This window comes from Chlorocebus sabaeus, chromosome 26 (genome assembly GCF_047675955.1).
Source record: "Chlorocebus sabaeus isolate Y175 chromosome 26, mChlSab1.0.hap1, whole genome shotgun sequence".
Lineage (NCBI taxonomy): Eukaryota > Metazoa > Chordata > Mammalia > Primates > Cercopithecidae > Chlorocebus > Chlorocebus sabaeus.
In genome coordinates, this window is record NC_132929.1 from 14869758 (window position 1) to 15013936 (window position 144179).

General features: G+C 39.7%; 2 long non-coding RNA genes across 3 annotated transcripts; both read left to right on the forward strand.

Moving 5' to 3' along the window:
• The first annotated feature begins 56668 nt into the window (after positions 1-56668).
• On the forward strand, positions 56669-102567 carry LOC103245856 (uncharacterized). Of its 2 annotated transcripts, XR_502089.3 has the most exons (4): positions 56669-56746; positions 61313-61375; positions 73127-73197; positions 102354-102567. It is a non-coding gene; the product is annotated as an uncharacterized lncRNA (long non-coding RNA). The 2 variants fall into 2 exon arrangements; XR_012091351.1 differs by lacking the exon at positions 73127-73197.
• Positions 102568-102752: 185 nt separating this feature from the next.
• LOC103245857 (uncharacterized) lies at positions 102753-110239 on the forward strand. The gene is made up of 3 exons (XR_005244278.2): positions 102753-103045; positions 106128-106308; positions 109065-110239. It is a non-coding gene; the product is annotated as an uncharacterized lncRNA (long non-coding RNA).
• The last annotated feature ends 33940 nt before the right edge of the window (positions 110240-144179 follow it).

Here is a 144179-nt window from a genome sequence, read left to right on the forward strand (position 1 = left end):
CCATCTTCCACCCTAGCCAGCACTGGCCAACCACACTGGTGGAAACTGTTCTCTCATGTTGGGATTTTGTTTTTTGCTGGGACTGTATCTAGGTGTGAACCTCAACCGTATGCTCTTGTTATCAATCGGACTACTTTGAGAACCACCAGCTTTGAATTACTTTGGATAATGAGAGGCTTGGCTAGGCATAGAAACTTGTAATTCTCAAATATCCCAAAAGTCTTTTGAGAATGTAAGTCTCAGAATCTTGCTAAGAAGTAAAAGAGACTTAGTTAACTTTCCCTTCTTCATATTTGTGTTGAGGAACCTCAAGGCCAAGGCTGTTGAGAAGACTCTGGAGACCTGATATTATCCCTTCTGTTTCCTCTCAGGCCACTGTGCCCAACATCTCTCTGCACATTCATCCTCCTTTCAGCATTGACTGGTTTCCTCTGTTAACTCATAACTCCTCACTCATTTTTTGGTTTGTTCTCCATAGTGGTCTTGACTATCCCAAGGAACTTCTGCTATTCTGTAGGCTTCAGTTTTCACTGTCTTTCAGATATGTCATTGATGATATAATGTACCATCATTTTAATAAGACCTAGCAGGGGGAGAATAATATAGTCACACTAAATGCCTGTTGTAGCTTGTGTGACATCTTGATTTCAGGTGTATAATTACCACAAGGGAAATGTTCACCTTAGAATAAAAGAAGCAGAATTATTCCTAATTTGGGCAGCAGCTGATTAGGGCCGCTCATTTTCTACACCAACCATATCAAAAGACGCTGGCCAGCCTGGGGCTACCAGCATCAACACTCACCCTTGGTTGAATTAGATGTCATTGTATTCTGAAGCTGAATGGTACTAAACACGGTGGCCTGGGCTGGAACCTCCAGCAGGGCTGTGGCTCAGCAAGTCCCCTAAAAGATTCTAAGAATAGGTAAGAATCGACTTGCCAAATGTCATTAAGAAACAAGGATGGTAAGCTGGGCATGGTGGCTCACACCTGTAATCCCAGCACTTTGGGAGGCTGAGGTGGGTGGATCACCTGAGGTCAGAACTTCGAGACCAGTGTGGCTAACAGGGCAAGACCCCGTCTCTACTAAACATACAAAAATAAGCCAGGCATGGTGGCACATGCCTGTAATCCCAGCTACTCGGGAGGCTGAGGCAGGAGACTCACTTAAGCCCAAAAGGTGGAGATTGCAGTGAGACTATATGATGCCACTTTACTCTGGACTGGGTGACAGAGTGAGATTCTGTCTCCAAAAAATTCATTCATTTTAAAATTAATTAAAAAAAAGAAATAAGGATGGTCAACCCCCACTGTCCTGCACTTTACTATTGTTTTTCTACCTTAACAACCTTATGATCTAGAACTAGGTATTTTGCAATATAATAACCTTTTGCAATATGATGCTGACTCCAGACTATGAGCTTATGATCAGATTATTGCTGGGGAGATCACGCCCACATTCGGTCAGCTCTTGTCCCTTAGGTCATTTGTTTAGCTTATGGTCTTCAAAGCCTGAGTTAGTATGATTAAAAAAAAAAAAAAAAAATGCCTGAATAATCCACACCAGCTTGATTTAAGTTTCTGGGGAATATTTAACTCTCTTTGAATTGTGAAGTCGAGTAACACTGATGTTATTTTCCAAGCATGGCCTTGGCCTAGACCTGAGGGTGTTAAAGTGGGAAAGCTTTAAGAAGAGCGTTTCCCTGCTGCCATTTGATGAGCCATTCTCATTTTCCTTTACAAAATTCATTCCTCAGACTGCCAAGAGGCTGCTGGCAGATGTAGTTTATATTAAACAGATGGCTGGTCTGCAATTAAATGCTTCTCCGTGGCTGGGCCCAGTGCGCTCTGAATCCTGTGGGAGGACATGCCAGTAGCTGATGAGTGTGGCCCACTTCCAGGATGTGGGTCAGGGAAGAGAAAGTGTTATGTGTGCTTTCACATGAGATCATCAGAGAGGTGAACAGAATCTGACTTATCGATTGTTAACAAACCCAGTGGAAAGGAGGGCTGAATTACTCAAACACCAGTGGATTGAGAAATGGGGAAGTTCTTTGCACAGGTTACCAGGAGAGATAAACACCCACGGTGTAAATTCAGGTTCATACACAGAGCACACACTTTGAAATGCAGTAATACCGTGTCTACACACACATAGTAACAGGACAGAACACATTTTTTAAAGTAAGTTTAGAAGAGCAGGGGTGTGGGTTTCTTTCCACTTACATGCAACAGACAGCTCATATGAACAACTAAATATTTTCTTTCCCAGATGAAAGTTTAGGAACATTTAGAAACAGCTTCTGATTTACAGCAATCCACATGTAGCACTGACTCACCTTTTGTTTCTATGTTAGCTAAGCCACTGTGCAGAACAGAGACCCTCTCAGTTTACATGTATAAGAAGACATGAGAAAACCCCAGGGCATGTGATTTAGCTCCAGTCCCCTGATAAATTATAGCATGATGGCTGTTCCTTCCCCAGCATCTAGAAATTAGGGTGCAAGTCTGCAAGTAGAATATAGAAATATTGAATGCAAAAGCGGCTACGTTTGCACTTAAGAAGCCTGAAATTGACATATGGCCAATTAAATATGTTCCCGCATGTCTAAAATGAGAAATCAGAGATGGGAGCAGATATCAGATCTATCCAAAGTGATACGATTAGACTTCAGAGACCATCTAAAAGTTGACTTTCAACTGGGCCAAATGATCCTCTGTTCCCTCTAATGGCCAGCAGGACAATGGTGAGCAGGCCTTCCTGGGCTTGCCTCCACGAGGCCGATCCCCTGGCTAGAGACTGCCTGCCTCCTGCCTGTCCATTGATCCGTAGACAGCAGCCTGTATGACCTGGGGCAGGCCTTTTCCTGGAAAACGTGCCTCATTGCCTGTCCTTCATAGCATCTCTTTGTCAATAAGTTGGGCTATATTAAGCTACCACTAAAATGTTTGCATCTAAGGAAAAGCAGAGTTGATTTGGAACTAAATTTTATTATTAGTGACATTTGTTCTAGCCCTTTTCCTCAGCAGAGTGAACAAAGACCTTGGAGACAAAAACTCAATGAAGTTTGGAATAGTATCTGTTTGGAAGGGAAAGGCAACACAGAGGCTGATAGCCCCAGCAATTAGACAAAGTGCTTGACCAGTGAAAACCAAAGAGGGGAGGATCTCCAAGCTAACTGCAGCTTGTTCACCTTTCTTTCCTGTTTACACCAAATCAAAATGTCAAATTTAAGTCATGAACTATATAGTCTGTTTGTTTCTTAAATCTTCCTCGGGAAAAGGAACCAGGTAATTTGGTTGGTTAGAAAAGACTAAAAACACACACTCGTGCTCTTCCTCATGTTCACGCTAAAGTGGAATTCATAGAGATTGCTTCCCAGTGAAGCGATGAACAAATGGGGGCTGTGTTCCTGAGAAGAGCATATGCTTCTCAGTCCAGGATTCTGGAGTGGTGCTAAAAAAGGAGCTAGGAGGTAAGCAATACAAGCAGATCTAAATGCTGTGAGAAGAGCCACGCCCTGGAAATATCCTGGGACAGAAGGACCCTAATATTGCCCAAAGTCCAAGGACTCTGAATGCAAAGCAAACTTGCCCAAGCATAGTGCCCCTTGAGGACTTCTACTGCAAAGGTAAACTGAGCATTGGCAGGTCCATCTCATTTAGGGCAGACAATTTATGTGCAGCTATTTCTGTAATTGGAGCTGATCAAACATCGGTATTCTAGCTCAATCCTCCTCCTCTCAGGCCTACATAACCATCGCATGTATTTATGTATTTTGCATGGGGTGTGTGTGTGTGTGTGTGTGTGCATGCACATGCCTATGTTGGTGGGGGCACACGTATGGACGGAGAAGCCAGTCTGATTTTTCTTGATAGCATTTCAGCACATGTTTTTCAGGGTCCACTCATTAATTCCTAAACTCTTTGGACTGGCATTTTGATCATTCCATAAGAATTCTCTCTGGAGACACTTTAAAATAAATATGTTCAGGTCCCACCTGAAGGTTCAGAGTCAGTAGAGTTAGGGCACATATGGGAATCTGTATTTTTAAGATCTCCCCAGGTTACACTGATGCTAGATTTGGAAAACATTGATTATACAACAAGGAATCTGACAAGTGAAAAAAATACAGAAGTTATTTGGAAATATTTATTTTACTGTTTCTGCCCAACTGTGATTGTTGAAGTCTAATCTATTTGGCCAAACTTATCTAAATAGAGACTTTATCTAGTAAATATAGCTACATGCAGTAAAAAACTGACTTTACATAACCAGTAGGGTCATATTTTAATATTTAGATGTTCAAAAATTTCTTATTTCAGAGCTTTTCTCTTGGTTATGATGATATTCTTCTCCAGGCCTGTGTTTCTAAAGTGGCTTAGATATTTATTGTAAACCATTGAAAGATTCTTGAAAAACTATGTACTACCACTGATGATGATTTTACGTAAGCAAAGACAATGCTAAATAGATGAAGCTCTCTCCAGCACTTACTCTACCAACTAGTGTTTTGTTTCATTTTTACTAAGCATCTACATATTACTTATAAGTTCTTTCTATTTGCCTCTCCACCCAATGACCTTTCAAAGTAGTTTAAATATCTTGGAATATTTTTAAAAGTCCATCTAGAGAATTGAATTGCTTTCAAGGCAAGCTGGATATTAAAATTTTTTTAAAATCCATCACACCCATTCCATAGACATTTATGTATACAATATCTTAATTATAGAATCAAGCATTATCATGGAAGTCTTCAGATAACCATGAAAATAAAGAAAATGAATTTCTAAACATTGAGACTCTGTCAAAACCAGTTGCACAGAAAATAAATTCATAGGAAAGCAGATGGTGGCAAATAGTGAGTTCAAGCAATGTAGCAGCCTACAGTTACGCACACATTTTAGAATGAATTGTGATCTCCCTGAGAGAAATTTTGCCAAATAATTCATAATTGAGTAATCCACTTGCTTAGTCCGTCTCTTGCTTCATATCTAGATAGTTTCCAGTCATTACTTTTTCTCCTCAATCTATCCTTCTTTAAGTAGGTCTCTGCATTAGAGTATGTGTGTGTGAGAGACAGAGATAAAGTAATGAGGAAAGAAAAGCCTTAGATTTGGCATTAGGAAGCCCAAGAGAGAAAAATATTATTTGTAATATGAAAGCCAGGTAGCATGGTCCACAGTATTACAGTTAATTTGGAAATTTTTCTTAATATCATTTAATATTGTTTCTCTTGGTTACATATAATACTAATTTTTGGTTAACTCCAACATCCAAATACTGAAGGTTTTAAAAAATTATTATTAAAGCCATTCATCAGCCCTTATGCTGAAAATAGTTCATGAACCAAATATTAGAAACAAAATGAGATGATGTTGTTGGTCATTGCACTAGTACTGATCACAAAGAAAGAAAAAGATCACCAGATTCCTAACGACTGTTGTCTTCAGAAGACACACAGCTCTAGCACAAAAGCAGGAGGGAGCAGAGTTGTGAGGCTGGGAGGAGGATGTGAGTGTAATAAGGAAGAAAACTGAAGAGCGAGAGAAAAAAAAGGGTGGTCCTTAGAAAACCGCAGCAGTCAAGATTGGAAAAGAGTCGACTGACCACAGATCCTTTGACAATGATGGGACCAGAAGCGCAGGACATTGGGAAAGTTCTACTCTGAGAGGCAAGCCAGCGCTTGGAAGCAACTTCATGCTGTGTCAAAACTATGGTTTGAATTAAGAATGGGATTGAGAAAGGCAACACCTAAAAGTGGAATATATGGTGGTGCAGGGGAGGTAAAATTTCTACTCTACCCGCTTAGGACCTCCAGCTGGGCCTAAGAATTAAACTGGCATTTGACAGATTAACAGGAGAAAAGCATAGAAATTGTACTCAGGAACTTTTACGTGTACATAGGAGCCTTTACAAGAGAAATGAAAACCAAAAGACAGCAGTTAGGGTCGAACGATTATATACTAGGTTAGATGAAGAGTGGTAAATTGTGAAAACAGGAAATAACAAAGGAGTTTGGGGAAAGAAGTTAATTATGGAAAAGGGACTAAAAACATAAAGGTTAGTTTGGTTTGTTTCTACAGATTCCTCTTGATCTTGACTCCCCATCTCTGGTGATAAGAATGTCTTTCTTTCTTCTGGCGCAGGGAGGGAACTTTTCACATGGGGATTTTAGTTTCTGCTTTCAGGAAAAATAAGGAAGGTTAGAGTGACCTTGAATCTGCTGTTTTCAAGAGTCTTTAACTCAAAATAATCGATATTTTGAGTTAGCAAATATCAACAATCAATATGCCAAAGTGGTATATTTCTGGGTGGCATATTTTGATCTCTTATAACAGATGTATAGTTCAATGAAAGGTCTTATTTCTGCATTAAATTTTAATACAGTAGAATAACTAAAACGAGATAATTAAATATATTAGTATAGTCATTGTTTAAAACAATACAATTGATAGAATGTAGCTTTACAAAAATGGCAGAGACCTTAATGTTTTCTGAGAGTTAGAAAATTCTCCTGCTACTTTGACAGCCATGCCTTTGATATGTGGACCCATGAAATTCATGGACTTTTTCTGGAAAACACTCTTACATGACAGTATACATGCCACAGATATAGTCCCTGAGTTTTCTATTCCAGTACTGCATGCTTATGAATATACTATTAGTACATGACTCATATCATATGACTATACTAATGTATTTAACTTGTTTTGAGTTATTGTACTATATTAAAATGTAATACAGAAGTAATGCCTTTCATTGAATTATCAGGCATTCTTGAAGGACTAAACTGGAAGCTAATCTCCTGAGCCAGTGAGATATCAGATTACATGAGGACAGCTCACTTGGATAGGCTGGTGTTTTAGGAATGTTATCTGTTAGTCATACAGTTGATGGCGGTTTTAGTCTAAATTTTAGAATTTGGCAAGCTCTCTACCTCAAAAACATGTAAGTTTTCTTTTCATTTTTTCTCATTTCTCCCTCCTCCCCCTCCCCTCCCCTCCCTCCTCCTCCTCCTCCATCATCTATCATCTGTTACTTAAACTAGGGGAGAGTTGCTGTTTTTCACAAAAATGATAGTTACTTCAATAGGATTACTATATGTACAAGCAGGTACTGGTTCCAGTTTACAATATCTCCTCTTTGTTAATGTCTTGATTTAACCCACCCTATCTCATTCTTGAAATCTAGTTATTGATGAATCTTTTTTCCCCAGTCACCACCACACAACCAAGACAATGAGTTGAGAGCCAGAGCTCTGATGGAAAAGTGGCATGTAAATCTTTAAGGGTATAGCAGTTATTTCTGCAGAATTGGAATGCTGTTGCAAAAGAGAACACAATTACTCTCCTAGCTGTCTCAAGCAAAAAATCAGTGGTGAAAAAAAACTGTATGTTGACTTTGTGTGGGAGAAAATACACAAATTAGATGCTATTGTTGGCAACGTCAACTGGCTTTACAAAAGGTCATGGAGGCAGCTGGGCGTAGTGGCTTATGCCTGCAATCCCAGCACTTTGGGAGGCCGAGGCAGGTGGATTGCTGGAGGCCAAGAGTTCAAGACTAAACTGGGCAACATGGTGAAACCCTGTCTCTATTAAAATTACAAAAATTAGCCATGCATGGTGGCACACGCCTGTAATCCAAGCTACTCAGGAGGCTAAGGCAAGAGAATTGCTTGAACCCAGGAGATGGAGTTTGAGTGAGCCAAGATTGTGCCACTCCACTCCAGCCTGCCTGACAGAGCAAGACTCTGTCTCAACAACAACAACAAAAAAAGGTACTGGAGGCAAGGAATGAAGATTTTCAAAGAATAAAGATAAAACAAAATATATCTACACATTAAGACATTTTCTCAGTATCTCCTTGGATGGCAACCTAAGACTATTACCCTGGTTCCAGTTGCTGAGTAGACATGTCTTCTTAGGTGGTTTGAGTTACAGATGCCATGGTTTCTGTGGTGCGTACACTGCTGCATGCTTAATACATATTGTGTGGACAACCTCAAGGATCTCCTTGAAAAACCTTTTAAAATGGATCAAATAGCATACATAATACTGTTATGGGATCTTTGGGGTGTGACTTTTCTGGCCAGAAACCTGTGGCTGGTGGTGCTTTGCCCAAGTTTTGCTTGGGCCCACTGGGTTTGTTCCACCCACTCGGCCTGGCAGCCTGTGTTCAGCTCACACTACTGGCCTGGATCCCACGCCTCCAAGGGAGACTGCAAGTCAGGTGTGGAGCAGTGGGGGTGGGGGATAGGGAGGGGATGTGAGGATGTGAATGAGTGTGGGGTCTGGCCACCGCACAGTCAGACACGCCAGCTGCTACCTCAGGGAAGGCAGCTCCAGGTGCTGGCATGGTAGCTGGCTCTCTCTGAGGCTGCAGCTGGACTAGGCATACCACAAGCAGCTTCCACAGCTGGCACCAGGGAATGTGATGGTCCCTGGAAGCTCGGAGACACTAGGAACCACAGGACCCTAAAGAGGGAGTCACAACCCTGACTTGGGGAGCTCCCAGGTTTGGACTCCCCAAAGGGCTGCAGCTCTTCTCTCCTCCTCCTCACCCACAACGTGATGAGCAAGCAGCATATCTCAACCCTGTTTGTGTTACAGATCTTTTAGCCTCGCCATTTGGTGGGTCCTGAGTTCTTGTCCTGTGACCAGGAAGAATGAGGTGCACAGAGAAGTGAAAGGTGAACCAGAGGAAGGGGAGCTTTATTGAGTGATAGAAAGGCTCATTCTCCCATAGGGCTCCTTTTCACCACTGGGGTGTCCCAGTGAGTGTTCAACTCCTAGCAGAGAGCATAGCTCCTCACTGCAGCTGGTCATCCCATCTTCTGTGCAGCACTCAGCAGAGAGGAGGCCCTAGAGTGGGTACCTCCTCTCTGCAGCTGGTCCTCCCGAGGTCATCTCAGCTCTGGCTGAGCCTGGATTTTATGAGCTTTTGTGGGCCTAAAAGGGGAGGAATGCATGCTGATTGGTCCATGGGTGTCCATGAGCAGGTCCACAAAAGGCACCACAAGTTCCCACTCCAGTCTGCATGACTGGCAGCCCAGCCCCCAGGCTTCAGACCCTCCCTAGCCTGAAGCCAGGGTCTCACTGGGAACCCACCCACTTCTGCCCAGGAACCTGCCTGCCTCCTGCTGCCCTTCATGGGCCCCAAGCTATGGGTGCAAAGGGGTGCCTGAAAGCCAGTGCCAAGTTGCCCTCAGGCCCCCCTGGCTTCCCTCCCATGCTCCTCAGTGCCCAAAGTCTGGAGGGGGCTAAGGCGGCAGGAGGCTGACATGTCAGCACTGCCTTGAGCAAGTGCACACCCAGCCAGGCTGTGACAGTGCCCAGGCTCAGCCTTGACTTTGCTCTGAGATCAGAGCAGGTGCTGACAGCAGGGAGAAGCCGGGCAGTGGGAGCAGGCACTTCCGAGCCTGCAAGGGCAGGGGGTGCCTTCCTAAGCCCCTGAGAGTGTAGAGATACCTGAATCTACCTGCCCTGTGGAGCAGGAGGTCCCTGGGTCTGCAGCAGTGGTTTGGGTGGCTACAGCTGCACCCAGGAGGGTGGGGCTCCGCCTGCTCCTGGCCCAGAGAGCACAGGGATGCCGGGGTCTGCAGCTACAGCTTGGGCAGCTGGAGTGGCACCTGGGGAACTCCCACCCCAACTCAGAAAGGGCAGGGCATGTAGCCCAGCTGTGCCTCTCTGTTGTAGCCAGTGCCTCCCTGTTGCCGCCAGCATGATGGCAGCAGCCACTCCAGATGGCCCCCCATTGACATCAATACAGAATCATAACTGTTCCCATGATATACACTGGGTATGGAAAAGGTGGATGCAGAGAAATTCATGAATTATTCCAAATGTACACAAATTATAGGTTTGTCACCACATTATCTTGGTCAAGCCACATGTATTAATAAAACAACAGCAATAATAATAATATTATAGATAAAAGGAATTGAACAGTCATGATGTGCCAGGCAGAATGCTAACTGCTTTACATTTAATCCTTACAACAACCACAGAGGCAGGTACTTATTATTATGTGAATTTTACAAATAGGGACATTGAGGCTTGGAGAGAACTTAGTAATATGGTCCCTCAATATCAAGGGATGCAGCAAGTTGAACCCAGCACTGGTGGACTCCCAAGATCAGGGTCTTAGCCATCGGACTCTACAGCATTTATGCAACAGCAGGTACTGGACAGTTTGCCAGGGTGTTTAAAATGGGTTTTAGAATGAAAAATATCACAAAAGAGCACAACATACGCCAGGCAATTAAAAATAGCTCCTCTGAGCTCTCTTCCCTTATATGAATTTCTTCCCCACATCGATGAGGGTAAGATCGATTATGATTATGAAGAACCATTCCAGGGGAAGAATTGGTAAAGTCCACATCAGACAGTTTCAATGATCTCATTTCTTGCGTTGTAACTATCACTCCCCTTCATTCCTGACATTGGGTCTGTATAGTTTAGATGTTTATGTGTTTCCTCATCTGAGTTGCTGCCACTCATACTTGTGACCCCAGGAAATTGTAAAACTACCAATATGATGAAGATCAATGGTTCAGTCTCCTTGAAATGGGAGCACCTTGATTTTCTCATGAAAGTGTATGTACTAATAGTAATACAAATAGAATATCTCCTAGACTGAGATAAACACTTAGGAGACAAGATTATAGTCTAAATTGGTTTTATACTTACCATCTATTTGCTTAATGGGAATTATTAATAATATTTCCTCATTTAATGAGAAATATGGAACTAAATCAAATGAATTGCTCAATTTATGAATGGAGTCTCAGGACTTTAGTCATAGGGGTATTGCTTACCATGTTCATTAACTATAACAGAATTCCTTTAAGTGCATCAGCCCAGGAATTTTTCTTACAAGATCAACTGGCATTACTTCTGCTATGTCCTCTGAAGACTCAGCAGAGCCATAAAGTAATGAGCTCTTCAAGAAGACGAAAAGTGTACTTGGTCTCTATATCCTTGAATGCATGAATTCATATGCGATTGAATGAATAACTAAATGATGAGTGAATAAAAGAGCAGGAAGCAATGATTCTTCTCTAACCACTGCTAATAAGGAGTCACCCGGCATTTCTTCCCCTGTGGATATTAACTATCTCTTTTTTTTTTTTTTTTTTTTTTTTTTGAGACGGAGTCTGGCTCTGTCGCCCAAGCTGGAGTGCAGTGGCGCGATCCTGGCTCACTGAAAGCTCCACCTCCTGGGTTCACGCCATTCTCCTGCCTCAGCCTCCCGAGTAGCTGGGACTACAGGCACCCGCCACCGCGCCCGGCTCATTTTTTGTATTTTTAGTAGAGACGGGGTTTCACCGTGGTCTCGATCTCCTGACCTTGTGATCCGCCCGCCTCGGACTCCCAAAGTGCTGGGATTACAGGCGTGAGCCACCGCGCCTGGCCGTAACTATCTCAATTCTAATTTAGTAGGTCTGGGCTGCAGAACTGTATATTTGAAATCTCCCTGAGTGTTCTGAATTATAGGCGGGCAGAGAACAACTGCATTAATATAATCTAGAAATAAAAAAGCCACTACTGGTAGTTAAAAATACAATACTATTAATTTGTTCATCTATTTCATATTTATGTAAATATATAACTTATAACTTATATACATACATATATAGTATATATTTTGTTTGCATTTCAACCTTATTCTAAAAGGAATATAAAATAACTAACAGAATGTCACATATCATACCAGATTTAAAAAGTAACCGATTAAAAAGCAAAAGAAATACACAGGTAAAATGAGTATCAGTCAGGACTAAGGTTGAAAGACCATGCTGGCTTGGAGGAATGGAATATAATATAAATCAGACAAACCACGGATCAGAGTTAGTGTTTGTGCATATTTTGAGTTTTCAGCACTGCCTTTTGCAGCTATGCAAGGTAAGGTGAGCTCAGAGTGGATTTTCTTTGTTTACAGTTTGTTACTGCTTTTCTTTTCCCTCGCCTGTGTTCTTTGAGCCAGCGATACTTCTATAAAGGAGAAAATATTTTTATTGTTTGATTCTTTCCAGAAAGTTCTCCCTTGCCCAGCTGATTCATCTCATTAATATCTTTGCTTAAAAAAAAAGTAAACTCAACAGCAGTCATTTAAGAATAAAGCTGAGAATGATTAAAGATATTTCTGGTGATACGAAATGGTTTTAACTGTCCGGAGATGTTAATCAGAAAGGGAACAATAATCCCCAATGAAGATGGATTCACCTGGGCACCCTGAGGCTCCTGAAAGGGAAGCTATTCTTACAGCTCAAAGAATGGGGTGTTGTGCGAATGAATGAGAGTAGAGAGGCCTGGGGAGGTTTAGGGAGAAGCAGAGAGCAGAGAATGCAAAGTCTTTTCAAATCTGAGTATCCAAACTGAAGGAATCAAATTGTGGGTCACTGGTTCGGCTTTTGTGCACGACCTTGAACAAGCCAACCCGGATTCAGGATGAAATGGGACACTCGTGGGTCTCTCCATGCCAGATTTGCTTTTCACTGTTCCCACTCAGCTGCCCTGGAGGCACCAGACAGCTGCCATTTCCAAACACACCCCTGATCCACTGCCTACTTTGACAGCAGGATGTGGAAAGTGAGAAATCTCTCTGGGCTCCTATTCACTTTAAACTGGTCAAACCAGTAAATGGAAGGTGAGTTTGCTACCCTCTATCCCTCCCTGTGATTGAGTGGTTTAACAGAAAACAAATCCTACTGACTCACAAATATGCCAAGCATGAGGCAGGCCAGCACCTTAGCCCAATCCTACAGGACAGCCTATAGAAAGCAATAACGAAGACTCCAATGCCCTGAACTTTGGGTCTACGGCCCAGTCGGTACCATGAGGGCAAATGGTAGATGAGATTCCTGCTCTCAACATGTAACCACTGTAAAACTGCTAAGGGTTTCTTCAACTTTTAAGGCCCCCAGGACACTGAAAGTTCTAAAAGTACTACCCCGTGGAAGTATTGGAAAAGAATTTTTTTTTTTTTTTACATTAAAAAAAATGTCAAGAAAATTAGCAAAATGTCAAATACCCAGAGAGGTCAATAAACTTCAAAACAATGAGAATGTGCAGTGTTCATATTAGGTTTCAGAGGGATTTACGTATGTCCTAGGAAGCAGTGTGGGAAACAGACAAGCACTAGACTTGAAATTCATAGTTCGGCTTAGCTATCCACTGGTTCTGATCATGGGCAAGTCATTTTACTACTAATATTCAATTTTCTCTTCTTTAAGGTAGGGATAGAGTAATCATGAGCATTAAATGTGAAAATGTAGCCTACAATGCCCAGCAAATTTCTGGGCACTCAGCTGTTGTTCAGTTCAGATGAATCTGAAATAGATGATAATTGGGTTAGAAAGAACCTAGTGGCTACTTGGTGCTCACTTCAAGTAATGCTGTAAGTCATGGCATAAGCCTAGTCTGTTTTTTCAAAACTACAGGCTGCCTTCACAACTCCAGCTCCTTTAGAGGAAGGGAGCAGTCATGGGTTTGATAATGAATTTATGTTTAACAATAGAAGAGATGGGATGTGGGCTGGTTGATTCTGAAACTCAGGGCTCTTTACTGCAACATGTCTTCTGCTCTGTGTACCAATCATCTTATGCTTAAACGCACTGAGTCCTATCAAGAATGGTTAGCAAGGAGACACTTTAGCACTCCTAAGCAGTTAGGGCTGCTATGGTTCACCCTAGTGAGACAATGACTTTCTAGTTGCACAATTAAGCAGTAAAACATTAGTGTAGCAAGCACAGGGTTCAGTGTGAAGCACAGTTGAGTCTAATGATGTAAACTTGGTAAAATTACTTAAATTTGCTAAGACTTTTTCATCTGTAAGATGAAAATAATAATAGAACCTACTTGTTAGGGTAATAGTGATGATTAAGGAAGATAATAAATATCAGTTTCTTGGCACTGTGCCTGACACATTGTGATTAGTCAAATAACTGACAATAATTAACATTATGGAGATTAAAAGATGTGTCATTAGAAGTAATATTAGGTGTGACTGCAGCTAGCAAAAATATGTATTAAATTTTTTCTAAATTGGCTGCAATGATGTCTTTGAACAGCAACAGCTGATTACATATCACCTAAAATTCAGTATTATTATAAATAAGTGCTATAATTTTGTCAAACTTTCAAAATTAGCCCAAGATGAGACCAGACTCCAGGTATTTCTATATTCTTGAATTTTGCTTTAACTTGAGAATACATTCATATTTTTATGCCAGAAAATGGACAGGAATCTTCTCCCCATGAATAAATCAAAGGATTTAGTAATAGGAAAGAAGTAGAGAAACAACACAAAACAACTGAAAAAAAAAATCTTTGTTTTAGATTCAGGAAGAACATGTGCAGGTTTGTTACCCAGCTATATTACATGATACTGAGGTTTGGGGTATGAATGGTCACCCAGGTATTGAGCATGGTACCCAACAGTTTTCCAACACTTGCCTGACTCTCTCCTTCCCTCCCCTTCTAGTATCCAGTGCCTATTGTTGCCATCTTTGTGTACACAAGTACCCAATGTTAAATTCCTACATATAAGTGAGAATATGCACCATTTAGTTTTCTGTTCTTGCATTAATTCACTTAGGATAATGGCCTCCAGGTGCATCCATGGTGCTGCAAAGGACGTGATTTCATTATTTTAATGGCTGTGTAGTATTCCATGGTGTATATGTGCCATATTTTCTTATCCAATCCAGCACTGCTGGGAATCTAGGTTGATTCCATGTCTTTGCTATGGTGAATTAGTGCTGTGATGTACATACAAGTGCATGTGTCTTTTTGGTAGAATGATTAGTGATATTGAGCATTTTTTCATGTTTGTTGGTCGCTTGAATATCTTTTGAGAAGTGTCTGTTCATGTCTTTTGCACATTTTTAATAAGGTTATTTGCTTTTTGCTTTTTCAATTGTTCAAGTTCCTTGTAGATTCTGGATATTAGATCTTTGTTGGATGCATTCTTTGCAAATATTTTCTCCTATTCTGTAGGTTGTCTGTTTATTCTGTAGTTTCTTTTGCTATGCAGAGGTTCTTTAGTTTAATTAGGTCCAAATTTGTCAATTTTTGTTTTTGTTGCAGTTGCTTTTGAGGACTTAGTTATAAATTATTTCCCAAAGCCAATATCCAGAATGGTGTCTCCTAGGTTTTCTTCTAGGATTCTCATAGATTGAGGTCTTACATTTAAATATTTAATCAATCTTTATTTAATTTTTGTATATGATGCAAGGTAGGGATCCAGTTTCATTCTTCTGCACATGGCTAGCCAGCTATCCCGGCACCATTTATTGAACAGGAAATCCTTCCCCAATTGTTTGTTTTTGTTGACTTTGTCCAAGATTAGGTGGCTATAGAGGTGTGCAACTTTATTTCTGGGTTCTCTATTCTGTTCCATTGGTCTATGTGTCTGTTTTTGTTTGTTTGTTTACAAGTACCATGCTATTTTGCTTAATGTAATCTTACAGTTAGTTTGAGATCAGGTAATGTGATGCCTCCATCATTGTTCTTTTTACTTAGGGTTGCTTTGCCTACTCAGACTCTTTACGAAACAACTGAATTGGATTATAATCATCAACAGGTAGAGGCTGTAACATTTTTATATTCTGTTATTTGATGATATCAGTAGAAGTCAAAACAGTATTAACTGTTAGGTGCATGAATGGGTAACAGCAATCACCTAGTACACGGGCACTTGTGACAATAGTACACTAATCTTGGTGTTATACTCATGGTATTTTGAGGACTACAATGGAAAAAAAATGGGTTACTCCTCAAAAGTGGCAACATCATTGATATCATAAGAGGAAACTGTCTAGTAATGGGTTAGCAAAGTAAAGGCAAAGAATGGCTTGTTTATGTGATTACCAACATAAAGTGCTGGAGAGGGGTCTTGCTGTAAAATTTCTTCTATAACTGTCCAGAAGCACCAGTTCACAAAGCCTTTAGTGACAAACAGAGTGAGTCAGGCCAGTCTTCACAACAAAGCCATTCTAGTGAGGAGGTTTCTGGGGCTCTTTGCAAAGAACCTAAGGGCTGCTGGAGATTTAAACACAACTTGGCATTATGGCATTCACTAAAGGCTCTCCCATTGTGCAAATAATCCTAAGAAATCCTGTCTTTAAAACATTTGTCCTTCAAAGTGGGGAAAAGGCAAGCCAGGAAGGATTTAGACAACGTTTATCACATCAGAGAAGCTGACAGCTGGGTAGTCTGACAAACGCTGTCACCTACTCTACTTTCCCTCTCTTAACACATGTGGAAAGAACACATTACCATATTTCACAAAGCTGGCCGTCTTGCCTTCTGACTAGTAACCGTGGAATAGCCACAGCCTGACAGCTAATGATAACAAAATGTTCCGCTGTGTTCTTTTCCTCTATCAAAAAGAATGGTCCAAGGCATGGCTATGCAGTATTTCCCTGTCCTTCACTCACTCCCAAGGTGTCCATCCAGCTCTGGTGAGTCTCTCCCACCTTGTGGGCATTCCCATCAGATTTTGGCAAGGGGAGTGGTAACTGTGGTATTACTACAGCTTGGGGTAACTCCCTAGATGAAGAAACCTATGTTAAGACCAAATTTTACTCACATCATCTATCCGAATCCCCTCATCATTAGGAAGGATAGACAATTATTAGCTTAAGTATCATCATATATTGTCATGGGAGCTTCCTTTTTTATGAAAATGCTGACAAATGGGAGGCTTCTGCTAGAATGTTCATCCAGTACACAGGTACTCATGAATTTAAAGTGCAGCATCTCTTTCTGATGGGATGTCCTGGCTGTAGTAAACTAAGGAAAACTCAGATATTACATTTGACAGTAAAAGAATATACAGAACTCTAGTTAATTAGAGTTCTGTGAATAGTAACTCCCTGTTTAGAGAGGCAGTTACGAGGCTGTGAATAGTAACTCTCTGTTTAGAGACATTCTTTAGCTATGACCTATATAGGAATAAAATATACATGTTTTCACTCTAATTTTTTTATGCGCAGAACAGTGATTTATGTAGGAAAAAGAAAAGACTCAGACAGTTGGTTTTCCTCCTGGGAATATGTTTCTCAATGGTAGGAACCAAGGACAAAGTCTTGACCAGGTCCACAAAGTGCACAGCTGCTGGCAATCTTACAGATTAGTCAGAGACCAGGATGACTGGGAAGGTGCCATTGATGGTGAGCAAAGGAGAAATGGGCATGAAGAGAGTGATGTGCGTTTGGAATCACCACTGGAGGAAATTAAGAGAAATGAGGGATCCTGCGACCTGGTGAAGACACATTTCCACACCTTGTGTTTCTTCCCAGGAACCTCTCCAGTTATTTCTTTCTTATTTACAAATTGCATAAGACCATGGAAATCTTGTCCCACTCCTTACCTTCTGGAAAAAGAGGCAAGAGCATGTTTTAGAAGGAATCTTCTTTCTTACAGTTGGAAGGATGAAGATGGTGGGACAGTGGAGAAGAGCCATATCTGTGTTTCTACTGGTTATCACAACAGGACCAAGAATTAGCCTGGTATATATACATACATATATATGTATATAACATATGTATATGTATACACTTATATATACATATATGCATATATAAATATGCCATTATATATGTATATGTGTGTATATATACAAATATGCAGGTATATATGTGTATATATACACACACATTTTATATGTGTATATATGTGTGTATATATACAAACACACACCTATATATACATTATATATATATCTTCCACTACTTATTTCCTCTCATTATTTAAGTTACCAAAAACTATTGTTTCTCTTTCAAATTCACCTTCTCTTTTCCATCTCCAATAACATTTCCTTATTTCATCTGCACATCATATCTCCCTTGCATTACTAAAATTCTCCCCTAATTGGATTCTCTTTTGTGTCTCACCATTATAGCTTATCTTTCACAGAGCTATCAAAACTGACTTTCTAAAACAAAACCTATTCATGCCACTTCTTTACTTAAAAAGTGTTTCCCTGTTATTCTGGGGCTTCTGATTTTTGTCTAGGGTGTAGCCTTGGAAATTATGCTAAAATTCATAAACCTACAGTTAATTCTGATGCATAGCTCCACTGAGAACCACTGTATTAAAACTGTCTATGTAGATAGTCAAAGAATAGGCAGACATTTCTCTGATAACGTGCTCAAAATTCTTATCAGGGAGAAACCAAGAAAATGGAACTATTTGTTGTCCTAGTGTATGTCACATGATTATAAAAATGCCAAATTAAATAAATTCACCATGAATAACAGAAGCAGTGGTATTGTCTACCTTTTCTCTCTCAGTTTTGTATAAAAATAGAGACCAGTGGCATGAAAGATTCCCCAGCACCACTGAAATCCAGGCTGACATTGTATCCAAATAGAACCGACTCTCCTGTAGCAATTACATACCCTGCCTGCCAACCAGGTCTGCCAGGTCACTAGAAATCTTACCAGAACTTTTCCTTCATTATTTGCTAAGAATATTGAGGATGGGGGAAACAGAAAGAATGAGGGAAGGCAAAATGACCGTCTCAGGCAAGTCAGCTCTAGGAAGATTTGCTAAGTAGGAAAAACTTGTCATTATGCCCCTAATTTAAAAAATTTTAAATTTAGAAATATTCAAATATATACAAGAGCAAAGAAATGTAAACATGTAACCATTATCCACCTTCAAAATTACAACATCTGCAATCTTGTTTCATCAATATTCCCCACCACACACACTCTTTTCTCCATATACACTAGATTATTTTGTAGCAAATCTAAGACATGGTTTTATTCATATATAAATATTATACTATGAACTTGTAAAAGACAAGAACCGTTAAAACAGAATAATAGACTTCTTGCATTTTATTACTTCTCTATGGTTCCTGTAACGAATTACCAAAAACTTACTGGCGTAAAGCAACAAAAATTTATCATTTTATAGTTCAGGAGGTCAGAAGTTGGAAATGAGTCATAAGGATCAAGATGTTATCTGTTCTGGTTCCTTTTCAAGGCTCCACAGGGGAGAATAAATTTCTTCCCTCTTCCTGCAAATGGCATTCCTTGAATGCTAGCTGTATCACTCAACCTCTGCTTCTGTGGCTGTATGGTCTTTTATTCATTGACCTTGTTGGCTCCCTTTTCTAAGAACCCTTGTGATATGGGTTGGCTCTCTGTACCCACCCAAATCTCATCTCAAATTGCAATCCCCACCTGTGGGAGGAGGGGTCTGATGGGAGGTGACTTCCTGCTTGCTGTTCTTATGATAGTGACCGAGTTCTCATGAAATCTGGTTGTTTAAAAGTGAGTGGCACCTCCCCCTTTGCGCTCACGTGCTTGCTCTCTCTCTCTCTCTCTCCTGCTACCATGTAAGACATGCCGTGTGATATGGTTTGGCTCTGTGTCCCCACCCAAATCTCATCTTAAATTGGAATCCTCATAATTGTCACATGTAAAGGGAGGAACCCAGTGGGAGGTGATTGGATCATGAGGGCGGTAATATCTGCTTCGTGATAGCGAATGAGTTCTCACAAGATCTGATGCTTTTATAAGCGGCTCTTTCCCCTTCGCTCTTCACTCTTCTCTCTCCTACCACCTTGTAAAGGTGCCTGCTTCCCCTTCCACCATGATTGTAAGCTTACTGAGGCCTTCCCAGCCCTGTGGAATTGTGAGTCAATTAAACCTCTTTGCTTTCTAAATTACCTAGTCTCAGGTATTTCTTTATAGCAGTGTGAGAACAGATTAATACACTTTGCCTACCCTTTGACTTCCACCATGATTGTAAGTGTCCAGAGGCCTCCTTAGCCATGTGGAACTGTGAGTCAATTAAACTTCTTTTCTTTATAAATTACGCAGTCTCATGTAGTTTTTTATGTCAGTGTGAAAATGGACTAATACACCTTGTGATTACATGTAGGACCTACCTGGATAAGCCAGAGTAATCCTTAACTTAATTATATCTGCCAAATTCCTTTTACCCATGTAAGGTAATACATTTACAGGTACCAAAGACTAGGACATGGGTATCCTTGAGAGGAGGAGGCATTATTCAGCCTGCCACAAACTTAACTTTAACAATAGTTTCTAAGTGTCATTAAACATCTAGTCAGAGTTCAGATTCCCCTGATCATCTTATAGTTTCTTTCGTTTGGTTTTGTTTTCCCTCAATCAAAACCATTCTCTCTGAGAAAGTTCTATCACGTCCTGGCATCCATTATGCTGTCACATAAATTAGTTTAAGGAATCAGGTGCCATGCTATAATATAATTCTGACTTAGGCTTTGTTCTGCCGAGAAGCACCATTCATAGAATCCTAATGGTGCCAGTCATTTCAATTGTGTCACCAAGTTGACACTGTTACTGACTAGTTTGGTCTAGATTTGCAGCTGTAACTGTTCTAGAAGGACTTCTCCATTGATTTTATAGATTCAGCCTAAGTTTTAGGAATTGTCTTAGGTCCCAGGATAACTCATGTGCTATATCTGCAGAGAATCAATGAGTGGGCCCACATTCATGAGAAATTCAGGCCACAATGGAATACATGAAGCAGACATTCCTTAATCTCCTTTCTCCTAAAAGTATGTGTTGTTCCTCTGATCCATTCCCTTCCATTTCTCTTCCTTCCTTTACCTCCTAAAAGAAAAAGGAGATTAAATAAGATAACAGGAGGAAATAATCCTTGGTCAATGCTGACCTCCCTGTCTCTCTAAGTTCTCATGATCAGATAGCTGAACTCAAGGAAGGGATAGAATAGATGACAACTGTGTAAGACAAAAAAAAAAAAAAAAGGTGTTCACAGCCATGTGGGAGCAGGATGAGAAGACCAGGACTACAACTACTTCCATTCTGCTGATTTAAGAGAAGGAAAAATTAAGGATAGGAATCTGATTTGAAAAGACAAGCAGAATTTGACAGCCCTGTAATGTACTGGAAAGAATTAATTATGTGTACTGGATCTGACTGCAAACTCTACCACTAACCAGCTATGTGATTTGGAGCAAATCTTTAAATGTTCTAGATAGCTGATCATCTTTAAAATGCAGATGTGGGCCGGGGGCGGTGGCTCACACCTGTAACCCCAGCACTTTAGGAGGCCAACGTGGATGGATCACTGAGGTGAAGAGTTTGAGACCAGCCTGGCCAACATTGCAAAACCCCATCTCTACTAAAAAAAATACAAAAATTAGTTAGGCATGGTGGCACATGCCTGTAGTCCCACCTACTCTGGAGGCTGAGGCAGGAGAATTGCTTGAACCCAGGAAGTGGAGGTTGCAGTGATATGAGATCATGCCATTGTACTCCAGCCTGGGTAACAGAGCAAGACTCCATCTCAAACAAACAAACAAAATGCAGATGTGGACTAGATAGTCTCTAAAGCTCCATTCCACTGATGTTTTTTCCAGTGCTTGTCATTTCTAATGTGAAATACAACATAAAATGTATATTCATCCCTTGATCTCATATATTTCCTAGAAATTTTTTAATTTTATTTTTTAACTTCCATTTTAGGCTTGGGGGTGTATGTGAAGGTTTGTTACATAGCTAAACACATGCCATGGGGGTTTGTTGTGCACATTATTTCATCACCCAGGCACTGTGCCCAGTACCCAGTAGTTATTTTTTTCTGCTCCTCTCCCTTCTCCCATCTTCCACCCTCAAGTAGACTCCAGTGTCTGTTGTTCCCTTCTTTACATTTATGAGTCTTATTATTTAGCTCCCATTTATAAGTGAGAACATGCATTATTCGGCTTTCTGTTCCTGTGTTAGTTTGCTAAGGATAATGGCCTCCAGCTCCATCCATGTTCCTGCAAAAAACATGATCTCATTTTTTATGGCAGCATAGTATTCCATAGTTCATATGTACCACATTTTCTTCATCCAATCTGTCATTGATGGGTATTTAGGTTGATTCCATGCCTTTGCTATTGTGAATAGTGCTGCAATGAATATTCACATGCATGTGTCTTTATAGTAGAATGACTTATATTCATCTGGGATTAATGGGATTACTGGGTTGAATGGTAATTCTGTTTTTAGCTTTTTAAGGAATTGCCATACCACAAAGGTGGAACTAATTTACACTCCCACCAGCAGTGCATAAGTGTTCCTTTTCTCCTCAACTTTGCCAGCATCTGTTATTTTTTGACTTTTTAATAATCGTTCCGACTGGTGTGAGATAGTATCTCATTGTGGTTTTGATTTGTTTTTCTCTAATGATGAGTGATATTGAGGCTTATTAAATATGCTTGTTGGCTGCATTGTATATCTTCTTTTGAGAAGTATCTGTTCATGTTATTTGACCACTTTTTAATGGGGTTGTTTGTTTTTCTCTTTTAAATTTAAGTTCCTTGTAGATTCTGGATATTAGACCTTTGTCAGATGTATAGTTTGCAAATATTTTCTTCCATTCTGTAGGTTGTCTGTTTACTCTGTTGATAATTTCTTTTGCTGTACAGAAGCTCTTAAGTTTAGTTAGATCCCACTTGTCGACTTTTGCTTTTGTTGTGATTGCTTTTGGTGTTTCTGTCATGAAATCTTGCCTGTTCTCCAGGATGGTATTGCCTAGGTTGTCTTCCAGGGGGTTTGGGTCTTACACTGAAGTCTTTAATCCATCTTGATTTTTGTGCATGGTGTAAGGAAGAGGTCTAGCTGCAATCTTTTGTATATGGCTAGCCAGTTATTCCAACACCAAATATTGAATAGGGAGTCTTTTCCAAGTCACTGATTAAATTATATGACTTTGTATAGGACTTCAACAAGGTAGTTGACTCTAGCAAACATACAGCCTTCCCCAAAAGATCTACCTCAAAAGCAGGCTGGGAATCACACCAAAATATCTTAAGGGAAGTGTGTTCTTCTGACCCTTTCCCGCCCCTTTCTCTTCCTTCCTTTACCTCAGATGCTTTGAGCACAACTAGTACATCATTGGTATAAACTAGGGCTGCAAAGACATTGTCAATACACTCATACCAAAAACACAAATTACCAGTACTTGAGAAAATGGAGTATGATGACCCAATAAGAACTCATTTACATTCTCATATTTGGTGACTGTGAATTTGTTTAAATGAGAGAAGAATAGAAATGGGAACACTCTGTTTAAGGCAATGTCTGTCTTTTATGATCACAGAGAAACATTAAAAATAGAAATGTTTGCATTCCTGCCAATCAATTCAACAAAGTAGATTGGCATCATATGAACAAAGTGAAGGGTTGATTGGTATTAGTGGTACTCACTTGGGTAATGCAGGTACAATGCAATAAGAGCTCAGGCAGACAATCTATCACAAGTAAACTTCACTGACAGCATCTAAACAATGGGTAGATAGGTTATTAGGTAGGGGGATCAGTAGGAAAGTCAAACTCAACATAATTATTTTAAAATAATCATTCGGGGCTGATATAAATAGCCTCTGCTTTTCATGGTATAGTACGTGCATTGTGCTCTACATGAAATGAGATCAGATGGTTATTGAAAACATGCGAATCCCTCACAATGTGGTTAGAGTAACATATGGTTTCAATAACTAAGTAGTATTTAACATACAGTGACTTTATTATTAAATGTGGTATGATTATTTAATTTAAATGTCAAATATTGAAACCAGCCTGGCTAAAGATTAACAGCTAATATCTACTTCATGTTAAATATTCAACGAATGCTTTTTAATGTGAAGTCACGAATTAACTATTTCAGTCCTGGAGCTTTTCTTCCAATCTACCTTACTATCTTACAATCCCTATGTGTTAAAAACCTTAGAATCACCAATCCTTAGTATTCCAATATCCTTACAGAGCTTTCAATTTGTGCCATCTTGCTTGCCTATATATGAGGAAGAGGAGGAGGCCAAGAAGAGTGAGACAACTTATTAGAGATTTCGTTCACAGTTTTCTACTTTCCAATTTAGCACTTTTTATGACACCATATTGCTTTTCTTATGGAAGGATTATATGAGGATCAGTGGCCTAACATTTCTGAACTAGATTTCTATATGAGGGCAGAGACTATATTTTATTGATGCCTATCCCCAAGACTAGTACAGGGCCAGTACAGATAAATTGTCCTTCTTTATCTATATACTCCCCTTTACCCCTCCCTGCCAATATTTCCTCATGGTGGATTCAGCAGCTCTTTGCCAACTCAGTGCCCAGGATATGAATTCCATTCTGTGGCTTTAATGCAAAAGAAGAAAATTCTTACATTCAGCCCTCATGTTATCTGCAGGAAGAATGGAACTTAATCCAACTGTCTTGCAGAAGAAGAATGACGGTAAGTCTTGAAAAGTTCAAGTGAGAAGCAAAATCATGGCAGGAGGAGCCATGAGTTGTCAACTAATAGCAAGTCAGGATCAAGCAGGGAAGGTTTTATGTATCTAGGTATGACTGATTTCTGTGAATCAGACCAAGGGTGGAGGGGCCCACTAAAACTTGAACTGAACCAGATATCTGAAGAATCTGTTAAGTGTTCATAATATGAGCACCCCCAACTTTCCTCTCTCACTCCTAACCCTCTTTGCTAAATTGGCTGTAGGAATGAGGCGGGCTCAAGCATTTTTGGATTGAGTAACCAGAATAGTGACATATCAATGGTTCATCGAGTCATATGAAGAATATATGAAATAACTGGCTGATTTTTGCCTGGAGAAAAGAATAGATAATTGGTCGAGTATGCGTGTGCGTGTGCGTGTGCGTGTGCGTGTGTGTGTGTGTGTGTGTATGCAGGGGCAGGAAGTGGAAAGGCGGTAGAAGCATTGACAGGAAGTGGGGCTTGCTATGTGAAAACTGTCTTTACGTATTTTCTGTTATGTGGAAGTAGAAACAGGGTATTTCTGTGTAGCTCCAAGTAGATGAATTAGTCCCAACAATAAGAAATACAGGGAACCTGATTTCTGCTGATGTTAAGAAATGTCTTTTCAACAACCAGAGTTTCCCAATGGTAGAATGATGGAACCAGCCAAAGTCATGAGCTCCTGGTCTTTGAGAATGTTTGAACAAAACGAGACTGAATGGCACGGGAAGCCCTTCAGGGAAGCAAACTCCGAAGTCTTTTCTGTTTAACTCAGCATTCTGTAGAACTGCCATAAGAGACTTAAATTCATTTTTCATGAAGTAATTTTTCATTGCAAATTCCTCAGATATAATTCTCTTTGGCAAAGAGAGGTAAAGCACGGAAGTGCTTAAGAGAGACAGAAAAAAGAAAGAGAAGGAAATCCTGAGAGTGACTGGCCCAGAACAAGCAGGTGGAGGGTAGACCTTAGTTACTACAGTGGATGAACATGTCACGGTTCTTATGTTGATATGAAAGAACAAGGAAGAGCTAGGACAAAGTGCATTCAATCGGGGCATAAATTGAATTGAAGGTAGGAATGTCAGTTGAGGTATGCTTACACCTTGGAGATCTTATTAAACTTGAACCAAACTGCAGCTGCCCACAGCTCTTCTGCTGATCTCTGAGCCTTGGCTCGTTCCTCATGCTTCTTTCCGCTCCATGCATAAACATATCTGTATGCATCATTTCAGGCATGAAGGTTAGACTCTTCTCTGGTTTTCACCAAAAATCCACCTTATCTAACCTTTCATGAGTTTAATAACTTTACTAAAGACTTCGATTCTCTGGGCATATTACAATAGACCTGTCACCAATGGTGGGCTGCAAACGGGAGCCAGAAAATAAGAGCCTCATATCTATAGTGTTTGGAGAATCAAGACTCATCTCCAGAATTCTCTTTGTAGCTCTAGCATAACTGTGAGAAATTATGGGTGGGTGATGATTGGGTGTCTCAGTCCACCCTATCTCTAAGAATATTGACACCTAATTTCACTATGAGGACAAGATTTGTACTTTGAATATATAGAGAAGTAAGGTCTGTATGCTCAAAGTTGCATATCATATTGTAAAGAAAAGCTGAGGAAAATAGGAATATGAATAAAAATGACAGTTTATTCTTACTGTGTATTTACTATGTTATAGGGAGTGTTCCCCATGTTTACATGCACTAGTCTGGCTCCAAAGCCAAACACCTCACTACCACATGACCTATGAACATGAAGAACACTTTCAAGTAGTTGACAGGTTGACTTATAAAATGGCAGTCAGGCTTGATCTGATCCCTGATCTTTTCTGGATACATCTTGTGAGCTTCAGGTAAACGACTTTTGCTACTCCAAGAAGATTTTTCTAACAGAGAAGTATGAAGGTGGAATAGATGACTAAACGCCAGAGTGAGGTCTCCATCTCAGTACTAGGAGTGTTGGGAAGAGCGATGATTACTTTGTCAAACCAGGCCACACTTCTACACTATTGGCAATGATCTTAAGACTACCATGGGAATCATGGAATTTTCACTTATTCCAGAAAATTTAGGAGCTGTTTCTTATAAGATTGTCAGAAAATAAACTATAGGTTGGACACTTTTAATACATCTCTTCTCCTCCGTATTTGTGGTTATATGTGCCATCCAATTTAGTCAGAGGGTCCCTACTTTCTTCTACCAGTTGCAACCTATGTGGTAACTGCTAAAGATCTTGGTTCAAATGCAAAACCTCAGACTGACAAGTCTCACTGATGAGGAGGTATGTTTCCTCTACATTGGATGTCAATGTAATTTTATTTCTAGTATGCAATGATAGCAGGAGGCAGTTAAATAAAAACCAGACCTGCTGCCTCCTCATCAAGGAAGCATCTCACGCTGAGAGTAAAGGGCCCTTCACGTCTGCTACCTTTATATACATCTTCTCCCGGGCTTAGGGCTCAAGATCAAATCTCTAAATTTGGTAAAATGGAGAATTTTCTTGACTGGCCAGTATCTAACTATTCCATGTCAAGCAGTGATTTCAAGCTCAAGGCATTCTATGTCTATTGTCCGCACATCCCCCACCACCATCCCCAAGCATAAGAAAGAAATACTCAATACCTCTCCTTCCTTCGGCACATAAAGCACATCATTTCTTATCCTCTTACCACAAAAGAAAAAAAAAAATGCTATTCCTACCACCAAGACTGTCTTACAGTGGATCATTTAAACAGCACATGCCCTAATCTCTTTCCAGTTTACATCAGCTGCCTGCTCTGATTTGTAAGACCATAAACTCTTGAGATGGAGCTGAGGTGATTACTAGTTTTTAAGGGTCAAATTCACATATAATTTCCTTGTAGGAATAACTTAAATTACAAACTACAAACAATCAACATCCCATCCCAAATCCAAACTAAAGATCCAGAAGGCAATATTGCCCACAAGGTTCGCTGTGCCCACTTCACGTGGCCACACATGCTACCAATTAAATAAATGGTACCATGAAAAAAAGTGTCTTGGTGAAGGATTTTTTCTACTCCTGTCATGAGGCTCCACTATTTTGGTCAATTTTGAGTCACACAAGTTTTAATGCCTTGGAAAACTGTTTTGTAAGAAAACCAAGAATAGAATTCTGAGATTGATTCAAAAATTAATATTTCAGAAATAGTTGAACTGAGATAGTGGCAGTGAAAATGGAAAATTCAAAACCTATTTCAGAACAGAAATGATATGATCTATTAATGGCTTGTGTGAGGGGTCAAAATGATGACTCCTGGGCTTCTTCATGAGCAACTGGGTCAATAAAGGCACCACTTATTGAAATGGGGAAAGAACATCAACTGAGCAGTTTGGGGAAGAATAAGTAAGTGCTCTGTTTTAGATGTATTTGTTTTAGGATGTGCAAGTGGGGATGGCAAGGAGGTTATAACACAAAGAAAAAAGTAAAGGAAAATATTCATGAGTATCAACATGGAAAAGTTATTTATTTCGAGCCACACTGGTGGATGAATTCACGTAGGAAGAGCATGCAGAGGGATTAAGCCCCAGGCTACCCTAACGTTTAGAGAACAGAGGTGAAAGAGAAAGAGAAGAAGCCTAAGAAGGAAGGGTCAGAGGGAAAGGAAGAAAGAGGAGGATTTGGTGTCTTAGAAGCCAGTGGGTAGGATGGTTTTAAAAAGATCAAGATGTCCCTGTTTATGTTTAGACAGCTCAGGTCATCTGTTCAAAAATCAAAGAAGATGAAGATTTTGTGACAGTAAGGGGTTTTTTCCCCCAAGATGGCATATTAGAGGCTTTCAGCATGACTTATTCACTTGGAAATTGCAAGATAGTACAAAAAGATACACTCTGTTAGCTTTAATTCAAGAAGGAAAATGGGAGTCCACTGGAATTAGGAAGGACACTGCAGGTCCTGAAAAGGAGAATGCCAGCAAATAGCCCACATGACGCATCAACTGATAAAAGTGAGTGAAATCCCAGTACACAAGAGAGGCAGAAAGCCTCCTTCTGTGAATCACCTTTCCATCAGGGATAGGAGCAACTCAGGCTCACCTTTCAACTGTTCCTACCCAGCCCTGCAGTTAACTTGGGAGAGGCTTGAAGACTCTGTGAGAAAAAGACACCAGGAAAAGCTGCAGATATTTTTCCAGACCCAAGATTGAAAGCAGGATGCCATTTTTAATCCAGGTACATACAAAGTCAGCCATTCCTTGGTGTCCAGGCAGCCTGGCCGTGCAAGCATTTTGGTTTAGGGTCAGAAATTGGAGCACCTGCTCTGGAGCAGGGTATGGGACATCCACAGCTGGAACGGTGGGAAGTGCCTCAGAAGTAGACCCTGGAAATGTGCTATCCCACATCCCAAGCCTGGGGCAGGAGTAGAACTGCGACAGCTGCAGTTTCTCCTGGGTGGCAGGACTTGCAGCAAAGGCCAGCTTGGCAACCAGGAACCGATTTGTATGTGCCACTGCTTTCCTGAGATTGGGGTGCAAAGTGGGGTCCTATCTTCTCCATCCCCAGAGAGAAAAACCAGGTATTCAGAGCACCTGCTTGCCCGGACCAGAAGCCTGAGTTGCTCCACCTTTCCTGGACATAGATTGTGGTGCAATCAGGTTCTCTCTGCTCCACACCTAGCAGATCTGCAGGCATTCAGAGTACTCATTCACCTGCTTCAACAGCCTGAGTCACCCCACCATTTAAGTACGTCGATTGTGGTGTAGCAAGGCTATCTCTGCTCCATGACCGAGCAGATCTCCAGACATTTGGTTCAGCAGCTTGAGCTGCTCCACCCTTCCTCAAAATAGATCGTGGTGCAGTGGGGCTCTCCCTGCTTCACATGCAGGCAGAAATGCAGGTATCTGAAGTACTCATTTGCCTGGTTCAGCAGCCTGAGCCACCCAACCCTTCCTGGACATAGGTAGTAGTATGGGCTGCAGGGATCCTCTCTGACACATATCTAGGCAGGTCTCCAGGCATTAAGAGCACCTACTCATATAGTCTAACAACCTGAATAGCCCTACCTCTCCTGTGCAGAGATCCTGGTGTGGTGTGGGTCTTTACTCTGCATGCCCAAACAGATTTCCAGGCATTCAGAGCACCAGCTTGCCTGGATCGGTGGTCTGAGTCACCATACCCCTCCTGTGCAGATAGCCTGGTACAGAGGAGCCGTCTCTGTCTCCCACCCAGGCAGATCTTCAGGCATTCAGAGGAACTGTTTGCTTGGTTCAACAGTCTGAGTTACCATACCTGTCCTGTGCAGAGATCCTGATGCATGGACGGGGGGTGGGGAGGGCCTCCCCACTCCATGCTCAGGCAGATGTCCTGTCACTCAGAGCAACTGCTTTTGCTTTCCTGGTTCAGCAGTCTGAGTCACCCCACTCCTGTGCAAAGATCTTGGTGTCGGGGCACCCTCTCTGCTTCATGTTTAGGCAGATCTCCAGGTAACTGGAGCACCCATCCTCCTGGATTAGAAGTTTAGGCCATCCCGCAGCCAGGGGTGCAGAGAACTTGGGGCCAAGGAGGTTTCCAGGCTCCATGTGTAGGCACATCTCTGGGTGCTTCATGGCTGCCCACTGGATTCTCCCTCAGTGCTGGTGCTTATGCCTGCCACTGAGGAAGCTATAGGCAGCCCTGCCTATCCTGGTCCCACACTTAGTGGGCCCTGCACTCTGGGGGCTAAGCAGGGAGCTCAGATGACTGTGTATTCCATGAATCAGCCCATTGCCTGAGGCAACAGAGAACTGCTGCCAGTAAGGAATAATCAAGTATATATCCAGCCACATTGGCTGCAGTCAGCTCTTACTAATAAATGTCATCTATGGGCTTGTGGATCAAACTGCACTGCCCAATATAACACCTGCTGAAAGAAATGCACAGGGCTATAGAAACAACCCAAAAGACCCTGTCCAGCATTCTGTATAATCATACCCTCTAGAGAGGTGAAAAGGGAAACAGAAAATAATAACATTATATGGAAAGAAATAAAGAAAAAGAAAAATACCCACTCACATGAAAATAATTACAAAAATTAAAAATGCCAGAGTCTCCAGGTGAAAAGAAATAAGTGCAAGAATTCTGGCACAATGAGAAATCTGAATGTAGTGACATGACCAAAGATTGCACTAGCTCCCCTACAGTGGTCCCTAATCAAAGTAAAAACTCAGAAATGACAGAATAATAATTCAAAGCATGGATTAGAAGGAAGATAAACAAGATCGGAGACAAGGTTGAAAATAAACACAAGGAAACTTATAAAGCAGCCCAAGAAATGAAAAAAGAGATAAACATCTTACAAAGAAATCAGTGTCTGTAGTTGAAGAACTCACTTAAGGAATTTCAAAATACAACTGAAATCTTTATCAATAGACTGGACCAAGCACAAGAAAGAATTTCAGAATTTGAAGACTTGTCTTTTGAACTAAACCAGTCACACAAAAATAAAGAAAAAAGAATTTTAAAAAACGATCAAGTCTTTGAGAAATACAGGATTATGTAAAGTGACAAAATCTATGAATTATTGGCATTTTCAAGAGAGAAGCAGAAAAAGTAAACAACTTTGAAAACATATTCAAGGGAATAATTCAAGAAAACTTCCCAAATCTTTCTAGAGAGGTAGACATTCAAATACAAAAAATCCAGAGAACACTTATACTATATAAAAAGAACACCACCAAGGTATATAGTCACCAGATTGTCCAAGGTCAAAAATGAAGTAAACAGTCTTAAAGGCAGCAAGAGAAAAAGGGCAGATCACACAAAACGAGAACCCCATCAGGCTAACAGCAAACTTTACAGCAGAAAGCTTACAATCCAAGAGAGATTTAGGGTCTATTTTCAGCACTCTTAAAGAGAACAAATTTTAGGCAAGATTTCCATGTCTCTCCAAACCAAGCTTCATAAGCAAAAAAGAAATAAAATCATTTCCAGACAAGCAAGCACTAAAGGAATTTGTTGCCATTAGACCAGACTTATAAGACATCCTTAAGGGAGTTCCAACCATGGAACAAAAGAACAAGACCTGCTACCTCAAAGACACATGTAAGCACATGGCCCATAGGCCCTATAAAGCAACTGCACAATAGAAACTACAAAGTAACCAGCTAACAACCTCAAGATGGATCAAAACGTAACATGTCAATATTAACTTTGAATGTAAATGGTGTAAATGCCCCACTTAAAAGGCATAAAGTGGCAAGTTAGATAAAGAAAGAAAACCTATCCATCTACTGTCTTCAAGAGAGCCATCTCACATGCAACAACACTTATAGGTTTAATGTAAAGGGCTGGAGAAAGATCTACTATATAAATGGAAAAGACAAGAGAGCAGGGGGTCACTATTCTTAGATAAAAGAGACTTTAAAACAACAACAGTTAAAAAAAAGGATAAAGAAGGACCTTACATAGTGATCAAGGGTTCAATTCAACAAGAAGACATAACTATCCTAAATATATATGCACCCAACATTGGAACATTGAGATTCATAAAACAAGTACTTCTATACCTATGAAAAGACTTAGATAGTCACACAATAATAGTGGGGAATGTCAGCACCCCACTGGCAGCATTAGACAGATCATCAAGGCGGAAAACTAACAAAGGAATTCTGCATTTAAACTTGACACCTGATCAATTAAACCCAATAGACATCTACAGAATACTCCACCTATCAACTACAGAATATACATTCTTCTCATTTTCACACAGAACATACCCCAGGATTGACCACATGCTCAGACATAAAGTCTCAATAAATTCAAAAAAAATTGAAATCATACCAAACATACTTTTGAACCACAGTGGAATAAAAATAGAAATCAACACCAAGAAGATCTTTCAAACCCACACAATGATGTGGAAATTAAACAACTTGTTCCTGAATAACTTGGGGTAAACAAAGAATTCAAGGCAGAAATTTCAAAAAATATTTGAATAAATGAAAACAGAGACACAATAATATATCACAATCCATGGGATGCAGCAAAGGCAGTGTTAATGGGAAAGTTTATAGCATAAAATGCCTACTTCAAAAAGTTAGATCTCAAAATTAACGATCTAACACCATACCAAGAGGAACTAGAAAAACAAGAACAAACTAACCCCAAAGCTAGCAGAAGAAAAGAAGTAGCTAAAATTGAGCAGAACTGAATGAAATTGAGACCCAAAGATTTATACAAAGATTGCACAAGACCAAAAATTTGTTCTTTGCAAGGATAAAAATAATCAACAGACTACTAGCTAGATTCACAAAAAAAGAGAGAAGATCCAAATAAGCACAATCAGAAATGACAAGCATGACATACAACTGATCCTACAGAAATACAAAGGATCCTCAGAGACTATTTTGAACACCTCTGTGCACATAAACTAGAAACTATAGAGAAAATGGATAAATTCCTGGAAACAATCTCCCAAGATTGAATCAGAAAGAAACTGAAAGACTGAACAGGCCAATATCAAATTCCAAAATTAAATGAGTAATAAAAAGCCTACCAACCATAAAAGGCCCAGATCAGGTGAATTCACAGCCAAATTCTACCAGACATACAAAGAAGAGCTGGTACAAACACTGCTGAAAGGATTCAAAAAAATTCAGGAGGAGAGGTTTTTCTCTGACTCATTTTATGAAGTCAGCATCACCCTCATAATAAAACCTGGCAAAGCCAGAACAAAAAAAAAAAGAAAACTACAGGCCAATATCCCTGATGAACATGCTCACAAAAATCCAGAAGAAAAAACTAAAAACTAGTAAACTGAATACAACAGCACATCAAAAAGTTAATTTGCCATGATCAAGTAGACTTTATTCCTGGGATACAAGTTTAGTTCAATATAAACAAACCCAGAAATGTGATTACACATAAAAAGAATTTTTAAAAACTATATAATAATCTCAGTAGACATAGAAAAATCTTTTGATAAAATCCAACATCCCTTCTTGTTAAAACCCTCAAGAGTCTAAGTATCGAAGAAACATACCTCAAAATAATAAGAGTCACCTATGACAAACACACAGTTAACATTATACTGAACAGGCAAAAGCTAGAATCATTCCCCATGAGAACTGAAATAAGACAAGGATGCCCACTTTCACCACTCCTATTCAGCATAGTACTTGAAAGTCCTAGACTAGCCAGAGCAATCAGGCAAGAGAAAGAAATAAAAGACATCTGCATAGGAAAAGGAGAAGTCAAACTATCTATCTTCATGGACGGTATTATTCTATAACCAGAAAACTCTAAATACTCTGCCAAAAAGGCTCTTAGAACTGATAAATGACTTCAGTAAAGTTTCAGTATTCAAAATCAGTAACATGTCTATACACCAATAACATTCAAGCTGAGAGCCAAATTAAGAATGCAATTTCACTTACAATAGCAACAACAACAACAAGAACAAAATACCTAGGAATACATCTTATCATGGAGGTGAAAGATGTCTACAAGGAGGACTACAAAACACTGCTCATCACTGGCCATCAGAGAAATGCAAATCAAAACCACAATGAGATACCATCTCACACCAGTTAGAATGGCAATCATTAAAAAGTCAGGAAACAACAGGTGCTGGAGAGGATGTGGAGAAATAGGAACACTTTTACACTGTTGGTGGGATTGTAAACTAGTTCAACCATTATGGAAAACAGTATGGCGATTCCTCAAGGATCTAGAACTAGATGTACCATATGACCCAGCCATCCCATTACTAGGTATATACCCAAAGGATTATAAATTATGCTGCTATAAAGACACATGCACACGTATGTTTATTGCAGCACTATTCACAATAGCAAAGACTTGGAATCAACCCAAATGTCCATCAGTGACAGATTGGATTAAGAAAATGTGGCACATATACACCATGGAATACTATGCAGCCATAAAAAAGGATGAGTTTGTGTCCTTTGTAGGGACATGGATGCAACTGGAAACCATCATTCTTAGCAAACTATCACAAGAACAGAAAACCAAACACCACATGTTCTCACTCATAGGTGGGAACTGAACAATGAGATCACTTGGAGTCGGGAAGGGGAACATCACACACCGGGGCCTATCATGGGGAGGGGGGAGGGGGGAGGGATTGCATTGGGAGTTATACCTGATGTAAATGATGAGTTGATGGGTGCAGCACACCAACATGGCACAAGTATACATATGTAGCAAACCTGCACATTGTGCACATGTACCCTACAACTTGAAGTTTAATAATAATAAATAAATTAAAAAAAAATCAATATCGTGAAAATGGCCATACTGCCCAAGGTAATTTATAGATTCAATGCCATCCCCATCAAGCTACCAATGAGCTTCTTCACAGAATTGGAAAAAACTGCTTTAAAGTTCATATGGAACCAAAAAAGAGCCCGCATCTCCAAGACAATCCTAAGTCAAAAGAACAAAGCTGGAGGCATCACGCTACCTGACTTCAAACTATACTACAAGGCTACAGTAACCAAAACAGCATGGTACTGGTACCAAAACAGAGATATAGACCAATGGAACAGAACAGAGTCCTCAGAAATAATACCACACATCTACAGCCATCTGATCTTTGACAAACCTGAGAGAAACAAGAAATGGGGAAAGGATTCCCTATTTAATAAATGGTGCTGGGAAAACTGGCTAGCCATAAGTAGAAAGCTGAAACTGGATCCTTTCCTTACTCCTTATACGAAAATTAATTCAAGATGGATTAGAGACTTAAATGTTAGACCTAATACCATAAAAATCCTAGAGGAAAACCTAGGTAGTACCATTCAGGACATAGGCATGGGCAAAGACTTCATGTCTAAAACACCAAAAGCAACGGCAGCAAAAGCCAAAATTGACAAATGGGATCTCATCAAACTAAAGAGCTTCTGCACAGCAAAAGAAACTACCATCAGAGTGAGCAGGCAACCTACAGAATGGGAGAAAATTTTTGCAATCTACTCATCTGACAAAGGGCTAATATCCAGAACCTACAAAGAACTCAAACAAATTTACAAGAAAAAAACAAACAACCCCATCAACAAGTGGGCAAAGGATATGAACAGACATTTCTCAAAAGAAGACATTCATACAGCCAACAGACACATGAAAAAATGCTCATCATCACTGGCCATCAGAGAAATGCAAATCAAAACCACAATGAGATACCATCTCACACCAGTTAGAATGGCGATCATTAAAAAGTCAGGAAACAACAGGTGCTGGAGAGGATGTGGAGAAATAGGAACACTTTTACACTGTTGGTGGGAGTGTAAACTAGTTCAACCATTATGGAAAACAGTATGGCGATTCCTCAAGGATCTAGAACTAGATGTACCATATGACCCAGCCATCCCATTACTGGGTATATACCCAAAGGATTATAAATTATGCTGCTATAAGGACACATGCACACGTATGTTTATTGCAGCACTATTCACAATAGCAAAGACTTGGAATCAACCCAAATGTCCATCAGTGACAGATTGGATTAAGAAAATGTGGCACATATACACCATGGAATACTATGCAGCCATAAAAAAGGATGAGTTTGTGTCCTTTGTAGGGACATGGATGCAGCTGGAAACCATCATTCTTAGCAAACTATCACAAGAACAGAAAACCAAACACCGCATGTTCTCACTCGTAGGTGGGAACTGAACAATGAGATCACTTGGAGTCGGGAAGGGGAACATCACACACCAGGGCCTATCATGGGGAGGGGGGAGGGGGGAGGGATTGCATTGGGAGTTATACCTGATGTAAATGACGAGTTGATGGGTGCAGCACACCAACATGGCACAAGTATACATATGTAGCAAACCTGCACATTGTGCACATGTACCCTACAACTTGAAGTTTAATAATAATAAATAAATTTAAAAAAAAAAAAAAGAAAGAAAAAAAAAACTGGAAAAAAAAAAAAGAAATAATAGATGACACAAACAAATGGAAAAACATTCTATACTCATGAAGAATCAATATAGTCAAAGTGGCCATACTGCCATACTGCAATCTACAGATTCAGTGCTATTTCTATCAAGCTACCAATGTCATTTTTCATGGAATTGGAAAAAACTATTGTAAAATTCATATAGAACAAAAAGGAGCCCAAATAGCCAAAGCAATCCTAAGCAAATACATTGCACAATCTTAAACAATACAATAAGGCTAGCGTAACCAAAACAGCACGGTACTGATACAAAAACGGACACATAAACCAATGTAACAGAATAGAGAACCCAGAAATAAAGCCCCACACCTATAGCCAACTAAGCTTTGACAAGGTTGACAAAAGTAAGCAATGGGGAAAGGAGTCCCAGTTCAATAAATGGTGCTGAGATAGCTGGCTAGCCATGTGCAGAAGAACGAAACTGGATCCCTACCTTTCATCATATCCAAAAATTAAGTCAAGATGGATTAAACATTTAAACATAAGACATCAAACTCTAAGAATCCTAGAAGAAAGCCCAGGAAACACCATTCTGGAAACTGGCCTTGGAAAAGAATTTATGGCTAAGTCTGGAAATGCAGTTGCAATGAAAACAAAAATTGACAAATGAGACTTAATTACACTAAAGAGCTTCAGCACAGCAAAAGAAACTATTAACAGAGTAAAAAGACAACCTATGGAATGCGAGAAAATATTTACACACTATGCATGTGACAAAGACCTAATATCCAAAATCTATAAGGAACTTAAACAAATTTACAAGAGAAAACCCCATTGAAAAATGGGCAAAGAACATGAACAGATATGTCGCAAAAGAAGACATACAACTTGCCAACAAACATGTGAAAAAAATGCTCCACATCACTAATCATTAGAACAATGCAAATCAAAACCACAATGAGATACTATCTCACACCAGTCAGAATAGCTATTATTCAAAAGTCAAAAAACAACAGATATTGGTGAGGCTGTGGAGAAAGGGAACACTGTTGGTGGGAATGTAAATTAGTTCAGCCACTGGGGAAAGCAGTTTGGAGATTTCTAAAAGAACATAAAAATGGAAATGTCATTCAACCTAGCAATCTCATTACTGGATATATACACAAAAAAACAGATTGTTCTTCCAATAAGACACATGCACCTGCATGTTCCTCACAGCACAATTCAGCATAGTAAAGACATGGAATTAACCTAGGTGTCCATCAGTGCTAGACTGGATAAAGAAAATGTGGGATATACACCCCATAGAATACTATGCATATGCAGCCATAAAAAATAATGAAATCATGTCCTTTGCAGCTACATGGATGCAGCTGGAGCCATTATCCTAAGCAGATTAACACAGGAACAGAAAACCAATCACCACATGTTCTCACTTGTAAGTGGGAGCTAAACGTTGGGTACTCATGGACAGAAAGATGGCAACGATAGACACTGGGGACTACTAGACGTGGAAGGGGGAGGGCAAAGGTTGAAAAACTAACTGTTGGGTGCTATGCTCCATACTGTGTTCATCTGTACTCCGAACCTCAGCATCCTGCACTACACCCAGGTAACAAACCTGCACATGTACTCCCTGAATCTAAAATAAAATAGGAAATAAAAGCAACTACAAAAAAAGATTATTGGTGGTGTGGTAGGTGTAGAAGGCAGACTGGGTTGTAATGAATGAGGCTGTATAATTTTATTTCCGCATCTCGACTTTTCTCCTGCCTCTATGCTTATCTTAGCTGATATTCCTAGTTACAAAGCCTAAAGCAAAATCTCATGTGCTATCCCGTTATTAAGGAGCATGGGGGAAATGGAGAGTGTAGCACAGAGGAAAGAGGAGCAACAATGAGGATGTCCTTATGCAAGCTGGCCACTGTTTGGTAACAAGCATCACTGATTGCTTGAATTTAAACAACTCTAGCAGAGAGACTTTCTCAGAGCAGTCTGCCTAGGAGGCAGAAGAGAGAAAAGTCTATTCCATCTTCAAGGGACCTCAGTCTTCTTCAAAGATACTGGGCACTTTCAGGGAGTATCTTTAAGTTCTGCAGGAAACAGCCAAGGAAGCCAATGCCCAGAAGAGCAACTTAGTCAGTGTGCAGTTGCAATGTCTATCTACCAGCTTGCCTCACACGTGGGGCATCTTGACATTTAGTAGGGTGAGGGTGGCAGTGACAACCTGACTCCACAGCCATAGAAACAGCACAGAGCCAGGCAATTGTGCAGATGGAGACAGGGAGGCAGGAAGCACATTCACTGTGTCCAGTATAGCATCTCGCTCTGGCCCCACGGTTCTGCCCATGAACATGGATGTGGTCTTTGATCAGATCTACTCGTCTTTCTGTGTGCTTCAGCCATGGAAATTCATGGCAGAGGAATTATTCTCTTTGCTAAAACAGAGATGCCAAGCTATACCCTATGAGAGGGGGTAATGGGTCATCCATATCCATCATGTTGCCACTAATGAGGAAAGAATCTCCTTCTCAGGAATAATTCTCTTGCTTCCAAACCCCAAAGAAGGCAAATACTTCATCCTCTCACTCCCATTTCTGAAATCACACTTTCTGACATTGTTTGAGGAGGTACCTTATGAGACTCCTAAACAACTTTTTCCGAGGCTGGTAAAGTTTACAGAGAAATTGTATTCCAGGTGGGGCTCATTCTAAGAGATGTGTACCTGGAGCTTAGTTTCATTTTAGATACACATCATCCTGACTTCATCCTACTTACTACAATCTCAGTCTTTCAATTTCATAAGGGTTAGAACAGCCTACTGGGAGAAAGAAAACTTAGAGTTTCAGAACCTGGGGGAGTTGTAGGCCTTCCTCTTATTTGCTCTGTGTTTCTGGTGAAATTTCTTAAACTCTCAGACCCATTCTCTACCTGCCTCTAACACTTTTACAGCTCCAAGTAAGTTCTGTATGAAGTTTACATGTATATTCTTATTATTAGGGACTCCCAAAGTGTGTGAGCTGGGGCAGTAGCATGTGGGAATATATGGCTGGAAAGATAAAGGGTGGCTACACAGATAGTCTGATTAAGATTAGCCTATTAAAGGAAAGCCCTACAAGATTAGGAAGGTATGCTTATGGCTCTAAACAGACCACTACTCGGGAAGCCACCAAATAGTATCAAATGTTGTACAGCATATTACTTGATCCTGGTCCCATCTAATGGGCCAAGAAACTCAGAAGTTGGAGGAAAAATGATTTAAGAAAGAACTGAGATTGTTATGTAAAGACATAGAGGCAGCTATGAAGTATGGGGGTCATTCTGCTGAAGAAATGTCAATGGAGTTATAACTCAGAGAGAGTCTTCCTTCTTACTCATACTTTATTCAATTAACATATGTTTTTGAAGTACCCTTTGTATGTCTAGCACTGTTAGGTTGTGTGTAGGATATGGAGAGAATAAAAATTGTGATCCTTTTCCCCCCAAGCTGATGAAATCTGGCTGTTTTAAGATACCACACCTGTAACAATAAAGAAAAAAGCGACATATAATAAAGTTCATGTGGTAAATAAAATGATAGGCAATAAGAAAGATATCTAATATAAAACAGTGTCTTCTTGGCCGGGCACGGTGTTTCACGCCTGTAATCCCAGCACTTTGGGAGGCCCCAGTGGGTGGATCACGAGGTCAGGAGATAGAGAGCATCCTGGCTAACATGGTGAAATCCCGTCTCTACTAAAAGTACAAAAAAAATTAGCCAGGCATGGGGCATGGTGGCAGGTGCCTGTAGTCCCAGCTACTTGGGAGGCTGAGACAGGAGAATGGTGTGAACCCGGGAGGTGGAGCTTGCAGTGAGCCGAGATCATGCCAGTGCACTCCAGCCTGGGTGACAGAGCGAGACTCCATCAACAAAACAAAACAGAACAAAATAGTGTATTCTTAATGGGCAGTGAAAAAAGAGGATAACATGATAGTAGATAGTAGATAATGTTTATTGAGCACTTACTATGTAACAGGATCTTACATATACTACATTAAATCCTTATAATAATCGTAAGATGAAGAAAGTGAGGCAAAGGGAAGTTACGTAACTTGACCCATGTCATGCAGCTATTGAGTGGCAGAGACAGGAACAAAAATAATGAAGTCTAAAAAAGAGATCCATGTGGGCAGTCAAGAAACTTGAGATTTACTGAAGATGGTGCTTGAGATGTACACGATGTTTAGTTTCATTCTATAGTCACGTCATCTAGATTTACCAGAGTATAAGTTACTATAGGTCATCTTGGATTCCTCGGGTCGGGCACTTGCTAGTCAGTGAATGGTTACTTGTCAAAAGAAAATGAGCTGAATAAAATGAGCTGGGGAGAGGTAGGCAGAGAAGCATCAAGGAAATCACAGAAAGTGGAATGGCAGAAGCGGAAGTGGGAATAAGCATGACTCTGCCTTCATCCCCAGGGCAAGCCCTAGATTACATCCAGGAGGAAGTCCAGGGGCACAATTGAGCTTTGTGATACTACCTAGGAGACGGCAGAGCTGGAGCATGGACCAGGGCTCCACAATTCCCGTAACTAAGACAGGAGCACGCTGGTGTTTCACATTGACACTGTGAACAATAGATGTCCTCTGACTTGGTGACTCGTCTTCGCTCTGCAAATACATATGCTACTGTAATGGCTAAAAAATTACTTTGGACTCGCAGTTCAAATGGCTAATGTGGCCTTGAGATTTTCCCAGGAACTCTTGCCATGTTTAAACAAACCCCAAGAATGACTGGGTAACACCCTGAGAATTGGCACTCAGCGGTACGCCGATGGCTTGGCGATCCGGAATGCTTCTGTCTGACTGCTTTTCCAAATTCAGTGTCTCCAAATCCAACCGTGAAATGGCTAAGAAAAATGCCTCCATCCATCTTTTCTAGGGCATTCACCTCTTCCACTTCCTCACATGACCCTTTCCTACTTCAGCTGCTTTAGTTGGACTGTTTTTCCTTCCTCACCCTCCCACTCACTTCACAGAGCCGGTTTTAGTTTCTATCTGGTGAACACCCCAGTGAAAGAAAGCCAACATTTTTTTCAATCAGGAGAGGGAAGAGTGGAACAAGCCATCAGGACAAACTTATTTCATCTAGCAAATGTTCATCTGCTATTTTAACATCTTAGATCATATGGCCGCAGCAGCCAAAGCCCACAGAGCAATAGGCCGTACTGATACAATTAGCCTATGCGCCCTCCCGTTCCTGGAAGTGCTTTTCCTTGCTTATCCTTGAATATCAACAGTTGTTAATTTCCAAAGACAGGAGATAAAACCTAACTCCCAAATCCCACAAAGAGAAGAAAACCTGGCTCCCACCCACTCCTATGTTCCCAGTAACACTCCCATAGACTCTACTTTACGGTTACACTGAACAGTTACACTGAACTTTTCCACCAATTATACACTTGGTTGGAGCCAACATTTGTTCCTTCCGTATCATGTTTTTAGTAATTAGAAAGTAATTCTCTGAAGCAGAGAATGCTCCGGCTTGCCAAGAACAAGCTCTGCTGATGACTTCTGGGTGCCGCGAAGGGTTTTGCTGTGGGCTCCATTACAAAAATAATCAGTTCGCTGACTGTACAGAGTCAATTTATTCTCTCAACGTGGGCCGTCATTTGCCTAGCATTCTCCTAGAAGAATTTCCCTTGAAAACTGGAATTTTGTGTATAGTTCATAGTCAGGTCCAAGTTATCTAGAGATAACGAAGGTCTTTATTACCGCTTTTAAATATCAAATGTTGGAATCAATGAAGTAGAATGAGCTCCTTATTACTCACCAGATGGTATGAGGAGTCACGAAAGATAATCAAACAGTCTTTAGTATGACAAACAGTGGGTTTCCCAGCCCCTAAAATAGTCTTTTCTCCATTCTAGATATTAGGGTAAGCATATGATTATTGTCAATGTATAGAGGTAACCAGTGGTGGATTCACATAGAACTATGAAATCAGCAAAGCTGACCTTCAGTGTGTCTCCCATCCTGAATGTATTTTCCAGCTTTATAGTTTCCTTTCAACTTTCATTTTGAGATGCCTTTATTCTAAGGTTTCTCTATAAAATACAGGAGAGTGTTAACGACTGACACATTATTAAAGTCGTTTTGACCTGGTGGAATTTTTCCAAGATGTATGCGTGAAATTCTAGGCACCAGCCATTAGGGGGAGCAGTTGTGGTTTTGTGTGGTGGGCCTTCCCGGTCTGTGGAATCAGAATTTAGTCTTACAGTTTCCTGCAAGTGCGTGGCCTACTTTACCAAAATGTGGAGATGGCTCATTCATTACCTGAAGAAGAACAAGGATGCAACTACTGTTCTTTAATGCTAATATGGAGCGTCACATTGTCATTTGTAGTTAGGAATGACTTTCCCTGATAATAATGTCTGTTAGGTTCTGGCAACATTCTTTCAGACCTGTAAGTCTTAGGTAATAGTTATTGGATAATATTCATAGTTGTCTCCGGCAGTGAATAAGTGGTGAAGGTTAAATTATTCCAAAAATGGATGTGGGCAATATTTAAGAAATTCTGATTTTATGACTTATGTTGCCTTGAAATATAATACTTTAATCATATATTTGTATAATTTTTACTTAAAAGGAACTCAAAATATATTGCAGATGTTATTAAGGCAAGGAGTATAGCACTATAGTAGCTAGGATTTATTGAGTGTTTCCTATGTGCCAGGAGCTTCAAACAATTCTACATCCACATGGCAATCCTAATAAATAGATATTATTTTTCTTTCTTTCTTTCTTTTTTTTAACAAAGTTTCACCCTTGTTTCCCAGGCTGGAGTGCAATGGTGCAATCTGGGCTCACTGCAACCTCCACCTCCCAGTTCAAGTGATTCTCCTGCCTCAGCCTCCCGTGTAGCTGGATTACAGGCACCTGCCACCATGCCCAGCTAATTTTTGTATTTTTAGTAGAGACGTGGTTTCACCATGTTGGCCAGGCTGGTCTCCAACTCCTGACCTCAGGTGATCCGCCTGCCTCGGCCTCCCAAAGTGCTGGGATTACAGGCATGAGCCACCACGCCCGGCCCTATTATTCTTTCTAATTAACCGATGAAGGAACTGAAGTACAGACATATTAAGCAATTTGCCCAAAATCACAGGCAAGAATTTGAACCCTATTAGTCTGACTCCAGAGCTCAGGTCTTAGGAGCACCAAAGGTAACATTACTCATGTTTAAAAGGATAAAATTAGGAATTTGTTGAAAAATATAAGCGGTCAAACTGGGATGGAAAACTAGTTTTGTTGTTCTTTTTTCATTCCTAAGCAAGAACATGTTTTTTACTGCCTATCCCACTGAATTCTAGCCAAAGATTTCTCTGTAATAGAACAATAGAATAACTTTCCAAAATATGGTAAGAATGCAGATAGACTAGCAGTGGTGTAAATTCAGTTTCCCAAGCAGGCAAGGAGGGTGCAGAGGGGTTAATCATGATGAGCCATGTCAAGAGAGGACACTCCCAGATATAGCCTAGGCCATAAGGCCCAAGGCTCTCCTCTTTCTGGAATTCTGCTCTATCTCCTTTTAGCCTGTGAACCCAAAACTGGAAAGTCGCTTGGCTCTGCTTCCTCAGTGTTTGCTCTTGACACAGCAATCCAACGTTACTTACTCTTCATTTACTCTACACCCACCCTATCCATCCTCAACAGACCATGATATCAGACCTTGGTTTTTAATTCCCCTCCCTTTCACTTAGTGCTTTAGGAAAGACATTCTTGACATTGGACCAAACCTCACTATTATTAACTCAGACCTGAGATACTTCTTCTGGTATGTGACATTATTTAGCAGATTTCAAATACTCAAAACTGGATTTTCTTAAACCTCTAATGCGTCAGGATCATAGATATCTTTAAAAATATGGATTCTAAAGAAAACATGTCCTTGAAATAGACATATATTTATGAAATAAGAAACAAAAAGCATTAAATGAGAATATACATTTTATGACAATTATTTGAACTTACACCTGTAATTCTGTGAACTTTTCTGTGTGTTATAGTTTAAAAAAACAAAGTTTACCTTAAAAAGTATACATTCCTGGGGTTTTTCTCCAGGCCTCATGAATCAGCAATTCCTGCATTAGAGTCCAGGACATTTTATTGTTAAACTGTCCTTAGTCATTCAGATAAGCAGTTAGTTTGGGGAACTACCAAAACTCCTAGGACAGCAAATAGTATATTAAGAATTCCAAAGCCAGGAGGATGAGGTTTATTTCACACAAAGAGAATAATTTTGGAAAACACTTAGATCGGGAAAATGTTCATTTTACTCCTACAAAGTCATTGCCACTGCCTGGGTGAACAGACAGAGAATATAAGTGATGCAGGTCCCTATTTTAGTCGAACGAGAGCCACCTTTCTTCTTTCAGCTGCAGCCCATAGCTGTAGAGACAACAGCACAACTGCAGAATGTCACTATCTGAGAGGCCCTTTACCCACATTCTTGTCCTGATGAGTCACTCACTCCTTAAATACAGTAGGTAACCTTTGTGTACTGAATCCCTCTGAAATCATGCAGCGGGTCAACAAAATACAGTGAAAAACAAGCTTTCCCTTCCTCCTTCTGTGGTGGCAATAACTCAGTTGTGGGCTGCAGGAGGTCCTTCCATGTCAAGTGAGCAAGTTATGGGGTTCCTGGTAAAGAGAAGTTGCTTGTTTGGATCAAGTTAGATGGATGTAAATTTTGAAAAGGCCAAACAAATGGGTGATGCTCTCTTGTTCAGCATTTGTACTAAGTTATCTTCACAAAGAGTCATACAAAGGCTTAAAATAAAATCAACCAGTTTCAATTCTTCTAGGCGGGGGAAAAGAAACATCCATTAGGACACCGATCTTTAAGATGCTACCTCCTTCAGAAAAGTGGCAAAATGACCACAAGATGTTTGTGTACTAACTTAATGTGTACTAAACTGAATGTACACTAAACCGAATTCTTGAAATTCCATCCATTTACCCTTTCACCCATTTCCAAAATTGCACTTCCCCAGTCTTTCCACCTAATGAGTGGCTCCATTATTCACCATGATAATTAGGTGGAAAACCTAGGAATCATCCTCGCCTCCTCCCTTTTCTCATGCTCACTAAGCAATCCATGAAACCATTATGATCCCTCACCTGGTGTAGTTGATGCTGTTCTGCACTACCCTGATGTCTCCCTTTAGAACTAAAGTATACATTCCATATGACTTCAGCAGAAGTACTGACCAGAAGACATCAGCCATTCTGTCACTGTCCACCCTAGAGCTGGTTCAACAGGTGTATTAACAGAATAGCCATGGTCACAAGAGTGGAGCCTATGCTTGGGCCCATCAGTATGAAATTTCACTTACCAAAGCTCATTTGCTTATTACTGCCACTAAGTTGTTTTTTGTTTGTTTGTACTTTTGTTTGTTTTTTGAGACACAGTCTTGCTCAGTTGCCCAGGCTGGAGTGCAGTGGCACCATCTTGGCTCACTGCAAGCTCCGCCTCTTAGGTTCATGCCATTCTCCTGCCTCAGCCTCCTGAGTAGCTGTTTCTTATTTCGTAAATATATGTCTATTTCAAGGACATGTTTTCTTTAGAATCCATATTTTTAAAGATATCTACGATTCTGATGCATTAGAGGTTTAATATACTATTTGCTGTCCTAGGAGTTTGGGTACTGGGACTACTGGTGCCTGCCACCACGCCCGGCTAATTTCTTTAGTATTTTTAGTAGAGATGGGGTTTCACCGTGTTAGCCAGGATGGTCTCAATCTCCTGACCTCATGATAAGTTGTTTTTTGTTTGGTTGGTTGTTGCTTTTTGGTTTGATTTTTTTTTCTTTTTTTTTTTTTATGGAGTCTTGCTCTGTTGCCCAGGCTGGAGTGCAGTGGTGTGATCTCAGCAACCTCTGCCTACTGGGCTCAAGCAATTCTCTAGTCTCAGTCTCCTGACTCACTGAGACTATAGGTGTGCACCACCACACCTGGCTAATTTTTGTATTTTCAGTAGAGACCAGGTTTTGTCGTGTTGGCCAGGCTGGTCTCGAAATCCAGAGCCACTAAGTTTTTAATATTTCAGCCATAAAGACCAAACCAGAGTCCCCAGTTTGGTAGCATCCCTAAGTGAGACAAATCACCCACATGCTGGTGAATTAACTACACTGGATCACTTTCATCCTGAAAGAGGTTGGCTTTGCTTGATTGGACTTAACTCATATTCCAGCTAATAGCTCTGCCTTTCCTCCCTGCAGGGCCTCACTGCCAGCACTGTTATTCAAAGGCTTAGAGAGAGTGTGATCCAACAACATGAGAGCCAACATAATGTACTATCGCATAATTATAGATGCATATTGCAATATCATAATTGCAGAATCCACTTTATAGCATCAGAGATTCAGCAGTGACCACATGCTACAGTACCCAGAGACTTCTGGCCTGGCAGTGCTGTGGACTGTCCTTATGAAGGTGCAACTCTGGTGCCAGCTTGCAGATGAAGTACGTACCTTAAATCAATGACCATTACATGATGTTGTATTATCAAAAAAGGAAGAATATATGGATGTGGGAACTGCATAGTAGAAATAAGAGTAACTCTGCTTACCTTCACTCCTAGTGACCCACTTGGGGAATCTGTGCTTCCCATCACTACACTCTAGGTTTTGTGGGTCTGTGTTTCCCAGAGACGGAACACTTCCACCAAGGAACATATGAGTTTTATTAAACTTTATAGTACAACTACCACCCAGTCACCTTGAGCTTCTTGGCCAAGAGAGCAACAGACAAGGAAGGGAATCACTGCCATAGTCGAAGTGAGCCTGTTTGTTAGGAGGTAGGGCTGCTCTATCATGGTGGAGTCAGGGAAGAACACATTTGGCACCCAGTGATCCACAGGGAACCTCTTGGTTCTCCTCTGACCCATTTGACAGTACATGGGCAACCAGAAGGCCACGGTGACCAGAGCTCAGACCCCTTAGGAGTGAGTGTCTGAGTCTGTCCATCACATAAGCTACTGGGCCAGCAGAGGAGTGAGCCAAATGCTGAGAATCTACAATGGGTAGTAAAAAAGGTCAGTGTTAGTTATAGTCAACAGACTAGTTTTTTCCCCTGGAAAAACAGACTAGTAAGAATCCTAGAGCAGCTATTGCCAGATAGGATGAAGAAACAGGAAGCAGCTGGATGCAGATGGCACAGGAGTTGATTGTTGTTGATACCCAAATGCCCACTTAGGTTTGAGCTACTCATTCCCCCAATTGCTGGAAGCATCACTTCCTGATGGTTCGTAACTTAGTCCCTTCTCAGGAATCGACCTTCATCAAAGGGAGCTGCCTCACTCAAGCTTGCACCTCCTTTCCAGGGGCAGCCAATGTCTAATGATTGTTTGATGAGGGGTTACAAAGGCCTGACCACCCATCCCCACTTTTGCCTCCAATTGAGACATCAACTCAACCAGTTTGAATTCTTCCTCTGCCCATTCCTGCCTCCTTCACTCCCTTATACAATCTGTTCCCAAACAAACTTCACAACCATCTGCACTCAAATCTCTCTCACAAAGTCTATTTTCCTTTGAATACAAAAGCTTTACTCCACTCAGCAGCCAGGCTGATCCTCAAATGTAAGTTAGGTAATGTCACTCCAGATCATGGTTTCCCCATCACTCTTAAAATCAAAGGTCCCTCCCAGGACTCACAAGCGTCCGCATCCTCTCCAGCTGCTCTTCTCCCTCCTCACTCCACTCTCTGGCCTTCTGGCTGACCCACCCTTGTCAAGCAGTCTCCCAGCTCAGGGCATGGGTGCTGCCATTCTCTCTGCCTGGAGTGTGCCTCCTCCATTACACAAATGGCTTGCAACCTATCTTTATTCAGGTCTTTGACTAGCTGCCACCTTGATCGGAGGGGCTTCCTTTGTTCACCCTAAGAAAAGTACACTCTGTGCCTACCTGTTTTGTTTTTCTGCATAGCCTTTACCACTACCTCATATTCTCTTATTAATTGCTTGATTGATGAGTTTTTTGTCTTTCTTCCCCCATTATAAAGTAACATCCATGTAAACAAGGACTTTTCCATTTTTCCTGTTCTGTCCACTGCTGTGTCCCTCGTACCCAGACAGAACTACTTATATTAGTGGGCGTTCAGCAAATAGCTACTGAATTACTGAATAAATGTATAAAATAGCAGATGAGTAAACAGTATGTGGTGAGTCCACATATCCAAGTATACAGATTTTCCCAAACAAGAGTAGGACAGTCTAAAGCATGCTGACAATGACCCTCTCACTAGTAGTACACACTCTCACTCCAAACTTGGACTGAATCACATTCATTGGGAGTGGCCCATTGCTGACTCAAATTTTTTAATGGTCCCCACAGGCTAATGAAGAATTCAACTGGTTCAGTAAAAGCACAAAAGTCTTTAATATGTCTGATGCCTTATTTCTGCAAAGTGTTGTGTAGGAAAGGATTGGATTTGGGTGCTTGGGGTTTTGTTTTTGCTTGTTTTTCTTTTTTTTAAATCACAATGCCCATCATATGCCTACACCTAGCAGTCAATAGATAGGACATGGGCCATTTTATCCAAAGTTTCAGCTACCACAGCAACAAGGTAAAGGGCAATGAAAGAGCTCAGATAGGTGCTATGTCACTCAGAGTTCAAGTAAAATTACTGGAAATGGCTCCAGATATGGAAGAAGAGATTTCACACAATGGTGCTTGCACAATCTTTGGAAGGGCTGGAGGAGAAGTTGCTTTATTCAAGGTAGCATCACCATAATTACAGGGCTGAGACTGGGAAGAGCTGCTATGCTGCTTCCACTGTGGCCAGCGCCCCAGCTGTGTGACTGCCATGGGTTGGCCACCTGGCTCTGGAATGTGAATTTCCACCTCTGAAAATGTTCTCCCTCTCCTGACCTTGCCCACTAGCCCCCATAGCATCAGGAGACTCAGCTCCCTTGGGCAGTCCCTACACTGGTAGAATGCCCATTTCATTGGTAGAACTGTATCACATCCGGAACCTAGTTGCACATTAGTCTGTGAAATGTTATTTTTAGTCTTTCAGATACAAATAGGTAAAATAAATGGTAGAAATGGATGTTGGGTGAAATAAGCTTTGTCCAGCAAATGTGCCAATGGTGAGGAACTTCAAATGGGGCCAGTCCCTTCCTTTGCAAGAATTAAGTTTAGTATTGGGATGGTTTTTTTGGACAACAAAAGAAAGCGCCATTAACAGATAATGCATTCTATGTAATTAGTGCTTACTTTATGCTTGGCACCATACAAAGCATTTAATATTCATAATCGCATCTACCACATCTCTATGACTCTATGAAGCCAGTAGTTAGTAATATTATTTCCATTTTACAGATGAGACAATCAAGGCCTAGAAAGTTTCAGAGGTGTGCCAAGGACATACAGAGAGTGAGGAGCAGAGCTGGGATATAAACTCAAGGCCAAAGCTTTCACCACTAGGCCACTTCACCCCACCTCCAGCTTAAACCATGTATCATCATAGAAAGCTCTTCACTACCTCACTCACTCTCTCTCTCTCTCTCTCCCTCTCTCTCTCTAGCTCTCCTGCTTTCTTGCTTTCTCACTCTCACCTTCATTCTTGCTTCCAGTATATAATGCCTTATATGATGCATGTATCCATACATTTATATATTCATTGTCATCAAGGGACTCTAAAACTCATACATACCATGTTTCAGCACTCTAAAACTATCAGTTCATTTCCAAACATAGCTGCATAAAGAAGGTTTGAAAACTTCTCTGAGAAATGGCACAACTCTTTGGATAATAGAAGTGGGATGGTGGGGAAATACCAGTGTCCCTAGTAAGAAAACTTAAAAGACATTTCAAAATTCTCTTAGTCATGCATCAAGGAGTCTTGAGAAAGACCAGTCACCCCAGCTATTTTTGTTGCTGAGAAAATTTAAACACTTCTATATTTGTTTTGTGGTTTCCTAGGTTATCTTTTCCAGAGGTCATTCTGGATTGTAATTAAGTGAGAAGCAAGAGGGGGTTGGGAAGCATAGATGAAGTAGAATGGCAAGCACATCATCTCCCTGCTGAGAACCCCCTGCATAGTCTTAGAAAGCAAGGTAGAAGGGCCTGGCATTGTTGAATTGAAGTCTACTTAGTATAGGCTCTTCTGTGCAACCCTCTAATTTAGTTCTCACAAAAATCCTGTCAAATAGAAAGTACTGACTCTGATGATGAGTAGACTAAGCCAAGGTTTAGTAACTGGTCCACCCTCACACTGACAGTAGGCCACAGGGCAAGGATTCAAACCCACGTCTCTGGGTTCTTCTTGCCAAATCACCTATGCCCCACTACCTAGATTCTAGAGTTTACTTTGCTGAGATTGTCATTTCTGGTTTATTAGACTTTCAATTTTAAAATAGCCTGAACCAATTATTGTTATATATTTGTGTGAACCTTGCTCAGAATAAAGTTCAGTATCACCAGTGAAGTTGGATCAATGTTGGGGGTCGTGTTTCCCAGAGGAGGAACATTTCTTCCAGGGGAGAGACACAGCAAGAGTTTTCTCTCACCCAGTCACTCAGGTTCCTTGGCCAAGGGACCGGCAGGCAAAAAAAGGAATCCCCACCCTAGTAGGGTAAATGAACTTGATCATAAGGAGGAGATGGTGATGCCCCACCACAGTGGAGTCGGGGGAGAATACATTTGGCACTTGGATGATCCACAGGGCATCTCTTGTTTCTCCTTTGCAATTTTGACAGTATTTGGACGATGACAGCATAGGGGCATGGTGACCAGGGTCTAACAGTCTATTGCTGAAGAAAAACTTTATAGGATTATGAGGAATTAGCAGCAGTTAGAACAAACTATGGGCACAAGAAAGTGCCACAGGAAGGGACAAGGTACACAGGACAATTGTCAACTTAGAAATGTTTTCTTCTGATTGTGGCAGCCTTTGAGGATTTATGCTGAGGTCATCAGCATAAACCTTGGTCCCACTTGCTAATTTTAGTCATAAAGATGAAAGGAGGCTATAAAATCAGAATTGTTTCTGGACACTTCTGGAGCTTGCTATACATGTCCTTTCGATCTGCTTCAAAAACTAAAGGCATCAAGATGTCATGAGTAGGTCGGTGGCCTGTGGCCTGTGCTTTCAGATCACTTGAACTCCCCACACCTGAATATGGTCCACACCTTCCTCACATTTAGATTCAGTCACCTACTATGAGAACTTGAAAAGCAGCTTAGGATTTCATTTACATCTAACAAGTAGTCTTTCTTGACTGTTAAGGTTAACTGAGGGACCATGTGAAGCCAAACCTTCCCTCAAATGCCTTTTCTATATGTTTCTCAATAAGCTAAGCTTACATTTTTTTAAAAAATGAATGAATGGTAAATGATTAAATGATGACTTGCTTTCTCATATGCAGCCAAGAATACAATTCCTCAAGTCTCTGAGTGATATAACAAGGGGGAGGGGAGAACACTGTTTCCAAAGGTCCTCTATTGAATATTTAATGGATTTATTCATTCAATCATTATTTTTTTCATTCGTTTGAAAAAAAATCTATTTTCCAGGCATCGTGCTACAGGCTAGGGATCAAATGCAAATATCATATAGTTGTATCCCTGAGAAATTTCAAACTCAGTGAAGGAGTCAGGTAATTTAATGTTTGTAGCATAAGTGCTTTAGCAGAAGAAGACATGAAATTCTAATTTCTGAATAGTATGGAGGATGAGGATTGGAGAAGGCAAAAGACAGAAGGCAGTATTTGAAGTAGACAACATATAATAAACAGGTGATTGCTAGGTAAGGAAGAAGGGCATTCCAAGAGAAGATGTCAAGCATCAAAGTTGTGGCTGGAGAGTAGCTAGAAGTCCAGTAAGGTTAGAGCAGAGGGGTCATGAGTATGGAAGAGTGGCTGAGGGCGAAGATAGAGAACTATGTGGGGTCACTGCATGAGGGGCCTTGACTACCAGTTTAAGTGTATACTGTTGATATTTGACAGGTGACAGGGATTCATAGGTGTTCTAAGCAGCAGAGTAATCGACAGTATATGCGCTCTTGCCTTCTGCATTGCTAACCTTTAGTGGCTCTCTCCTACCATGCCGGCTTCACTGCTCCTTTACTACTCATGTTCTTCCTGATGTAGCCTCATTATGGGTACTGCCCAAGGTTTACTCTCTCTTACTTCTTTCTCTCTTTTTCCTGATGAATAATTCCTGCTTCCTAATCCACCTATCAGCTCTCTCAAATCCTTACCATCTGTCTGCATTTTTTTTTTTTTTTTTTTTTTGGCAGGGGGACAGAGCATCACTTTTGTTGCCCAGGCTGGAGTGCAGAGGCATGTTCTCGGCTCACCACAACCTCCACCTCCTGGGTCCAAGTGATTCTTCTCCCTCAGTCTCCTGAGTAGCTAGGATTATAGGCACATGTCACCATGCCCAGCTAATTTTGTATTTTCAGTAGAGACCGGGTTTCTCCGTGTTGGTCAGGCTGGTCTCAAACTCCCCACCTCAGGTGATCTGCCCACCTGGGCCTTCCAAAGTGCTGAGATTACAGGCATGAGCCGCCATGCCCGGCTTTGTGTATCTTTTACTCATTTTCAGTCTATTTTCCTCATGACATATATGTCATCACCACTGGAATGTGTGATGGCTTTCGGATGCATCAGCTTGGCTAGGCTGAACACATTTCCCCGACTTTCCTTTCTAGTGTGTTTCTAGTTAGAGTTAGGCTACAAGAAACATTTTCTTTTGAGAGTTAGAGTGCAGGAGGGAGGCAGTGGTGAAGACATGCACCTTCTACCAGTGACTCAATCAAACTATAGTTTGAATTCTCCAGTAAGAGGAGATGTAAATAAAGCCCCAAATCAGTTGATTTTGAGTTCATCAAAAGAGAGATTATCCTTGGGTTTTGCACTTAATTAGCCATGAAAATCAGAGACACCACTAGGCCTGCACCCCTGGACTCCCTTCTTTTTGTGGACTTCAAGCCTCAGCTGGAGCTCATGGGGTCCTGCCTGCTTGTGATCATCTCTTCCTGATGCCTGCTCTGTAGACTTCAGGCTTACCTAGCCAGACCTCACAATTGTGTGAGCTAATCTTACATAATAAGTAAATCCATATCTATGTTTATATAATGTGCATATGCATATAAAATATTTATACATATGTATGTATACATGTGTTAAAATATATAGATGTGACATATTGAGAGCGAGCTCCCACCAGTTCTATTTCTCTGATTGAACCCCAACTGACATAGAATATTCTACTCTCACTTTCAATTCAATTATGCAGAATAAACTCATTATCCTTTTCCTCATTCTACACCAAAACCAACTCCCTTTTTCATATAATTCATCATACAATCTTTTCCAGAATTTGAAAAAGAGACACCTCTTTCTTCTCATCTATAGTATCCAGTAATCCCTAATTTCACACAGTTTTCCTTCAAGGTCTCTCTCTTCTATTCCAAACCAGGCTCTCCTTTTCTCATGCTATGATGATTTTCCTTCTTCCTAAAGCTTTTCCGTGTCTCAATTCTCATCCTCTTTTAATGCAGTGTCTATGGAAAGACCTTTTTACACCTCCCTACATACTGCTCTATTTAAAATGATATACTATTGCTACAAGTTAAAATCTTTAGTTGTTTTTGTCTGTTAAGATAACATTTAAGGCTTAACAAAATATTATCTCACAACTAATATAGTTAGAATAGTAGTCATAATACCGAAAGCACTTCTATGTAAGGCACTCTGAGAAGTGATTTTTACAAGTTATCTTCTTTAATTCTCACTATAATCCCATGAGATGGGTACGATTATCCCCAGTTTATAAGTGACAACACTGAGGCAGAGAGAGGTTAATTCATTCCCCAATTTATACATCCAGTAAGTGGTGTATCTGGGATTTGAGTCTGAGCCATCTGATCCGAGAGCCCACCACTCTCATGATTCCTGATTTGAATTCCACACTCTCAACTGACCTGGACTCTCACTGTTCTTGAATATAATTCTCATTTTCTTACCTGCTTATGTAATTTCTCTCTCAAGGGACATACTTCCTCCCTGCTCTCTCACTTTCCAACACCTGGGCTGGATTCAAGTCCTGCCTTCATTCACCCATATCATAAGCCATGAACATTTCTCTCTTCTCATGACCTGCTGCATTTACTGTTGTTTAACTGGTTGATTTGAATACCTCAACTCTCCACTTAGTCTGTACAGCACCATGTTTCCATTACTTTTATACAGTTAAGAAACGCCCTCTCCCACAAATACATATGTTATTAGTGCAGTTTTGAAGGAAGAAACAAACACACATAAACACTGTTATCTCTGGAACATGAACGTCAGATTTTTCAGATATATACCAGATAATTTGGGTTTCACTTCCTCAAGACAAGGTAAAAGCAGCATCCATTCTTTTAATTCAATGGTATCTAACCATGTGTGTTCTGACTAATTTGATAGGTTTATGGAAGTGCTGAAGGTGAAAATACAAAAATTCCCTAAGTGTGGCAGACTTATTAGCGGGGTCCTTGCTGAACAATTTCATAGTCTTCACCCTTCAAAAGTCATTTCAATCCAAACAGGTTTGGGGGTATATTCGTGACCTTTTCATGGCGTTTTACATTCCTGTGTGTGGGTCTCATTGAGTTTCGATAAGAATTGTGTAGAGAGGAAAAGGAACATTGTCCCTGCCAGAAAAAGTTGGGATAGATTTATTCTAGCACATTGGTATAATAATCCAACTTTTTACAAGTGTTAGTTGACTGAATATTGTTTCTACTGGTTCTTTGTACATCCTTCTATTATTTATCAAAATACCATTGGTTGTTTACACCTCTCTCTTTGAAGGACCATGTGTCTTTACTTTATTTATTTATTTTTAAGACAAGGTCTCACTCTGTTGCCCAGGCTGAAGTGCAGTAGTGCAATCACGGCTCACTGCAGCCTCAAACTCCTGTGCTTAAGCAGTCCTTCCACCTTAGCTTCATGAGTAACTGGGACTACAGGTGTGTGGCATCATGCCCAGCTAATTTTTTTATTTTCTGTAGAGATGGTGGTCTCACTATGTTGCCAAGGCTGGTCCCAAATTCTGAGCCTCAAGGGATCTTTCCACCTTGGCCTCCCCAAGTGCTGGGATTATATGCATGAACCACCATGCCTGGCCAGAACCATATGTGTTAATAATTTTTTTTTAATGTCTAGCACCCTCCCTCTAAAATGATTGCCAAGTAAATTAAAGGGGAAGAAAAAGAACTGTTTGATTACATGTTCTATGAAAGCATAGTAATCACTGATTTACAAGGTCAAGATGTGAGTTTTTTCCTCACTCTTTTTATAATTCCTCAATGACAGGTATTCCCTCGTACCACTCAGTGAGAAATGTTCTTTTGATTTGAGTAATATAAAAGAGATCCTTGTGGTGAAGGAACTGTCCTGTATCTTGACTCAGGTGGTAGATACACAAACCTATACATGCGATGGAATTACATAGGAGTAAATGTATATACACATGAGTATGAGTATAGGTAAACTAGGTAAGTCTGAATATCTAGATAAGATCTATGGGTTGTGTCAATGCCAATATCCTGGTTGATATTTAATTGTGGTTTTGCACAGGGAACTTTTGCGAGATGGGGAAAACTAGGTAAAGGGAATGTAGAAATTCTTTATATTATTTCTTACAATTGCTTGTGAATCTACAATTATCTCAAAATGAAACCTTTAAAATAAAAGGACGATTTCTTTACTTACAAGAGGTTTCATAATGCCTTGGGATTGTGAGACAATTGACCTGAAGGGTGATTAATCCATGACACTGTTAACCCTTCAAAATCTCTTTTGGATATACAACTTAAAAGATTTCCCGAAACCCAAAGTGACGCAGAGAAAAAGATATGATAAAATGGCCCTTGGCTGAAATTTGCCTTGGAGCTACTTTCTGCTTTCTCTCCTCTAATATTTGCAGTGGTGTTGTCGCATACCATGAGGAAAGTCGGATAGCAGGACCTTCAAACATATTTCTGCATTCATTTTTTATAAGGCTATAGAGATATTACTGAAGTTTCCCTTTGTCTGTCAATGAATAAGAAATATGTTTCCAAATCAGATGCTAAAATTCCAGGAGAATGTTTGATTCATGGTGGTATTGGTTCACTTCTCTGTATAGTAATAATAATATAATAGTAATAGTACTAATAGTTGTTGTTTGTGTGGTTAATGTTGTGACTGCACTAGGGGCTTTCCACAGTCCAGAACCTGGTCAAAACATTTGCTATTCAAATAAACTATTTTCCTGTGAATTGTCTTCATTACCATGGAAACGCTATTGCAGCCCCTCTGAATTGGGAATGGCTGGCATAGGAGCAGCCCCGGGAGGGTAAGGTCAGGACCATGCAGATGTGACTGCTGCTCTGCTTGCCCCGCAGTGATAAGGGCACGGCTGTGGGAAACCAGAGCATCTGCTGTGAGTCACCAAGTGCAAACAGGATGATAACAGAGTTAGGCTCGGAAAAAAACATCCCTTCTGAGACACAGAAGGCAGCACACCACAGAACACTGGCTCCTTTCTACAGAAAAAGGAAACCAAGCAATGTTCCTTCAGCAAGGTTGGCCTGTGCTTATGTGTCTGTTTCCTTCTGTCGGGTCTAGTGGGTCCCTATCAAAGCAGAAGTCCTTTCCTCTGAATTTGAGCTGACTTGAAGATAGGCTGGATGCCACTTACAGCATCTGCAGAGACTCCAGAAAGAGACTCCCTTCCTTTCCCTATAGCACTCCATATATGGCTAAGGCATCCAGCCTTAAGGGATTGTGGTTCAGATCAGATGCTGGGTTTCCTGGAATGGACACTGGCCATCGTTACTCATGAATCAAGCCTTCCTCTCTTAAGGGTGCTGGTCTTTTTTATATATAGATTGTTTAACTGGGGCTACGTTTATCCCCTAGGGAAGAAGAGTTGCATATAGAGCAGTAAGGATTTTTCCTGAATTGACCCCTAACTTATTAAGCTTTGGAGCAATCTATTTTTCATGGCTTAAATTTATAAAATTTATACATACATACATACATATAGACACACGTGTGTGTATATATATAATACATATATCCATATATTTTAATACTACTTTTTCCTTCCCTACTACATTCCTAACATTTTTCTCCTCTTTTCAATTTAATTCAATGACATATCCTACTGGCTTCTCTTTATCTCCTTTCTTCTGTATCATTCACATTTGTTCACCCTCTGGCTTATGTATTACTACATTCAAATTTCTTACTAACAGATTGTAAAATACTTTCAGTCACATTTGCTTGCATACCTTCACTCTCACGCAACTTCTCTTTCACACACACACACACAATCACACATACACACTCACACGTACTCTCCAGATCCCAGTCTGCTCTTGGTTCCTTGGGCTGGCCTTGACAGTCTCCAGCTAGTGTAGCCACTGAGTCTTTGCTACCAATAGCCAAAGGTGTAAAACAAAAGTGGGCTGGGGCCAGATGGAACTAGACAGTCGTGGAGCGAGTTGGCAGAACACCAAGGGGAAAGATGGTTCTAAAACCTCTTCAGCTGGGGTTGAGAAGTGCTGGGGCAGCAGGAGAGAGTGGGAAAGCCTGACCTGGCAATCAGGACACGGAAAGCCACAGTCAAGGTGTGGGTGGGTGGGTGGATGGCAGGGATGCACAGAGGTATTGGAGTTGAAAAGAAGCTGAAGTAAGAAAAGTTAGAAATGATCATCAATTGATTACTTATTACCAATTAGGCACTGGGCTCTACATTTTCAGATATTTATTGTTTACTTTTTACTGCAAACATCTGAAGGAGATGATCATTATTCTGCAGATGAGGTTCAAAGAGACAATATTTAACCAGCTCTGTATAGAGAAAGTAGAGGATTTGGGTGCTCTCCTGCTTGGAGCAGTGGTTTGAATATATTTGTTTTCATTTAGGATACTCTTGCTCTCATTCACATATTACGGGCTGGCGATGGTGAGAAAGGGGAAGCGCTGTGTGTTGGCATTGGGAGATGGTATTTAGCTTCAGGAGCAGCTGCCCAGGCCTCTGAAGAACAGACACTGGAAACCAGAGGCACAGCACATACCCCTACTTCTTAAGCAAGGATGGCTCATTTTTGCCCTGCCTTTCGCATACATACTTCCCAAAGGCCAAAGCACTGCTTTAAAAAACAAATAAATGAAAACAAAAGACTTTGAGACAAGGTTTTATTCCATGCTTAGTCCTGACTTCTAGAGGTTGCCATGACCCCACGGTTGGAATTGGGACGTGCGGAATGGCACTGAGACGGTAATATGAAGGAAAGGGTGGGTTAATGTCTATGTTCCTGTGGTAAAGAAGATACAAACACTGCATTGAAGCTATCATTAGCAAAACTCCAACTCAATCAGTAGAAACTTACATTTGCCCATATGATGTCAAGTAATTGACTCAAATTGTTATACACTTATTCTATGACACCATTAACCACTTAAACAATGAAAACCATTGTTCTTGTATCAAAAATAACTCTGCAGACTGGGTGTGGTGGCCCATGCCTGTAATCCCAGCTCTTTGGGAGGCTGAGATTGGAAAAGGACCCAAGCCCAGGAGTTCAAGACCAACCTGGGCGACAAAGCAAGACCCTCATCTCAACAAATAAAAAGTTAGCTGGCATGATGGCATGTACCTGTGTCCTAACTACTTGGTAAGCTGAGGCAGGAGAATTGCTGGAACCCAGGAATTCAAGGATGCAGTGAGCTATGATGGTACCACTGCACTCCAGCTTGGGCAAAACAGTGAGATCTTGTCTCTAAACAAACAAGCAGATGAAATCTCCATGATGAAGAAGTGATATGGTTTTGATCTGTGTTCCCACCCAAATCTCACGGAATTGTAATTCTCAGCACTGAAGCTGGGACCTGGTGGGAGGTGACTGAATCATGGGGAAGATTTCTCGTGGCTTAACACTAGCCCCCTTGGTACTGTTGTGGTGATAGTGAGTTCTCCCCTTCCTTCCTCCTGCTCTACCAGCCATGTAAGATGTATCTACTCCCCCTTCACTTTCCACCATGATTATAAGTTTCCTGAGGCCTCCCCAGAAGCAGAAGCTACTATACTTCCTGTACAGCCTGTGGAATTGTGAGCCAGTTAGATCTCTTTTTATTATAAGTTACCCAGCTTCAGGTATTTCTTTATAGTAGTGCGAGAATGGACTTTGAACTGGATGCAGCAGCTGGATAGAGCTTTGTGCTGTCTCCCTTGAGGCAAGAATGAGTGTGTTTTATGTATAGGAAGAGTTGGCGTTTGGTGAACGAGAAGAACTGACTGTGTAAGAGACTGCTTTGTGTCTGCCAAAATGGTCCTTTTCTTTGAGGGCCCACAGGTAGGCTACAACTGAATTCTAATTAATGGAATTGTGACCATCAAGCACTTTCCCTTCCAGCATGACAAAGATGAACACTGTGACCTTGGAGGTCATGTATCAAAGTGGGGCAGGTCACAAGATGGAAAGAGCCAAGGTCTCAAGTCACTATCTGAAAAAGAGCCTTCCATCAATTGAAAACTCTTATTTTTTATTTCATTTGAGTGAAATATTAACTTCTATCATATTTGAGCCATTTTTTATAGTGGCTACATCTGTATGTTTTATGTCAGACAGATAAATATAGAAACTAGGCTCTCAAGTATCATATGAGTACTGGAAATTAGAAGTGTACAGAAGGCAGACTATCAATGACATATCTAACTAGTTTTATGGATTTCTATTCTCATCCAGATGAGTGATCCTACCTTATCTGGGATCCAGCTCAGGAGATTGTTACTTAAGGCTTTGGAGCATTCATTGCTGCTTTCTATATTCTTGTGCTTATGGATATTGGCCTGCTTTGAACACACAGAAATAGAAAAATGTGATCAAAACTCCTCTAGGATGCACAGCTTGCCCCCCTTAGGAAATCACAGCTCTTGGAGGCCGTAGCCAGTTCAGCAGCTGTGATCTGCTGTGTTCCTGGGCCACATATGTTGAAGAGATGCTGTCCCCAGTAGGCCTCAGACTGAAAAACAAATGCAAATTTGTTCTGCATTTTTATAAAATGCTCCTCTCTTCCACATTTTTTTTTTCAAGTTGAGGCCTCCTGGGAAGGAAATGGGCAAAGGACCCACTTCTGCCTAGACTAGACTAGAGCTGTCCAGAACAAATGCAAAGTAAGCCACGCATGCAGTCTTAAATTTCATAGTAACATTTAAAAAGTGAATAGGTGAAATTAATTTTAATAACATATATTTAACCCAGTGTATTCGAAATATTATCATTTCTACATGTAATCAATATATTCCGAATGAGAAATTTTTACCTTTCATACGAAGCCTTTGAAATCCAAAGTGTCTTTTACCCTAAAGCGCATTTCAGTTCAAAACAACCACATTTCTAGTGCTCAACAGATGCATGTGTTATGTGGCTGCTGTATTGGATGGCGCAGGCCTAGATGTCTGCTCTTTTCTGGGGTCAGTAGCACATTCCTCTAGATTATTGCTGCCCAGAGTTTGTGAATTTTTTTTTTAATGGCATCTGCTGCTCTAAGAGGAATGATCGTTAATCACAGCACATGTTGTGAGCTAAAAAGAAAGAAAATTTCCTCTAGGGATTTACATTTTTCTCTAGAGATTCTCACGCTCTCGGGCATCATCGGAATGAAACAACCAAAATCCGTGAGTTAGCCCATCTTCACTATCTTCACCATATTCTCAAGCTATTTCTTCCTTCAGATTTCCATTTGAATTGGAAAATAACTCTCTCTCCGTGTCGCTCTCCTTCTGAGGATGTGTGTAGTATGTGTGTGTGTGTGTGTGTGTGTGCATGTGGGTGGGTGTGTGACTTTTCTGGACATTTTTAATGCAATTTCTGCAAGGAAGTTGGGAGGCTAGCACAGCATGGTTAGACAATATTTGGTATCAAATATTCTAGCTATGCCCACCTAACTGCTATGTGGCTTCAGGCAACTTTTCTGAGTATCTGTTCTTTCAGCTCTAAACTGGGGAAACTGACATCATTTTGCAAGAATTTAGTGAGGAATGACATGTGACGTATCCATGATGGGCCTGGTAAAATGCATGTCACAGATCATAAAGGATCTTATGTGATATACAAAGGAGTTTCAATTTTATCTTGCAGGCAACAGGAAGCCAGTGAAGACTACGAATGAAAGATGATTTGATCATATTTTCCATTTATAAGGTATTTCTTGCTGGGAAGAAAACTGAATATTTTTTTTTTCTTATAGTCAAGCTTTGTCCCAGAAAAAAAGTGTTTGCTTCCAAATCTTTCAAATCTTTTCTTTGCATAGAAAAGGAAGGAATCTTGGCTAAGCTTTAAACTGGATTTTTCTGTATACCCAGAGGTATCTTTGAATGAATAGATTTAACATCCCATTAGACACTTCTGCCTCTTGCATTTAGTAATTTGAACTTTCCTTAGGAAGATACACACAATAATATTACAGGCAAGATGTAGAAAATAATTTATTACTACCTCACTGGGTTTTGATATATCATCCTGGGCCTCTTTAATGATACACATTATGACCCTCAGACCAGATAGTTCTAGACTAGATGATTCTAATTCCCTTGTCATCCTAGTCTCTCTAGGAATCAGTGGAGATTAAATTGAAAGATAATTGAAAAAAATCAAAATTGATAACTGAAAGACAACAATCGAATGGATTCATTTTCAGAACGACTGTGTAAGGACAGTGCCAGCTGAAATTTTCACTTGTATTTCAGCAAAAATCACAATAATTGAGCATGTTTCCTCATTTGGGGGAGCTTTTTCTTTTTAACATCTTAACCTTAGAGAAACTACCATCTTCAATGGCAAACATCATAAAGCACTGGGGGAATCTGACTCTGGATCTACTCTACACTACTTTTCCCATGCCTAAAACTGAGAATATAAAAATTCTACTCTATTTATTGACCTTTATAGGTACAGAGTGTATGTGAATCTAGGGGAGAACATAAAATATAATAATGTCACTCAATTTGACTATAGCTGGTGAGACAGCCCTCATTCAGCAAACTTTTATAGACTAATGAAGAACCTGGTGCATAATGATGAATATGAGTATACAAGGTATAGCATTTATACCTTGTGTGCTTAAACCAACTCGGTAAATGTAATTGAATCTTAGAAAACATTATTCAAATCTGAAGTGTCTGTCCATAGAAAACAATGAACCCCAGCCAAGATGGATGAGGGCCAAGATGGCAACAGTAATTTTAACCGTACAAACTGAGATTAAGTATGCAAAAGAAATTTGAAAGTATAAAGTATTATTTCAATTTGAGGAGTGATTATTAAATAACTCCTTTAATGACAGTACCTTGCAATGAATGCTTCCTTTTGGGAGAAGATATGAATCATCTGACCTTTCACATAGTAAACTTTAGCAGAATCTCAGAGTTGGCCAGATCTGAGAAGCCACAGCCCATCATAAAATTCTATCATTTGTCTTATAACAATAAAGACTCTTCCTCTATTCTTTTTAGTCAATCAGATATATATATACACACATATATATACTTTATATATATATATATATACTTAACGCCTCAGAACTCGAACTCTTTAAGAAACTGAGATAACTCATTCTACTGTAGTTTATCCTTAAAAAATAACTTGATATTGTTCCAAGAACAGAAGTTTTTTTGTACTAAAAGAGATAGTTTACAGAAAACAATGATTTTGCTTGCCAACATTGTGCGCAAGGAATTTGTTGTTTATGACCAGTAAAGGCTTATGAAATGTCTAAACGTACTTTCTGAAAATAGGATTTCTGGTGGAGTCATCATGCTGTCTTGACTCCCAAAACTTCTTCCCAATGTGTATATAATTCATATTCATGCAAACCAATCCCAGGCCTCTTCGCCTAGAGCCTAAAAGAAATTATTCTGGATCTAAAATAATCTGGGTTTATTCAAAATGGAAATTACTAAAAACATCTTTGCATAATGATGCCTATTGCCAATAATTAATTCATTAAAACTCTAAATTTCTATGTACAAGATGCTATCCTTGACACCAAAAATTCATACCACACACATATGTAACATATTAGATGAATAAGATATTAATCATATATTTAATTATATAATATATAACTACACACACACACACACACATATGTCTTCCAAGCCATTTCATCCTAGCTAAGGGATAAAAACAGAGAAACAATAGTTATACACTAGTATTCCCATGGTGCTGACCCCTAACAGTTTTGTAGGAGCTCCAAACCCCTCTCAAACTCCTCCCAGACTATTCTAGGAGTCCTAAAGAATGCCTCACATGTGCTTTGTGCACTGAGCGTCTGGGCTGCCATGCAATGTCTCTTCTTCTCTCCAGATCCAAGCCACAGAGCTAGAGCTCTCTATCTCCATCTGTGCCTAAGACCTCGACAGAGGCTGCCAGTGCTCAGTGTTGGGGAAGGCACCTGCAGATTCTCGCACTCATGTTACCAAAACCTGGAACTCTCAATATCCTTAAGAGATTTCAGAAAAACAACCTTTTTGGTTTTAGAGTGCTCTTGTTTTTTAAGCCAGATTTATTCTAAGCAAAAGCCTAGAGGGGCTGAAAGTCTGGTAGTTCATTACAGTGTTCAGGATTATCCACAGCTCTTGTCATTGAAATTGGTGTATCTTAGTTTCCTCTTCTCATAGAGCAAGTTCTGTCCTGAGGGAATTCTTGGTCACTGAAGCACAGACAGCTGAAGAGCTTATGCCATTAGTCTCCAGGGAGGCCTGATTTCTAAGGAAAGCACAGCTCAGGCTCAAGTTTGGGCCTCATTAACAGTACAACTCTACCTGCCTTCAAAGGTCATACGTTCTAGGTGTGATAGACACACAGGCTGACCATTTATTCCAATGTACTGTACTGAGAGATATAGTGGAAGAATATTTTAAGAGATATTTAGCCAAATTTGAAAATTCTCAATGGACCTTCTGAGAGATATGATGCCCAATTTAAGGCTTGAACATGAACACAGTATATGTTTTTTCTATTTTCTGTGGTGCCAAATTCTCCCCTCCCAATCAAGATAAATTAGAGAAATGTGAGAAATTAAAATAGAGCCCCAGAGTCACTGGGCTCCAGTTTTTGGAAATGGGAGGCATAGAATGGCCTGAGAAAGGCTCACTTTAGAACAAACTTCTAGTTTCTGCTGTGGAGACAATGACCTTAACCCTTTAGCTGAACAGTCCAGACTTCTGTTGAAATACAGGGACCTCGCTGGGTCCCCAGAACACTGTGTTGAGACGGATGCTCACACAATGTGTGGGGCTTGGTTAGCAGGGCCTCTGTGGGTGAAGAGCAAGAAGAAGCAACAGGAATGCCATGTAGTTTCTCACCCTACCTAATTTCTGCATAAACCTCAAGCCACATATTTTCTGTAAGATATATTAGCCAAGTTTGTCTCTACTCATACTATTTCCCCAAGAATCAACTCAAGCGTTGACTCTACAGTTAGCAATGAATTCGCAGCCCAAGTGGTTTTATTTTTGAAATGTGAGAATCCTTTATAGTTTTCTAAACTATAAAAGAAATATATGGCCTGAATGAGATAATTACTTATATTTTTCTTGAGCTGATACTTATTTTGGAGTTTAGCTAATTAAAAATATAATATGACCCATTGAAATGTAGCTAAATTTTTAATCATAAAACCATTGACTACTTTCATATTTTCCCATAGGCAATTCTAAAGTGAGTCTTCTCAAACATTTTGCCTGCCAGGAGCGTTAGACTGAGTGTCAGTTCCAACCACACAGGGTTGAGGAGAAGTGCTTTACTGAGGTGTGGAACACAGCCTCAGGATAGGCATTAAGACATGGCACTATCTCCAAAACTCCATATGAAACGCTTTGTGGAGCAGACTCTTCAGAGGCAAAATTATGAAGCCTCGAAAGCAGAAAATGAGGCATCTCTCTTTAGACATCCCCAAACCAAGCTTTGCCCGGTGTCCATTAAGGTTCTGATTCTTGTTTTTTAACCCTTTTTCAATCACATGGACACAAACACATAGACGTGCACATTTACACTCAAAAAGAACCTGGCAGAGCAGTGAGCAGTGTCTGGTCTCTGCTTTTCTGTTAGAAAAAGCCTTATACACATGAAAACAGTATGAAGCTTCCTCAAAAAATTAAAAACAGAACTACGATTTGATCTAGAAACCCCACTTCTGGATAGATATCCAAAAGAATTAAAATCAAGATCTGAAAGAGATGTTAGCACTGCCATGTTTACTGCCACATTATTTGCAATAGCCAAGATATGGAAACAAACTAAGTGTCCTTTGATCAGTGAATAAAGAAAAATGTGGTATATACAGTAGAATTCTCTCCAGCCTTGAAAAGAAAGAAATCCTGCTATTTGTGACAACATGGATAAACCTTGAGGACATCAGGCTAAGCGAAATAAGCCATGCATAGAAAGACAAATACTGAATAATCCCATTGATAGGTAGAATCTAAAAAAGTTGAACCCAGGAGCGGAGAGTAGGACAGTGATTGCCAGGGGCTAGAGGTTGGGGGGAAAGCAGGAATGTCAGTCCAAAAGCACAAACTTTCAATTATAGGATGAATAAGGTCTGGGGATCTAATGTGCAGCATGGCGACTATAGTTAAGACTCTATTGCACACTTGAAATTTGCTAAGAGCAGACCTTATTTTTTTCTCACCACAAAAAACCTAGTTATATGAGGTGATGAATGTGTTAATTATGTGGTCATCGTTTTACAAGGTATACATATACCAAATAATCACATCGTACTCCCTAAACATACGGAATTTTTGTCAATTATACATCAGTAAAGCTGGGGTGGGGTTGGGGAAGAAAAGAAGCAGGCAGAGAAAACTCAGCTTAGGAAACAGCATATAGAGAAGTCACTGTGTCAACTGCCTCGGCCTCCTGGAAGTATTTTCATTGCCCAGAAGAAGGTCCAAGGAAATAAGAAATAAGAAAGACCCCACAAATGCTCTCTTTCTTTTCTTCTTCTTTTGCAAGATCATCACTCTCAATGTTGTAAACCAAAGTATGATTTGAGGTGAACTGCCCATCTGTCATTCACCTCCTGTCAGCTGTCACCCAGCTCACTGATTGGAAAGAACACTAGGGCACTGGGTCTAAATTGGCCAAGGGGTAGGAAACACAGAGCAGTCATAAATGGAAAGTGTTCAGGCTCAAAACAAGTTGCTAGGGGGAACCATACAGGAATCTGTGTGAGGCAGCTTGAAAATGTTTATATAAAATGCAGCAAAAGTGGGAGAGAAGAAAGCCAAATAAATCCGTGCCCACAGATGTCCTCACATTTGAAGAGGGAGTTTAGCAATTAAAAGTTTAGCAAGTGTTTGGGAGCCAGAAGTGGGAAGTTTTGGAGTCCCAATTAGGAGATAGATATAAAGTACTTCCAATCTGGAGACTGAAAAATCAGAAATAAGAAAAGGTGGTAGTTTCAGAAGAGAGATTTTAAGGTTGTTTCTAATAAAAGCCAATTAAAACAAAGCATAACAACAACAAATTGTTCAAGACCCTTTGACTTTGTTGATTTTTTAAAATTTTATCTCTGAAATGAAAGGGTAGGTCTTTTGCTTTCTTGACCTTTTCCCTAAATAAACAAATATATGTATTAGAGAAACACATGACAGAGAAAATGTGTCTGAAGAATGTTTTTCAAAATAGGACAAGGATATAGAAAACTCTCTCCTTGTAAGTTGCTCTCAGGAAATGTTACCTTAGTATTTGCTATTTTCGTTATTTTCATCAACTGACATGTTTTTTAAAGTTCTGGCTTAGAATAATTATTATAATGAGTAAAAATGTGAGTGCTTACTATAAGTGTAAAAATGATATAGAGAGTAGGTACTATTTTGGTCCTACTTCACGGGGAGGGAATTCAGGTTAATGACATTTTTGGGGGGTCACACATATAGCAAAACAGTAGCTGGAGCTTGAACCCTGGACTTTCTCAGAGCAGAGTCACACAATTAACCATGAGCATAAATTTTCGAACTCCACGCCTCTTAGTTTCACGTGAGCTGTCCTGAATTCCCCATAGCCACAATGTATTTAAATTTGGGCGAACACAGTGATAGTTTTCACTGAAACTGCAAAACCATTATCCTAGAGGAGACAGCATTCTAAAGGTTCAAGGCATTAGCTGCTAGAAGTGAAGAACACTGAGCAGGGGGCAGAACACTATGTCAACCAAGCAAAGGCCATTGTCTTGCCTCATACACCTTGCTTCTCTTTGACAACACCGGCAACCTTCATTCCAGGGTCTGACACAGTTTGGGTCACATAATAGTTGCAAAATACACATTTTGTATTCAGTAGATATTTTTGAAATGAAAATAACATCTTCCATCAACCTCTGCCCAGGTGTCACTTGAGCTCCATGAAGCCATCTGCACTAGCATGCCAGTCGTGCCTGTCTCCAACCAGCCTGACTCCTTTCCTGTTGCCCCTTTGCTAGTTCTGACTTCTCTCGTGAAGTTTAACTAAGGATTACATAAAATTTGCATAAGTCAAATGCTCTGGAAGATGGACATTTATATACATGTATAAAGCATTATCGTTATAATTGTACATGTTGCAGCATCGCAGGCAGTAATGCACATGAGTTTATGTTTGTATTTAACATGCACTGAGGCTGGACTGTGGGCCAAACAAAAAATATTTGATTTAATCTCACAACAACCTTTGTAAGTGGCTGTTAACATTGCCCTGCTTTTACCAGCGAGGAATCTGAGGAGTAGAGAGGTTGTATATGTTGAGCCAACACTCATAGTGAGGGACTGGTTCACCCACAATTCAAACTCATCTCTATCTGGCCTTGAAGCTCATGCTCTGAACCATTTTTTAAAACAGTCTCTATATATTAGTTTCCTATTTCTGCTATAACAAATCACCACAAACTCCGTGGCTTAAAAATAACACAAATTGATTATCGTACAGTTCTGGAAGTCAGAAGTGTGAAATGAATCTTATGAAACGAAAATAAGAATTTGTTCTTTCTGGAGGCTCTATGGGAAACTCGGTCCCTTGTCTTTTTCACTTTCTAGAAGTCATTCACATTCTGGACTCTTGGTCACATCACCCTAACCTCTACTTTGGTTGCTGAATCTTCTCTAGCTCTGACCCTCCTGCCTCCCTCTTACGGAGAGCCTTGTGATTTCTTTGGGATGAATAATCTACGATAATCTTCTCATCTCAACATCCTTATTTAATCACACTTGCACAGTTTCTTTTGTCATGTAATATAACATATTCGGCCGGGCGCGGTGGCTCAAGCCTGTAATCCCAGCACTTTGGGAGGCCGAGACGGGCGGATCACGAGGTCAGGAGATCGAGACCATCCTGGCTAACATGGTGAAACCCCGTCTCTACTAAAAATACAAAAAACTAGCCGGGAGAGGTGGCAGGCGCCTGTGGTCCCAGCTACTCGGGAGGCTGAGGCAGGAGAATGGCGTAAACCCGGGAGGCGGAGCTTGCAGTGAGCTGAGATCCAGCCACTGCACTCCAGCCTGGGCGACAGAGCGAGACTCCGTCTCAAAAAAAAAAAAAAAAAAAAAAAAAAAACATATTCACAGACCCTGGCAATTAGCATGCAGATGTCTTTGGGGGACCATTATTCAATCACACACTAAAAAATGCCTTATGTGTTTCGTGGGGGGCTGGGGGAATCATTTCAACATCTAGGTGTGTCTTTGTGTTTCCTTCACGACTGTGATTTAAGCTCCTTGAAAAAAGAGACTATCATCTCACAGCTGGCTATAGCTCTCTGGCACAGCCCACGCCCTGTGTCCTCCCATCTGCAGGGTGTGAATTTAAGAGATCTCTCCCTTAGCTCTGACCTCTCAATCCCCAACTGCTCCACAGGAAAAGAAACTGCCCTCAACCATTATTGGAAGAAAAGCTTATTATTCCATCATCAGAGATGAAGCTAAAAATATAAATAGTATCAGAAGCTATAACGTTGACCTTCGAATTAGACAAATTAGCAAAAATATCAAACCAGTTCTGATGACAAAAGAAAAGAGCCCTGGGTAACTGAAGAGGCTGAAGGAAGGAGTAGGGAACACAGAAAAATGATATTGAGAGTTGGGACACTCAAAATAGAATTTTCTTTCTTCACAATTTTGCCAAAGTTGAGGCCTACTGTAAATAAAATTCTGGTCATCATTAGTATTGTTCACCAATATTTTCAGTTCCTTTTCTTCCTGGCACATAAGATTGCTATTTCCAAATCTTTGCAGTTATATGTGGCTAACAGACATCTAAGGCAGAGGTACAACATGACTGAAGTGACACGTGTCACATCCAGGTAGAAGCCTTGGGGAGCGGGTGCCACATTCCCTGACACTTCCAGAGTAACCGACAATGCCTGACACCATGGAGCTTCCACGAGCCTGTGCACCTGAGGACTAGGATATGGGGAAGGGCCTCCAGTTGACCTGTGATGGTCATAAAGCATCAGTAAAGAATAAGCCTTTGTTGTTAATAACCACTCATATATGAGGGTTTACTATATTGCAGCTAACAGAGTCTCTCCTGACTGATATAAAAATCTAGTTCTTTTCTGGTTACAGTGACTGTTGAAGGAGAACAATGAGGAAAGGGAAGGGTGGTTGGATATCACTTAGTGGCAATAGATTTTTTTCAAACTTCCACTAAGAACGTTGCATTAAATGAAAATGAACACTGTTCTGGAAACCTGAAAGTGTAATGTAACAAGGATATATACAAGGGCTTTATAAATTGTGAATCACTTTGCAAATGCTAGCTAAAACAATATTTATTTATCATCCACAATTGCAGCCAAGATTACATGTTTTCTCCTTTTGTAAGTCCATAATATTTACCTAACTCTCACTAAAGAAATACTTAGTCACACTGTATGTAGACAATTCAAAAGATCAGAGACAACTCTTCTAATTTATGTGTCAAAACAAATATCCACAAGAAAGACTAACGCCACTTGACATAATATATACAATTCAAGATGAATGCTTCTTTGATGTGTGTGTGTGTGTGTGTGTGTGTGTGTGTGTGTGTGTGTGTTTGGAACAGGATCTTGCTCTGTCATCCAGCCTGTAGTGCTGTGGCACAGTCAGAATTCACTACAGCCTCAACCATATTGGCTCAAGTGATCCTCCCACCATCAGCCTTTTTGCTAGGTGGGACTATAGGCACATGCTACCATGCCCAGCTAATTTTTTTTTTTTTTTTTTTTTTTTGTAGAGACAGAGGTCTTACTATGTTGCCCAAGCTGATCTCAAACTCATAAGCTCAAGTGATCCTCCCGCCTTAGCCTCCCAAAGTGTTGGGATTACAGGTGTGAGCCACTGCACCTGGCCTTGCTAATCTTTTTATTGTTCACAACCTCTAGAAATAGTATAGGAGATCCAAGCACTAGTCTCCTGTTGTCATGGATAGAGAAAGTGGAGAACAGAGCAGGATAAGTGGCTTGTTTGGGACTAGACAAGGCTGTCACTAAGTGACTCACTACTTCAGCCCTTTGCTCCTCTTGGCACCTGGACCAGCAAAGGCACACATGTTCTGTAATTGTTTTGTTCCTGCCAAACCTGTTATAAGAAATAAACTTGGAGCACCCAGGAGTTTAGCAACATATTATCATCTTGGAATGTGACATTATTAAACCCTCCTAATCCCCACGTCTACAAAATTAAGTAATCCAGAGCATGTTTTCTAAATGGAAATGGAAGTGTATACAGGCTTAATCATAAAGAGTTAATTTTTAAGCCCTTAAAATTAGAGAAATGACAGTGACAATATAAATTCTTCTTTTTATCACTTCCGGGGTGAAGCTTGTTTAGAGCAGCTAGCACTGGTTACAAGGAATAGCCATGTCAGATTGAGGAAATCGCAGCTCTCACCTCTAGTTACTGGCAAAACAAAGTCTGGACTTCGTCTCTAGAGGCAGAGACTGGAACTTGATCTCTTAGCTTCTGGTCAGTTCTACTGCTACCAAACAAGGCATAAGCAAGATTTCCTTCTCTGGATTGCCTTTGGGATTGACTTTCTGTTCATCCTGTTTAGTGAGTCTCCTCTGTAAGGAGTCTTCAGGGTTCCAGGCACTCTGAGAGCTCTTACTCACTCCAGGGCTCCTCTACTGGAGGCCACAAACTGTGGTCCACGTACAAGGTACAGCCACACCCCAGGGTGCTGTCGGAGTCCGGCACTCACAAGTTTAAAATAGTCACCTACTTGGTTTCACCTCAGGTCACTGTTACTTTCTTTTAGCCACCTATTCTTTAGAAGACAAGTTCCCTTCCTGATTTCTGACCATTCTCTTCTTGACAAGGTCAACTTCCATAGTGCTGCCTACCTTCCTCCTTTCCTGACCCAAGCTACTCTTTCCCAACTTTTCTCAGATCCTTTCTTGAAACAGTTTTATTTTGCACTGTTACATTCCCTCGTGTTTCCTGAAGGGTGCACTTCAAGTAAATGTCCGCAATGACAAAGCAACTGTATCTCTGTAACTAATTCCAGCCAAAAAGTTCTTCCTAAATCGAGTATAATTAGGAAAGAAATTATGCACATATATGACATTCCTTTCCTGGGATGGACTGATGATTGTTGGAAATATTTTATTAACTCATACCCTCCTTTATTCCCAAAAGGATTCAGGGCTGCATCTTTCCATGCCTTTTTTGGAGTGTAGGGTAACATATGCTGCTGTGGTCTGTGAAAACGATGGGCAGAGGCTGGGCGCGGTGGCTCACGCCTGTAATCCCAGCACTTTGGAAGGCTGAGGTGGGTGGATCACAAGGTCAGGAGATCAATACCATCTGGCTAACACAGTGAAACCCCGTCTCTACTAAAAATACAAAAAAATTAGCCAGGCTTGGTGAAACACACCTGTAGTACCAGCTACTCGGGAGGCTAAAGCAGGAGAATCACTTGAACCCTGGAGGCAGAGATTGCAGTGAGCCGAGATTATGCCACTGCACTCCAGCCTGCGTTACAGAGCAAGACTCTTGTCTTAAAAAAAAAAAAAAAAAGGAATGGACAGCTCTTGCTTTACTAAGGTTTCCATTCTTGTTTTAAGAAATAGCAAAGGGTTAATATTAAACTCATAATGCCCTTGAAATCTTGTGTAAGTAATCTTATCCTAGAAAAAATGACCTGTATTTCAATTGATATTAGATGGGTGAATTTTCACATGTAAACCTTCCCTAGGTAAGCAAAAGAAAAGGAAGATACCCAAAAGACTCAGATAGGAGAGAGAGGGTAACTGCTGAAGAAAGCACATCCTTTCTAGGATTTTATGTGGTCTGGATCATTAAAATTGTCTGAATTTTTGTTGCTTTCCCTGCCATTATGATTTGAAAAGGCTTGTTGAGATGTCCTCTCTACCATACTGGATAAAATAAAGTCCTTTGACTGGACTGTTCAAGCTCAGAGAGGCTAGGTACTTAGGTGTGTGACCTTCAACTGTTTAATAAATAGAAAGCAATGAAGACTGCCTGAGGTTACAGATCATTGAGATGAGTTTTAATCACCCTTTTGGGGAGACACAAGCCAAAGCATTCAACAAAACTACAACCGACTGGCTCTCTTGAGTTTAGAACATGAATGTCTCATTTCCATAGCTCTCTTAGTTCATCTCTTAGATTAAACACAATGTTTAAATTTCCTAAGATCTTTTTGCCATGAATTTCTCCCAAACTCTTAAGTAAAGACAGTATCAGCAGGGAACAAGGTCAGCCCACTCTTTCAAGGAAGCAGTTTTCAGAGAACTATGGAGACCCTTGTCAGCACTAGGAAGGATTCGTGAAGTTTTATGATTGCCTCTTTACTCTTTCCCACGTGTGATCAATGACCAGAGATGAAGTAAGTCCTTCTCGGGGTGGGACAAGAGGCATGTCTAGGGCTTGTTTCCTTATAATTTTGTCTTTCATTTACTTTCTGTAGTTCTGCAGCCAGTTCATAGGACTCCAGGGACCTTAAGACTGAAGCACATTCTACAAATAAAGTCAAATGCAGTGAGTAATCTCAGCTCAGCGCAGCTGAGAGGGCACGGGTCAGGCCTGGAAGTCATCAGATGAAAAATCAGACCAAAAATTAAAATGAGAATACTGGCAGCTAGTGAAATACCAAAAAACGACAATTTCTTCACTTGGTCCTCCCTGCCTTTCCAGACCATGATCTCTCACGCTGCATTCAACTTGCAAGGAGATCCTTCTCTATGCAGAGATCATACAGGACTTCAGGTGCTTGCGAGAGCATATGGTGTGTTCTTTGCCCCTGGGAACCTTCTCTTTCGGACATCAGCTGAATCCTTACAAGCCCTAGTGTTGCTTTAGTCCAGACTAAGTGGATCACCGTCCAGGGAATCAGACCTATCGATGACTCTCAAAATTTCACTAAAGGGATACTTATACAAACATCAAACTGCAGAGTCATTTATCAGCTCTGTGTGCAGATAAATAATCATCCAGGGAGAGGATATTTCAACCAGAAAAGATAAGGAACTTTAGCTAAGCTGTCTGAAGAAAGTCAGTGAAGGTTGAATAAGGATAAAGGGAGGCCTCCCTATTAGGACATGAAGGGAAAAAGGGAAATTCCCCAAATAAGAAAAAAACTGGGACAAGGCCAGTCAATTACAGAGACTGCCCTGAAAAGACTGGCCAATGTGAGCTGACCCTGGAGCTGAGACTAAAAGTGAAATGCCAAAGTCTGTTTCTCAGAGGTCAGCTGGTGCCTGAGACCAGCATCGGGGTTATTAGGCCATAGCTGGAGCCTTGCTGGCTCAGCCTCACTCCCCAAAGGGCCATTGCTGTCCAATAGGCCAATAGTTGCTAAATCCAACTGAACAAGATGAATTATATAATCTTTCTCTGTGGGCGTTTTATGATTAGATAAGATTTGCATAGAGACTTCAGGAAGGCCACCCTTAGACTTTGGATTAATAGTCACTCTCTCATAATTGTATGCATTATCTCCTAGATAGAATTCACCTGATTATAAGGGGAAAAAAGAAGTGAGATAGTCTGAAAAATACTCAAAGACATGCTGCCACTTAATAAAAGCTAAAAGTTTCAGCCTAAACGTTCCTTTTTATTTTTTTTTTATTTATTTTTTTATTTTTTTTAAAATTTATTTATTATTATTAAACTTCAAGTTGTAGGGTACATGTGCACAATGTGCAGGTTTGCTACATATGTATACTTGTGCCATGTTGGTGTGCTGCACCCATCAACCCGTCATTTACATAAGGTATAACTCCCAATGCAATCCCTCCCCCCTCCCCCCTCCCCATGATAGGCCCCGGTGTGTGATGTTCCCCTTCCCGAGTCCAAGTGATCTCATTGTTCAGTTCCCACCTATGAGTGAGAACATGCGGTGTTTGGTTTTCTGTTCTTGTGATAGTTTGCTGAGAATGATGGTTTCCAGCTGCATCCATGTCCCTACAAAGGACACAAACTCATCCTTTTTTATGGCTGCATAGTATACCATGGTGTATATGTGCCACATTTTCTTAATCCAATCTGTCACTGATGGACATTTGGGTTGATTCCAAGTCTTTGCTATTGTGAATAGTGCTGCAATAAACATACGTGTGCATGTGTCTTTATAGCAGCATAATTTATAATCCTTTGGGTATATACCTAGTAATGGGATGGCTGGGTCATATGGTACATCTAGTTCTAGATCCTTGAGGAATCGCCATACTGTTTTCCATAATGGTTGAACTAGTTTACAATCCCACCAACAGTGTAAAAGTGTTCCTATTTCTCCACATCCTCTCCAGCACCTGTTGTTTCCTGACTTTTGAATGATCACCATTCTAACTGGTGTGAGATGGTATCTCATTGTGGTTTTGATTTGCATTTCTCTGATGGCCAGTGATGATGAGCATTTTTTCATGTGTCTGTTGGCTGTATGACTGTCTTCTTTTGAGAAATGTCTGTTCATATCCTTTGCCCACTTTTTGATGGGGTTGTTTGTTTTTTTCTTGTAAATTTGTTTGAGTTCTTTGTAGGTTCTGGATATTAGCCCTTTGTCAGATGAGTAGATTGCAAAAATTTTCTCCCATTCTGTAGGTTGCCTGTTCACTCTGATGGTAGTTTCTTTTGCTGTGCAGAAGCTCTTTAGTTTAATGAGATCCCATTTGTCAATTTTGGCTTTTGCTGCCGTTGCTTTTGGTGTTTTAGACATGAAGTCTTTGCCCATGCCTATGTCCTGAATGGTACTACCTAGGTTTTCCTCTAGGATTTTTATGGTATTAGGTCTAACATTTAAGTCTCTAATCCATCTTGAATTAATTTTCGTATAAGGAGTAAGGAAAGGATCCAGTTTCAGCTTTCTACTTATGGCTAGCCAATTTTCCCAGCACCATTTATTAAATAGGGAATCCTTTCCCCATTTCTTGTTTCTCTCAGGTTTGTCAAAGATCAGATGGCTGTAGATGTGTGGTATTATTTCTGAGGACTCTGTTCTGTTCCATTGGTCTATATCTCTGTTTTGGTACCAGTACCATGCTGTTTTGGTTACTGTAGCCTTGTAGTATAGTTTGAAGTCAGGTAGCGTGATGCCTCCAGCTTTGTTCTTTTGACTTAGGATTGTCTTGGAGATGCGGGCTCTTTTTTGGTTCCATATGAACTTTAAAGCAGTTTTTTCCAATTCTGTGAAGAAGCTCATTGGTAGCTTGATGGGGATGGCATTGAATCTATAAATTACCTTGGGCAGTATGGCCATTTTCACGATATTGATTCTTCCTATCCATGAGCATGGTATGTTCTTCCATTTGTTTGTGTCCTCTTTGATTTCACTGAGCAGTGGTTTGTAGTTCTCCTTGAAGAGGTCCTTTACATCCCTTTAAGTTGGATTCCTAGGTATTTTATTCTCTTTGAAGCAATTGTGAATGGAAGTTCATTCCTGATTTGGCTCTCTGTTTGACTGTCACTGGTGTATAAGAATGCTTGTGATTTTTGCACATTAATTTTGTATCCTGAGACTTTGCTGAAGTTGCTTATCAGCTTAAGGAGATTTTGGGCTGAGACAATGGGGTTTTCTAAATATGCAATCATGTCGTCTGCAAACAGGGACAATTTGACTTCTTCTTTTCCTAACTGAATCCCCTTGATTTCTTTCTCTTGCCTGATTGCCCTAGCCAGAACTTCCAACACTATGTTGAATAGGAGTGGTGAGAGAGGGCATCCCTGTCTTGTGCCAGTTTTCAAAGGGAATTTTTCCAGTTTTTGCCCATTCAGTATGATATTGGCTGTGGGTTTGTCATAAATAGCTCTTATGATTTTGAGGTACGTTCCATCAATACCGAATTTATTGAGCGTTTTTAGCATGAAGGGCTGTTGAATTTTGTCAAAAGCCTTTTCTGCATCTATTGAGATAATCATGTGGTTCTTGTCTTTGGTTCTGTTTATATGCTGGATTATGTTTATTGATTTGCGAATGTTGAACCAGCCTTGCATCCCAGGGATGAAGCTCACTTGATCATGGTGGATAAGCTTTTTGATGTGCTGCTGAATCCGGTTTGCCAGTATTTTATTGAGGATTTTTGCATTGATGTTCATCAGGGATATTGGTCTAAAATTCTCTTTTTTTGTTGTGTCTCTGCCAGGCTTTGGTATCAGGATGATGTTGGCCTCATAAAATGAGTTAGGGAGGATTCCCTCTTTTTCTATTGATTGGAATAGTTTCAGAAGGAATGGTACCAGCTCCTCCTTGTACCTCTGGTAGAATTCAGCTGTGAATCCATCTGGTCCTGGACTTTTTTTGGTTGGTAGGCTATTAATTATTGCCTCAATTTCAGAGCCTACTATTGGTCTATTCAGGGATTCAACTTCTTCCTGATTTAGTCTTGGAAGAGTGTAAGTGTCCAGGAAATTATCCATTTCTTCTAGATTTTCCAGTTTATTTGCGTAGAGGTGTTTATAGTATTCTCTGATGGTAGTTTGTATTTCTGTGGGGTCGGTGGTGATATCCCCTTTATCATTTTTAATTGCGTCGATTTGATTCTTCTCTCTTTTCTTCTTTATTAGTCTTGCTAGTGGTCTGTCAATTTTGTTGATCTTTTCAAAAAACCAACTCCTGGATTCATTGATTTTTTGGAGGGTTTTTTGTGTCTCTATCTCCTTCAGTTCTGCTCTGATCTTAGTTATTTCTTGCCTTCTGCTAGCTTTCGAATGTGTTTGCTCTTGCTTCTCTAGTTCTTTTAATTGCGATGTTAGAGTGTCAATTTTAGATCTTTCCTGCTTTCTCTTGTGGGCATTTAGTGCTATAAATTTCCCTCTACACACTGCTTTAAATGTGTCCCAGAGATTCTGGTATGTTGTATCTTTGTTCTCATTGGTTTCAAAGAACATCTTTATTTCTGCCTTCATTTCGTTATGTACCCAGTAGTCATTCAGGAGCAGGTTGTTCAGTTTCCATGTAGTTGAGCGGTTTTGATTGAGTTTCTTAGTCCTGAGTTCTAATTTGATTGCACTGTGGTCTGAGAGACAGTTTATTATAATTTCTGTTCTTGTACATTTGCTGAGGAGTGCTTTACTTCCAATTACGTGGTCAATTTTGGAGTAAGTACGATGTGGTGCTGAGAAGAATGTATATTCTGTTGATTTGGGGTGGAGAGTTCTATAGATGTCTATTAGGTCTGCTTGCTGCAGAGATGAGTTCAATTCCTGGATATCCTTGTTAACTTTCTGTCTCGTTGATCTGTCTAATGTTGACAGTGGAGTGTTGAAGTCTCCCATTATTATTGTATGGGAGTCTAAGTCTCTTTGTAAGTCTCTAAGGACTTGCTTTATGAATCTGGGTGCTCCTGTATTGGGTGCATATATATTTAGGATAGTTAGCTCTTCCTGTTGAATTGATCCCTTTACCATTATGTAATGGCCTTCTTTGTCTCTTTTGATCTTTGATGGTTTAAAGTCTGTTTTATCAGAGACTAGTATTGCAACCCCCCGCTTTTTTTTGTTCTCCATTTGCTTGGTAAATCTTCCTCCATCCCTTTATTTTGAGCCTATGTATGTCTCTGCGCGTGAGATGGGTCTCCTGAATACAGCAGACTGATGGGTCTTGACTCTTTATCCAGTTTGCCAGTCTGTGTCTTTTAATTGGAGCATTTAGTCCATTTACATTTAAGGTTAATATTGTTATGTGTGAACTTGATCCTGCCATTATGATATTAACTGGTTATTTTGCTCGTTAGTTGATGCAGTTTCTTCCTAGCCTTGATGGTCTTTACATTTTGGCATGTTTTTGCAATGGCTGGTACCGGTTGTTCCTTTCCATGTTTAGTGCTTCCTTCAGGGTCTCTTGTAAGGCAGGCCTAGTGGTGACAAAATCCCTAAGCATTTGCTTATCTGTAAAGGATTTTATTTCTCCTTCACTTATGAAACTTAGTTTGGCTGGATATAAAATCCTGGGTTTAAAATTCTTTTCTTTAAGAATGTTGAATATTGGCCCCCACTCTCTTCTGGCTTGAAGAGTTTCTGCCGAGAGATCTGCTGTTAGTCTGATGGGCTTCCCTTTGTGGGTAACCCGACCTTTCTCTCTGGCTGCCCTTAAGATTTTTTCCTTCATTTCAACTTTGGTGAATCTGGCAATTATGTGTCTTGGAGTTGCTCTTCTCGAGGAGTATCTTTGTGGCGTTCTCTGTATTTCCTGGATTTGAATGTTGGCCTGCCCTACTAGGTTGGGGAAGTTCTCCTGGATGATATCCTGAAGAGTGTTTTCCAACTTGGTTCCATTTTCCCCCTCACTTTCAGGCACCCCAATCAGACGTAGATTTGGTCATTTTACATAATCCCATACTTCTTGCAGGCTTTGTTCATTTCTTTTTCTTCTTTTTTCTTTTGGTTTCTCTTCTCGCTTCATTTCATTCATTTGATCCTCCATCGCTGACATTCTTTCTTCCAGTTGATCGCGTTGGTTACTGAAGCTTGTGCATTTGTCACGTATTTCTCGTGCCATGGTTTTCGTCTCTTTCATTTCGTTTGTGAGCTTCTCTGCATTAATTACTCTAGCCATCAATTCTTCCACTTTTTTTTCAAGATTTTTAGTTTCTTTGCGCTGGGTACGTAATTCCTCCTTTAGCTCTGAGAAATTTGATGGACTGAAGCCTTCTTCTCTCATCTCGTCGAAGTCATTCTCCGTCCAGCTTTGATCCGTTGCTGGCGATGAGCTGCGCTCCTTTGCCGGGGGAGATGCGCTCTTATTTTTTGAATTCCCAGCTTTTCTGCCCTGCTTTTTCCCCATCTTTGTGGTTTTATCTGCCTCTGGTCTTTGATGATGGGGATGTACTGATGGGGTTTTGGTGTAGGTGTCCTTCCTGTTTGATAGCTTTCCTTCTAACAGTCAGGATCCTCAGCTGTAGGTTATAGCTGTAGGAGATTGCTTGAGGTCCACTCCAGACCCTGTTTGCCTGGGTATCAGCAGCAGAGGCTGCAGAAGATAGAATATTTCTGAACAGCGAGTGTACCTGTCTGATTCTTGCTTTGGAAGCTTCCTCTCAGGGGTGTACTCCACCCTGTGAGGTGTGGGGTGTCAGACTGCCCCTAGTGGGGGATGTCTCCCAGTTAGGCTACTCAGGGGTCAGGGACCCACTTGAGCAGGGAGTCTGTCCCTTCTCAGATCTCAACCTCCGTGTTGGGAGATCCACTGCTCTCTTCAAAGCTGTCAGACAGAGTCGTTTGCGTCTGCAGAGCTGCTGCGTTTGTTATTATTTACTGTGCCCTGTCCCCAGAGGTGGAGTCTACAGAGACAGGCAGGTTTCCTTGAGCTGCTGTGAGCTCCACCCAGTTCGAGCTTCCCAGCAGCTTTGTTTACCTACTTAAGCCTCAGCAATGGCGGGCGCCCCTCCCCCAGCCTCGCTGCTGCCTTGCTGGTAGATCACAGACTGCTGTGCTAGCAATGAGGGATGCTCCGTGGGTGTGGGACCCTCCCGGCCAGGTGTGGGATATGATCTCCTGGTGTGCCGGTTTGCTTAAAGCGCAGTTTTGGGGTGGGAGTTACCCGATTTTCCAGGTGTTGTGTGTCTCAGTTCCTCTGGCTAGGAAAAGGGATTCCCTTCCCCCTTGCGCTTTCCAGGTGAGGCAATGCCTCGCCCTGCTTCAGCTCTCGCTGGTCGGGCTGCAGCAGCTGACCAGCACCGATCGTCTGGCACTCCCCAGTGAGATGAACCCAGTACCTCAGTTGAAAATGCAGAAATCACCGGTCTTCTGTGTCGCTCGCGCTGGGAGTTGGAGACTGGAGCTGTTCCTATTCGGCCATCTTGCTCCGCCCCCTAAACGTTCCTTTTTAATGAAGATCTTGGTGCAGCTGAAATGGTATGATTCAATTCTAACACATCTAAAGAAATTCACCATAGTTAGCAGAACAGATTTGCTGCTTCTCAGTGAAATTATCTTTCATCTTTCTCAATGTTTATAAAAGTAGGATCTTTAAAAGTCTACATTATAAAGCAAAAAAAAGAAAAAAAAGAAAACTGTTCCACAGCTGAAAACCAAAAATAAGTCATCAAAATTGATTTGGAAACACATTCCCCTCGATAATTACATTTTAGTAAATAAAGATATAACTAGCTGTTGCTGATGATTTCTGGTGCTGAAAATGACCCAGAATTCTACTTCAATCACAGTTGAGTCCAATTTTTAAAAATCAATCACATTTACTTGTTTTGTGTCATTATGCCAATGAATAAGTTAACAAGAAGATAGCTGCTGGCAACAATATTCCAATTCAGAAGTGGACATGAAGACAAACAGGATTCTCTGATGAATGACCCCAGTGGGTAATTAGCAATTTATTGAAAACAGATAGCAGGTGCCCTAGACTCCCCAACCAGCAAGGAGGCTATGTCCAAACTCAACTTCTCACAGATCTCTAGTTAGTGGGCCGGTGTCTTTCCCAGAACTCCCCTTTAAACAGCGGGCACCTGAGCTCAGGCTTCCAGGAGCTTAAGCTCAAATGCTTATTCACTCCATTCCAGGCTGCTATCAGGCTTCCTCTATAAAAAAGGGAGAGCCACAGAAAAGTCTCTTCTGGAACCCAAAACCTCAGTGTAACTAGAAGTGTTCTAGCCTAAGCATTTCTTTTTTGCAGGAAGTCAAAAGAACAGAGACCCATGCAGCCACTGGTTCTTCTGCCTGTTAATTCCAATCTGTCTCAAATAATGCTGTTCTCCCAGAGTCTTTGCATAACAATGAGGAAACGGAGACACAAGGGGACAACACCGCCATCATCTATCCACTGAGTCAACAGAGTCACTGTGGATGGCAACTGCCTTATTTACGAAGAAACCGATACACAAAGACACCAGCCACAGACCTAGCCTTTTATTTGCCACCCCTTTTATGCCCACAACATAGTAGTGCCTGCAGAATTGTTAACTAAAGTGTTTCTCTAATGAGGGAGTGAGTGAGCACTCTTATATGATGGCTTTCAATAACCAAAAGGAAACAAATTTAGTACAAGGGTGCTTTGGTTAAACGACATAGAAAATAGATTCTGGTACTTGCCCACAATAAATTATAAATTGGTAAGGAACAGACATTTTATATTCATTTAAAATAAGCATAATAAGGAATTGCTGTTTAAGTGAAGACCAAGATAATTTCGGCATTTGACATTATCAACACATCTTTCATTTTCCCACATACAATTTGCCCCCTGCGGCACATCATGAATTTACATGCAAAAAATATAAAAGGAAGGCTGGGTGTGGTGGCTCATGCCCGTAATCCCAGCATTTTGGGGGGCCGAGGTGGGCAGATCATGAGGTCAGGAGATCGAGACCATCCTAGCTAACACAGTGAAACCCCATCTCTACTAAGAAAATACAGCAACAACAAAATTAGCCAGGCGGGGTGGTGGGCACCTGTAGTCCTAGCTACACCGGAGGCTGAGGCAGGAGAATGGCGTGAACCCGGGAGGCGGAGCTTGCAGTGAGCTGAGATCGCGCCACTGCACTCCAGCCTGGGCAACAGAGTGAGACTCCATCTCAAAAAATATGTATATATTATATGTGTATGTATGTATATATTATATATGTACATATATAATATATAAAAATGTGTGTGTATATATTGTATATCTTATATATAAAATATATATTATATATGTGTGTGTATATATATTATATATAATATATGTGTGTATATATAATATATAATATATGTGTGTATATATATTATATATATGTGTGTATATATATTATATATAATATATGTGTGTATATATATTATATATAATATATGTGTGTATATATATTATATATAATATATGTGTGTATATATATTATATGGGGGTGTGTGTATATATACATAAAAGGATACAAATAATGCCAGTGATCATGTCTGCTCTTGTGTATGTAAAAGCCTAACTTCCAAAAGGGGAATAAAGAGAAAAAATACACAAACAAAAATTATAAGCTCCTGGAGTTCAGCCATGAAATATTATTGAGATTAGAAGAAGGGTGAAGCCGCAGTCAGGCTCTTGATGAAAAGCCCTGCTTGCCTATAAAGAGATGTGAATCCTAACACCTCCATGGTGATGAGCAGACAGATGCCCACTGGTGTTTTCACGTCTACATTTAAGGAGTGAGAATTTCAATGATTTATTTATTTCAAGTTTTGGGGGCTGGGGGTAAACTCAGATTTCTATCTAGCATGAAACTCTTGTGGCCTCTCTGAACAATGTAGCCTGACTTTCTGTTGGATTGATGCTGAAAGGCTCTTTTATTTCTCTAGAGCAAATGGTACCCTGGTCTTTTGGTATACCAGAGAAGTGAGAAATATAACCCTAAAACAGCTTAAAAGTTAGCTTGCTGTGCCTAGTGTTGCAACACATTCTATCTCTTGTACCATTGATTTTATTTCATATTAACTAATGTTACTTTTCTTCATTCATAAGTATTCAGCTGGGCATAAGATAATTGCTATTTGACAATCTTTTAAATTTATTTTATTCTTTATGGAAAAGTAAATGCAATGAGGAATATTAGCAATAACATACATCCAAATAAAACCAGGTGACAGGCAAGTTAAAATGTTCCAAAGAACACTGAAACAAAACCTCAAAACCCTAGCATGGCGCACATGGTTCCTGAATATTCTCCGATTTAAGACACATCATCAAGATTATGCTGGTGGTCATTAGGAACATTGGAGTTACTATCTTAAGGTGAAAGACATGAGAATCTGTGAGCAAGAATAGACTTCATTTTAATTCTAAAAGGGCTGAAGCCACATTATCCTTCACTGAAGAAGTGCTGCCTCCTGTTTTCTCCTCCATTTTCCATTTGCTGCTACGATTACCAGATGTGATAGTCAGACTCTTTAGAAATGTTTAAGACTTTGTTAAGGGATATGTAGAGATGAAAATTTTCATGCAATGCTCATGAAGTATAAATTGGCACAATTCTTCTGGGAAGCAATTTGGCAATCTAAAGCAGCCTTGAAAGTGATCGAATTATTCGTCCTAGTATTCCTCTACTAGAAAAGTATCCTAAAGAAATAGTTATAATAGAAAATACACAAACACCTTAATTGCCTAATTGTATTGGAAAGATTAAGTAAATTAATGAACATTAGCAAGATGAAATAGTATTATTAAGTAATATCTTTGAGGATATATTCACAGTATTAAGTGAAAAAACATGAATACAATTGGATGTATGGTATGTCCTCTATATATTTACATGCACGCAAATACACACAAACAGATATGTTAGACAAAACATTGGGAAAAAGTATGCCAGAGTAGTTAAAGTGGTTATTTCAGGGTGGAAGAGAAGAATAATTTTTACTTATACTTTTCTGTGTTTTCCAGTTGTTTATATTGAGCATGTTACTCAATTTTTCCAGACACACATTTATAATTGCAATAGTGATAAATATTCTATAAACTTCAAAAAGCATAGAAATGTACAAAATAGGAGGGCGGAGCAAGATGGCTGAATAGGAACAGCTCCAGTCTCCAGCTTCCAGTGCGAGCGACACAGAAGACGGGTGATTTCTGCATTTTCAACTGAGGTACTGGGTTCATCTCACTAGGGAGTGCCGGACAATCAGTGCTGGTCCGCTGCTGCAGTCCGACCAGCGAGAGCTGAAGCAGGGCGAGGCATCGCCTCACCTGGGAAGCGCAAGGGGGAAGGGAGTCCCTTTCCTAGCCAGGGGAACTAAGACACACAACACCTGGAAAATTGGGTAAATCCCACCCCAATACTGCACTTTACCAAGGGTCTTAGCAAACGGCACACCAGGAGATTATATAACACACCTGGCCGGGAGGGTCCCATGCCCACGGAGCCTCCCTCATTGCTAGCACAGCAGTCTGCCATCTAACTGCAAGGCAGCAGCAAGGCTAGGGGAGGGGTGCCTGCCACTGCTGAGGCTTAAGTACGTAAACAAAGCCGCTGGGAAGCTCAAACTGGGTGGAGCCCACAGCAGCTCAAGGAGGCCTGCCTGTCTCTGCAGACTCCACCTCTGGGGACAGGGCACAGCTAAACAAAAAGCAGCAGAAACCTCTGCAGATGCAAACGACCCTGTCTGACAGCTTTGAAGAGAGCAGTGGATCTCCCAACACAGGGGCTGAGATCTGAGAACACACTGTCTGCTCAAGTGTGTCCCTGACACCTGAGTAGCCTAACTGGGAGACATCCCCCACTGGGTGCAGACTGACACCCCACACCTCACATGGTAGGGTACACCTCTGAGACGAAGCTTCCAAAGCAAGAATCAGACAGGTACACTCGCTGTTCAGCAATATTCTATCTTCTGCAGCCTCTGCTGCTGATACCCAGGCAAACAGGGTCTGGAGTGGACCTCAAGCAATCTCCAACAGACCTACAGCGGAGGGTCCTGACTGTTAGAAGGAAAACTAACAAACAGGAAGGACACCCACACCAAAACCCCATCAGTATGTCACCATCATCAAAGACCAAAGGCAGATAAAACCACAAAGATGGGGGAAAAGCAGGGCAGAAAAACTGGAAATTCAAAAAATCAGAGAGCATCTCCCCCTCCAAAGGAAAGCAACTCGTCACCAGCAACGGATCAAAGCTGGATGGAGAATGACTTTGACGAGTTGAGAGAAGAAGGCTTCAGTCCATCAAACTTCCCAGAGCTAAAGGAGGAATTACATACCCAGCACAAAGAAACTAAAAATTTTGAAAAAAAGAATGGAAGAATGGATAACTAGAATAATCAATGCAGAGAAGGCCATATATGAACTGACAGAGATAAAAACTATGACACGAGAAATACATGACAAATGCACAAGTTTCAGTAACTGACTTGATCAATAGGAAGAAACAGTGTCAGAGATTGAGGATCAAATGAATGAAATGAAGTGAGAAGAGAAGTCTAAAAAAAAAAGGAAAAAGAAATGAACAAAGCCTTCAAGAAATATGGGATTATGTGAAAAGACCAAATCTACATCTGATTGGGGTGCCTGAAAGTGAGGGGGAAAATGGAACCAAGATGGAAAACAATCTTCAGGATATCATCCAGGAGAACTTCCCCAACCTAGTAAGGCAGGACAACATTCAAATTCAGGAAATACAGAGAATGCCACAAAGATACTCCTCAAGAAGAGCAACTCCAAGACACATAATTGTCAGATTCACTAAAGTTGAAATGAAGGAAAAACTGTTAAGGGCAGTAAGAGAGAAAGGTCGGGTTACACACAAAGGGAAACCCATCAGACTAACAGCAGATCTCTCGGCAGAAACTCTACAAGCCAGAAGAGAGTGGGGGTCAATATTCAACATTCTTAAAGAAAAGAATTTTAAACCCAGAATTTCATATCCAGCCAAACTAAGTTTCATAAGTGAAGGAGAAATAAAATCCTTTACAGACAAGCAAATGCTTAGAGATTTTGTCACCACCAGGCCTGCCCTACAAGAGACCCTGAAGGAAGCACTAAACATGGAAAGGAACAACCAGTACCAGCCATTGCAAAAACATGCCAAAACGTAAAGACCATCGATGCTAGGAAGAAACTGCATCAACTAACGAGCAAAATAACCAGCTAATATCATAATGACAGGATCAAGTTCACACATAACAATATTAACCTTAAATGTAAATGGACTAAATGGTCCAATTAAAAGACACAGACTGGCAAACTGGATCAAGACCCATCAGTTTGCTGTATTCAGGAGACCCATCTCACATGCAGAGACACACATAGGCTCAAAATAAAGGGATGGAGGAAGATCTACCAAGCAAATGGAGAACAAAAAAAAAAAGCAGGGGTTGCAATCCTAGTCTCTGATAAAACAGATTTCAAACCATCAAAGATCAAAAGAGACAAAGAAGGCTATTACATAATGGTAAAGGGATCAATTCAACAGGAAGAGATAACTATCCTAAATATATATGCACCCAATACAGGAGCACCCAGATTCAAAAAGCAAGTCCTTAGAGACTTACAAAGAGACTTAGACTCCCATACAATAATAATGGGAGACTTCAACGCCCCACTGTCAACATTAGACAGATCAACGAGACAGAAAGTTAACAAGGATATCCAGGAATTGAACTCAACTCTGCACCAAGCAGACCTAATAGACATCTACAGAACTCTCCACCCCAAATCAACAGAATATACATTCTTCTCAGCACCACATCGCACTTATTCCAAAATTGACCACATAGTTGGAAGTAAAGCACTCCTCAGCAAATGTACAAGAACAGAAATTATAATAAACTGTCTCTCAGACCACAGTGCAATCAAACTAGAACTCAGGACTAAGAAACTCAATCAAAACCGCTCAACTACATGGAAACTGAACAACCTGCTCATGAATGACTACTGGGTACATAATGAAATGAAGGCAGAAATAAAGATGTTCTTTGAAACCAATGAGAACAAAGATACAACATACCAGACTCTCTGGGACACATTTAAAGCAGTGTGTAGAGAGAAATTTATAGCACTAAATGTCCACAAGAGAAAGCTGGAAAGACCTAAAATTGACACTCTAACATCACAATTAAAAGAACTAGAGAAGCAAGAGCAAACACATTCGAAAGCTAGCAGAAGGCAAGAAATAACTAAGATCAGAGCAGAACTGAAGGAGATAGAGACACAAAAAGCCCTCCAAAAAATCAATGAATCCAGGAGTTGGTTTTTTGAAAAGATCAACAAAACTGATAGACCGCTAGCAAGACTAATAAACAAGAAAAGAGAGAAGAATCAAATCGACGCAATAAAAAATGATAAAGGGGATATCACCACCGACCCCACAGAAATACAAACTACCATCAGAGAATACTATAAACACCTCTATGCAAATAAACTAGAAAACCTAGAAGAAATGGATAATTTCCTGGACACTTACACTCTCCCAAGACTAAACCAGGAAGAAGTTGAATCCCTGAATAGACCAATAGCAGGCTCTGAAATTGAGGCAATAATTAGTAGTCTACCAACCAAAAAAAGTCCAGGACCAGATGGATTCACAGCTGAATTCTACCAGAGGTACAAGGAGGAGCTGGTACCATTCCTACTGAAACTATTCCAATCAATAGAAAAAGAGGGAATCCTCCCTAACTCATTTTATGAGGCCAACATCATTCCGATACCAAAGTCTGGCAGAGACACAACAAAAAAAGAATTTTAGACCAATATCCCTGATGAACATTGATGCAAAAATCCTCAATAAAATACTGGCAAACCAAATCCAGCAGCACATCAAAAAGCTTATCCACCATGATCAAGTGGGCTTCATCCCTGGGATGCAAGGCTGGTTCAACATTCGCAAATCAATAAACATAATCCAGCATATAAACAGAACCAAAGACAAAAACTACATGATTATTTCAATAGATGCAGAAAAGGCCTTTGACAAAATTCAACAGCCCTTCATGCTAAAAACTCTCAATAAACTAGGCGTTGATGGAATGTATCTCAAAATAATAAGAGCTATTTATGACAAACCCACAACCAATATCATACTGAATGGGCAAAAACTGGAAAAATTCCCTTTGAAAACTGGCACAAGAAAGGGATGCCCTCTCTCACCACTCCTACTCAACATAGTGTTGGAAGTTCTGGCTAGGACAATCAGGCAAGAGAAAGAAATAAAGAGTATTCAATTAGGAAAAGAAGAAGTCAAATTTTCCCTGTTTGCAGATGACATGATTGTATGTTTAGAAAACCCCATCATCTCAGCCCAAAATCTCCTTAAGCTGATGAGCAACTTCAGCAAAGTCTCAGGATACAATTAATATGCAAAAATCACAAGCATTCTTATACACTGGTAACAGACAAACAGAGACAAATCATGAATGAACTTCCATTCACAATTGCTTCAAAGAGAATGAAATACCTAGGAATCCAACTTACAAGAGATGTAAAGGACCTCTTCAAGGAGAACTACAAACCACTGCTCAGTGAAATAAAAGAGGACACAAACAAATAGAAGAACATACCATGCTCATGGATACGAAGAATCAATATCATGAAAATGGCCATACTGCCCAAGGTAATTTATAGATTCAATGCCATCTCCATCAAGCTACCAATGAGTTTCTTCACAGAATTGGAAAAAACTGTCTTAAAGTTCATATGGAACCAAAAAAAGCCCGCATTGCAAAGATAATCCTAAGTCAAAAGAACAAAGCTGGAGGCATCACGCTACCTGACTTCAAACTATACTACAAGGCTACAGTAACCAAAATAGCATGGTACTGGTACCAAAACAGAGATATAGACCAATGGAACAGAACAGAGTCCTCAGAAATAATACCACACATCTACAGCCATCTGATCTTTGACAAACCTCAGAAAAACAAGAAATGGGGAAAGGATTCCCTATTTAATAAATGGTGCTGGGAAAATTGGCTAGCCATAAGTAGAAAGCTGAAACTGGATCCTTTCCTTACTCCTTATACGAAAATTAATTCAAGATGGATTAGAGACTTGAATGTTAGACCTAACACCATAAAAACCCTAGAAGAAAACCTAGGTAATACCATTCAGGACATAGGCATGGGCAAGGACTTCATATCTAAAACACCAAAAGCAATGGCAACAAAAGCCAAAATTGACAAATGGGATCTAATTAAACTAAAGAGCTTCTGCACAGCAAAAGAAACCACCATCAGAGTGAACACCTACAGAATGGGAGAAAATTTTTGCAATCTACTCATCTGACAAAGGGCTAATATCCAGAACCTACAAAGAACTCAAACAAATTTACAAGAAAAAAACAAACAACCCCATCAAAAAGTGGACAAAGGATATGAACAGACATTTCTCAAAAGAAGACATGCATACAGCCAACAGACACATGAAAAAATGCTCATCATCACTCACCATCAGAGAAATGCAAATCGAAACCACAATGAGATACCGTCTCACACCAGTTAGAATGGCAATCATTAAAAAGTCAGGAAGCAACAGGTGCTGGAGAGGATGTGGAGAAATAGGAACACTTTTACACTGTTGGTGGGATGGTAAACTAGTTCAACCATTATGGAAAACAGTATGGCAATTCCTCAAGGATCTAGAACTAGAAGTACCATATGACCCAGCCATCCCATTACTGGGTATATACCCAAAGGATTATAAATCATGCTGCTATAAAGACACATGCACACGTATGTTCATTGTGGCACTATTCACAATAGCAAAGACTTGGAATCAACCCAAATGTCCACCCGTGACAGACTGGATTAAGAAAATGTGGCACATATACACCATGGAATACCATGCAGCCATAAAAAAGGATGAGTTTGTGTCCTTTGTAGGGACATGGATGCAGCTGGAAACCATCATTCTCAGCAAACTATCGCAAGAACAGAAAACCAAACACCGCATGTTCTCACTCATAGGTGGGAACTGAACAATGAGATCACTTGGACTCGGGAAGGGGAACATCACACACCGGGGCCTATTATGGGGAGGGGGGAGGGATTGCATTGGGAGCTATACCTGATGTAAATGATGAGTTGATGGGTGCAGCACATCAACATGGCACAAGTATACATATGTAAGAAACCTGCACATTGTGCACATGTACCCTAGAACTTAAAGTAAAAAAAAAAAAAAAAAAAAGAAACGTATGAAATAAAAGACATCTCCCCACTTGTTCCCCTGATCTCTGCTTACCAGCAAAAAAATTATAGTTTGTATTTACAGACTATTTATGTGTGTGTATATATACACATACATGATATACACATAGATATACATTTATATAATTTTACAAAAACATAATACTGAGCATATTGCTCTACAATTTATTTTATATTAACCAAAATTCCTTGGACATCCTTTTATGTTGTTATATAGGAATACATCCTTTTTTATAGACTTTAACTTTTAGAGCAGTTTTAGATTCACAGATAAATTGAGCAAAAAGTACAGAGTTCCCATATTTCCCTGCCGCCACATACACATGACCTCCTCCACTATCAGCATTCCACATTATCATGCTGCATTTTTTACAATTGATGTACCTCCAATGGCACATCATTATCACCCAAAGTCCATAATTTATATTCTTGGTATTATACATTTCATGAGTTCACTCTTGGGTGTTTTACATTCTATGGGTTTTGACAAGCATAATGACATGTGTGTTGTGTTCTGTATCATATTATACTATTATATAGAATAGTTTCAGTGTCCTAAAATTTCTCTGTGCTTTGCCTATTCATCACTCCCATCTAACCACTGGCAACCATTAATATTTTTACTGTCTCTATAGTTTTGCCTTATTTAGAATTTCATATGGTGGAAATTATATAGTATATAGACTTTTCAGATTGGTTTATTTCACTTACTAATATGCATTTAATATTATTCCATGTCTTTTTATAGCTTGATGGAATGTTCTATGTGCATTTGAGAAAATGTATATTCTTCTGTTGTTGGGTGGACTATTCTGTAATGTTGTTAGGTTTAGTTAGTCTGTAGAGTTTTTCAAGTCCTTTATTTCCTTATTAAACTTCATTGGGGTTGTTGTAGCCACTACTGAAAGTGGAGTACTGAAATCTGTTAGGACGATTGTGCTTCAGTCCATTTCTCCCTTCAATTCTGTCAAAGTTTCATTCATATATTTCAGAGCTTGGAGGTTTGGTGCATTATAACTATTATATTTTCTTGGTAAATTGACCTTTTTAATCATTATATAATGCCTTTATTTGTCTCTTGCACCAGGTTTTGATTTAAAGTCTATTTTGTCTGAGTTAGTGTAGCCACTCCTGCTCTCTTTTGGTTATCATTTGCACAGAACATCTTTTTCCATTCTTAAACTTTTAACCTATGTATGTCCTCAGATCTAAAGTGGGTCTCTTTTTGACAGTACATAGTTTGATCCTTTAAAAAAAATCACTCAACCGACCTATGTTTTTTTGATTGGGAAATTTCATCCATTGACATTTAAAGTAATTACCTATAAGGATTTATTGCCATTTTGTTTATTGTTTTCTTTTTATCTTGTAGCTTTCTTGTCCCTCCTTTTCTCTTACTCCTTTCCTTCATGTTTTGTTGATTTTTGAGTGATATCCTTTGATTCCCTTTCTATTTCCATTTGTGTATACCCTATAACTATTTTCTTTGTGACTACCATTGAAAATATATAAAAATCTTAAAGTTATAGCATTCTATTTAAAATAACAACTTCAATCACATGTTAAAACTCTACTTCTTTACAATTCTAATCTCCCATTTTATGTCATTGATGTCACAAATTACATCTTTAAATATAGACCCATTAACATGGATTTATAGGGTCTTTTGTATTTTCCTAAATTCTGTGTACCAAAAATGACAATATACAGGTTGTTACATTTTTCCATGTATTTACCTTTGCCAGACAACCTTATTTTTTTATGGATGCATGTAGATATCTACTATCCTTTCCTTTGAACTTGAAGGATTCTATTTAGCATTTTCTATAGAGCAGGTCTAGTAGTAAAGAACTCTCACATTTTATCTGAGAAAGTATTAATTTTTTACATGTTAAAAGATAGTTTTGCTAGATACAATACCCTTGGTTGACAGGTTTTTGTTTCTTTCAATACTTTGAACATATCACCCCATTCTCTTCCATTCTACAAAGTTTCTGCTGAGGAATCCTCTAATAAGCAAATGGAAACCCCTTTACATGAGACAAGTCACTTTTCTCTTTCTGCTTTTCAAAAACAATACTTTGTCTTTGTCTTTGACCTTGCATGGTTTGCTTATAATGTTTCTCAGTGTGGTTCTCTTTGGATTTATCCTAGATGTAGTTTATAAGCTTCTTGAGTCTGTATGTCAACATTTCTTTCCTCAGATATGGAAAGTTTTCAAACATTATTTGTTGAAATAGGCTCTCTTCCTCTTTCTCTCTTCTCCTTCAGAGTTTTCCATAATGTGTATGTTGATACTCTTAATAGTGTCTCAACAGTCTCGTAAGTGATCTTCACTTTTCTCCATTCTTTTTTCTGTTTGCTCTTCTGACTCAATGATTTCAAATGACCTCTTTTCATGTTTGCTGATTTTTTCATCTGCCTCATCAAGTCTGCTATTGAGCCATTCAAGTAAACTTTCTAGTTTAGTTACTGTATTTTTCAGTTACAGAATTTCTATTTGGTTCTTTATAATTTCTATCTCTGTTGATGCTCTTATTTTGTTCAGGCATTGTTTTCCTGACTTTGTTTAGTTTTCTGACAGTGTTCTCTTTGAGCCCACTGAGTATTTTTTATGATAGTTATTTTAAATTCTTTATCAGGCAGGTGATATATTTATATGTTTTTTGAGGTTGGTTTCTTGAGTTTTATTTTGTCCCATTGAGTGGGCCATGTATATTTCACTTCGTTATATGCCTTGTGTTTTATTTCAGGCTGCTATAACAAAATATCATAAATTGGCTTACTTATCAAGAACATAAACATATTTCTCAAAGTTCTGGAGGCTGGAAGTTCAATATCATGGTGACAGCATGATCAGACTCTGGCAAGGTCCTTCTTCCAAGTTGCAGACAGCCACATAACCTCACATGACCAGCAGAAGGCAAATTAGTTCTCTGGCTTCTTCTTATAAGGGTATCCTACTCATTGATGGCTTCACCTTTATGACCTAGTTACCTCTCAGTGACCCAATCTCTAAATACCATCATATTGAGGCTTCAATTTTAACATACAACTTTTGGAGGAAACACAAACATCTGTCCATTATACCTTATAATATTTTTTGCTGGGATTTAGGCATTTGGAAAAACCACCGTCACTCACATGTTTCATATGCTGACTTTGTAAAGGGGAAGACCTTCACCAATCAGCCCTGCTGGAGGTTCTAGGACTTCTCAAACCTTTTCTGATCTTTTGCTCCTCCTGATAACTGTGGAACTGCAGCTCTAATGTGGGCTCATCTCTTTTCATCTGCTTTCAAACTCTGGCACTGATCCCATCAATGCTCTGGATTAGGCAAGACAGAAACTAGTCCCTCAAGCACCCCCAGATGAGCCGTAAAGTTGGATGCATGATTCACCTTTTACATGTGTCCTGAGGGAGGAATCCTGATATGGGAAGTTTTCTCCCAGTAGCTCTCTACTACACTGCACAGGGGAAGGGGCACAAATGCGGAAGATTTTTCTGTTCTTTTCACTGGAATCCTGTCTTGCTTTTACAATGGCTGGATATTGTAGCATCTTAACTGGTCTCTACAGTTCTCACAGAGGTATTCTGGTTCATATATTTTTGTTAACTCAGTTTCTTTGTGAGGAAAAGAGAGTCTGTAGCTTCATAGCTCACCATCTTACTGATGTCACTTCTTATTTCTTTTTAGTGCTGAATAGTATTTCATTGCCTGGATATACAACAGTTTATTTATCCATTCACCTACTGAAGAATATCTTGGTTACTTCCAAGTTTTAGCAATAATGAATAAAACTGCTATGAACTCCTGTGAACAAATTTTCTTATGAACATAAATTTTCAACTCATTTAGGTAAATATCAAGGATTGCAATTCCTGGATCATATGGTAACACTGTTTAGTTTTCCAGTAAACTGTCCAACTGTCTTCCAAAGTGTCTGTGGCATTTTGCATGTCTACTAGCAGTGAATGAGGTTCCCAGTCCTCCACATCTTCACCAGCATTTGGTGTTGTAAGCGTTTTGAATTTTGGCCATTCTGTGTACAATAATCCTTCGTTGTTGTTTCACATTGTAATTACCCAATAGCACATGGTGTTCAGCATCTTTTTATATGCTATTTTCTATCTATATATCTTCTTTTGTGAAATATCTGTTGTTTCTTTCTTTCTCACCCCATTCCCACTTCTGAAAAATTCTGATGTCATATGATAGTTTTCTTTTGACGATTACTCACATAAAAAAAGAGGTAAATTCTTAGTGGGCTATTTAATTCAGGTTTATATAGGCATGTGGCCGTGGCTGTAATGAATATTTTTAGCCATTAGTTCTCTCAGTGAGCTGAGAACTGCCCTGCAGAATTACCCATAATGCAGTAAGTTCTTCTCTCATGGTCTCACAGACTGCTTCCTCCAAAATGACTTTTCTTTATAAATCCCTGTTTTGTTACACTGTCATAATTTTTAGATTTCCTTCCAAAAAAAAAAAAAAATCCAGGGAGGCACAGTGAACCAACTCATACACTGCTTTCCCACTGTGTCACATGAGTTGTTCTTCTCCTCGGGCTGTGCCACTGGAAGGAGAATTGTGCTTTGCTTTCTCTGAGATGGGCAGCTACATGAATGTTTCATATCTTTCCCACTTCCCTGTCGCCTGTTATAATTTTGGGCAGCCTTTCCTTCTATTTTGTGGTTCTGAGTTTCAAAAGTCTGTTAGTTTAATCAAAACTGGAGTAAGTACGTCTGGGTCTTGTAACCTCTGTTGCATTTGGGTGATTTCTGGGAGATGAGAAAAAATGTTTCATGTTATCTGGTCATTTTAAACCCAGACCCTAATTGCTTCTCAGCCTTTGGGTTAGGATCTGTTCTTACCAGTTTAAAACCAGACTTCAGTGGCTTTTCAAAAATTCTGTAGCCATTTGGATTTCTTTCCTTGTTAATTAGTTAATTATCTATTCATATCCTTTTTAACCTTTTGGAGTACTCCTTTAGTAGTCAGCAAAACAAATTGAAAATTAACAAAATATTTTCTCAAAGGAGGGTGGCAGTGACCACGATGTGAGTAGCAGTCAGAGCTGACAGGAAGAGGCAGCCTTCAGTCCAATGGGACTGTCTCTGACTCTTCCTATTGGAGTCCATTGCCCAAGAGGTCTTATTTCCTAAGAACTCACTGGCCTCATTGTTGGGTCTGGCTTATCATCTTGTTATTTTAGGTGCCACTTCTAGAAGGATATTGAGAGAGTGAGAAATAGGAAAGATAACCTTTCCTGAGTGATGTGAAAAATTCTTTTATATCTGTTTTCTTCTCTTTTCTTTGCTGTCTTCCCATCATCAGCAGAACTGTCTAGGGCCATTTGCTTTTTCATAAGAATTTTGAGAAAATAATTGAATAAAATTTTTGAAATCTGGAATGAGTTGAAGTTTAGATACACTCAGGGCTACAGTTTAGCTCTTTCTTCTTTCATTATTTGGCATATAGAAAAGGCAAAGCAAGACAAGTCAAAATACAAATTGTTCCAAAATCATATGTGCACATCAATGAGCTGATGCGTATATGAAATAACACTTTTTTTACATATAACTTCCAAGTCATTTGAGCTAAAAATAAATCTACCATTGACCCCAAGCAGGAAGTCAGACATATGAAAAATTGCTCTGTACCTCTACATAGGTGCATTCTTCAAGCAAACATGGAATTGGATGCAACTTTCCTCTTGATCAGTACAAATTAGGAAGAAGATATCATTTAAATATTGTGGATTATCTATAACTCTCTGACTATATAACCTCAGATAGATTACAGTAAGACAGGACTAGTTACAGGGCTGTTATTTTTCCATACTACCAAAACATCATTAATCACAGAAGCACTTCTGCTCAAACAGAAAAGCACAATATTACAATTTTATTATTTAAAGATCTTGAAAACGGTTGGTAGACAATATTATCAGTCACCTCCAGACAGTGGGAGGAGAATGGGGGAAGAAGTATCAGATGGAGTTAGAATTATCAAAAACTTAGAACAAATAGATTAATAATATTATTTCCCTCCTAGAATGTTTGTTATAAATACAAGTGTCTTGTTTACCTATAATTAACACAATACTAGAAGGCATTCTATAACCTCAACTAATCCAAATCCTACCTGCTTGACTAACAGTGGCAGTCATTAATTGATTTCGCAGTAGCTATATTTTTCTTTTATCATTTCACAATCGGGTTGGCAAAAATTGAAAAGATGTAATACTGAAAAGCAGAGAAAAATACTCCCAAATGACATAAAAATGCATTTGGAAGTTGCTTGGCTTATTCAAGATAAACGCGTTGGAAAAATTAGCCCTGGTATCATGGAAAATATTTTTGAAATTTTGGTGACTCCTTGTTCTTCATGAAGAAAATAAATCATGGTATCGATGGAACAGAAAACACAAGGGAATTTTCAATGAAATGTTTTCTTTCTTTTTCACTGATGCAATATTTGAAATGGGAGCACAGGGCATATTTCTAAACAAAGTAGTTTTCAACAAGCATAGCTCTTTTCAGTAAATCGCCTGTGGTCTTACGAACAAATAATTGTAGACATCAAATTAAAAGATGTGAACTCGACATCTGAACTGTGGTCTTTGTGACTGATTAAATAATATATCAGTCTTCACATGTTCTTTATTCACATTCAAAGCACTCTAATGAGAGTGAAACATTGCTTAGGTTTTGTTAGGACATTACCATACTTTGTAAATCATCATACTTTATGAAGTAATGACCTCTTTATTACCTCGGTAGAAAGGTCTGCATTCATTTATCACATGGTAAAACTAGTCTTGATCCTTGAAGAAACTAAGCAAGGAGTGAGAGGTCTGTTGTTCTGTTGGTGGGGCTCAGACTGTTCTTCCTCTTTTCCAACAATCACACTTATTTCCAGGAAAGAGGTAAAAGCCTTCATTGAAATCTCATGGATTCCAGATCAGACCGAAGTCCACAACACTTCCTTTCCCCACCCAGGGGCTACCTCTTGGTCACATTACCTCATATATACCTCATATATATCTCTTCTCCTTAACTTGGTAGCATGGGAAAATTGTTCTGGTTATCACAGCCAGAAAAAGCAACCCCCCTGCTATGTGATAGAATTTTGATCAAGCAGAGGCTTAAGGCTGGACATGGCAGTGGCTTCTATTTAAATATTTATAAATGTTTGCTATGTCTCATGAATTCCTGCCTCCGGCATAAGCACTTTCCATGTGAGGCTCCCCTTGGTGTGCTGAGCTTGTAGGACAGTTAACCTCCATGGGATTGTGTTCCAGAATTAGATATTCTGCTTTCAGGAAGTGGCCCTCAGGAATAAAACTCATGCAGCAGGATTGAAACAAACTTTGGATACAGAAGCAACAAAACTAAGAGCACTTAAGAAAATATTAGTTATAAATCAAGCAAAATTCCTACTGGGCGTAATATTTAGTATATCAAAATAGAATATAATAAAATGTGTGGGTGCTTCAAAATTACTTATCAGAACAGCAGAAGGAGATATCTTACACCTTTCCATGAGTTGTTTTCATTACCCTTTCTCTGATGTTCACCAATGCATGGCAAATCATTTCAAAGTATGGAAAATGAAATCAATGAATATTCAAACTGGCTATTTCAGCTATGGCAGTGAGTTAAAACCAAGGTATATACTTTTCTTGGTTCTATGTTTTCCTTAGTATTTCAGCTCTATTTTTTTTTAGATGATATACTATGTGCTTGGTAGTTCTCAGTGATCAAAACAAACAGAAACCCTTGCTTTCACAGAGTTTTCATTGTTTCTTTTCCTATGTGTTTAGTTAGCAGTGTTGATATAGTCCAGGGAGTCCTAGAAACACCTGTTGTGTTGCTTTGGTGCTCAGATGCTGTTCATCTTCCATGGCACCTCTATTTTATCTGCATGGAGGTGAGTGGCATGTATGGGAAAAGAGGAGAGCTAGACGCACGCACTGCAGAATACAGGGATCTCTATTTTTAAAAATCTCTCAATTCTGTGAAAAGACAGCACAAACAAACTAAACCTCAATGCAGCACCATAGCCCATGTAGGCATTCTGTTCCTTTAGATCTAGGGTGAAGCTGGAGAGTATTGGTATCGTTTTGTTCGGCATTACAAAGAGAAGGTAGAATTCAGAGTCACACAGACCAGGGATGCATTCCAGTTTGTGGCCCAAGGTACATCCAATAAACTCTTTGGATCTCGGTTCCTCAACTCTTATGAGAATTTAACATCGTTTACTTTGTGGGTTCTATGTCTATTTTCTTCATTTATGCAAAAAGAATTTATTGAACATCTGGTGTGTCCTTTTAGGCACTGCTCTAAGTGCTGGGGATGTAACAATGAAGAAAATAGTCAAAAATTCTTGCCCTTGTAGAATTTACAAGGAGAGAGAGTATTTTACTAATTAATGTAGAAAAATTGGATTCACTTGTAGCAACAACAAAAAAAAAATGGATTTTCCCATACCAAAAACTGAAGCAAAATGCTGTTCTGAAATCTTCTTAAAGTAACATCAGAAATTAGTATGCACCTATCATGTATAGCCTCATTATGTTCTACTTTGTCTTGCTATGCAGATGAGCTCAGCCAGAGTACTTCTCAGAGAGGATACCATGTGGATGCAAATAAGAGCAAAGAAAGCACCAAGTAGTTACAATGGTCCTTGCTGGGCATTCAGGGAAGCTAATTATTTGAGAGAGAAACAAGCCTAGGAAAGACATTTGGGATTAGGTGAAAAGTGTGCCCCTCCAGGGAGCAAGAAGCCATTCCATGCCCAGGCTGTCCATCCCTCCACCACAGGATATCATTGTCCACCGGCCCTTACTTTACTTCTTGATTTTTCCAACCTCTCTTTAAAGTTTGTTCTTATTTTCCAAAACTTCGAAACCATGCCCAAAGGAATATTGGCTGTGAAATGAATGAATGTGTGTCTCTGTTAGATCAGCCAGGCTGTTTCTCTTAACACATTCCCCTGACATGATTCTGAAATAAATTAACATCACAATGCTTTCTTGACCATCAAGTCACACAGAAATGAAACTAGTCTGAAAAAATTTACTTTGCACAAGGCTATGTAAGTTACTACTAGAATTTTTCTAGAGTCTTTTCTAGTTCCAAAGTACACATATATGAGTTATCTTTTTCTTTTCAAAATGGATTTTCTGGTTATGTTCCACTGTAAATCCCTTTTGGAAGTAGATAGGACGTGTAAATTAGTAATATGAGAAATTATTGTTACTTTTGCCTAGGTTTAGGGGTTTATATAAATTCTGAGAATAATGAAGTGATTCTATACCATGTAATCTATGAATCCCATTTTTTGCCTAAGATGTGACATGCCATGAGACTTTGCAGATGGGAATGGATACTATACATCCTATGTTCTTTTTCAATCACTTATTCTCCTACCTTATCATGCCTGTTTTATTTTCTTGCCCCATGTAATGTTCTCTCTCAGTCTCTGAGGACTTAATAGCTTCATAAAGGCAAGGATCTTTACATTTTTTTTTTCTGTTTTATTCATTGCTTTATATCTAGAGCCTAAAACGATGTCCGGTATACTATAAACTCTCAATATTTATTGACTGAATGTGTTTAACTTTAGATGATGATAGCTAATATATATCTAGCCACTAGTATGTGCCAAATACTCTTTTAAACACTTTACACGTATTAACTTATTTAATCCTTAAAATAACCCACACAGGCACAGAGAGAATATAAATTTGTTCAAGTTGATTGGCAGAAGCAGGATTTGAACTCAGCAGTCTGCCCCTGAGTCATTAACCACTGTACTATTACCGACTCTCTAGGATAGCATAGTTGGTAGAGGAAAAACATAAATGTTTTCCTTGATTTTTAATATTAATTTTTAATGTTATATTTCTAAGTCATTGTATTAAATTAATTTAAATATATATTCATTTATGCACTGACTATATATTACAAATTTGTGGTTCAAAATTCAAAAGGTACAAAGAGATATAAAAGGAAAAGTCTCTCTCCTCACTCCTGTTCTTGAGCCAACCAGTTCTCCTTCCGAGAGGCAGCCGACAGCTTGTTCAGGTCTAATTCTGGCTCTGCACTCTCCAGACATGTAACTTCAGGCAGAATAATTAATCTTTCTGTGCCTTGGTTCTCTGGCCTGAAAAATGGGGATAATAAAATACCTCCCACATGGAGTTTTTATGAGAATTAAGTGAACTAATATTTGTAAAATGCTTAGAATGGTACCTGTCACAAAATAAGTGCCAATAATTATTTGCCACTATTAATTTTGTGAATCCTTCCAGATAGTTTACTCATCTGCAAGATGTATAATATATAGATACACACACACCCCTATACATACTCCTTTACCACTCCCCCAGCCATTTTTTTAATAAATACAATTATGCACCTTGCTTTTCTCACATTTTAATTAAAAAATAAGTCTGCAAATACATTTTCTTCTGATAACCCACTATCAGCCTTTCTGATGTGTGTCTTCTTGGCTTGAAGAAGGATAACTATGGTTTCCTGCTACTTTTTAAAAAATTATTTCTCATTATTGTGATGGACACTGTCGGCGAATAGCCATTCTGAGGGCAACATAAGATAGGTAGGAATTAACAAAGTCAGTTATGAAAAATGAGTGATGGTCTAGATTGTGACCTTTAGAAGCTGGTTTTGGTCTCTGATCCAGGTGGTTGTGGCAGCACCAAGTATTTCTGTATCAGGAGCTTGGGTAGTAGCAATGATCTGACAAGAAAGTGGCGCTGGGGGATTTGTCTTAGAGTTGTATTTGCATAGAAAACATACTGTTTTCACCTAGTTTTAACACATATATGGAGTGGGGGTGTTTGCTAATGGAAGCTGTGAAGGACAGGCATTATGTCTGCCCCCCTCCCCTTCCCATCAAAGCATTCCTTGGCCCTACCCCTGCCTCATGGCACTGTTGCCCTTGGCTCTACCATTTGGAAAAACAAAACAAAATGAAAAAACAAACAAACAAAACAAAACAGAGAAACATAAGATCCATTTTCCTGATAGGCACCCTGCCTATAGAAGAGGAGCTGCAGCTTTGGTCCAGTCGGGAGGGCAGGACAACCCCGAGTAGAGAGCTACTGAGAGAGGGAAGAAGAGAAGTAGGGGTTTTAATTACAACTGCATGTTGATAGGAAGGGATCATACAACAGGTAAAGAAAGGTCTTCTAGGGAATGTGAGGGCCCAGACACTGGCTGTGAGCCAAATCCTCTCTCAGCTGCTCTCTGTGGTTTAGTGACTCAGCATTACAGAGGCATCCTGTTTCAGGGAACAAAAAGATTTTAGCTGCCAGCAGAGAGCACCACATACATTAGAATGGTAAGGACTGCCACCTCCTTCAAGAACAGGAGTGAGGGTGGTGGTGAATGGGAAGGGAAGCCCACATTCACTGATGCATTTTTGCTCTCTCAGATCCTGTCTTAGTCTTAGGAAAGGAAGTGAAGTTTCAAGGACAGTTCAGAACTGCTTTTTCTCTCTGGGCTCAAGTGAGAGAATCTTGCAGTCCTCAAAGATTTTAGGGCAGGAACAGTTTGTCTTTCCAACCCGGTTTGAATGGTTTTTAGGTCACAAGTTATCCAAGAACGTCAGGGAAACTTTGCAGTTCTGCACTGACTCTCTGGTAAGGAAGCTCCAGAGAGACTGTGCCATATGATGTCCCACATCAGTATCCTGGAAGCCACAGAGTAATCCCAGACCCCTGATTCCCAGTCCCTTTGTCCTCTGAGGAGCTTTTCGGTCAAAGAGCCCTTATCCCAAATTCAGCCTTGCTGACCTTTTTCAAACTCAGTACTGAAAGGCTTAAAGAGCAGCAGGAAGTCCCCAGGGAAGGTCAGCATCACCTTCAGGGGCTGTTGCTTTGCTGATTCTGTGCACAAAGCGCTCTGCACATGCAATGTGGACACTACATGTTTCTGAGCTGCTACAGCTGCTCTGAAAAAACGGGCTCCCCCACTCCCGGGGAATCGAAACTACACAGTTTCACTCTGTCTTGTTTTGTTGTCAGCTGGCTTTCAGCATTCCCTTGTCCCCACAGAAACCTCAACATGGATCCCTTGCATGGGTGTTGTACAATGGGAGCTTTCATTCCTGCTTTGGCACCTGCAACCCTGGGTTAACAGTACCATGGAGCGGAGAAAGCGTTTACCAAAGAGTGTGGTGCTGCTATCCCACCCCGTGCAGCAGTTGAGCAGAGGCAAGTAGCAGGGCTATGTGTGCTTGCAGGGAAGGAGGGGAGATGAATCATGGGAGAACCATTCCTGCTGCTACCCTGAGTACTCGGAATGTCAACTACAAATGTATTGTGTCAGGCAAAATGATACCCGATGTTTACCCCTAACATGTTCTGGGCTTCCAGGGAAAAACGGACCACAGAACCAAATGTACCAGCCAGGGTTCTTGGTTACAAGCCACAGAATCCATTCTTAATCAAAAGGCTGGTTCTGGAGCCAGGCTTTGAGGTCTCCATTCTCTTTATCTGTAGGACCTATAAACCAATTATTCAACCACTCTGGGCTTCAGATTTTTCATTTGTCAGATGAAGGCAGGAAGATTAAAGCACTGAATATATGTGAACTAACTGGAGCAGGGCCTGACTCATATTAAGCATTCTGTTAACCATCATCACCATCACCACTACCACCACCACCGTCGTCGTCGTCGTCATCGTCATCATCATCATCAATTTATCCTCAGTCAGAAGGCCATGGAAGCAGATTCAGAAAATGGGTATGTATTCAGGGAGGATGAGCAGCAGGAATAATAGCAAAGTTTATGCTGCAGAAACAGCCTGATGAGAATGCTGCTGCCGGCACCACTGCCACGGCTATGGTAGACACCACTGCCATCTCAGCTACTCACCTCTATGGTCACTACTGAACACTGCTATAGTGAAATCAATTATCAATTCAGTTTTTCTCTACTTGCTCCAAATTTGAAATCTTATATGGAAGCAAATATTTGCCAAAGTCCAATTGACCTGTCTGAGACCCTATGTCAGGGTGGAACAGAAATTGCATCTCATTCATTCTGTTTTCTGTACTGGGAAGTTGTGTTCTGTCTCCTATAAAGGCTCACACAACAGGGGATTCTTCCATTGTAGGGCAGACAATACCAACAACCCCAAATTCAAAATGGGCAAATGTCCACACAATGAAAAGTGCTGTAATAATGGTATGACGCTACGGCTACAGTGGTCACTACTTCTTCTTGGGGAAGTCGGGAGCTCTCTCCTAAGCCTGCTCTCTTCTAGGGCCTGCCTGGCTCAATGGATGAACACTTCATGGATTCAATTGCATAAGCTAGAATCCCAGTTATCATCCCTGACACCTGTCTCTCCCTTACCCACATAGCCCATCCATCACACACCATCCTTTCAATGTCACTGCCTGAAGTCATGTAAATCCACCTCTTTCCTTCTACTTCCTAATCCAGGCAACCACTATTATGCAGTTAGACTATTACAGTAACCTCATCACAGATCTCCCTGCCTTGTCTCTGACCTCTCTCCAGTCTGTTCTCCTACAACAACTACAGTGATTGTTTCAAAATGCATACCTGAGAATCCATTGTCCTTTCAGTTTAATGGTTTCATAAGTCTCAGGTTAAAGACACACTCGTTAACATGCTCACATGGTCTTGCCTGCTTTGGTTTTCACTCTTTCTAAATTCAAATGTCCTGTGCTGTCATTCACTGCACACCAGACACAGTGCTCTTCTTCCTGCCCCTGTTCTACACATGCCTCCTCTTGCTACAAAGCCTTGCCCCACCTAAGGCACTTTCCTCCCATCTTTTCCTGTTTATCCCTATCATTAGTTGGTGCTCAGATCAAGTGTTACTTCTTCAGGTGAGCCTTCCCTGACCCTGGAAAATCCTCTTATTCCAGATCCTCAAAGCATCCTGAAACTTTTCTACACAAACATTCATCACAATTGTGCCATTTATCATTTATTGATTATTTACATAACACATGAAAGCAAGGACCATGTCTGACCATTGCCTAGCAAATCCCATTTGTTGAGGGAATTAATGAATGAAAATATAGCTTCTTATTGGAGGTTAAATTTATCATTGATTGTGAGGCCTGACTGAGAGTTTGTTGCATGGAGAAGAGGAGTAAAAGCATTTCAAGAGTAGAAACAGGAGATTCAAACGTCCCCAGATATACAAGGAAAGGGTGTATTTGGAGAAAGTTTAGCATGGCTGTTGTACAGAGTGAGTGGAGGTGGACAAGAGGGAGAAGGAAAGCAGCATATTAGGCTAGTGAGGACCAATTGCAAAGGACTTTGAATGTGTGATAAGGTGTTGAGATGCACTTTTCTCTGTGTTTATGGAGATAATCTGTATTCCTGAGCAGAGGAAAGTCATAATCAGAAATGCAGAATGAGAGCTGAGGCAAAGACATATGTTTGTTATTTAAATTTGTAAACACCAGGTTAGCAAATATACCTACTTCTACAGCAAAGTTTTGGTCATTCATTATAGAATTAAAGGTTAAAGGAGGTTTACATTTCAAAATGCCTAAAATAACGTTGAAATACTTGTTTCTAATAAGTGCAATCTTAACTGTCAGATTTTTTATTCCCTGCCTCCAATAACTGTCCGCCAAATAATTGCTATTTATATTCCAGTGAACAGATGTCACATGATCAGCTGGAAAAAATTAGTTGCATATAACATGATCAATCAATAGAATGCCTCTAATTTAAGTTCAACACAAGTGTTTCCTATTAGGCTGATGATAATAGCTGTGGTAAGATTTGGTACCACACAGTTCTTAAAATAAAACAGCTCTTCTCAAGTGTTTTGGTCTCAGTGCCCCTGTACATGCTAAAAGATTACTGAGGACTTCAAATAACTTTTGTGTATGTGGGTTATGTCTGTGGATTTTTATCATACCAAAAACTAAAGCTTAAATTTTAAAAATATTATTTATTTTAAAATAAACCCATTATATGTCAGCAGAGCTAATATGTTTTGTGACGATAGGTATATTTTCTAAAACAAAAAAAAATCTAATTAGAAGATAACTGGATTCTTATATCAATTTCTGTATTTAATCTATTATGATCTGCTCTTCTGGTTGGAAAGGGGAGGAGGGTTTTAATGCCTTTCTCAGATAATCATGACACTGCAATCTGACAAGCAGTAGTTCTTGAGTATCAGCTGCAATATGGAACATGAAACCACGTCAGTGAACCATTCATACTGTTACACTAAAACTCGTTGGTCTGTTTTAAACTTTGAACAGAGATTTTACCCCTACAGGATTGTGTAACACCATAAATTGGTCATTTGGAAAACACTTGTTCATTATTTTGTGCAGGTCTCCAACATTTTGACAAATTTCATGACACCATATCAAAAAATCACTTTCATTATTATTGCCACTAACCTTACCAGAACAAATTTAAATGCTGCAAAGCTGTCAAGCTATTGGTGACAGATGTAAGTTCTAAAACATAATTTTACTTGAAAGTTTAAATTCTGTCATTGGCAACAAATTCCATTCTGTTGAAATGACAAGCTGACTTTGTTAATTTTGAGAAAATATCCGTGAAAGACCCAAGTCAGAACAGCTATCATTTGTCATTCTTTTAATGAAAATGGTGTTCCATGAAAAAAAATATCTAATTTGACTTGAAACTCAAATAAGCACACAATTTTTTTTTGACAACCATGATACTCCAATCTACAGCACAAGTGTATGTTTACGTGTTACTTCGCATTTTGTCACACAGAATAGTAAAAAAGGTATTCTCAATGTCAAAATTTAACAAAATTTATCATTTATTTTTCCTGCTTCATCAGGTCATCTTTAAGTAAAAGCCATCTGATATTTTACTGCAAGCATGTGGCGGTGAAGAAGACAATGACTGCTAGTATGGTTTGTGCCACTTCCTTGATTTCCACTCAGGCACCAGCAGTCTTACCCACCATTGCTTTGGTGCAGTCGGTGGAGATGTCAACAGATCAAAAGCGCAAGTAGTATGTAAGTATTATTATGAAAGGAGCTTGGACCTCATAAACCACCCAGAAAGATCTTGGTACATCCAGGTTTCTGTGGATGACATTTTGAGTACCACTGAAGTAGGAATTAATCCCTAGATTAAAATGAAATAATGGGGTTCAGTCCACAGTCTAACCCAATTTATAATTTGACTATGCTCAAAAAAGTCTACCTTGACATGTGTTTGTTACTTTAAGAGCAATGTGCTGTCACTAAAGAAAATGATGACAAGTCAATTTTTTTTTAAAGCATTTTGGTTACTCATCACTTTGGGCCATTGCAAAGGCTGCCTATTGCTAGAAAAGAAAGAAGTCATTTCCCCCACGTCTATGGTTGTTGTCATCAAATGATCCATTTAGTGACTCTCTCAGCAATCAATGGCAGTTAATCACAATGAGTGAGCAATTTTGGAAAGCTGTGCTAAGTGTCATTTTGACAACCAGCTTTTCAGAAGACCAGAGCTGAACAGGAGAGTAATGGGGGAATATAGGCATTCCCACATTAATTGGAGAAGTAATACTTCCAGCAACAACACTATTGGCAACATGATGTTTTCTCTAGTGATTCACTTCATAACACGTGTTTATCCTGCCAGAGCAGGGAAGTATACACCTATGCCCTTATCAAACTGACATGTGTAGAAGTCAGATTTAGCCTTTTCAAGAGAATTGCCCAGCCCATGCTAAAAGCTATAGTAGAAAGTCAGCTGACTCATCCAGAGCATTTTTTAACTCGCCAACAAGCAGAGGCAGGAGCAGAGCGTGTCAAAGGCCATTTGAGAGCAGTTATACCAACTGGGCAGGCACAAGCCATGCCAATTTTTGTGGTTTCTCCAATTCATGTCAGAACAAGGGTTTGACTCTCAAGTTTCCCACACTGAGTGAATTTCTCTGAGTTATGCCCATTGCATGAGTGTAACAAGGTGATCTGATTCATCCATGGTCACGAAGTAGGGAAAGAAAGATTATTTTTCTATTTCAATGGTATAATGGCATAAAAACCATGCATTGGTCCCATATCAGTAGATAATCAATGGTAAAGCATAAGTATGCAGCCTTGGTGTAGAGAGGGGCACATGCTACTCATTCTTATTTTTTCAGTCATCGTATTTGTCTTTATGTTTGAGCTTGTGGATGTGCTGCCATGAGGAATTAATGTTAGATTCTTGAGCACTTTCTTTCACCTATTTCTCAGTGTAGCTACAATGCTCTGTTTACTGTGCTAGGTATGTCCTAGAAAGTCAAATGATTCAGTCAAACCAGTACCATCAGAGTCAGTGTGATCTTCCATAAGACATATCTGATCATAAAGCCCCAAACCTACAAATAAAGGGGAGGGGGCCTGTTGGCTAGCCTGGCATAGATCCCATAATCAGGGCCTTGTTGACCTCTATCATTGCATCCCCTTCACTTCCTCATTTGCCACAGGTTTCAGATACGTGGATGTGTCTGCAGGATTGTAGACACCTTCTTGAACACATTTGCCTGGTGGCAGGAGCTAAGTCCTGGCAAGTCAGGAAGCAGGTCTAATGGGCATCAGCAGAGAAACTAGGAATGCTAACCATTGTCTCTATCTCTTTCATAGCTGTCTCTTCATTTCCAAAATTAAAAGATTTTTACTTCCCCACCTCATTTATACATTTCATTGCTCATTGTAGGCCTTCTCATGATATAAAAAATAATGACCATTACCTCATTGGTAAATAGGTGGATCAAAGTCTTTATGTATAGCTACATATCTGATTTTTCCCCTTAATTATCTCAATACCAAAATCAAGACAAGTTATGGGTTGGGTAGAGGAAGGAGGATGGGAGGGAGCTTGCCTTCCAGGCAGGATGAGAAGCCTTGCCGAGGTCAGGTTGCTTTGCTATCAGAGTCCATGCTCTGACTTCAGGCATGTCAGGTCTTTGGCAGTCTCTCCTCTCTGGTTTCCCCTCAGTTAATCCCATCCTGGTCAAGTTTGTCAGGGTGGGGGCCGGGGGGGCCCTGTTAGGATCCAGAGAAGCACTAAATAAATGTTGATTGAGGCAGCTTGTCCTAATGATGGCAATTATGACTGTGATTTTTTTCTTTTAAGCCATAAAAGCACTGGATGTTACAGATGGAAGGAATTTTCAGTAATTTTTTGGGGGAAGAAGCTGAGGCCCTGAGAGGCAAAGTGTATAGTTTGATTACAAGTTCTCCCTAGTAGGAGAGGTGAGGAATCAACCAAAAGAGCAAGAAAAGAAGCCCGTATAGAAATGAGCTTCGGCTGCCTGCACCTCTTCCAGCCACAAAGGGGGGGGAAAAGAAAATAAGAAAGCTGCCTCTATTCTACTTCTTTTCAAAGCTGCCCAGCTGTTAATATTTTAGTAAATAAGAAGCAGTGTCCAAATTCTCATTCAAGTTCTCTCATCCATTGCGTTAATAATCTAAATTATAAGAATATTTATTTTTTCACAGCATTAAGTAAACTTTTACTTAATGGAAAAACATGGCTCATAAACATTTGTATTCTTCCCAAACTAATCCATATGCCAACATGCTTATCTTTCTTCCCTGGGGTGGGAAACCAGGAGACCTTATGAAAATGTATGAATACAGGTACATGGATATGTTTTTTCCATGTGGTAGCTCAAATATGGTTCTTCCACCTCAATCTCAAACTCTCCAGATTGCAGACATCTTATCTACACACCAAACTAGCATTTATTTTACCAAGGGCACTACTTCCCCTTTTCTATCCCTTATTTCGACAGACAGAAGAATATCCAGATAAAGGCCTCCAGGCAAATGCACTAGAGAAACTATAAAAGACTCTGAGGATGTTTGACGCCTTGAGTCTCTACGCTGATGCCGTCATCTCACTTCCTGATCTCGGATCTTTTCCAGGACTCTGCTCCCTATGCCCAGTGAATATAAATTTTCAGAACTGTGATCACAGCCCTGGCTAAATAGTGCTCCTGGTCTTTGTAGGCAAAATGTTTTCTCCAGCTTTCTGCTAGTTCTTAGAAGCCAGTGTGAAGGAAAAGGGAGGTCATGAAGCATCACTCCAAGCTGATCATCTATTCAGTTGTCTTGAGAATTGTGTAGAATAAAATAACTGTCTCCTTGAGTGATAAATGTCTAAGACTTTGTCCCAAAGTTGGGTGTTCTCTGAGGAATTGCTGGAGACACTATTGCCCTCTGTGGCTAGGTAAGTTTTCCAGACACAATCCAAGGGAAGCAAATGCCTTTGGTGAAGGAGGAGAGACTCCTACGTGGCATGGGGACCAGCAGCTGAGAGTGGCTGTATGGATAATTCACACCAAAAGTGCTCCAAATGCTACTTTCATCTAAATGGACTATAAGGGTTGTCGTCAGGCCAGGGAAATGCAGATATTTCAAATCTGAATTTCATAGTATTAGCATTGCATCAAGCCAAAAAGATTAAGAAAGTAAATGAGTGTAATTTGTCTAAAGCAGAATGTTTGCTAAAAACAGGCAGGTCTCTAAGAAGAAAAAGAGACAGCAGTTGAAATTCTTTTGTAAATGTAAATGTATAATTTACATTAAACTCTTTCCTGTGTATTATAGTTTTTGAGATATGCTATTTAGTCTTAAGAGAACTGGTTACCTCATTTGGAATGACTCAATACAGAGATCTTAAATATTTAACCCTGATCTTGGTATAAATGTAAAACAGCTGGTTTCATTTTAAGAAATTTTGACTTTTGTTAAGCAAAACAATTCTGAGAGTGCATTTTCTGACAAATTCATATGATTAACCTCAACATTCTGTTTATAATATATAATCACACGGGAAAAAATGCATAAAAGCAGGATAACTTACTTAATTCACAAATTCTTTGTTACTTCCCAAAGAGTGAGCTTCACATCTGGAAAAGCTCATGCAATTAAATAGTATGTCCAAGAAAAGATCATCTGAAGGAATTCCAAATATACGTTTTTTTTTTTTTTTTTTTTTTTTTTTTTTTTTTTTTTTTTTGGCATTGCATTGCTGGTTGTATCTAATGCAGAGCATTTGAACACAATAAGTCAAGGGACAAATTTTTTAAAAGACTCTGTGTTATAGTGTCCTGGGACGTGAAGGGACATCCTAAGTCTGCTGGGGGGCTGTCCTGTGCCTCAAGGTAAGACTGTACCAAAACAATTCCAGAGAATTCACCATCTTAAATATTTAGGAAAGGAGCTCTATGCTGCCATTGATCCTGTGTCCTCATTATTTTTTTGCAGCCATGAAGGCTTCCTTTGTTCATAATCTATATCCTTCCTCTTAAGCCCATTTTTTTTCCTCTCTCTCTCTCTGAGAACAAGGCCACCAGACAAAGTCACAGCCCCAGCAGGCTCCTGCTGCTCTCCAAATTCTTACAACTGCACAATGGTCACTGCAGAGAAAACTCAACTCATTGCTTTGTGGGAGGTCAGAATGAAAATGGCAATAGTTTAGAAGGGAGGAGAAGAGTAAAAATAAAGAAGAAAATAGGCGTTCTTCAGCCACAGAAAACATTTTTTGACAATGCTACGGCACAAAATTAGCTCACACACTGCAGGACTTGATTACATGACATTGGAGGAATTATTCCGTTTGGCATTTTACTCCCAGCCTTTTTAAGAGAGTTGTATTAAGATCTGGCAGAGGGGAGGGGAGGGGCGGGGAGGGGTTGTATCTGCTTTGCAGCAGGGATTAGGATGATGTATGACAGGAGTTTATGATTCTGCCTCTCAGATTTTTCTGACCTCCCTATCTAAATAGGTTCCTGCCTTCCCCCATCATTGATATTAACCATCATAGCATGATGCTTATTTTCTGCTTAGCATTTATTACGATCTGTAATTAATTTTTTCTTTTTTTTTTTTCTTTTTGAGATGGAGTCTCGCTCTGTCACCAGGCTGGAGTGCAGTGGTGCGATCTCGGCTCACTGCAACCTCCACCTCCCAGGTTCAAGCGATTTTCCTGCCTCAGCCTCCCGAGTAGCTGGGACTACAGACGCCTGCCACCACACCCAGCTGTTTTTTTGTATTTTTAGTAGAGACAGGGTTTCACCATTTTGGCCAGGATGGTCTTGATCTCTTGACTTCGTGATCCGCCCGTCTTGGCCTCCCAACATGCTGGGATTACAGGTGTAATTAATTTTTTTAATTTGGTTTGTTGTCCTATCTTCACACTAAAATATTGTTCCAGGAAGGCAGTAACCCTACTTGTTCATCATTTTTATACCTGTATCACAGGCAGTACCTACAGATAATAAATAGGATAAAAGAATAAATGTGTAAACAAATGCTATCCCCAGAACCCAGGCCTCCTTGACTCAATTGCTTTAGAAGACTTTATTTCCTACCCACCCACCCCTCGGTAGCAGGAGCCTCATGAATCATATTTGTCGGCATTGCCTTTCATTAATGGATAACTATGGACAGAGTTCTCCTTGCAGTTCTCCTCTGTGTGAGCCCAGCCAGCCAACACCCTACAGTTAAAGCTTGCAGTTGTTTGGTGTTTAACTTTGAGCACATCGATGGACTCAAGTTTCTGTTTGCAAAGTCAGACCACAGAAATTAAGTTAATTGAGACATTATGGCAAAAGAATTTTCCTTTGGGGATGAGTTTATAAGCTTCTCCAATCTTTTGGGATGATGGGCACATCTTTTCTGCCTAATCCTTTCCCTGTGCAAAAATGAAGGAAAAATGATCTGCTATAGAAGAAACAAAGGACTATGCAGACATTTGATTATCTTTTAAAGTGGGAGATGAACTAAAAACCATTTAATGGCCTCTTTAAGTGAATGGTAGAGGGGGAAAAAAAAAGCTAAAGTTGAAACTAGCAAATCTTTTCTTTAGAAAAGCAAGCTGAAACTTTGGTTGAGTAAATAAAATCTGCTATAGCTTATATTAGAAAAGCACATAGGGAGAGTAACCAAAATAAAATTTGCATCTAACAGTTGTCCATTAGTTAGAAATTTTTATTTATCATTTTCAGGCTTTGAGTTATATGGTGCTTGTATATTTTCAAATCTTTATTTGCAAATTGCAGTGCATATGGTGTAGTGGGGAGAAGAGTGGGCCTAGCACATAGAGGGGCCCCAAAAAATCTCAGGTAAAATAAAAGTCAAGTAATAAGAAGATTGTCCAAGTATCAGTTATGTATAATCTCGGAAAAATGATGTGACCTCTCAGCATCTCAAAATCCTATTTTGTAAGATGCTCTCTGCCCAACTCAGAGGGTTGTGTAAAACCCTAATGGCATCATGCATATTAAAAATATATGTGTTATAAAGCAGAATTAAATGTGAAGTATAATAGTAATATTTTGTAAGAAAATTATGAAACTCACCAAGTTCTTATTCAATAAATATCTATTATATGTACTATATGTGATTTTTTTGTTTTCCCAGTTTTTGATATTCTGCAGTTTAAAAAGATGAATACACTTCATTGTAAAATTTTAAGTAGGAAAAATGTTTAAAAAAAATTGAAATTCCTTTACCTGATCCCCATTCCAAATATGTTCTCAGAGATAAATCCAGTCGACAGTTTGATATATAACCTTACTGATCTCTTATAGCAGGTATGCCATATAAGCTGTATATATTATTTTTATAAAAATTCAATTACACTATACATATTGCTCTGCATTTCTCAGTAAACAATATCTCATAGATACCCTCTTATCTCAGCACATATAGATCTGCCTTATTGCTTTTAATGGCTTCATAATATTTCATAATGCCATTATTTCTCAATAATTTATACCAGATGACTCTAACCGCAAAATTCATTGCATCATTTTAAATAGGTTAATGGTGTGGCTAAAGAAGCCTTACTTTTTCAACAGAAATGCCATTTGCATGGTTGGCATTTCTAAATCCTTCAGCCTCAGAGAAGATTCTAGAACTTCTCATTTGTGGCTAGTTTCAGGGTAGAACAGCTGTTCTTCCTTGTGTCTCACCTGAATATCTGCTGTTCAGATATTGTTAGACTGTTTACAAAATACGATTTGGCAGAGTTTCCTGGATAACGTTTTGGGCAGGACAATCAGTCCTGGTTCCACCTGTTATGATGTTAGGAAAAAGTCATTAAACTTCTCAGTATTGTGCCTTTTTCTTCTTACACAATAGTGTTCCAGAGCTGCTCTTAACCCCTTCAGGGGATTAGTGTGAGGCTCAAGGAAACCGTAGAGGTGAAAGCCATTGGGCACCTAAAGAGATGCTACAAGGATCAGAGGCCATCTAGATTCCACAGTTAGGAATGCCTCAGGAGCTATTTGTCCCCATCCTCTCTGTGAGTGCATATTTAATCACCTTGGAAACCCTGTAAGACAGGCATTGGTATCTCCAGGTTTTATAGATGAGAAAGTGAAGCTTCGGGAAATTAAGAAGGCTACCTAAAACCCTATTCGTCTTAAATGGGAGTGGAGGGCTTTAATCCCGAATCTACCAGCTCCACATTATGTGTTTATTCAACTAAGGAAACCAAGTCTTTAATGATCACAGAATCAAGGTGGCTTTCATCTGGCAGTGGTTTCAGGTGAAGTTCCTGGAATCTCACTCTTGGCTGATGGCAGTGCTTCCTGTCCATGGCTTACATTGAGCCCAGAGTATATTTCTCAGTGTAAAATGTGTTCAGGGTCTTCAGGAGGAATAAGTCGGGTATTTACAAGTTTTTATTACGTTGTGGTCATTCTCATTCACACTAGAATTAGGGTAGCCCAGCATATGAATTTGAGGGGTTCTGTGGAGCTTTCGTTTCTCAAGTGGGCTTTGCCCCAAGCACAATGAAGAGGGCAATGTCCTATTGCCAAAGTGTACCCTTCTGGGGCTACAGAAGCCTGATCAAATGTCATGATGCAATGTGTGGAGCTGTGTGGTGGAATGAGAAGCAGTGTTTTGCATTAATTGAGAAGGAGCTATTTCTTTAACTTACCTCCAAAAACACCTGTCATTGAAGATATTTTCTAGGTTTCATGAGGCAAAGACATTCCCAAGAGACAATCTGGTTGTTTGAGTACCCACTATAGGCCTGTTACCAAGGAAAATAAAAGGTCTTCCTTGTCAGGCATGCTGATGCTGTGAGCTTATTAACTGAGTCCAATTGTTCTGTAAAATTCTGAGAAAGGTTGTGTAAAGGGTGATGACCCAGGTCCTACTTCCCTAAGGTGAGGAGAACACATACTGACAATAGCTCAAGGGGATTCTAGCACAAAAAATCCAAAAAGGGCAAGCAATGACCCTGGTTATTCCTGCTGATGACACCTCACACAGATGACTCACTCTGAGTAATAGCAATAAAATTGACAGTACAATTTTGCTGTCACTATGTAAGAGTTGCCTTTGTAGATCATTGTATTATTTGTTCAGTTTCAGAAAAAATAGATTGGGCCAACTTCTGAAAACAACATTATTTTTCCTAGATGCACTCCAAATTTAGGGTTGCCAGGCCATCAACTAACCTGCAGCCTTTGACACAGTGAGTATGGAGCGGTGTGACCCAGATTAGTGATGCCTGCTTATGACTGTCAGGGCCTGTCATCGTGGGTGGTTAGCTTCCAAGCCTCCCAGGCAATCCGTGAGACATGGACTTACCTCAAACCACCCACGCATGTCTGGCTCCTGCAGGTTGGCATGCTCTGACAGCCACTGGGTGCCTGGGCCACCAGGAGGTCCTGCTGTTGCCCTGCCACTGGCACTGCCTCCACCCATCCTCATCTACATCCATAGAGATGGAAGTCCCACCCTGTTCATCCTCTAAATTTGTGTGCGTTCTCAGGAGCTAAACAAGCAAGGGACTGTGTTCTCACGTGTATCATTTGTTCATGTAACAAAGATGTTTAGAAGACTGTTGATTATCACCCCCTCCAGTCATCATTCTCACATCAATCCTAGCAGTTGGTGATCTGGAGAATGTTCTCAATCTTCTTGAGTTTTACATTTCTATCCTCTAAAGAAGAAAGCGCCTCACAATGTTGTTCTGAGGTTTATGTAATTCTATGAAGTGTTTATAAAGTTTAACAACATAAAAGTTGTTTTTTAGTGGTACTAACAACCAACTAGTATTGGATTTGCCCCATCCGTCCAATATTATATTTACACAAAGTAGAGATTTTTACCAAAGAGAGTTATGTAAATCTTTGGTCTATTTGCTGTATCTCTGGGGAGATCTAGCTTTCAAAATATCAAAACAGGAGCATATTGCTTCCAACCACTGACTCCTCTGGCAAACTTTTCATCTAGAGGGAACAATCTGTCCAGATCAGTTTAAGGTGACTTGGAGCTTTTTCTCACCTTCTCTTAGATTCCATCTCTGTGAGAAAGAACCATTGATGGGCCAGGCTGTGTGTGCTCAGTTGAGAATGCTGATTCCCAATACTTTCTTTCACACTTCACCACCATGAAACTCAACCCTCGGGGATATTCTCCCAATGTATCAGTGAACAATTCTGGATGGAATAAGTCGGCATGTTTTGGTCCTCTTTCTTTTAAACCTACCTTAATGATCTGGACCCTTTTTATGAGCTATCTACTTAACAATCATGATAGTAAGTTAAAAATAATCTTAATGAAAAAGAAGACATTTTATTGTCACGATGTAAAAGTTGCCTTCATAAATCATTTTATTATCTATTCATTTTCAGAAAGAATAGATTGGACCAATTTCTAAAGCCAAAATTATTATTTTTCCTAGATGCACCCCAAATTTACTTGATGTAAATTGACATCCAACAATTTTATATAATGTTTAGCAACTTGGACAATTTTACAGAATGTCATTTAAAAGTGGAATTCTCTAGAAAAGCTCCAGTGGAAATGGCATGGTATTTTATTATTTGTTGATGACATGATTTTTGTATATGATCCTATTCCCCATTGTGCTCTGGATTCTGGTTGAGATTTCACTGTTGATTTATCAACTTTCTGGGACCCTCTGCTCAACGTGTTGTGTTTGCTCCTCTGGATCCACTCCTTACCCTTCTCTGTTTTTCCTCTGCTCCAGGAGACAGATGGGTCTGTGTAAATATCAATGGCTTGCACTCCCTTTGGCTTCCAGTTCTCTTTGGGCAAATGGGAAGACACAGAAGGAGATGAGAAAGAGGAAAGAGTGAATTCAGAGAATGTGTTTCCCCAGTCCTTCCCCATGAGGTCACCTCAGGCTAGTTGTGCCTCTCAACAGAGACCTGTGGTCCTCTCAAGTTAGTGTGCTCTACAGGACTCTCTCTTCAGGGCTCCAGCAACCCCACCCTCAGGCCTAGAAGTAATCTCTCTTAAAGATCTCCTACAATCCCACCTTTGTAAATAGTCTTCAAAAATAAATGCTTCTTATATTACCCTATTTTGAATGAGTCATTCACAGTTTAAGATTTTGATTAAAACGGACTCTCTAGTTCACATCTTTGTATTTTTTCTTTTATTCTGACTTAGCCTTTCTCTTGTAAATTCTCTAATTCTTTTTCTTTTTTTTAAATTGTATTTTTTTGTAGCAGTGGGGTCTTGCTATGTTGCCCAGGCTGGTCTCAAACTCCTGGACTCAAGTGGTCCTCCTGCTTCAGTCTCCCAAAGCACCAGGATTATAGGCATGAGCCACTGTGTCTAGCCCCTTTTTATTTTTAGAATATCCTTATAAATATTTTGTTTTAGTCTCACTTTTAAGGGAGGCAAGATATAAACAAGAAATAAAATTTTAGTTATTTGGAACTTTTTAAGACACTTCAAATCTTTTGAAAGACAAGGTAGAGATGAAATCAAGGCAGAGGAAGAAACAAAAAAGGAAAGTAAGAAAGAGTCCCTCAATTTAAAGATATTCAAGGACATCATCATTACCACCATCAACAAAAACAATTTCGTATGCTTTTAATATAATCTAAGCTCTGAAATAAACAATTCATTTCCACCATGGAGGCCTCAAAGTGATGTCATGAAGCAGGTGCTACTATTGTTCCATTTTACAGATGAAGAAAGTGAGGCTTGGAGGGGTGAAGTAACTGATCCAAGGTCATACAATTCCCAGTAAGGCAGGAATTTAACAGAATTAAGTCAAGCCTTTGTAGTACTGAGTTAGAAATAATCATGCTTTCTCTACTTTTGCCAGTATGAATTACAGCACTCTTGAAAACTAACCAGTAAAATAGATACAGACATTCTAGAGCAAACTGTCAAATCATTATCACTACTATAGTTTAAACCCTTCTTACCAATCTTGATTATTTTCCTTTTTAAACCATCCTGGACCTTAATTAGAATTATAGCTCTTCTTGGTCTTTTGTGCTTAGCCTTTTGACTACCCTTCCATCTGAGTGTCTCCAAGGGTCTATCTCTAAGCTGTCTACTTTCATTCCTTTTTAGCTCCATTATTGGTGACTTATTTCCTCTGTTAGACTCTTCAACCCTTTCAACTGACCATCTTTGGCAACTTTTTAACACAGGTATTTTTCTATTTCCTACCATCAGCAGCAGCTAGAAACAAAAAGAAATTTGCTTCTGAGAACATAGATACTGATCAATCAGAAGCCAAAACAATTTTTTAGCTTTATTCTTATTCCCCTTTTCATCAGCATTCTCTCTTATGCTAATTTGAAATAGAGACTCTGACTTAATAGGAGGCCCATGGCAGCTGACCTACTGGAGGAATACCCTAATCAGGACTTCAGATCAAAACGCACTTCATGGTGGAATACAGTCAACCAAAGTTCTCACAAGGTTTTTGAACACCAATTTAAATGGCTTTCATTATAACCTTTTTAGGATGATGGATGTAACACTGAAATTTTGTCTTCTAACCATACAATTTCACCAGCAATATTCAAGAAGATTTTCCAGACATCTGTTTCTATTTTTCTCTTTATTTTTCTCAGATTCCCTCTGAGCTCATTGGCTGACCTTGACATCACAGCCAAGCCCTAAACGAAAGCATTTTTATCACTCTCCATTTTTTTCCAAAGAAGGTCTTGAGATTTTATTTTCCAAGCAATAACAGATTCCATTTCTGAGACTTATCATATCTTTAGCCACATCATAAATAACTCGAATTTTATATTGACAAATAAAGTTCTATTGTACTTTTTTTTTTTTTTAAGAAACAGGGTTAACAAGCTGACTAGGACCCCTAGTTACTTTATATAACATGGTTGGTATAACTTCGTTCTGAACTATGATGAAAAGCAGAAAATTGGGCATATTTGTATTTAAAGTATAAATTAGTCAAATTTTGAGCTGACATTATAGCAAAGGAATTGTCAAGTTTGAAATGCAGTCTGATGCCCTTGAAAATAATGAGAATATAATTAGAAAATAGTACACAAAATTCAGGGCTCTCAGAAGATCAGCCACAGAAGGATCACGTCATCCTAGGCAGAGTGTCTCAAATTTGTCTTTCAAATTGTTGCCCCTGAAGAAGTTCAGTGATATATCCAAGGTCACATACATGGATTTCTGCCTAAGTGAACCTTCTTCCTGTTTTCCTGGGCACCGTGTCTGAGAATGGCTGTCTGATTCATTCTTTTCTAAGCCCTAGAGGGATCAGGTTATGCAATTCTCCACAGGTATTTTGGCAGCTTCTTAGGATATTTGACTCAGGCCTCATCTTCACTCTTCTCTTAGGAGAGAATAAGCACGTTCTATGAGGGACATTAGACCACCAGAGAAGACGGTTACTCCCACAGCAGGATAACCGCCTTGTGGGATTAGAAGACCACCATTCTATGATCCAGCTTCAGATGAAATGTATTGAGCACCTACTATGCATCAAGCACTGTGCAAGGTACTCCTACAGAGACTATCTTTCTTGGGCGAGGAGGTTTACATACCTAACCTGATTCTACCACCAATTAGCACTGAGACCTTGGACCAAACTTTGAGTCTGTTTTCTTTCTATAAATCTGAAGAAAAGTTACCTGGCCTTCTTATCTCCTAGAAGTGTTATGTGGGTCAAATGAATTAGTAAGTGGCAAAACACTTTCTTAAAATGTTGTTATTGAAATATAATGTACATACAGAAAACCGCATAAGTGTATATGTGGATACATTTCACAAACTAAACACAGCAGTGGAATCAGTGCACAGTTCAAGAAACTGAATGAACATTACCCCATGGGTCCCCATCGTGTTCCCTAATGGCTGCCAGCCCCTCAAAGGGTAACCACCATTCTGACTTCTAACAGTCTAGCTGTTTTGCCTGTTTTTCTACTGTACATAAATGGAGTCATATGCTATAAGCTTTTGGGTGCATGGCATTTTATTTTTCAGAATTATGCTTGTGAATTTCATCTGTGTTGCTGTGCACTTTTGTGAGTTCTGTGTTCTCATTGCTATGTGGATTCCACTGTATGAAGAGACATTTTACTTCCTACTCCATTGACGGACACTTGGGTAGTTTCTAGCTTTGGTCTGTTTACAATTATAAACATGCTTGGACCTGCCTTTTGCTGAACATATGTATTCATCTCTGTTAGGCATATCTTGGAAGTGGAATTCCTGGCTCCTAGGCTTTATGTATATTCAGCTTTAGGAGACGTTGCCAAATGACTTTCCAAACGGTTTCTCCATTTGACATGGCCAATAATAGAGCCTGAGAAATACCCACATTAGGCATTTTTAGAATTTTATTTTTCATTTTAGGTAAGTAAATTATTTCTTAATATAATCAGATTACCACCATTTTGAATGACTCATCTCAGGGTTCATATTAATACACATGAATATTTCATATATTCATACTGTGTGTCTGAGGACATTTTATTATTCAATGTTGGTATATGCAGCATCTGGATCGATGAAAGTTAAGGCCACTGGAATATAACATCCATATTTATGCTATTCTACAGAAATAGGACATTCCAAGCTTGGCTGAATCCATATGCAATAAAATATATATTTCTCAACTAGTCTTATGTCCTAGCAATGGTTATTTTAAAAGTGTAATTTAACTAAATTAACTAGCGAGTCTGGTACTCAAGGTAAAGATCTTTGGCTTGAAGAGCTTCTCTAGAAGGTAAGCTTTCAGCTTGGAGGAGCCTCAGAGAGCCTTCAGCCTACTCTCTCATACTGTAGGTAAGGAAATTGGGGTCCCCCAAAAGAAAGGACTTACTCATCACACCGGAGCTGCTTAGTATCAGAGCAAAGACCAGAACCCATATCCCCAGAGCCTCCCTTGACCTCATTTACATCATCCCTGCCGCAAACTGGCCAAGGTTTCTTAAATAGTTAAGGAATAGATGCTGCTACACAATAAGTGACCACAGAGGAAACCTCATATGGACAGGACAGCAGAGAGAAAGGCCTAGGTGAAGTCAGTGAAGATAGGGTGGCTGTTGCAGATGACTGTTCAGAGAGGCACTGAGGGAGAGCGGTGGTAACATATTCTACTGGTCATTCCCCAGGCTGCCAGTGAGTGGAGACTGGAGACTAGACAGGAAGGTCTCACAGAGCAGTCCTGGCCAGTCACCCCTCCCCAGCCACACCTTCCTTCTGAAAACTTCCTCTGAAGTCTTCTCCTTCCCACCAGAGTTCTACCCGTTGCCCAGATTAGTCTTCCCACAACCTTCCCTCATGCTGCTCCTGCCTTCACCCTGCTAATTCCTGTACATCCTTCAGATCTCTGTGTCTTCTCACTCCAGAGCCTATGTAATCATCACATCATTCCTCCCCCATGCTTGGCACTTCTTAAGTCCTCAGTAAATAATGAGGAATGAATGAATAAATGAACATGCTATCCAGTGCACTACTTGTATAGTAATAGAGGCAGAAATCCTTGCCCTGGTCAACTTACCTTAGTTTCTTGTTCTTTGTCAGGGGACAGGAACAAGGGAGGGGGTCGTTGATATTGTTTCTTAAGTAACTTAAAAAGTACCCTCAAGTATTGATTCTAACCTACAAGCAGAGTTAAGAACAACTGGGCTTGGGCAATTGTTATCAATTCTGGTTCTACGTGAGAATATTTACTTTTTTAAAAAATATTAACCTTTATATAATCAAAAGGACATTTTTGAGACTTAATTTTTAAGTAATTTGAGACTTACATAACAGTTGCAAAGAAAGATACATTTTTAATAAGAAGAATAAATGAGAATGGACCTCAAATTTTTAATTTTCTCAAAGCCTAGAATGGTTCTGTTTCTCTGCTCTTCCCAGGGCACCCCTTCCTACCACTACCCTCACCAGCAAAGACAAATTAAAAGGAGTGGGGAAGACAAAATGAAGCAAAACAAACAAAAACCTTCCATTATAGTATGATAGAATGGCCAGAGAAGAAAGGAGATAGTACCAACCTAAGAGAGAAAATATAAAAACAAGAGGATTAGATGACATCAATGCAGTGGTTTTGCTCAGAAGACAAGGAATGTTGGAATGTAGGTGGCAAATTCCTGTCCTGAGGGACAAGTTTCAATTCTGTAACTGTTAGGCATGAAAATACAATAGGGCTTAATCTTACCAAATATAGATCCACCCTGGCCAAGTACAGGTATGTACCTTTGTGTAGTCATTTATTTGCCCTTCCCCTGCCCACTGCTTTCCATTAGCACATTGTGAAAATCCTGCCCTGGAAAGAAAGGAGACTAAAGCAAAAAGTGAGTTAACACATTGGATTCTTGTGACATAGCTTAGACAGTTCCCCCATCGTCAAGCCCTTTAAGTCATATTCAGTGAGTGTTCCGCTGGTTGGAAGGAGTTAAGGCATTTTGCTATTAATATCAGGTGGCAAATGATAGGCCAAGAACATCTGATAGTTTTCGCTGCTCTGTAAGGTTGAGGTTTAGCATCCAAAGGTAGTTTCTTTCCTTTCATTAGAGAAGGAGGAAAAGCAGAGTGAATAAAACAGGAGCTGGAGTCTTGCCCACATAGTTCTATGAACCTGGACAAGCTGTTTCACCCCTCTGTGGCTCAGTGTACTCATCTACAAATAAGGGTAACAACGATAGTACCTACTTCAAGAGTTGTTAACAGGACTTAATGAGTTAATTAACACATGTCAAAAGCTTGGAATTGTGCCTGGCACATAACAAGGGCTCAAGATATGTTAGCTATTATCATCATAGTTATATGCTTGGTTTAGCTATAAATTCTTATTTTGAAAATGTGCATTCATTTCAGTGTAATTGAAATATCAGGAAACAATTTGAGCATAATGTAAACATCAAGTTTACTCTCTGCAATTTTATCTGCAAAAAATATTAGGTGAACCCAAGAAACTGCACCCAGCTGAACTGAGCTGTGAAGGATACACAAAATCCACACATTCACAAACCTGAGAAGCCTACCAGCTAGTGTAATTCACCATGTATGTGATGGGCCACACCCATCCACAACCATCGTTACAATGTTTGATCAACTTCAGATAATCTCCTCACCATTTCACAACAATTTATCAACTGCAACCCTTCAGATACCCACTTCCACAAACAAATTTCTGTCTTTTTTTCTATGAGTGTTTATTGGCAAGCTTCAGGGTTTGAGACACACTGTCAGGAAGAAGTGCTGGAAAGCGAGCACAGTAAACAGGAAAGACAGAACTTCTATTGGTCCTCATTTCAAGATGGTGCCTGCATGTTTCAAAGGTCATCAAGCAGAATGCCAACCCACTGAAAATATTGCATAATGCATAAGGGCAGAACAGAAAATTAGGACCTAAGTGTTCAGTACTGAATATATTAGACTTTTTCTTTCCTTAAAGTATATTCGGACTGAGGTTCCTAGAATTAAAAGAGTTTTTAACCACAGAAGAGTTATTACAACCTTAAATTTCTGGATAAAATTCAGAGTGAAATATGTGCAAAACAAAATTGAGATCATTCCTGAATAACCAAGTTAAGCCTTTTGAGGCACTGAAAGCAAAACCCTCTCTGTGTGTCTTTCTCTCTCTCCTTCTCTTTCATACACACTCTTCAAACCAATACAAAAAATTACTTAAAGAAAATATAGGCATTTAAATACATAAAGTAAACTCTAAATAAATCTACAGTGTAGGAAATTTTGAGAGTACAAAAATAAGGAATGCACAAAACTTAAGCAAATGTCTACCCCCATTGCCCCTCCAAATGTAGTTTTACAATCTGCCTGCAAATGTTTAACAGTAAGAAGAAAGTGTCTAATGGATCAGAAACCTTATGAAAACATATTCAAGTAGAAAAAATGTTTTCCTCTATCTAAATACTACTGAATCCTAGGTATCAAACAAACAAACATGAAGACAATACATAGCAGACGCAAAATGCCACCACCCTGTTTGTTAGTTGATGACTTCCTGATCTCAGTTAAGAAAAGTCAGTTTGTGCTGCTATGGATCTTCTTAGAAGGTAGAAAGAAACTTAACCCCATGCAAAACCCCATGAAATTCATTTGTACTTACCTAAAGCTCCCAATACCCTGAAGTCTTATAAGGAATACTACTTCATTTTCAATTTACAAAGAGAAGTATGCATTACATTCCTGCCATCTGCCACGTACTGTGCTCAAATGCCATGCTCACCATTATCACCTGACAACCACGGTTGTGGGAGCGGGAGGCAGCTCTGCTCCCCTAAATTCAGAGCTTGGACTTAGCCTTCACCAGAGCTGCTAGCACCATTAGAGGGCAGCGTTTTCATGAGCTCTGGCAACATCCAGGGCATGTTTAGAGAAGTGATCAAGACTCCTTCTTGGGGGGTACCCAGGAAGGTAGTCTCTGCCCTGAACTTGGCTCTTTTCTCAGACTGTGTGACATTTAACTTACTCATTGAAAAGAAAGATGTGCTGTTTATAGGGCCAGTACGACCACAGGAAGTAGCAGAAACCCTGAATTTAGAAATGGTAAAATTCCTGAGAGTTGAAGGCTTATTGAAGACTGTGCAAGATCATCTCTGGAAACTGTAGATAGGAAGCCATGAATAAAGCCAGTATCAACCATCGTTACAGGGATGAAGCTACAGGACAGGTCTCACTGGCCTCAACTTAGACTTAGCTCCAGAGTCAGCTAACATCTCTCCCAGGAAGAGAAACTTGGACAAGATTCAGCATAAACATTATCCTGGACCTTGCTGGGCATTCTTCTCTAAACAGAGTTCACCTGAGCCTTCAAAGCATTTCTATTGCTGGAAAGTTGCCATTGTAGCATCCTGTAAGCCTTCTCATAATGAACCAGATGGCCATCTGGAAGAGAGTGGGTCATCAAGATGGAGTGACAAGCACGGACTTCATCATCAAAGATCCACCTGGGCCTTTGCTCAGTGCTCAATCAAAATGTAGGATTTGGATCCCAAAGTGCACCAGATGGCAAGGACTGCGGGTTCTGAATAATAAATCTTGCTCTAGACAAGCCCAAGGGAGCAGACATGGCCTCTCCTATAAGCTCTCGGCTTGGCTCAGACTTATAGATCTAACTTCACCCTGACTTCTTCATCTTCCTTCTCCACCCTCTTCTTAACTCCAAACACAATGATAGCTTTCTCCTTTCCAACACTTAATGGTTTCTCTCATTTTAGTGCTAGAAGTCCTTGGACAGTTTCTCTCAAGTACTAGCCCTACTTGTCTGCAGATCCTGAGAGCCTTAATTGACAGATGCAACTGTACCTATTTCTGAACCATTCCTGACCAAGAAAGTAGTCCCACCAGTCAGTGCGGACAAGAATTAGTCTTTTGCTGTCAACTAATGGTTTTCAATTAGGGCAATTTTTTCCACCCAGAGATAATTGTCAATGTCTGGAGACATTTATGGTTGTCACAGCTGAGGGAGTATTAATCAATAGTACCTAGTGGGTAAAGGTAAAGAATGTCATTAAACACCCTACAATGCACAGGGTAATCCCCGCAACAAAGAACTGTCCAGCCCCAGCTATTCATAGTACCAAGTTTGAGGAGCCCTACTGTAGACCTAGTCCCAGGGTGAGGCATGGGAGCTGACGCAGAAACTGAGTCAAGCTTTCTTTTACTGCCCTATTGTGTTCTCCTTGTCCTTTGATTTCTGCCTCATATACCTGCTTCAGGCTCTGGTTTCCCTGCTGAGTCCAGAGTCTCGCCTCAGGCCCTGCCTGTTTGTCAGATACCTTGGTTTATGGCAGGCACCTGGATCTCCAATTGGAGTTCTATCTATATAGATCCACAAAGCCATAATTCATCTAATTTTCAGGATTCTCGCTGCAAGAACCCTTTCTACCAATCCCTACTTACCAAATCGTATCCCAGGAACAAAAACAGTGAAGTCAGCCTGATTTCCAGTGCGTTTGGATATAGTATTCTGGACTTCTGACTGCTTTTCTCAGGGGTCATACTTCACCCAACCTGGGTGCCATTTCTTACCAACCCCCAAAATGTGTTCCTGAGGTCCCAGAATGACTTGAGGCTGAGCTGACTTCCCTAAAATGCTTTGAGGGAAGAATTTCTAAGGGAGCAACACTAAGCACTATGCTTCAGGTAGCACTGTGCTGGGCAGACACTTTAACCCAAACTCTAAAGTCATGATGAGTCAGTCCAAGACACTATTCTCGAATAACAATGGTAACTTCTTATAAGCCACCCAAAGTATTGTCTCTCTCTTTAGTAATCATTTCAAATTTTTGTGTGATTAGCCATCCTCCAATCCTGGATGTAGAGAACAAACCCATAGCTATTTCCCTGGAAGGGACAGCCACACACCCTGCCAGGATATCACTCTGCTTCCAGGCACTATATGAAGACATACCCATTCCTCCCTGCCATGGCAGAGAAAGTCCATTCCAGAGAAGAACTTTGGTTTCTTGGCCTTGTTCCAGACTGAACCAAAAGAGGAAATGAAATAGACAAAGCACCAGATGGAGAGTAACTAGTCAGAATGATTCAGTCCACAAACATCTCCATATCTAAGAAATGAGCACAGGTTTCCAGCACAATAAGGTACATCTGGGTGGGGTGACAGCAATAGGTGCTCATTTGAAGCAGTTGGAGATCATGGTACACAAAACCAGGCCTGGAAGTAGTATGTTACTGCAAGAGCCACGGCCACTTTGAAGTAAAATCAAGTTGTCTTGGTGGGATGAGGAGGTTGTGGAATTTCAACCTGGTTGGTTTCAGCCCTTACTCTTACATTTGCACTGCTGTTTAAAATGCTAGTTCTATTGGATTCTGAGGATACTACACAAGAAAAATTCCCAGGAAGTAGTACCCCAGGTACAGGAAATGATCATCAAAACTCATCCTTTCCTGATATAGTGAAATCAATAATTTTCACAAGGAATCTGCATCACCAGCAATCCTCCCTGGGGAAAAAAAATGGAAGTGAAGAAACAGAGAGATAAAACCTAAAATAGGGCAACCATTTCAAACAATGTAATAATAAAATCTAAACTATTACACCCATTTGAAAGAACATAAAAATATAACCTAAAATATTGCAAGAATTTTAAAGGTTCTATAGATCTAAAGCAGTGGCTTCATGCTTTTAAAATATAATTCTAAATAGCACAATGCCTTCTTTTAATTCTTTTGGATTCCTGGAGAGACAGCTCCTGGGTGACTATCAGTTGAACACACAGGTTGTCTAGGCTTTTCAATGATGGTGATGGATTTCTTTTAAGCTATCCAAGTTTTTTCTTTGAAATCAACATCCTCGATTTATGTCAGCAGAAAAGCTGCTTTCTTGGATTTTAGTTACACCTGAGCTCTGTCCATTGCTGAGCCCGTATGTACCAAGGAGTTGTGGATGCAGGAAGCACAGCAGCATGAATTATTCTGAGACATCACCAGAGAACACAAATAGGATAGAGCATCAGATCAGCAAGTCATAGCTAAGCTTTCAAGCTGTAGTTGACAATGAAAATAACCCCAGAAATCTTGAGAAGCACAACCTATAAAGCAGAGCAGTGTGCTTTTCTGGAGTGAGCATGATCCAGATTTACCAGACGAAGCATGTCAGCCGTAAACACAACACACTCTTAGCAGCCCCATCCTAACCAGTTCCAGGCTCCTTGGGGACTGACAAACTCATCACCTGCATAGCTTGCCACAAACTTCCACACTAAGGCACTTGCACGTAAACTAACCTTCACACTTCAGCTAATATCTTCATTGCACAATGAAATGAACGTGAACTAGAAAATCAAATTCTATGTAAAAATAGGCAAGTCTCTTCCTGAACAAGAACAAAAGCCAAAAGTTCACCTTATAAATGAATGTTAGCAATGAGTTTTATGCTATTTTATAGTTCATGAGGGTTCTGCAAATACTATAGCTCATCCAGTGTCACCTCCAACAGGATCTTCCAGGTAGTTGTGATTTATGTCTTTATTAGTCATGTTAATTATGTAACAATACCTAAAGGGCTACTTCCTGGATTCATTGTTTGTTCACGCCATAGTAAAAAGTAATCATCACCCGACTGGTATCACAAAGCTTTCTTTCCACTACACTGGAACATTTGTACTGATCTCACAAGATGATTTCAGAGGGACTCGAAATCCATGGGATGGGTGCTTGGGTCATTTGAAGTGGGCTGTGTGTCAGTCAAAACCATTGCACCTGATTGACCTCAACAGTGTGTGTAACTTCTTGCCTGAATTGCGTCTTCTTTACCACAGCAGACTAAGCCGGGCTTTTATCCCCGTCATAGGGAAAAGCTTTAGCAACTGCTCTTCTCTTTCCATGTGGAGGATCACACACTATCACTGCACTTCTGGCCTCTCACCGGAGTCCCATTCATTCACCCCTTGATAGCATATATAAGCCACATCCTGTAACTTCAGCTTTATCGGTAATAAAGATGATGTTTTGGTGTATGATTGCCTTACTCCTTTGTCTTATTTCTCAATTGTGTTTGAATGTGGCCACAAAAAAAAGGACTTTCCTGAGAATAGTCTAACATTTGGTGGATTGGTTGGAAACACTGAGAAACATAACAAATGGCTGAAGTGGGGAAAATAAAACAAACATTAAAAGATCTTGAGGGGTTCTGGGCTTTGGATTATTTTGTGTGTGCATGAGAGAGATGTTTTGACCTTAGCGGATTGTGGAGGCTTTTATTAGCTCATGAGGCTGCTTTTTATAATTTCACACTTGGCTCTTTAAAACTTCTATGACTTGGAAAAGGGGCCTTAGGCTCTAGGTGATAATATTTCAACCCCGACAGATAATTACAGCTTGTCCAGTGGTAGCTTTATATGGACTGTTTTTTATATGTGGTTGTTTCTTTTATAGATTGTGACAGTCTAAAGCAAGATTCCATGGCCCCCAACAAAGACATAACACTCAGGGAAAATACCAGAACAATTCAGCTTTGAAAATGTGGTGGCTGGGGGACTCAGAAAGCCTGGGGCTCAGCCAACTCACATGTGAGGAATGACATCAGCAGACACCAGTTGCACGAGACTTAGAAAAGGCCTGGCTTCAGTGGATGCAGGGAATCTCATGGTGAAGTCTTGCCGCTAAACAGTACAAGCCACTTGTCTTACCACACACATGCTAGTGATTCAGGAACCTCAGCCTGTGCTAGTAGGCAGCAAGGCCACATATTTAGTAAGTGTAGCTGAGCAGGGATCTGAATACAGGCTGGATTTGCTCCAGAATACAAGCTCTCAACCAACTGTATTAGTTTTCTTTTGCTGCTGTATCATGTTGCCAGGAACTCAGTGACCTAAAACAGCACAAATTTATTATCTTACAGTTCTGGAGGCCAGAAGTCCCAAATGGGATCTACTAGGCTAAAATCAAGATGTTGACAGGGCTGCATGTCTTCTGAAGCATCTAGGAGAAAATCCATCTCCTTGATTTTTCCAGCTTCTAGAGGCCACCTGTATTCCTTGGTTCATCCTTAAGGAAGTAGCGTAGCATCTGTAAAGCTCTCTCCGACTCTGACCCTCTTGTCTTCCTCTTATAAGGACCCTTGTGATTATATGGAGCCTTTCTAGATAATCCAAGATAATCTGCCCATCTCAAATCCTTAATGATGTTTGAAAAGCCAAAGTAACATGTCACAGGGTCCGTGGGATTAGGACGTGGATATCTTTGGGAGGGCCATTGTTCCACCTACCATGCCAGGACTCATTCAGCCTCCCCTTCACGTTGACATTGCATCTGGGGTCATAGTATTTGACAATATACTAAAGCCCCACATTCTGAGAATGTAATTTTTTCTGGGATAATTGCTTTAGAGGGTGAGGTTTGGCTTCTTTTCTCAATATGGTGGGTGTGACCCACCAGTGAAAATAATAACTGCTTGCAACTTTTCATCAGTAGTCATCAGAAATCCAGCATATATTTTCTGCAGCCCTGCAGGAACCACACCAGCCTCACGGAGAGCAAGTCCCAGCTGTAAGCCCTGGCAGGACCCCTCGCTCTGCTAACACTGGGGACACCCCTCACCCCAACACTTAGCAAGAAGTCAGGATGTCATTAGTCACTCTGGGCTTTTAATTCACCAAAGCAGTAGAGTTTGATTCAGACTTTAATTCATTTGGGTTTTCTCAACATTAGACTTAAACTCGCGAAGGGATTAGTGTATAGATTTTAATTCTTCTGAGATAATTTCACAGAGGGAGGAATTATACTCAAATTTGGGGCATGCTCGCTTTGTTGGCATTTTATGCGTGGAGTTTCTCTCTGCATTTTAATTTTACTTCATAACTTCCAGTAGGTTATATTGGACAGTTACGTCCAATAGATTATGTTGAACAGTTGTAGCAGGACAGCACTGAGCAAGGGAAACAGAATAGAAAGAATGATTTTGGCCTTGGAGTCCATTTAATTACTGCATTGTTCTGACCCATTTCAAAGCCTCTGCGGAAAAATCTCCTCTCAGCAGGAGGAAGCCTGCCCAAACCAGCCCTGCTGGGTCAGTTGCTTTAAGTCCAGCAGGAATCAGTGTCTGTAGTGGTGGAGATGAAGCAGCCTGCAGCATGCTATTGCTGAATGGGTTAAAGCTCCAGGACTCCAGGAGTCTTCTTCACTTTACAGTCCCCTCTCACCTCTCTCACCTACGGGTCCTAGAGTTGTGACAGCCAAGAAATAAGCCACATTCTCTAATATCAGTTTTGTTCATTAAATGGAGATACTTTGAACTCTACCTGACCTATTATTTTGTCTTTTCTTTTTTCAGTTGGATCCAAACTTAAGTGAAAAATGGGGCTGTTATTTATTGGGATCCCATGAAATTCCCCCTCATTTTTTTTTCTCTAGATTGTTATACTGGCCCTCTAGTGGGTCTCTTTTTCCAGTCAGTTCTTGAGACCTGTGCTGTAGGCATTTGAGTTTGTCATCTTTTGCTTAGAGCAGAAGAGCTTAACCGTTTTTGTGACATAAGCCCCTTTGACGGTCTGGAAGACTCTAACGACCCCTTTCGGAAATAATATCTTTAAATATGTAACATAAAATACCCAAGATTACAAAGTAAAATAATCACACTGAAATTCAGTTCTCAAAAATGTTTACAAACAAAATTTTGCCTTATTGGGTGATGATAATTAAGATAGGAATTAGTGTAGCTTCAAAGAGGATATAAAACATAATTAGTTCTGTAGCTGTGAATGCTATAATTTAAAAAAATCTGCAGGGAAATCAATATAGAAATATAGAGCTTTTTTGTGGGGATGTATAATATACAATTCATATATAATTTATATGAATCTCTATTCCTACATTAATATGATTTAGTACTTAACCTATAGGTACCATAATTCAAATACACTGATGAGCACAAACAACATTTCAAGATATCTCTAGCCGCCGTAACAGAATATGGAAAGATCTATGATCTGTATTTGTAACAAAGTCATAGGAAGTAATTCAGATGTAACATGTTGCTCACATTCATAAATGAAGAAAACGGCAAATTTCAGTTAGAGGTTAGTGAAATATATGTTTCTTTCCAAACTCATGAACTCCCTCCATGGAAACCCAAGTTTTAAGCCCCAGTCTTAGAGTAGCTGTCTATTGTTTATCTGCCATAAGTCCTGGCTATTCTACTGTCCCTTACACCATCTATCTATCAGATATCACTCCAGTCTTTAACACTTCACCGGTTTCATTCTTCATCATTCTTCAGTGCTGAGCCACTTTTATCCAAAGTAAATCATATTTTTAAGTGTAATACACCACATATTCAGATTTGCCCACATGCAATTCCTTCATCTTAAGTGATTGCTCCAAGTTCTGAGGCTTACGCATTATGCATTAACTTGTACATGGTTTTGTTAATATTTCTTAGTCTATATGTGTGTATGAAAATGAAGAGTGGGTGCTAAACACTGAGCACACATGGACATAAACATGGGGGTAATAGATGCTGTGGACTACTAGAAAAGGGAGGGAGGAGGAGGTTGAAAAACTACCTATTGGGTACCAAGCTCATTACCTGGGTGCAGCATACCCATGTAACAAACCTGCACAGGTATCCCTGCATCTAAAATAAAAATTGGAATTAAACAAATGCCATAGCAACTTATCTTACTGAAGAGACGTGAAGACTCACTGAGTTTTCATAGAAATGTAAGCTTAGTGAAAGCAGACATTTCATCAGTCCTATTTATCTTGTATCCCCAGTTTTGGACAGACAGAAGGAGCTCAACAAACACTGTGGAATGGGTAACTGATCCAGTATTCAATGATAAACTCAGATTTCTTAGTGATGCAAACACATATTAAAGAGTATAAAAGTTACTTGGGAAACAAGATTACATTCTTGAAGAAATTGGCTTTAATTCTTGAAATGTCTATTTTCATGCTATTAGAAATATAAAGTTTTCCTCTTACAATTGTTGTGCAAGTATATAAGGAATGAACGATCACTTCCTTTTTTGTTTTTCTTTTTAAATAAAAGATGTAGTGAAAGTGTCCATCAATTCTTTCATTGCCATTAATAACGACGTGTACTATAAAACACTGTGTTCCACACTCTTTATAGCCACCCCCTGTTATGATGCTTCAGATACCTTATAAGCATATTTGCTCAATGAATAATGTTGACTTTTGTTCTTTTTGTATTACTCAATAGCTCAGGCTTTCACTATTTTTTCCCTGAAATACACAGATCATTTTTCAAACATAGAAAACATCAGTTAAATTTTATCTCTAGTTTTTTGAACATATCTAAATAGAGCAGTTATTTCCATTGGTGGTTTCTTGGAGTGAGGATTGGCATGGATGGGTCTGTTTTTTGAGTGATAATAAAATACAAGATTAATACACTATAATTTATAATTTTTTTAAGAGCTAAAAGCATTTTTTTTTAAGTTCAAGATGAGATCCATCAGTGGGTTGTGAAATCATTTTAGTGGGTCACAAACATGATTTTTAAAGGTGAAATAGAACAAAGTAGAAAATACCAGAATGCATTGTACATAGTAAGAGTACGTAGTGTTTGGTAAAACTTTTGGGGAGGGTGGGGGAGAGGTAGAGGGAAAGGGAGAGGGAGAAGGAGAGATAGAGATAGAGAGAGAGAGAGTGTGTGTGTCTATTTTAATGAGTTGCAATATAAAATGCATTTATGACTATAGGTCATGGTCAAAACATTTAAAATACATTAATTATGGCCATTATATTGGGTTTATAGATTGAGAAAAAAACTGTGGCTCCATACAGCACACAGAGTTGGTCACAGAGTTGAGGTACTACTATATTTCCTGACTGTCATTCCAGTCCAATGATCTCCCAAATAGAGAAGACCTTATTTTTATTTGTTCAGATTTTTTGCTTCATTTTCTTTTAAAATGAACCAATCAGGAAGACAGAATTGTCTGGCTAAGTCACACAAGGGTCTTTATCACTCTTTACGACCTTTTGTTTTTGTGTTTGCATTTCTTGGCATAAAATTCTTCAGCTAGCTGGACTTTAATGTGGGCACAGAAGTTCTGTATGGAATATGTCTATAAAATGGCATTGGCAATTCTTGTAACACATGAATATTATAGAAATTAAGTGATGTAATATGTGAAAATAATCAGTACAATGATTGGCATACTGAAAATGCTACATATATAGTCAAAGCCAGATTTATATATCCTTAAGTTTGCCTTTCATGGACATTTAATAAGACAGCCAATAGCGTAAGAACATAAACTTATTTTGAAGATTGAAACACCCCGTATTCATCAAATGTGACCAGTCAAGCAAAAATATGCAACTATAAAGAATGCTATTCTTCTAATATTGCATTTTAATACAATCAAGTCTATGTGTGTGGCAATATACACAACTATGTGTTATATTTAATTGCATTATACATAAACATGATTTTTTGACCATTTGTTGGAGAAAAACAACATTTAAAATGTAGAATATTGGGTTTGTGTTTAGGTATAAGTAAGAGTTTCCTGATATAATTGTTGTTAAGCAACATACTACAGAATTCTGTGGCATCTTCTTCCCCGAATTTTGTTTTAAGAATTGCTATTTAAAATTGACTCAATCTGTGCTGATTAGAGACTGGAAGGACAAAGTATATAACTTGCATATTATTCGTCCAAGTCCATATTCTGTAATTCATTTTAAAATATTTTTAAATTAAGCTCTATCTTTCAGTGTATTTTCTAAAAGGACATATTTATAAATAAATCACATTTAAATGAGAGAATTATGGATTTCTGCATCAGATTCAACAGCATCCTCCTTCAACCACATCAGTTATCTCAAGAGGAAATAGCAGTTAATCCTCCAATAAAAGGATTTTCTCCCTTATTTGAAAATTGCTACATCTGGTGACTTAAAACCTCATATTGTAGCCTACTTTCCCATTTAATACCTGTTACCATGAATAACATATTTCACAAGTTTAATCAAACTCTCCCTTTTTAAACTCTAATACAGAGTCTTTCATTAATAAACAGTCACATAAAACACATGTTGGTTGCTCTGAAGACAAATGAGAATGCTTTATAGGTCTGAGTATATAGAAATGTCACACATAGATGTAGGGTGAACCATAAATAAAGAACTAGAAGTCTCGCAGTCCAGCAGCACTGTTCTGGGACATAATGTCAAGGAAAAAAAAAAAAACTGGAAGTCAGGGTAAGAATTTGAATCCTACATTCAGCTTTAGCTTCCAAAGTACAAATATCAACTGTAGACACCAAAATAAGCTAGGCTCTGGCCATAGGCGGTCTCTAGTTTATAGCTACCAGAATCTAAGGAGGACCTCTCTGAATCAGGTACCTGTGTTCCGATCGTATTCTGTTGCATGCCACTTGCTATCTCAGAACAAAGAGGAAGAATCAGCAACTCAAGACTGTATTTTCACAAGGGCTAAAAAGCTCATCCTTTTCCTTGAACTCAATGATGGCTTCTTGTATCATTTTTTGACAAGCAGCAGACTGTGGAAATAGAGCAGTGTTTTTCCAGAGATAAACAAGGTTAATGGATATTCCATGATGCAAAGTTGCCAGTTCTAGATTCTGCCAGCTCCCATCCAAAGGAGCTTATAGAAAGGTTGTCTGACTTTTATTCACTTCACCCCAAGGCATCCGATTACCCAACACAGGCAATAAACATACCTCTTCCTTTTTTTTCCTGACTGCCTAACCTCTTTAGTGGGGATCCCTGAGCTGAAGGGCAGCTCCTGCCACAGCCTTAGAGCCCTATGAGGTCATATGATATGATTTAGTCAAAGGCACCACCAGGTCCCAACACCTTAAAATCAAAAGGAAATAGAACTGATAAGCACTCCCCGCCCCCCCACACACACCTTTTTAAAAATAGTACTTGAAAATAGCGATAAGTGTAGCCAAGAAACATGAAGACTTCATCGAAAATCACTGAGGATGTGCGTAAGTCCTTTATTGCTAAAGAATAAGCATTCAACAAGTTGCAACAAATTTATTCCATCAGAATGAATTATGTACTCAAACTAGTGTACTTCAGCCAGCCAGAGGGTTAATGGGAGATCCTCAGGGTGATTTTGCTTAATGTTTAAAAAAACAACCAACGCCTTTGAGCTTTTCATAAAAACTGAGGTCCAGCTCTCCAAATAAATCAGATCTCTGATAAGAAAACTAAGATTCCAAGTGCCTTCAAACCACAATCATGAACATAAACAGAAGAAAGAGAAACACCACAATTAGGCCATGTCAGCTGTAAGAGTTATCCCTTGCCTGTAGACCTTGCATGAGTTTCATTGCTTTGAATTAAAATTGGCCTATAAGTTCAAAGATGGAGGAGGATGAACAAAAATTCTAATGAATCTGCTTGTGTAGCCATTTTAGTAGTCCTGAGTAAGTGTTCACTAAATATATGATGAACAAATGAATGACTTCATGCTGATGAGAACTGGCCCAGATCCGCAGGTAATTGTGTGAGCCAAACATTCAGTTTGCAGACTGGCTAAACTTTAGGCAAGATTGTTTGCTGCAGCTCTTTGCAAGGCATAAACAATGAATATGCCAGTGTTAACATGCAACTCACACTTAACCCCAGGGAGATTTTGCTTTGCTTTGTTTCATTTTCATAGCCTTCTTATAATTTAACCAGGAGATAGTACAACTTGCATGTTTTGCAGTTACTCAGGTCAGAGGACTGAGCAGAAGAACGTTTACATTTCTAGACACTGCCTAATACACCAGGGCTTCACCACAATTGTTTTCAAAAGCCCACACATCTCTAAACTATTGGGTATGCAACAAAATTTGGTGCCATGATCCATATGTCAGGGAGGTCAGTTTTAATGCCATGGGCAATGGTGTACCTATTCTTTCATTCAACAGTAATTGAATACTTACATTAGTCTGTGATGATTAATATTATGTTTCAACTTGACTGGACCACAGAGTGTTCACATATTCAGCTAAACACTATTTCTTAATGTTCTGTGAGGATGTTTCAGGTGAGAATAGCATTTGAATCAGTAGACTGAGTAAAGTAGATTGCCTTCCCAGTGTGCTTGGGAATAATCCAATCCTTGAGGGTCTGAACAGAACAAAAAAGGTGGAGGAAGGGCAAATTTGTTCTCTATGCCTGACTGCTTGAGCTGGGACCCTGGACTTCTCCTGCTCTTGGACTGGGACTTAGGCCATCAGCAACCTTTTGTCAGCCCTTCGGAACTGGACTGAAATCATACCCTTGGCTTTCCTGGGAGCCACCATCTTTATAGGCAGCCAATCTTGGGATCTCATCCTCCATAATCATGTGAATTAATTCCTTATGATAAATTTTATACATTTATAATAAATTTACATAATATAATTTATTATAAGGAATTATACACACACGCATCCTATTGGTTCTGTTTCTCTGGAGAACTCTGCCTACAGAAGCTGGTACGAAGAAATAGAGAGTTGCTATAACAAATACTTAAAATGTAGTAGAGGCTTTGGAATTCGGTAATGGGTAGAGGCTGGAAGAGTTTTTTTGAGGCACATGCTAGAAAAACCAATATTGCTATGAAGGGGCTGTTAAATGTGATTCTGGTGAGGACTCAAAGAGCAGAAAGATTTCATTTTCTTAGAGAATACATTAATATTGTACAGAATGTTGGTAGAAATAAGAACATTAGGTGCAATTCTGATGAGGTCTGTGGTGAAAATAAGGAACATGTTATTGGATAATGGAGAAAAGGCAATTCTTGCTATAAAGTGGCAAAGAACTTAATTACATTTGTGTTTTAGTGTTTTGTGGAAGATATAACTTGGAGTGACGAAATTGGATATTTAGGTGAGGAGATTTCCAAGAAAAGTGTTGAAGGAGTGGCTTGGTTCCTCCTAAATGCTTATAGTAAAATACAGGAGAAAAATTGAAGGCTGCAAATATGTGCTATTCCTCAAAAAAGAGAAGAATGATGTGAAGGCTACTCAGGGATAATCAGGGCTGCCACTCCCATCACAGGCCCAGAGGTAGGGCTAGTTCTTCCACAGTCTCAAAGAGCAAGCTTGCCTCTTCAGATTCAGCAGGCCAGCATGTCCCTGCCCAGTGCCTCCTCCTTACCTAAGCCGAAAGTGACACATTCCACTTCATTTACTGCCAGAACTAGTCATGTAGCCTGACAAACCTGAAAAGAATCACAAAGATCCTTGAGAAGTCCTACAGGCCTCTCTCAGAGCTACTATATGCAAGAAAATGAGAAGCGCTCGGAAATGTTTAGTGTACACACTGACACTGTTTAGATTTCTGACCATGCTAGCACTCATCTCTAAGATCCTTTCCTCTCATTCACCCATTCATTGACTCATTTATTCTCCAAGTCACTCGTTTATTATACATTTACTAAATACCTATCTGCCAAGATTTGTGCAGAATGATGGCATAAACTATGACTAAAAAGGATCTTTTCCATCAAGAAGTTCATAGTCTAACATACAAATAAATGTATATTACCATATTCATAATTCAATGTAAGATCAGCTATGATATAAATGAATATTAAGTGTGATAAAAATACATTTATTCACTTACCATTCAGCTAATACTCTACCTTAGTATGTGTCACACCCCATGTTAAGAAGATAAACAAAATAATTCTCACTTGACACAGCAGGGAAGGTACTTAAAAATATAATACTTGAGTTGGTCACTGAAGCCTGAGTATGTATTCTCCTTGAACATGAAAAATCTTTATTTAGCTCTTCAAGTGATAAAATGTACCCAACCACTCCTTACTGCAGAATCTAGTAGGTAAGAGTGCAGGCAAGTGGGATGACCAGTTGTAAATATTAATTCCTATTTATTAGCCATTTATTAGCTATTGATGTAACTTCTATGAGCTTCAGATTTTCTCATTTGTAAAATAACAATAAAATCTACTATACAGACCTTTTCTAAAGCTAAAAGAGGAAAATACACACATAAAGCCTTAGCAGTAAATAGTAAGTGTGAGTTAGCATCACTGTGATTAGTATTCTCCCAGAAGAGGAAGGGATCTACTAGGACAATAGTATCTGTAATTAATATTGCAAGCTGGATCACTTTCCAAATAGATCCCACCCTGTCTCTGAACTCTATCTTAGCAGTAGTTGAAACAGATAAGCAAGATTTCCCACTAACCTCTGAGTGTCAGAATTTACAATTTTCATTCTGTTACAGTGCCATGAGATACCCGTAGTACAAACTACAGGGCCTTGTGAGTGCATAGTGGTTGGTGAAGCATCAGACCCTGGATCAGGAAATGAAAAATCCTCTGCCTAGAACAACTTCTAGGCAACGGCCTACCTGTGACTCCTTCTCCTCCTTATCTAGGTCTTAGCTTAGTTATTGCCTCCTCTAGGGAGCCTTGCTTTTCTTAACACTCCACCAAGCCCTTCGTATGTTTCCTTCTGACTCCCTGGGCCTCCCTGCAGAAACACTTAAAGAGATATACAGAGGGAAGCCCAGGGAGGATATGTATATATGTATGTGTGTGTGTATATATGTATATACATATATATGTATGTATAGATACACATGTATGTATGTGTATATATGTATACATATATGTGTATGTGTGTGTATATACACATATGTGTATGTGTGTATATATACATGTGTGTATATACACATATGTGTATGTGTATATACATGTGTGTATATACACATGTGTATGTGTGTATATACATGTGTGTATATATACACATATATGTGTGTATATGTATGTATATACATATGTGTATATAAGAATGTACATAGGATATGTATATACAGATGTATAAAAGGATATATACACACACATATATAAATACACATGTTTTTATTTATGTGTGCTATCTTTTTATCCTTATATGTGTATGTGTGTGTATATATAGATAAGGACATAAGGATAACACACATATATAAAAATATATGTGTATTTATATATACATGTACATATACATATATATCCTTATATACATCTTTACATATACACATATATTTTTATATATGTGTGTGGATTATATATAAGTAACACTCTAGATAAAATATTGCCTTGTCTGTTCCTCCCACTGGACTCTGAGTTCTGTCATGAAAAGGACTTGTCCTAAGTCCATCACCATGCTCACAGTACTTAGAAGAGGGCCTGGTGTAGAGTAGGTGCTCAATATATTTTGAGGTCAGAAAACACAGTTATGTTAGGAATGGGAGACTATGAAACAGTTAAGGAGTTTATTATCGGATTTTAGATGAGTCTAGAGCCTCAATAAAATGAGGAGCTCTTAGATGGGGCTCATAATAGTTGAAGTAGAGAAGAATATATGTCATAGGAATCAGGAGGTGAAGAGATTTCATGGTTGAGCATCATAAATATCAAAGTTGAAGTTATTGAGTCATGGTTATATGATTTCTCCTACAAATATGGCAGCTCAGTCATATTTATGGGTTTAATAATTTTTTAAGCCTTTGAAGAAAATTCTGGTGAAAAAAACTCACCTGACTTCTTGGCCCTGCAAAGATTTGACACACAACCTACATATACATATACATATACATATACATATACATATACATATACATATACATATACATGGAAGCTGTCAAGGCTAGAATTGTACTCTTTGAGACAGAGGTGTAAGTCCAAAAAACTAATTTGAATTGAATGTCAAAGTTCACTTAAGTAGACTTTGGGCTACAGTTTATAGAAAATACGCTCCTGCATCTGGAATTCTGCAGTTCAGTGGGTATGGAAGACCATCCAAACCAGTTTCTCAGGAGATGCTAATCATGAATTGTAACAGCATTACTGCATTCAGCACACAGACAGCTCCACCCCAGTATAAAAGGGAAGTTCACCTCCCTTCTCATCTCTCTAGCAACTTCCATCTTTTCAATCTCTCAGTTCCCCTACCTGAACTTCTCTCATACAATTCCCACGCCTATCATCATTCCACACACAGGGAAACATCATAAACCACCGACCATTTTTCTAGAGTCACTTTAAATCAAAGTAATAAGTTTTAGCATATTTTCTTCCCACCTCTAGCAATGAAAAGTCATGTAAGCTGTGAAAAGCCACATAACAGGATTTAAAACGATATATGAATAACTTCCTATGGAAAGAAACTGATTGACTTTTTAAAAACATAACAGCAATAGAAAATAAAAACCCAAAGTGAAAAATATCTAATAGAAAGTTGGAAGTTCCCTTTAAATATAAGAGAAGGCTTTGGCATATTTGAGATTAAAGATGACAATAATTTATCTTTCAAAATCTGGTCCAAGGGTCATAGTAGTCTAAAATTTTTTTTTTCTGATGTCCCAGATTGCTGGATATTTCTGACATAGGAGACGCAATGAGGAAAAGACAGAAAGATCAAAGAAGAGAAAGCAGAATAACATTGACATTGAGAATGGACTCTAGAAGGGACATCACCTAAGGATGAAAGCTTTTCTGGCAAACAATACGCAAGTATATTTATACTCCTGCTGCTCATTCCTTTTATTTAAAAATTACTGTGGAAATAAAGTGACATACATTGTAGACTCCATAAATAATTGTTCTAGGGAACAACTAATACATGTGCCTACTCATATTACACCGAAAAACCAGGTCTACCAGCAATGGTGTTTGAATTCTGACAGCACGTTTTAGATATCTGGTCCATAATGTGTAGGTAGTGGGAAAATACACAACCTATTTTCTTAAATAAATGTTCTGAATGTTTCCATATTGTGAAGGTGGTGAGCCAACATAACCAACACTGATATGCAGTTTTTATTATGAAAAATGAAAATGAAATTAGTCAAGATCTGCCAGGAAGAACAAAGAGGTTTCTTGTGGAATTTGTGTGTTAAATACAGCAATGCTTATAACTTTGTTCCTCGTATGAGGTAATGTTTTCCTACGGATATTTAGTAATATTTAGCCATCAATCAATTGGCATTGCATCAAAAAAAACACCTGCACTCCCACTAGATTAGCGGTGTGGTTTCCTAATCACATTGACAAAGAGCTAACAAAGCATGTGATATGTGGTGGAAGAGAAAACAGAAAAGCTCTGCTTTACATCCTACTGTTTAGGTGTGAGGATAGACCCTAATCTGCTTACACTGCACTGAAGCTGAAAGTGCAAAATAAATTCATTATCCTAGACTGGGAGACAGTAGACACTGTAATATATCACTTGAGGGGACAAGGAACTTTACACAGAAAAGGGATATCATATCATTTAATGAGGTAATAAGAACAACTTTTCAGGAAGATGGCCAGGCAGTGTGAGTTCTCTCACAGACACAGCAGAACAGGTTGTTTTTGTTTTTCTGAGGAGAATGACAGCTCATTTAACAGCAGACATTTCTGTGACTGGAGAGGGAAGAAATGAACTGCTTTGCCGCTATTGCCTGTGATGGGTACAGGAATCCCAAAGCTTTGCAAGATGAGAAGAGATGTCCAATTCCTGCAGGAGATGCTTCACAGACCCCTTAAATCATTGAGCATCCTCCCTTTTTATTATGTGATTTGTGTCTAAGTTGCTTTACAGTAATTTTAGTGTCTGTTTAATCCTTGAGGTCCCCACAGAACCTATTACAATGTTTGACATATTGTGAGACACACAGTAAGAATGTGTATATTGTAGGTATTGACCTAATATATCTGCACTTTTATTGTATTCAGTTAAAATATACATTGTATTTTTAAAAATAATAATTAAAAGAAATGCTTCTATCAAGGCATCTCTCTATCCTATGTCTATAAGTTTACTCAGATTCATGCGTGGGAATTTACATTCATCATTAGTTCACCCATTCATTCATGTATAATGGGTACATAGTAAGTATCTACTATATGCAAAGATCTGTAAGCCCTACGGTGCAATTAAAAAAAAAACAAATGTTAAAGTGTCTGGGCGCAGTAGCTCATACCTGTAATCCCAGCACTTTGGGAGGCCAAGGCGGGGTGATCACTTGAGCTCAGGCGTTCAAGACCAGCCTGGGCAACATGGCAAAACCCTATCTCTACTAAAAGTACAAAACTTAGCCAGGTGTGGTGATGCATGCCTGTAGTCCCAACTACCTGGGTGGCTGAGGCAGGAGAATCACTTGAATCTGGGAGGTGGAGATTGCAGTTAGCCAAGATCACGCCACTGCACTCCAGCCTGGGCAACAGAGCGAGACTTCGCCTCAAAAAAAAAAAAAAAAAAAAAAAGAAATGTTAAAGTGAATATCTTAAGAATTTATAATTGAAAATATTTTCCATATTAGTGGAAAATCTCTATTTCAAAATTGATAACTTAATTGAATCTAAACCCAGTTGAATCAGTATTTAATCTGTACCCACTGCATTACATTTTATTGTTGGTTCTGAATTTTGCCTTCTACTCTAGCATATTCATTAACGGGATTAGAGGGAATAACTTTTTGGGATGGGTGAAATAAGTCTGACCCAGACATCTTTGAAATAAAACATGGGCCAGTAACAGTTACTTACAACTGTCTTTAGCCAACATGTCCCTGGCTGAAAGGTTCCTTACCGTGGCGATGTTTTGGTCCAACAGGACAAATGACCTGTGAGATGTGATGAAGGAGAGAAAGATGAACAAAAAAGAGGTAATGCACAGTCATGGATTTCCTGAAGCCCCTCTCCTTGAGGCCTCTTCCTGTGCTCTGGGGAGATGCACGACTGAAAGAAAAGGCTAACTGTTCAAGGTGAAAAACTACCACTCCCTAAAAGGAGCAAGACTTGGCTGCATGCAAGCAACACTATGAGCTAGATAAGAACATGCTTAAACTCTCCAAAGTAACAGCATCTATTCAAGGGAAAAGAATGCAGAAGGTCGTGTGTGCCCATGACCAGAAATTTAAAGTGTTACGTGGAGCAAGGAGACCTACGCAGAGCTGTATTATGAGCTGAATGTAAAGAATGCAGCTTACAAGTGGCTTAAATTCTTGAGGGACCGGAATGGTTTTGTTCTGAGCAGGCTGATCAATGGGAGCTTGTCTTTGAGCTATTCGCTCAGCAAGTGACTCAGCAGTTGTGACACCCACTGTGAGACAGGCTATTGGATGGGGAAGAGAAGATCCTTTCAAGTACATGAGAATGGCTCTGTCTCAGATAACCTTCCCCTGACTTTGTGACTGAGCTTCCAGAAACATATCAAGGAGTTTCTAGGAAGGAGGCCAGAAATCATGCAGTTAGCAAGGGAGATCCAGCTGTGCCCACCCCAGCCTGAGAGTTTTATTCACTTCTTCTGCAGGGATCATTTTCAGCCGTTCAAAAAATTTCCTCCTGTTTCACCTCAGTGGGGACTTGACTTGCTTTTCTGTGCAGGTTCTCTATTAGTTAACATGTTCCTCTACCCCATTTAACTTTTGAAGTGTGGAGCCTCTGAATGAGAAAATGGATTCTGTCTTTCAAAATCAAAATGGAGTCTTACTTATGATAAGTAGTTTAACACTTTTCTCAGGGTACTGAGTTGCTTGAGGAAGACCAAGTGGCTGGGTTGCCAATTATCACCTGTCAGATTTGGGAGGAAGTCACTTTTAAACCTCGTATTCCTCATCTGTAAAATAGGGATAAAAATATCTAGCCCATTCATAGTTATTTTGATAATTCCAATGAGATGAACTGTATGAAAAGTGCCACGAAGACTGTAAAGCCCGTAGACAAATAGAAATTCTTATCATAACGTTTCTTCTGCATGTATCTACTATCTTTATGTAACTCTTAACCACATTCTACTTCGTATTACAGTGACTACGTTTTTTTCTTTCCTCTCAGAGATACCAAGTTAAAGGAATTCACATCATTATATCTCACAGAGGACACAGCCTAGAACTTTCTACATTCAAGTCAGTGAATACTGGGGAGTTGGGAATCCATGAATTCATTATGTGGCAAGTGAAACTCTGTGGCACGCAGTTTGTAGTTCTGATAATTGTTTTCATTGCTTAGATTTAGGGGAAAAAAAAACATTTTGAGGGAAAATATCTTATTTCCTCCTAAAGTAGTAATTTCAGGTGGTATTCCAGAAACTCCCAGACATAAAATGGCCTCAGGAATGTCATAGTTCATAGCAATTGCCATACAGAAAAACTCCTATGCTAAAAACAGCAGTCCATTTACCTTTTAAAATTTCACCCACCCT